The following is a 144,179-nucleotide window of genomic DNA, read 5'->3' as shown; positions in this document are numbered from 1 at the left end:
CTAATAAAGAATCTAAGATGCAGAGAGATTAATTAATTGATTTGTATCTAAGTTTGCACAACTAGTTAAATTCAGACAACCTGGCTTCTAGTTTGATGCTCATTATAACATATCACATTATGTACATGGTCTAGAGTTGGTGAATTTCACATGGTAAAGGAGTTTTATTTTCATGGTAAGTCATTCTACTTCAAAACAATAAGTCATAACAATCTTATTTAATTTTATGGGTCCATTCAGAGGTAGAAAACAAGTTTTCCTGATTCCAGCATTTGATATTTACCAATTCAAGAAACTGTTTTGCAGTTTCAAAATGTAGATGAATTTAAAGTTGCTTATTAAGGCCATAAGGTGGCACTAAAGACCATGCTGCATTTTTGGCCAAAAGAAAAGCTTTCCCCAGAGAGATGTGAGATAGATTTGGATTGAATTGGCCTCTTGTTTTGGTATTTTGTAGATAAGATTCCGCAATGTGTAATGTCAGGGAAGTAACTGAAAAATGCTATCTCACAAAAGTAGAGATTTTTCCCAAAAAAAAGGTGAAAAACATTCCAGTCTTAATAGTACTTTTATTATTATTTTAGGGAATTAGCAACTCATTGCCCACTTGAGGAATAGACATAGCAAATGAGACATCCTAGACTACCATGGGGAAACCTTCTGTTGGCCTTGTTTTCCTAGTAATCCACATATGCTTTTCTGATTTGGATACAGAGAGTTTAGAACACCTTAGTTTTACTTCTAGATTATAGGTTTCAGAGCTAAATTCATTTAAAATGTCTTGAATTAGGAATCAAGAAAGAAATTACTGAAATTGCTTAAGTTTGCTTGTTTGCTTTTCAGAGACATTCTATATATTTGGAAAGAACAAAAACAAAAACAAAAAAGACAACACATAAAATCAGAAAACTTCCTAAGATGGGAAAATGTTATTATTGCTTGCGTAAAAGTTAGGGAAAGTTTTAAAAGTTTCTTTCAGAGACAACTTCTGTATTTTTATTCAATTCTTCTCAAAATATATAAGGCAGAAATTGTATTTCAGAAGTGGAGGAGGAGTTCCTGTTTTACCAAATAGAATATTATTTTTTTGAATGACAAACATCTTTGCAAGTTTTATGTTTTAATACTTCAAACCAATTGTAATTGTAACACTCTACTACTATATTCCCTCTACTACTATAGATGCTACCTTATCAATGATTTATTGCTGATTTTCACAGGTTGCCATGATTAAAATGAAAAAAATATTCTACAATCAATAAAATGATGAAAATGAAATTAGCCTGGCTAGTTCTGGGACCACTTATATGCTGATTCTGATAATTTTCTAGCTGTAAAGAACCTTCCAGTATTTGCCCTCCCTTTGCACACTTTGGTGAATTTAAGCTAATGTGATCAGAGCTCCATTAAAGGGAAAGGGTCAGACCTTTCAGCAATATGGAGTTAATAATTCTATTGTATTCTGCTATTTTATCTATAATACTGAATTCAAGTCTGGGCTCATGGTTTAAGAAAGATACTGATTAAAAAGAAGATGAAAAAGGATATTGATATATTGAAAAAAGTCCAAAGGAGAGAAACCACAATGGTGAAAGAAAGACTGTGGTTTCAGGTCAGAATAAAATGAAGGAATTAACCATGTTTAACTTGCTGATGAAGGTGGGGAAGGTTGAGAAATATCTTCAAATACTTAAAAGTACTATCATATAGAAAAGGGATTAGACTAGTTCAGTTTCACCCCAGAGGAATCAAGAGTATCGGGTAGAAGTTGTCATGGGTAACTTAGGCTAAACATCAGGGGAAAATTCCAATAATTAGAGTCATTCAAGTGGAATGATTTGCCTCAAATAATATAGGTCTTCCTCATTTCGAAGCTGAGGCTAAGTGACTACTTGTCAGCACTTGTCATGCCTCTAAGATCTGTTCTAGGTATAGAGCAATGATACAATAATTCTATATTGTAGTAGGGATTTCTTTTACATATAGGTAAAAACTAAATGACTACTGAGATCACTTTCAATTCTAAAATTCTGTAATTTTGTGACCTCAGAATACTTCATGGAGCAATCATCAGAGCACAATTGCAAGCAAACTTCACTCAGTTAACAATAACTCACATTTCTATGACGCCTTAAGGTTCACACAATGCTTTCATCAAACAACCAGGGCAGGTAAATTACTTAAAATCAGCTCCATTTAGCAGATGAGAAAATAGACTCAGAGAGGCAGCGACTATTTGCCACTGAAGGGTAAAGAGGCATGGGGGTCCAACTTGGGATCTCTCCTTAATTGATTCTAGGACTTTAAACAAATCACTTCATTTCCCTGGACATTTGTTTTCTCATTTATATAGAAAAGTAGATAAACAGATCTATATCTATATCTACATATCTCTATGTATAGATAGGTAGATAGATTAGATGATCTGTGGACATTATTTTTCTCATTTATATAAACATACACACATATATAGATGTGTGTGTGTGTGTGTGTGTGTGTGTGTGTGTGTGTGTGTAAAGAAAGAGATTAGATGATCCTTAAAATTCCTTCCAGATCTAAAATTTTATGATTCTATGAAAAATTATTTGAAATTAAAATTTTTTTCCTATTTTTTAGAAGTTCTAATTATAAATTGGTTCCTAATTTGTGTAAAGTGTTTTATATTCCTCCAATTTCAATTTCTGCGGAAATCTAGTATTTCCTATATTAATTTAACAAATCAGAAAGGAAACTATTGACTGATAATTTTTTTCTCCTTTCTGATTGTCTTTCTCTAGGGTCCTAATATCTTTTTATTCCTATCTTCACTTGATTCTTTTGTCCTATTCTTAATCTTGTTGGATCTTTATATAAAAGATTCTAAGATCCTGAACCCAAGGGTATTGGGAATAGCAATGACTCGTCACCATTGGCCCAGCTTCCAGCCCCATAGATTCTATCGCCATGACTTAGAAAGAAATTTCTGTGAAAAAGGAGGTCAATTTCCTTCCCACCACCAATACCAATTATTGATCCAGCAGCTGTCAAGTAAGGCCAACAGAGTCCTGAAAATAGTATTACCCTCTCTAGTCACTGGTCATGCTGCTCCCAGTCTCAATTATCATCCTGGGAAATTATCTCTGCAGAGATATAGTTTAACAACTTCTACATTTACTGCAATTTGCAACAACTACATTTACTTACAACCCAGAAAATAAAGTTTTTGTTGACAAAATCCTTGGCATTATTAAATAGTCAGTCAGATATCTATGGTTTTATCAGTGGAAATAATATTCCACTGATTGGTCTGGATGATATATTATCGCCTGCTTTGCTGCTGTACTTTGAAAATTATTGGCTGACATAGCTAAAATCTTCTATATACATATTATCTCTACCTCATTAGAATGTGTGTTCCTTGAAAGCAAGGACTGTCTTCTTTATATCCCCAGCTCTTAGCACAGTGCTTTTCACATAACAAGTTTAATAAATGCATTTTTCTTTCATCTAAAAGGACAGAAAGAACCTTTTGAAATCCACAAGAGCTATTGATGTCAGATGTTGACAAAGCAATAATGGGTAGAAGCCATGTTGCATTTATTACCTTCTGATTGGTATATTCTCAAGCAAACTTTAAAAGACAATGCAGTGGTTGAAGAAAGCTACTAGAAATTTCAATATATTAGAAGAATTTGTCTTTGTGTTTCTAATAGAAATTAATCTTGAATGATTGGTACCTCTTGTGGAGGGATGTTGCAGGTAACAGTTCGGAGATCAACTTTGACAAAAACATCTACACATGGTAGCACCAGGATCAGACCTATTAAAAAGAAGGCATATTTGAAAATGTTTTTTTCTAGGTATTCAACATATATATGTGTATATATCTAGATAGATAGATGCATACATACATGTGTGTGCATGTGCGTGCATGTGTGTATTTAAACAAACAGCTACATCAACAAATAAATTGAAGTTAAATTGGGTTTCCAAAAGCTCCCATGACATTTTTGTTATTTCTCAATCATCTCTATATTTTAATTCAATAGAAGAACATGACTGTGGAAACCTTCCTGATAGTCTACATTCCCTAAATCCCCATTATATTACAGAATTGATGGTTTTTCCACAGTTGTCTTCTGCTTCAAGCCTCCTGAAGGGGAAATGATATCTGTAATTTCTTTTTCATTTAAATATTTTAATCAAAAGAAGCAAAATCAGATGCTAGAAGAACAGTTTATGTTTACATAGCATCTTAAAATTAATAAAGATTTACACTTTTTTAAATAAATCAGTGAAAAGCATATGGAGCATAATGATTTTGTTATTGGCAGGGATGCAAATGAAATGTTGCTTTTTCTACTCTGCCTCTCCAGGTTGGGCAAGTGAAGCTCCTAGCATGTTTTGCTGTATGCTGCTAAACTCTGAGAACTATTGACTGACCTGCAGTCAATATACATGTACAACAGAAAGAGAAGACTTCGTTCACAGGAAAGAAGCTTCTTAAACAAGAATCAAGAAGTTAAAAAGAAAGAAATGATCTGGGGTCTTCTGCTAACTTTTTATTGGTTAATGAAGGTGGCTTTGGGTCTGATTCACAAAAAGTTGAAACTGCTTAGGCAATAGATAAAAGAGCTTTATTCAGGGCATGCTAAACCTTAAGGAAATTGGCTCCATTTTCCATATAAGCTAATTAAAACATAGAAAGTTAAACCAACTTGTCCAATATTGCACACTTAACAAAAACTATGATTAACAATTTTTGCTTCGAAAGGAAGTAGCAATGACCAGAGTTCGTCTGTCAGGAGGATACCATGAGATTTTTAGTTGGTAAAAAGTGAAAAAGTGCACGTTTTTCCTACACTATGATGCTGGGGTGAGGTAGGAGAAGAAGCATAGCCTGACGGTCTTTCCTGGGTTTCCTGAATATCCTAGAACTAAGTTCTATTACTTAGTACCTAGCTCATTATCCTAATTATGACTCTGCTAATAAGAATCACAATTTGAATCCATGTCTTCTGACTCCAAGTTCATTGCCTTTTCTATTGCACTGCAGTGCCTCCTCACTATTTATTGGGACTCCTGTGTGAGGATTTATTTTGTTGTCAGTGAGTTGTTTCAGTCAGGTTCAATTCTTTGTGGCTCCATTTGGCATTTTCTTGGCCAAACACTGGAACAGTGTGCTACTTCATTCCCCACCTCATTTTACAGATGAGGAAACAGGCAAACAGGGTTAAGTGACTTGGTCACGCAGCTAATGTTTAAGTGCTTAAAGTCAGGACAATGAGTCTTCCTGACTTCAGGTCTAACACTCTATTAACTGCACCGCAAAGTTTCCTCTAGGACTTATAAAGATTTCACAGTTACTAAACTGAAGATTTAATGCACTCCTGTCATGAATTAATTTTTTTATTTATTTGGAGAGATAATTTTCAGAATGAATGCATTAAAAAATTAGCGTTGGCACATTGGATGCACTGCTACATTCTCATCATATGACATTATAGAAGCAAAAGATGGGTTTTGATTCTAAACACCATGAAAATGGCTAATAATCCCATGCCAATGGGAGTATTGAGGGGAATTATTGGGATGCTTTCTTTCTCCACAAAATCCTGATCTTTCAACATTTGTTTTGACTTGTCTTGAGAGTGACTGCTTTATGGTGACTTCCTCTGTTGATGATAGGTAACAGATGGGATACAAAGTGATGTTTAGCTTCAATTAGCTAAAGTGTGGAGTCTTTTCATTAACAATTTGGATGACTTCCCACTGGTCCTCATGGCATTCTGAGGTAATTCATTAGAGACATGTATGACGAGCATAGTTAACCTGGGACATTCAGCACATGAAAGCCCCTGGGAAACAGGTTCATTTGTAAAAGATGGTTTTTCCTTCCAGCATACTACATGCAAGAACTATTCTATTGTCCCCAGATCAAGCTTATTTTATTTTTCAGTCCTATCCTGCCAAGTTAGAATGATTCTATTGCCCTATTCCAGAGTGATTAACTAGAGTACACACTTTAGTTGTGGTGGTTCTATATCCCCTCTTTTTTTTCAGACTCAGAAATCCATTTCCTAAGTCTTTGGTCCAGAGGTTCTGAACCTTTTTTCATGTGTTGGTCTGGTAAAGTCATTGGACTCCTCAGAATAATATTTTTAAATGAACAAAATACATAGGAATTCCAAGGAAACCAATTATATTGAAATATAGTTATCAAAATAATTTTAAACAGAAAAACAAGTTTATGAACCCAAGGCTTAGTATCCTTGTGGGTTTTTCAAAGTATATTTTTAGAAGGGGAGATGGTAAAATTATAATTATTTTCCCTCTAGTGATTTCAGTATTAATTGGATATGGCTATCCTCTTAGTAAAAATCTTACATATAAAAGTATCCTCCATTTATATATATATTTATTTATTTATTAAATGTTTAGGTACAATTCTTCACTGGGCTTATAAGTAGCATTTTTTTCCTACTTACTTGGTCTCCTGGGAAAATATCCTAAGATAGTATTCTGATGGGGCTGTAACTAAGCTAAGACCATCATCCCAGGGGCCATATTTCACTTTAACCTAAACTTCATGATCTAGACTCCACACTATGTGATACCCTTTTTGAAGGACACGCCCCTCTTTTGATATGTGCCTATTACACCCTTTCCCCTTTGACTTCTTCCCTCTACCTCTTCCCAGGAGTTGTTGTACATGTGCCACCAGAAATGATGCTAGATCCCCTGGGAGATGGGCTAACCCCTCTTTGGTATAGTAACACATAAGCAGAGCAGATTATCCTCATCTCATCTAGCCAACACAGCCATACCTTTAAATCAATCAGCCCAGAGTGCCAGGATTCATACTTGGAGTCCTGATTGATTGGTATCTTTCTTCTTTGACACTCATTTGATTTGAATTGTACAAGAGGAGGGCACCTCTTAAAGTAATAGTCACTCTGTTCAAATAGTCTGGCCCAGACCATACCTTTATCAAATCTCTGAATTGTAACCTAGTTACTCAAAAGTTTAAGAGGAGCAGCTTACTCTCACTAGTCATTTTTGTTTTTCCTAAAGATACCTGTCCAGTGGGAAGTAGGAGATGGCAAAAAAGATGGGTTAAGCCCATAGATTTTACCCAGAGACCTCAAATCCCTTGGCTTCAACAAGACCACTCAGCAGCTCAGAGGACATTTAGAAATCATTTTAAATAACTTCATGAGTGCAATGTTTCCATTTCACGTCTATGATTCTCCAGGGAGTCCTACCTTTGAGTGGTATTACCAAAACTGTCAACAGAGCTTAACTGCAGGAAATATTATTTCTTACCTGGTCCTTTTGCTTTTTTTGCTTGGATTCGTCCAAGTCGGAACACAACAGCTCTTTCATACTCTTTAACAATCTAAGAGAATAGTAGAGTGGATTTAGCCTTAATGTTGTCATTCAGCAGCTTTTAGGAGTAATCCCTATTATTTCCCCAGAGTGTTACCTTTAGGCACATCCATATGGAGAAAGGAAAGGTGATGATCATCAACAGGAAAGAAAGGGAAACCAGGAACCATCCACAAGCCCCAATGGTTTTACTGTGGGCATCTATTGAATGAGTAGGAGACAGGTTATTGCTATTGTGCATTAATGAGCACTGACATCTTAAGTGGCTGCCATCCAGTGAAGATGATATTCATGTAAGAGGATAGATTTGCCCAATTCTGCTAAAGTGACAAGTTTAGTCTATTCAAAATTAGAAGTTCACTTTCATACAGGGCTTTATTACCAATGCATTTTTCTTACAATTGTATAAAATCGATGGATAATGTAGCACCCAATTTGATTCAATTCAATTTTCAAAACATTTATTAAGTACATATAAGAAGTGGTGTACTAAGAATTAAGGATATGAAAGCAAAAAAAGAGAAAATCCCTTCAGATACTTACATTCAGCTGGGGAATATGACACATACAAATAAGTAAATACAAAAAGATTTAAATAGGGAGAAAATTTGAAAAGGGAATAAGAGAATATAGGTTACACTTTTACAATAAGCTCTCTGAAGAGAAAAAAAAATGTATAGATATATACTGAAAAAGTAAATGGCTTAGAGGTCACATTCAAGTTTTATACCAGAGAGATTAGTGCTATAGGAATGTGACTCTATACTATTTCACAGATGAGAAAACAGGTTCACAGAGGCTAAAGTGACTTGATTGAAGTCATAAAGGTAATAAGTGACAGAACTGGAACTCCAATTTCTAAGTCTGTGGCCATTTCTAATCTTCTATAACTTTGTGGGGGGAGGGAGGGGAATTTCTTTTGTACTGTTAACTTGAAAGCAACGACAGTGTCTATACTCCCTGTTTGATTTCCACACTTACCACCAAAATATTTCTAAATTATACATTTCAATGACCTTTTTTCAGCCTTCACCCTCCTTGATTTTTCTGCAGTAGGTGGCAGGTCAAACTATATTCACCTTTCTTGACATTTTGCTCTCCGTGACACTACCTTTTCTTGATTTTCCTTATCGTGTATTTATATATGTGCATTATTATCTACCACAATGGTCTGCATACAGTGGATGCCAAATAAATTTTACTATGTATTAATAGGTATGCACTGTTGTCTAGCAAAATGTACTGCATTCAATGGATGCCTAATAAATGTTTAGTATGTATTTATATGTATACATTATGATTTAATATAAATTCTCCATGCAAAATATATGTTTACTATATGAATTATATGTTTCATTGCACTTACGCCTGAATTTAGGTTCTCTCAGAGAAAATGAATGTTAATATGTTAGATTTAATTCCTCTTACAGTAGTTATTTTGCTCATCTACTGATAAAAGATGAGCCAACTCCTCTTCCTCATTACCTGTGTGGGATGGGTAGAAGGCATAAGGGTTCAAATGGGAAAACATCAAACAGGAATTTCTAGTTGGAGATGCCATGAGAGAAAGGCAGGTGCCTAGCACACACAGCCAAAGCCACCCTAGGGAGTATCGGAACAAGGAGACATAAAGACATGTCTGGATACTAATGTAAAGATGTGCACCAACCCAAAGTTTCTGCTTCTGCCATTCGGAGATTAACAGACCTACCAAAGGCTGAGAAAAAAAATACTGAACCTGTAATACAGTGGGGTTGCAATTACATTTAACTATGCAGGGATTTCACTAATTCATACACTGAGTTCTCTTGGACTATGAGCTCAACCTCTGGGGAGGTAAACAGAGCTCCCTAGGAGGGATCTCCTCAACTTCTTTACTAAGGACTATGGTCATTTCTTTGTTCTTTACTTCTTAAATAAATCTGTTCTATTTTTAAAGCCTTTGTTAGCTTGGATGCTTACAAAGGAACTAAAGGTCCTTTGAGAGACATGAGGCAGATTCTAATGTTTCCAGGAAAGATATTCTATTCAAGAATGAAACAGTGGAATACAAGAGGTACTGTGACCCAGTTAAAATACATTGTTTTACATGTATTGGTCAACCTGCCATCTGGGGGAGGGAATGGGGGGAAGGAGGGGAAAAATTGGAACAAAAGGTTTGGCAATTGTCAATGCTGTAAAATTATCCATGCATATAACTTGTAAATAAAAGACTATAATAAAAATTACATTATTTTAGAGTAGTTTTAAGTTTTTAATAACAGAAAACTGCACTACATTTTTGGAGATCACCTATATATTCTGATGAATTAACAATTTCAGTAAAAACAGCATACAGGTTTGGGATTCAAGGATGAAATACAACTGTGGCAAAGAAAGTTAACAATATATCAGGTGCTTTTAATTTAAGGATAAAAAAGATAGTATAACAGTAAAGACACATAATATATATGTAACTCAATAAATCATGAGTATAATTTTCAGTTAGGAAAAAAAATGTTTTATATGTGGATATACACAGTAGTTCTTCTGGTAAAAATGGAATTTTGTATGACTTTTGTGATGAAAAAGGGCAGATCTTTTCTGTGTCATAATTTTTATTATAGAACATCTGGGCCGATTTCAAGAAAAAGTACTCTTATTTTAAAGGAAAGAATATACAGAGATAATAACAACTACTCACATCAATGGAGGCAACTCTCCTGGGGGGAAAAGGAAAAGATAAAATAGGAGGACTTCAGGGAAAAATTGGAGTCCAGAGAGGAGAGAAAAGAGGTGAGTCCAAATCTTTTTAAAAGTTATATTTCAAATATTAAGGAAAGAAAAAGTAGAAAAAGAGTTAAGGTAATGCAATAGGAGCATCAAGTAAATATTAGGAAGAGAGTTCTCAAAGAGGGAAGAAGACAGGTAATAAAACTTTGAAATTTCCAGCGCAGTCAAGGAGGCAGGGAGAGAAGACTGAAAAGAAGAGAAGGAAATATTATAAAAGATTGATGGTAGAAAAGACCAATAAAAAAGAAAGTGTATTATAGATAAAGCCTAAGTCTCTAAGGATGGAAGAGAATTGTACAAGTATGTAGAAAGCATAAATTTAAAATCAATGTACCAAAAATTGACACACGCAAAGAGTGTCTCTGATGGCATCTTCCCACATAAAGAGGCTGAAGATACAACTTTTAGGAAAGTTGTGATAATGTTCAATAAAAGTACTTTGGAGAAGCATTCCTGTAAGTATAGACAATCTGCAATTGGTTCCAAATTGCTATGGTTCATTCCCTCAAGGAGAAAGAAGGATTATGCTGAGATAATTTTTTGTTTGTTTGTTTTGGGAGGCAATTTGGGTTAAGTGACTTTCCCAGGATCACACAGCTAGTAAGTGGTAAGTGTCTAAGATCAGATTCAAACCAAAGTTTTCCTGACTCCATAACTGGTACTCTATCCACTGGGGATTTATTTATTTAGTTAGGTCATTTTTGTTTTTACTAGATGGAAGAGAAGATGCTTTGCCTCAGTCTCTACCCAGTCTTAATCATCTAATCGGACTGAGACCTGTTGAAGACTTTAGCTTTAAAAGGCCACTATCTCCCGCTTCATCCAGGGCCATCTCCAGTCATCCTGACCTACATCTGACTGTGGGACCCAGATGGCTCTGGCAAGGAAAGTGAGGCAGGTGACCTTGCCCAGGCCTTGCTCACCTAAATCCAATTCACTTGCATGTCATGGCATCACCTCCATGATGTCATGGTCCTCTTCAAGAATGAAGAACAAACAACAACAGATATGAGGTTAGAACTGGGACTGCTTATAAAAGGATTAATAATTAAAATAAAATTTCATACTCTTTTTACTCCAAGGAACAAGGAACTTTTGGGACCCAGCCCAGGTTGAACTGAGATGAGGACTCATCAGGGAACTCTGAAGCAATGCTGGAACTGATCCTAGGGACTAAACTAACTCTGAGTTCATTCTTTCTAGAAACCAAGATGGTAAAGGAGAGAGCGTGCCCCTAAGATGTTGAGGGAAAATATATATTTATTCTTGCTAAATTAAAAAAAAAACTAAAGAAGACAAAGGGAAAACAATTAGAGAGGAAGGGGAAAGAAAAGGGGAAACTCAACAAATACTTGGTCTCTAAATGCATCACAGTAAAGCATTATAAAGTAAATTGGCCAAAGTTCCTGGAAAATGAAGAATGGGCAAAGTTATGTTTACAAAGAAAAAGTTTGTGAGATCACTTTAAAGTGAAGGGAGAAAGAAAAAGAAATAGAATCAAGGCTTTGCAAATAAAGCCTATCCATGTTAACAAAAATGCAGAAACTTGCAAATGTATAAAAGAATTGAGAACTAGTCAGAAAAAAATTTAAGCAAAAGAAAACTGAAAAGTTGAAAATATTGAATTTGTAAGAAATGCACATAAAATCTATGAAAACTTTGCAGCCTCTCACAATCCCTAACTTCCTTCACAGATGGTACAAATTTTTTTTTATATTAACAGCTAGCACACTAAATTACTTTACATTTATTTTTACATATATGTTTTTTATTTAATTTAATTTTATCTTTTTATTTAAAAACATATGCATGGATAACTTTTCAACAATGACCTTTGCAAAACCCTATGTTCCAAATTTTCCCCTCTTTCCCCCCAACTCCTCCCCCAGATGGCAAGTAATCCAAATATATCTACATATATTTATAAATGCACATATCTTCCCTCAATATAATAGTAAAAAACAGAATTATTTCATTTCTTTTTTTGTCCATCAGTGTAACATTAAACAGGGTCTTAATAAAACCTTATTCACTGATAATGAATAGGAAAGTGAGATGTATCATTACTTCTAAGTAGAATTTACTGTATTATTATTTTGATTTTGTCATTTGCCACCTGTGCAATCTTTGTGGTCTCTTAAAGAGACCATAGAATTATCACAGAGAACCATGGGAAGAGACCTCAGAGATAATCAAGTCTACTTTATGGAAACTGAGACTCAGAAGAGAGAATTTGAACTCAGATCTTATGACTTCAAATTCAGAAGTCTTTCTACATTGCATCTCTTGAGCAAATAAATTAACCTCTATGGGTCTTGATTTCTGTACAATTAGAGATTTTTGGATTAGAATATCTCTAAAAGTCTTTCCCTGTAAGTCCTGTGAAATCTATATATATGATAGCTTCTGAAACTGCAGGTTCCACTGGGGGATGGATGGTCACACAGTATAAGATAAATGATGGTGATAGAGACATCACAAGTTTTGATCCTACAAGCCTCTCAGGATTTCTGGTAGCTCAAAAAGGACATCAGCCTGACCAATATCCTCCTTGACCAAACCTTGGACTTTTCTGTAAGACCCACTATTTCCCCTCTGTACTGCACACGCATTTTTTTTTTTAGTCTGAGGAAAAACAAAACAAAAACAAAAAGCCTCATTGACCTATGAGAGGATCCCTGGGGTCCCACCAAACTCGTGCGTCATCAATCACCAAGCACAGAACTCAGCTTCGTTACACCCTAAGCCCGCTGCAAAGTGAATAAGGGAGAACACGGTTCATCTTCCGAGAATTCCACCTGAGCATTAAAATTACCCAGGCTGCCCCTGCTAGGAGAATTGGTGGTGCCCTAGCTTGTCATCAACATCCCGTTAGAGAGAGGCAGCCAGGATCTGCTCTGCAGGGAATCAGCAGGGCAGGAACCAGTGGGATCTACCCAAGCTGGGCCACATTCTAGCTGCCTGCAGAAGGAAAGTGCTCTCTGGCTAGCACATGTTTGTCTTGCCTTTCTTACTTTGGGACAAAATCAGTGAGCAAAGAAATACAGACTGAATCTGAAGGTTAAAATTATTCAGGGAAGGAAATGTAAATCAATCTTGCTGTTTTTCCACTTTTCAATCTTTCTAAGAAGCATTTTTTTTTAATAGCTATTTATTTACAAGTTATATGCATGGGTAATTTTACAGCATTGACAATTGCCAAACATTTTGTTCCACTTTTTCCCCTCCTTTCCCCCATTTCTTCCCCCCCGATGGCAGGTTGACTAACACATGTTAAATATGTTAAAGTATAAATTAAATACAATATAAGTACACATGTCCAAACAGTTATTTTGCTGTACAGAAAGAATCAGACTTTGAAATAGTGTACAATTAGCCTGTGAAGGAAATCAAAAATGCAGATGGACAAAACTATAGGGATTGGGAATTCTATGTAGTGGTTCATAGTCATCTCCCAGAGTTCTTTCGCTGGCTGTACATAGTTCAGTTCATTACTGCTCTATTGGAAATAATTTGGTTCATCTTATTGTTGAAGAGGGCCACGAACATCATAATTGATCATCATATAGTATTGTTGTTGAAGTATATAATGATCTCCTGGTTCTGCTCATTTCACTCAGCATCAGTTCATGTAAGTCTCTCCAGGACTTTCTGAAATCATCCTGCTGGTCATTTCTTACCAAACAATAATATTCCATAATATTCATATACCACAATTTATTCAGCCATTCTCCAATTGATGGGCATCCACTCAGTTTCCAGTTTCTGGATACTACAAAGACACCTGCCACAACTATTGTGCACATACAGGTCTCTTTCCCTTCTTTAAAATCTTTTTGGGATAATTAGCCCAGTAGAAACACTGCTGGATCAAAGGGTATGCACAGTTTGATAACTTTTTGAACATAGTTCCAAATTGCCATTCTCCAGAATGGCTGGATGTATTCACAATTCCATCAACAATGGATTAGTGTCCCAGTTTTCCCACATCCCCTCCAACTTCCACATTATCTTTCCCTGTCATTCTAGCCAATCTGACAGGTGTGTAGTGGTATCTCAGAGTTGTCTTAATTTGCATTTCTCTGATTAATAATGATTTGGAGCATCTTTTCATATGGCTAGAAATAGTGTCAATTTCTTCATCTGAGAATTGTCTGTTCATATCCTTTGACCATTTATCAATTGGAGAATGGCTTGATTTCTTATAAACTAAGAAGCATTTCTGAGGAAAATCTCAAAATCAAGCTATGATCATTAGTATGAGGTAGCAGTGAAGTGAGTGGAATATGATCTTGGACAAATCATTTTAACCTTTGCCTGCCTTAGTGTCCTCATCTGTGAAATGGGGATAATAATAGCACCTATCTCCCAGGGTTATTGTGAGGATCAAGTGACATATTATATTTTAAGGCATTCTTCAAATCTTAAAGTGCAATATCAATCCTAGCTATTATTAACAATAATTAACAATTATTATTTCACTTGGTATCTAGGAGGTAGTTGGAACTTCTGGAGTTGAGAGGTTATACAAGCTGTGTGCTTTAGGAAGATGGATTTTGTAGCTGTCTGTAGAATTGCTTGGGGAGCAGAAAGGTTGCAGTTCTCTCAATTTCTTCCTATTCATATCAAAGAACTCATCAGCTTTGTTGCTTATTTTCTTTCCCTTCTCCCCTCATGGAAATGAGGAAGTGTCCTATCCTCTCCAAAGCTAAACTCTTCACCTGGGATTTTGATCCCTCATCCCTTGCCCATCAACTGTCCTCTTTATCTCTTCCTCTTCACAGCTACTTTCCCACACTTAACACACATGTCAAATTTTCCCCTTGATCAAGATACAGTTAGGACTTGTGGTCTGGGGAAATGCTAGGTGGAGAAATTCCCCATACCAATGCAGGTCTGTATATACTCTACAATGTATAGTTTTGGAAATTTGCCTAGAATTCTAAGAGATGTGTGTATACAGTACATAGATATATGTGCACATATGTAAGAATATGTCTACACACATGCAAGTTAAACACATATATACCCACATGCCTATATATCAGAAAGAGAGAGAGAGAATGTATCTTATATAAATAAAGAGATGGATTTATTGTTTACTATTTTTTCAAAATATTTGCTCATGGCAGAGGGGAAAATAAATTAAGATAAAATATAGATTAGATAGATGTATGTGTGTATAGACACACATATACATATATGAATATGTGTGTGTGTATATATATGTATATATATAGATATCTATATATCTATATCTATATATCTATATCTATATCTATATCTATATCTATATCTATATCTATATATATCTTTTGTAATCTAGTTTCCATCCCTACCACCACTCTACAGAAAGTCTCTAAAAGTCCCTAATAATTTTCCAATGGCCATGCCTTCTCTCTAGCTATTTCACTATTGCTAGCCACACTCTTCTTCTTGAGAGTCCTAAAGTAAGGATACCCTCTAGCTCTTTAATTATTCCCAAATCTCCTTTACTGATGCTGGTACCTTCTTTTCTCCCTGTACTTTCTTGGCTTTCTTTCCTCTATCTTTAAATGGGCTTCTCTTATGTTCTTATTCAATTTGTACAATTCAGTTCTAAATGTGGCCTCCTCTAAACACTTAATATTCTAATTTGCATTACAATTATTTGTGTGTAGACAGGTCATATTCTCTTACTAAAATGTAAGTTCATTGAGGACAAAGACTATGTTGTTTGTCATCTTTATATGACCATTTCTAATCACTTTGCATTGCACATGCAGCAGAAGGCACTTAATACTTCTTTGTTTAATTGAATTATGTATTATTACTTCTTTATATATGTCTTTATTCCCCTAGCTAGATTGTAAATTCCACAGGAACAGTGATTGTTTTAACCATTTCTTATGTCTAGGATTTAAAACTACTTTTTTATACAGTTGTCACTTAATAAGTAGTAGTGGAAACATAAATGATTCTGTCTAGAGCTTCTACGAACACTTAATGGGAAGTAGAAATCTGATAAATGTATTCTGACATGACAGAAAGAAAAAGGTCATCAAACATTTCTGGGTTGGTTGTTATGTCGCAAAGAGCCTTTAGCTATTATCTATCAGAAGCCAGTGATTTTCCAGAAGCACAAATCTGAGTCAGGATCTCATCTACTCACTCAATAAACTCCTGTAGCTCCCTATGACTTTGAGGACAAAGTAGAAACTCTTTAGTCTTCTTAATCTCCCAGGCTCCCTTGCTACTCTCATTATTATGTAATTAAATTGGTGTGGGCTCTCCCTGAACCAGTTCAGATCCCAACCCCTTCACCTTCTGTTAACATACAAATACATATCTGTATTTTCCAATAAATTCACCACAGAAAACCTTCCCAGTGCACAGGGGCCTTCCTTTTCTTTTTTTTTTTTTGATGTCTCAGGGGTACCAAGGTACACCTTTTGTTCCTTGGCTGTCTGTCATTTTTTCTAAATGACCAGTTCAACATTGTTTCTAGTCCTATGGGATATGGAAGCTCAGGTATTAAATAATGGGAAATTATTCATGAGAGTTCCTAGAAAACACAGAATATGCCCTGTTCATATTTTTTTAAATTCCCCAACAAGTCCCTAGAGTTGTCTTGTCAATAATGGATGCTTCCTAAGTTTTTTTTTTTAATTAAATGAATTTAAAAGACTTCCCCGGAATAGAATTGTAGGGTCACAGATTGAGAGCAAGAAAGAACCTCAGAAATCATTTAGACACCTCATTTTAAAGATGAGGCTTGGGAAAGCAAATTTGCCCAGGGTTATACAGGTAGTAATTGTGGAGGGAAATGTAGGGTAGAACAGAGGAAAATGTAAAGCAATAAAACTATCCTCCTGAATACATAAAGTCTTAGAATTTCTTAGAATTTCAGGAAGAACTTTTTGGTGTGCAACTTATTTTGAAAATAAGACAGGGGTAACTAGATGGCGCAGTGGATAGAGCATCTACACTGAAGTCAGAGGACCTTAGTTCAAATCTGATCTCAGACAGTTAACATTTCCTAGTTTTGTGATCCTGGGATTGCCCCAGCAATTGCCTCAGCAAAAACAAACAAACAAACAAACAAACAATTAAGTTTGTTTACCCCACTACTTTGGAAGAACTTACAGACAACAACGGTCAGTGAAAAGTAGATACTTCAATCAGCTTGCATAATGATTTATAGCTAAAATAAGAAGCAACTGAAACAGTACTCTCAAAATAACAAAAATTAATTTGGGAGAAAATGGGGGGGGAAACAGCAAACATTCTTTCTTGGGTTGAGATAATCATCATTCAAAGTTCTCTTTTAAAATAGCAGCTTCAAATTTAGATTAAAAATAATAAACAACCATAAAATGAAGATTTTTACATTCATGAAGCCGGCCAGATAGCTATAACTATTGTGAACTTGTTTGGATGAAAAACTACTTTATACATGTGGCAGCATGCCCAGAAGTTATAGTTCTTGGTGATCCCATTCATATCAAGGGTCTTCCTTCATGATACCTCAGTATACACTGACAAAAGAATCCTGAATATTTATATCAGACTTTAACCAACATAAGACAGAAACAAGTGTTAACAGTTTTCAGAGCCTTTCCTTCCCCCCCCCCCCCATTTTAGGCTTTTGTCTTAGAGATGAAGGAGTTCATTTCTAGAGGGGAAATATTTTAGTTCAACATATCCAACAAAAATTTATGACAAAAAAATTATTTTTTTTTCAGAAAAAAAGAAAATAGACTAGTCTCCAAGGATCCCAAGAGAGATATCAGATGGCTCTTTTTCTTACAGAACTTAGGTTACTTCAGTGTTCAAAAATTTTCCTTCAATTTTCCATTTATTTTAAAAATTTCTCCTACATCAATACATAGACACTTATTCCCTTTTCAGCTTCAAACAGCTATTGTTGTTGTTTTCCTTTGTTTTCAAAGAGGATCTAACACTGCTAGGTCCACTTTATTCTCACTTCTTTTTGCTATTTCCTTTGAGATCTCTGTACTTCTTTGCCTCAAGATGAATTTCAACAATTTTTTTCTAATTCTATAAAGTACCCTTCAATAGTTTTGAAGGTTTTTTTTGAGGGGTGAAGCATGTGGTATTGACTAAATATTCATTTAGGTCCCATTATCATTTTTATTATGCTGTCAACATCCTGTCCATGAGCAATTGATGTTTTTCACATTATTTAGATTAATATTTCCATAAACAGCGGTTTATAGTTATATTTATATAGGTCTTGAGCATATCTTAGTGAATAGACTCCCATATATTTTATTTATTCTGTAGTTATTTTAAATGTATTTTCTCTTCCTCTCTCTTTCTGTATGGTTTTATCGGTGTTGCAAAAGAATGATGAAGATTTGTATAAATTTATATTATATCCTCCAAAATTGCTGAGTTTTTGCTTCAATTAATTTTAGGCCTATACCCAAAAGAAATAAAATAAACAGAAAAAGGTCATATCTATACAAAAATGTTTACAGTCATTACTTTTGAAGCGACAAAAAACAAACAAACAAATTGGAAACTAAAAGTATATACATCAATTGTGAAATGGCTAAATAAATAATAAATAAATGGCTAAATAAATAACTAAAAGTACATACATTTTTTCCTTGTAGAAAAATGAAGTATATTGGTCTTTCCAGTTTTTGCCTTGAGTTCATTCTAAACATATAGTATACTTCAATCATGACAGAGAAAGCATTCTCTAGCTTTTTTTCCTTTTATCAGGCTTGACTTATGATTCATTTTTCCTTTCATTCAAAAGATAATCAGCTCTCTGTCGAACACTGCAGAAACTAGTCACTAACTTTTCCATAAAATTAATGTAAAATTTAATTGTTTTTATACAGATGAAAAAACAGAGCAATCCACAAGCTTTCTTCCTCTAATCAGGAAAATTATAGATTTGATTTGATAGTCTCATTAGTTCTAAATGAGAGAAAATCCAGGCTTCTTTAGTTAGTAAAATACATGCCACAAATCATGTTACATTCAATTAGTCCCTAATAAGATCATAGATTTAGAAAGGAATTTAGAAACTATGGAGTATAAGTCCCACCATATGCAGAGGAGGATATGCATAGAGATCAAGTAATTGTCCCAAGACACTATAGATATTACATAGTAGAATTAGGATTTGAATTTACAACCTCAGATTCCAGGTCCTGGATTCTTTCCACCTATGCCACATAACTCATTTACAACACTCACTATACCTCTTCTATTATAAAGTGAGGAAAGAAAAGGAACCTACCAATTAAATTCTCTTTATCCTGCTTTTCAGGGGAGGACACCCCAGAATCCATCACATCCTCAGAGAAGACTTTATCACTATGTCGTTATGGAGGGATTGGTTATCAAAAACAGATGAGTTGTGACTGTGAGAAGGTCAGAAAGGAAAGAAGAATGAGTACAGAAGAGATGGTTCTTCCCATTCAAGAGCACCCCAAGGGATTAGTTACCCAGGTGAAGTGAATCTGTTTCCATAAACAAAACCCAAATACTCTTTATTGGTTGAGAAAGAGGACTTGAAGAATGTAATCTACCAGTGAATAGTGATATTTGAAGAAATATAGTTTTAAAAAAAAAGCAGAGAGAAATCTCTAACTGGTGCAGAAAAGGACTATTTTCTCCCCAAATTCATATGTTCTCAACAATTATTCTAATATCTTTACCACCAAATCAAAAAGTCAACAACAAATAATTGCTTAATACATACCAGTCACTAGGCTATGTGAAATATTCCTAAATTCTATTTTTTTGTGGCCTGTCATTCTAACCAAAGTAATTTCTTTTTGATTTGTTAATTTGCCCATCCAATAGCTTCTTTTAGTCTTATTTTCCTCCCCTTTATCTAATTACTTTCCTTTGAATAAGTATTTATTAAACACCTTCTTGATGCTAGCTGAGATAATGGGACTCTAAGGATATAAATGAACAAGTCCCAGACCTCAAGAAACTTACATTCTACTAAGAGGGTATATAGATAAGTCAATATAAAGTATTGAACTCTTTGTACTTCAAAAATCAAATCCCTAAAAGTTCATTAGTTCTAAGTTCAAATATTAGCATTACTACTTACTATTTATGAAACTGAACACTTTCCTCTTGGCCTTTCTGAGCCTCAGATTTCCTCCTTTATAAAATGAGAGGACTTGAACAGATAACCAGTATGGTCTCTTCTAGTTCTACATCTTATAATTCTTATAATCTCTTTTAAGAACTTTAGAATTGATTTTATGACAAGGAGACACTGGCACAGGACCGCCCTCATCAAAGAAGATACTGTGCTCTAAGAGCAAAGCAGAATTGAATTAACTCAGAAGAAATGCAAGATGCTCAAAATTAGAGTCCACCCTAAATGTTCATAGGAACTATTTGTGTCCCATCTATGGCAAAGCAATCTGAGCTCATTAGTGTGATCAGGCACAGTTGGACACATTATAACTTGACTGTAACATAGTGATGCCATTTTGATCCTCTTTGAGAATGAAGGACAAGAACCAACCAACTAATCAATTCATCAACCAACCAAGCAACCAACATTTTTGAGTGACTTTTCTGTCCTCTGGCATTCAATCCCTTTCCCACAAGTTCCCCCAAAGTACAAAAGCTCCACTTTTTCTGTCAGGCATGAAATAGGGTGGAATATTAAATATTTGAACTAAAATGAGAGAGAACATGTCAGTTTAAAAAAAAACAAAAAACAACAGTTCCCTGTGTTGGATTGATTTGAAAGGATTATTTCTTCTCTGTTCTTATTAGTAATTTCTGGCTAAGGATGCTGTAGTGTTTCTGGTAATCAACTATATCTTTCCTGCCCATAATCAAATCTCAGTCATTCCCCATTGATTCAAAGACATAGAAAGGATGAGCAGAGAAGTAACTGGGCTACACAAAGTTTCCCACCTATTAGGTGCTTAAGAAGTGTTTGTTGGTTGAATTAGGTGCTGTTAAATGTTTATCAGGCCTAATTTCATCCTCCTTCCTTCCCTGGGCCTGCTCCAGGCTACTGGGAATTAGAAAAACATTACTACTTCTCTCCTCTGAGTTATACATATGAATGAATTATCATCTACTTATTATTTGGCTATTAACCTGATTCACATAAGATCCTTAATCTAAAAGGGAATTAGGAAAGAATAACTTGAGGTTTAGGCAAAAGAATAACAAATTTTCAGATGCTACCACAATAGGCTCAAAATGAACTATTATTCAGCCCACATAACATTTATCATGTACTTATATTTTTTAAATATTTATTTGTAATTTCTAGGACAAGGAATTTTGTAAAATAGTATAATTTTTAAAAAATGATTGCACGTGAAATTGCAAATCTATTATGTGCAACTTGCTATTCCATTTAAATATATAATAAAGTTGTCATGTAGATTTTTTTTGTCCCACCCACCATGACTACCATTAGACATGTGTGTCTACACACATATGTGTATAGGTACACACACACACACAAATATGTATATATATATGTATATATATACATATAAAGTAATTCTCTATATATTTTTATTTATCATATAATGTTTTCCTTCCTATGTCCTTTGTAGCTAATTTACTATGATAGTCAAAATGACTTATTTGATGAAAGCCATTCTTAAAATAATATTACTGTTATCATAAATAATGTTCTTTTGGTTTTGCTCATTTTGCTCTTCATTATTTCATTCTGTTTTTCTAAGATCACTTTCTCATAACATTTCTTACAGCACAATAGTGTTCCATCACAAATACTACAATTTGTTCAGCTATTCCCCAATTGATGAGCAACCCTGAAATTTCTAGTTCTTTGCCACAACAAAGAAAGCTGTTATGAACATTTTAGTACAGGCTCTTTTTCTTTTCTCCCTAATCATCTTGGAAATAGACCCGGTAGTATTATTGCTGGGTCAAAGAGCATAGGCAGTTCTTTAGGCATAATTCCAGAATGCTCTCCAAAACGGTTGAGTCAGTTCACAAATCTACCAACAATGAATGTTCCAATTTTTCCACATCCCCTCCAACATTTGTTGCTTTCCCATATCAGGTATTTGGAATATATTAATATACCAGGCAGCTAGATGGCACAGCACATAACGTGGTGGGCCTGAAGACAGAAAGAATTGAGTTCAAATCTAGCCTTAGACACTAACTAGCTGTGTGATCCTGGGTAAGTCACTTAATATTGTTTGCTTCGGTTTCCTCATCTATAAAATGAGCTAATTAAGGAAATGGCAAAATATTATGGGCCAGAACTTGAAACAAGATACTGAATAGAATTGAGGAGACAATGGTTAAATCTAGTTTAGCATTGATTTAATCCTACAACAAATAATGGTTTCCTAGTGATAGAATGATGGGTTTATACTCAGTGTAGGCATATAAACTAGGAGCCTTAGCCAGGATTTATTTGGAGAGATTCAGAAGGCAGAGAAGGAGGCAGGAGCTCAAGTCCTCAGAACCAAGGAGAGAGATAGGCCTCTAAGAAAGATAACCAGGCCCCAAGAAAGGAGACAAGACTTTGAAGGAAACAATAAAGAATTTGGACTTTAACACCTGGCTACTTGTGTGGTGCTTACTGAACTGAAATGAAGGCTGCTTCCTAGGACCTCCAGGAAATTGAAACAATAGAAACATTACAGCAAAACATTCCAGTTTTGTTTTGTTTTTGCCAAGAAAATCCCAAACAGTCATGAAGAATTGGATGTGGCTGAAAACAACTAAAACAACAATGTTTATACACATACATACTCCATGACAAACTTAATTGTATGAAGATAAAAAGAAGATGGCAATATTTAATACATCTTCTGATTCTGAGAACTTTGGGAATAAAAGCCTAAATAATTTCTACCCTTCCTACCAAATAAACAAAGTTAAAGATTGTAAAGAGACTGTGGTAGAAAAAAGAGAAATGTTTAGGAAATAGAGGAAGGAGAGGGAAGAAAAAGGAAGAATGTTCCCACTATAGGACTCTGCCTCCTAAATCTTTAGGTTAATTTAGGGACAAATACTTTGAAGGGTTTTTACTTCCTGGTTCCAAGGATACAGCTTTTTTTTCCCCTTAAATTAGGTGAAACAAATAACCTAAAACCTTGGGTTACTCCAGATCTGAGATATGGTTTACTTATTTACTGAGGATTCCTCTTTCCTCAATTGAATCACACAACTTGTGTTGACAGACACAGAGACACACTTCCAATCTTTTCAGAATCACAGAATCTTCTAATCCTGTCATTTCTTTGGAAAGGAAACGAGCACTCCGTCATGCTGTTTCGGTCACAAAGTAATTCTTTATTCATTAAATTTTATTCATTAAAAAAATCATTGTGAATCATTTTCATGCCACTAATGACATATTAGATGCTGCCTATTACTTTAATACTTGGTAGAAAATAATAATAATAATTGTTCCCTAGTGGCAGCCAAGCAGTGCCCTAAGGTAAGTGAATGCAAATATGTCCCTTTGGAATATGACTAATTAACTGTTTTTCTTTGTCTTCAAAATGTCTCTGTTGCCCTACATTAAAAAACAAAATTTATTTCAACAGAGCGATTATCCACTGTGTCTTTAGTAGCAAGAAAAGCAAACTAGAAAATGAAAAAAATCAGTCATTTAAAAAAATGAGCTTTGTTTGTAAATACCAACTTGAAATAAAGTTTAAGCTCTTTATGAAAAATAATCACTTAAGCACTTGTCTATATCAGAGAGTAGTTCCCCATTCTTATTATCTGTGTTCTAAATTGGTAATGAAGTATTTTCTTCTTTTGTGGAGAAGAGATAAATATTGTGGCAAGAAGAAAATCATATTTTCTCCTCCTCTCTCTTATAGTCAGTCTTTCTCTCACACTCCTGAGAACTGGCAACAGTCTAGAGAATATAGTTTTTCTAACAGCTCTGATGCAAATTAATTGTACCCTTAAGAAAAGTCTCCCTCTCTAAGTTGGCATCTTTATTAACAGAAGGAAAGAAAGAAGAGGGAGGGAGGGAAGGAAAGAAGGAAGGAAGGGAGAAGAAGGGAGGAAGGAAGGAGGAAGGAAGGAAGGAAGGAAGGAAGGAAGGAAGAAGAAGGAAGGAAGGAAGGAAGGAAGGAAGGAAGGAAGAAGGAAGGAAGGAAGGAAGGAAGGAAAAGAGAAGGAAGGGAGAAGAAAGGAGGAAGGAAGGGAGAAGGAAGGAAAAAAGGAAGGAAGGAAAGAAGGAAGAAGGAAGGTAGGAAGGAAGGAAGGAGGGAGGGAGGGAGAAAGGGAGGGAGGGAAGAAGGAAGGAAGGAAGGAGGGAGGGAAGAAGAAAGGAAGGAAAGAAGGAAGGAGGGAGGGAGAAAGGGAGGGAGAAAGGAAAGGAAGGAGGGAGGGAGGGAAGAAGGAAGGTAGGAAGGAAGGAAGGGAAGGAAGAAAAAAAGGAAGGAAGGAAGGGAGGAGGGAGGGAAGGAAAGAAGGGAGGGAGGGAGGAAGGAAGGAAGGAAGGAAGGAAGGAAGGAAGGAAGGAAGGAAGGAAGGAAGGAAGGAAGAAGGAAGAGTGAGGAGGCAGGAGGGAGAGAAGGAAAGGAGGAAAAAAAGAAGAAAGGAAGAGAATTTCACAGAATCTCTAAATTGGCAAGAACCTCAAGGGGCCAAATACCTGAGCAAGAATTCTTTAAATCTCCTCAAATGAGTTTCCAACCTACATTTGAAAACTTCTAGTGAGAAAAACCCAAAACTCCCACAGAATTCCATTATCCTGTAGTTTAAAAGTTTTTCCTTAGATATTTAATTTGTAACATCATGGAGAGGGCTAATCCCATCTATGATGCTGGTCCCATTTCATCTATGCTTTTAGTCTTTTTTTTTTTTTTTTTGCCTTTCAGTCAATTCTGTGACAACTGTTAACAATATGTTCTGATTAAAACTACACATGAAAACCTGCCCATTCTCTTCTATCTTCCATCAAGATTTCTTTTGACATGTGTACTTTTTTTCAAAGATTTTATGGGGAAGAGGGCAGGGAAGAAGCATAAGGACTGGTCTGCTATTGTTCAATCATATTCAAGTTTTCATGACCCCATTTGGGGTTTTCTTGGCAAAGATATCAGAGTGATTTGCCATTTTCTTATCCAGCTCATTTTACAGATGAGGAAACAGTCAAACAGGCTTACATGACTTGCCCAGGGTCAGTAGTAAGTGTCCAAGGCTGGATTTGAACTCAGGAAGATGAATCTTTCTGGTTCTAAGTCCAGTCAGTGTTCTACCCACTGTGCCACCTACTTGACCTTCTAGATTTGATAATAATTTGTATTTCCTGATCAGGTTGTTGTTGTTTTTTTTTTTTTTTTTTTTTTTTTTGTCTTTTTGTCTTTTTGGTAGGAATAACTGCTGATTAAATCATTTCAGATATTTTGCAAATATTTTTGTTCAAATGCTCAAAATAATGTGATTTGTATCTAATGATCTTGTCCCAACTCCTTTCCCCCTTTCCCTTCTTTATTTAATGTCATTTCCAAATTTCTCACATAGCGCATAAGGGGACTATTAATGAATCAACAAGGCACTGTGCTAGGCTGTAGAGATTCAAATACAATAAATGAAACAATTTTTACTTGCAAGGAGATGGAATAGAGAGAAAACGGACAAATATGTATTACATCTCTATATCTATAGAAAAAGTTTCTATAGAATAACTACAACAAAAAAATACAAAGAAGCTAAATAAAGGATATCTGAACGAGAGGTGAAAAGCTGAAGGGAATCAAAAACATTTCATATCACAGAAAGCAGTTATTTGTGCTGTGCTTTGACAGAAGATAAGAAATTCAATGGGGGAGAGGGGGGAGGGAGAGAGCAAGAACATTCTTAAACTGAGGGAGAGCCAGTGCAATGTCATGGAGACCAGAGAGGAAAAGTTTTTTCTATGGAGATAGGACAGTTAAGCTAACTCAGACTATGGGAGGGAGAATAATATACAAGGGTAGAAAGGTAGGTTGGAGAAACATTGTAAAGGGCTTTCAAAGCTAACAGGAGTGGTTTAGATTTGATTCAAGAGGCAATAAAAGGCACCGGAGTTGATTGAGTAGATGAGTGACATGGTCAGAGCTGTACCGAAAGAAAATAACTTTTAGGCAGTGGGAAGGATGGATTGATGTGGGACAAACCTGAAATATGACAACCAATTAGGACTCTGCTGAAATAATCTAACGGGATGATGAATTGAGGTTGTGTGAAAGGAGTTGGATACAAGTGATGCAGAAATGCCAAAAAAAGGATTCCACGTTATGGGGGTAGATTGACATAACTCTGCAAATGATGGTGCACAAAAATAGAGGGAAGAGTTGAGGATGATTAAGGTTGTGAACACAGGTAAAAAGGATAGTGGTATCCTCTACAGAAATAATCGATGGTTTCTGACAAGTTGATTTTCAATGCTCACAGGATACCCAGTTGGGAATTTCTAATAGTTAGCTGGTGATGAAGAACAGAAGTGCAGCAGACTAAGACTGGATATTTAAATTTGGAGTCATCTGTATAGATAATTGAGCCTATGGGAGCTGATGAAATTATCATACAAGAATATATAGAAGAGGGCCTAAGATAGCACTTCCATCACATAGTGAGGCAGGACTAAAAGTGATCTTCCAAAGAGACAGAAGAGCAGTCACAAAGGTAATCTGGGAGGAATTAGTGATATGACTGAAGATGACCTTTAAAATGATCATAGGGAACACCTACAGCAAAATTCCAAATGGTTTCTTTTACCTTTTGCGACATATAGACCTTATCCACCTTTCTTTTTTCTTAGCAAAAGAGACTAAGTAAAAGAGCTGAGGGCGGGAGAGACAACAACTCTGGGACTTTAGAAGGTAAAAGAAAAATGATTAAGAAGAAAGTTGAATGAACTTTTCATTCAGAGAACTCACAATAGACTTTCTATACTTTCTGGGCCCAGTAATCCTACACCTAAATAGCTCAAGCCAATGAAAGACAGAGGGAGAACTAATAAACACCAAGATATATTTACTAGACATGTGACTTTAAACCAAATATGTCAAAATGGATTTCCTAGTCATATGACTTTAGCTAAAACAAAATCTTTATGTACCTCAATTTCCAAAATTTATCAAGTGATTACAACACTTCCTCATAGGGTTGTTTTAAAGATGACATTAAATAATTTTCTAAAATGCTATACAAATGTATGCTACTACAATTATGTGTTTGGCAATGTGTTTTTAAATGAAACAATTATGAAACTAAAGTAAGTGAAAAAAGATGGGATTGAAAAGAAGTTTTCCACCTTTACCTCAGTCTTGTTAAATAATATATATAACTATGGTTTCATATTCTTGCGTCTAAAAGGTGAATAACTTCAGACATAGCACACCCTTCTTTTGTTCAAAATTTAATGATTTCATTTTTATACTTAGGTAATTACTTAAATTTATGCTCAATAGTATGAACTTAGAAGTATAAATTCAATTCAGATAGGAACACATTATTCAGAATATTATATAGTGATTTTAATAGACCATCTAACATATAGTATAAAACAGTTTCACTTACCCAGTCCATGTAAATATCCAAACATTTATTCAAGTATTTATTAAACTAGAAAAAAGTAATCACTAAAACTTTGTACCATGTCTGTAAACTTTATTTTAAAAATTGTGTTAAAAACTAATCATACAGGAATATTTTTATTAATAGGCTTAAAAAGTTTGTTCCCCTGTTTAAAGGAAAATACATTAGCAACATCTTCCATCCAAGACCATCTTTAAAAAAGTAAAACCTCTAGGTGCTGAAATGTTCTACAGTAGATTTTCTATAGTTCACACTTGTAATCACAAGATTGGAAACCAGTCTCTCTAAAATCTGGTAGAGAGAGAGCTTTCTTAAACAAATGATTTTCAATCATGTGTTACACTACCACAGGTACAAAATAGAGTGCACACTGCATTTCACTAACAAAGCAAATCTTTTCTATATGCTGCCATATCATTTTTTCAGTATTTAAGCATGATGTCTTTCAAAGAGAAATACTAAATCCCATGATTGTAAACATTCACCAAAGATTTCCAGTACAACAAACAAGAGAGATGGCCTACATACCAGTCAATTGTTATTATTTGTACAAATGCTGTCACCTCTATTGTTAAGAAATATATCCTGAAGGCAAATTATTACAGATTCAGATGTATTTCTGTAAGAAAGCATGCCTAGAAGTATAATTTTACTCAAAATACCTGAAATAGTCATTCTAATGACCAGAGTAAGCACCATTTTTCTAGTTTTTCCTTGTCCAAAATATATTCTTCAGTTCAGTTCAGCAGTATGTGCAAGACATTTCATATTAGTATTTAAAAACTATTGGGGCAGGGAAAAGAATGGGGAAGGAAAGGTATCAGGAAGGAGTCTTAAGTCCCCTTCATGTATACACTCTGAGTTCCTATTGATACTAATAGGAACTACTCATGCATACTAAGGGAAAACCCTAAGGGCCACATGCAACCTTTAATCCCTAGGCACAACTATTACATGATGTCAAGCGAAATCACAGGAAGATTTAAGGCTGTATTCGGTTGTAAAGAATCCAATCTCCTCTTTATCATTCTTTCTATACAGATCACACATACCAAAATTTCATAGCATGGGAGCTGATAAATACAGAACACTTTTGTAATATTGTTTCCCATATGATTTGTTAGTCCTATTTACATGGGAAAATGTCCATACTTAAAACTGCTATAAAGAAAAATTGAAGCTACAATTTAATTCTCTGAAACACTCCAATTTCCCCAAAGTAATCCTGATTCTCATTTTCTGACTTCTCCCCAACTTCTTTTTTCGCCAGGGTGTTCACCACAGTCCTTAAACAATTTTGGTCTTCTTCCATAGGAGGGAGAAAACAAAACAAAACAAAAAATGATTTAAAATTTATATTCACTGCCACCCACTTTGGGAAAGTCCAGTCTGCAGTGAAAATGGGGTTCCAGGTGCTGAAGGATAACTAGGAAATCATTTTGGTCTTCTTCCATAGGAGGGAGAAAACAAAACAAAACAAAAAATGATTTAAAATTTATATTCACTGCCACCCACTTTGGGAAAGTCCAGTCTGCAGTGAAAATGGGGTTCCAGGTGCTGAAGGATAACTAGGAAATCCATCAGGCTGAGTAGGATAGCTCTCCAAAGCTGAAGCTGAATGTACCTAAAACAAAAAGTAAGAGCAAATTTAAGAAGCTGTTCTAGTTATAATTGTTAATTGAAGTAAATAATACAATTACAGTATTAGTACTGGAAGGAAGACAAGTGTTTAGCTGAGACAACTTTATTTAACTGCTTAAAATTTTTTTAAAAATGTGTCAGTTTCATAAAAAAATTGCTAGTTTACTGACCCAGATGTTTTTAAAAAAACAAAAAATATAGAAACCATAGAAAAAGAAAAATAATTGAGTCAACATAGCCAACACTAAGGCACCATTTTAAGAAAGGCAATATGATTTGAAGATTTGGGGAATAAGTTCATTTATAGTTTAGGCAAAAGAGTGGTGGTGATAAACACAGAAAAATAGTTTTTACTACTAAATGTTAAAACTTTATATTTGGCAATAATCTGTCATGATTCTAAAGTACTTTAGAAGTGTGAGTGGTTTACCTGCTGTAAAAGAGCCGACTGTGCAGCTGCATTGTGCTGCAGTTCCTGCAATGAAGATTGTGAAGGGTTCTGGGAAAATCCAGGTATTCCTGGGAGTGACAAAAGTCCAGGAAAAACAGAATTTCCAGCTGCTTGAAGTCCAGACGACAATCTGTGATGGCCAATTAGGAAAAGTTCATGCAAAAGACTAAATAGTTACAAGCTGGATTTCCTACAAATATCAAATATATTTCATAGAAATATTTAAACCTTCCATACTTCCTGATTTTTCTAAATCTGACAAACCAAAACACTGAGATCTAATCACCAAGTTTGCAATTGTGAAATTGCAAATGCATCTACATTCCCTATATTCATGCCAACTTTGCTTCAAGATGGTTATTTGGAAACCATTTTTGATGATTTACAATATACTACAAGCTCACAAAAATGAATGCCATTATTCGATTTTCACTTTCACCTAATACAGTAAATTGCATACAGTTTCTTAAGGGTACACACAAGATTAAAAATGAAGACTATTAATGTAATTTCAGAAGTAAAAACATACCCAGCTTGTGCCACAAGTGCAGAGTTGAAATTGGAACTAAATGCAGATGCAAATCCTGGCAAGACCGGAGCTGGTGATGGAGCTGTAGCAGCTGCTGGCAATGGTGCAGCTGCTGCTACTGTAGATGATGCTTGGAACCCCGGGAAGGAAGGGAGTGCAGGAGTAACTGTTGGAGTGTTGGAGACAGGGAAGCCATGGTAAGATGGGTTTGAAGATGGTAGAGGCCCTTGTGGAACAGAGAAAAGGGATGGAACAGCTGTAGATAAGTTGAGGGGAAAAGGTGCTGCTGAAACAGGGGCGGAGGCTGTAAGGCCTGAGATCACAGCTGCAGTAGAAGTGGGATGAGGGACCGATGTGGAGGAGGCAGTTGTAGAGGGAGTGGCTATTAATGACCCTGGGAGAGAGACAGAAGGATTAAGTGCTGGGTTGCCAGCAAGAGGAAAGTTATTGGTCAAAGAAGTGAAAGGAGGAAGAGCAGTAAACACAGGAGCAATTGGTGTGGAGGAACCATGAGGGGTCAAAGAAAGAGGTGTAGAACCATTTAGGGGAGCACTCAAGGAGGAAAGGCCTGATAAAGTTGGATTAAGGCAAGTGGATAAACTAACTGGCACTGACGCTGCTGCTGAAGTAAATGCCCGACCTAATGCTGCTGATAGGCCTAAAGTGCTATGAGTCGGATTAGCAGGATGGGATGGGCCTTTGAAAGCTGAAGGAGTAGGGCTTGTAGGCTCAGTTTTTACCATGACAGGAATGCTTGTGACCACAGGGGTAGCTGGGATCTGCAGTTCGGGATTACCTGGGTGGGGGCCATGCAAAAGAGAAGTTGAGGAACCACCACTAACTGGGAGTGCTATTGATGATGACGAGGAAGTGACTAAAGAAGATTGTGCTGGCAAGGAAGGGGGAGTGGAACTTGGGTTGGCCACGGAAGGAGAGGAAAGACCTGGGAATATGGCCATGCCTGGAGTGGCAGACCTTTGGGGAGTAGGCGTAGCTGATGGTGTATAGCACTTGTTAACGGATGGAGTGGGAGTATCAGAGTTTTGATTAGTGAGAGAAGATAATGACGCCAAAGCAGAAGAGTTGATTGAAGTTGTATCATTTGATGTCAGAAATCCTTTTAAGACGGACAGAATCGGATTATTCAGCCCAGGAAGACTGGTAGCAGGACCACCAGCAATTACAGAGGGAGCTGGGCTGGATACCACTTGGGGAGTGGGTGTTAAGGACAAAGGAAGCCCTGCAAAAACTGATGACAATGGAGCAGGATTAAGGTTATTAGTAGAAACAGATGTAGAAGTAGCAGGAAAAGGGAGGCTGTTAAAAGGAGCAGGAGCAGGAGCAGGAGCAGAAGCAGAAGCAAATGCTTCATTGGGAACAGGAGGGACACAGGGTGGAGCAGACCCCTGTGGGGCAGGAGGAGGAGCAGTTGCAAGACCTGACATAGGAGTCAAACCAGAAAAAACTGTGGGGATAGGGGCCGATGTGGTGCTAAGTACAGATGTAACAGGGACAGTGGGTAGGGAAATGGTTTTGATGACAGTTGATGTCAGATTTGATGACTGAGGTGTATGGTTTGCAGCAGAGGCCTGTCCTGGGAACACAGGAAGGACAGGAGTAGATGAGTTCATCCCAGAAATGACTGGCGTTGCTGGTGCTGATGGATGATTTGCTGCCTTCACTGGAGAGGGAGTAGGGACTGGAGTAGCAACAGGTGTTGAAGGATTGGAACAATGAGGAGAAAAAAGCTGATTTGAGTGTGAAGAAAATGCTGTAAAGAAATAAAAAAACAAGTAAAATTAACATTTTTTTTTAAAAGAAATTTTTTTAAAATGTAAAATGGGTGAAATTTTTTTTGCACATGAATACAAAAATCTCTCTCTCTCTCTCTCTCACACACACAATCTTTAATATATTATAATTACAGAGAGGCAACAAAGTACAGTCGGAAATACACTGGAGTGCTGAAGTGGGAACCTTGGGCTCAAGTCACAGCTCTGAAATCTGGTAGATATGGAACCTTGCTCAAATCATTTCATCTCCCTGAGCACCTTTCATCAATTACTGTAAAAACCAGGGATGATCCATCAGAGTTCTTATGAGAATAATTCTTTGTAAGCTTATTAATATTTTTGGGAAGAGGGATATCCTTGAGCAGTGGGTCTGGGAGTTCGAATTCCATGTGAAAAAGAATCTGTGAGAATAGAAACTATCTCCACTAAGAAGATCAATAATTCTTCTGTCTCAAGAATTGCTTGGGGGGCATTAAGAGATTAAGTTACTTATTTATAGTAGCATGGGCAGGCCTTGATCTCAGGTCTTCCTGTTTCAAGGTCAGGGCTCTAGCCACCACATCATACTGCTTCTCATTAGTGAATAAAAATTAATGGGATACAATAGGAAAAAACATAGTAGTTATCCTTTTAGTAAATCTGACACTTACTTGGATTTTGAGGTTTTGATGGATTAGAAAGTTCCTCATTTTCTGTGGAGGAAAAAAATATATAAAATGATTTTAAGGTCCTACAGAACTAGAACTATTTTTCCCAGTTGATTAGAGACAAGAGTCATGTATGTATAAGAGGGTCTATTTATTCATTGTTCCTTAGGGAAGCCACTCCATTATCTCATAACAAGGGAACTTCAGATTCTCAGAGAAAGAAGGGAGAACAAGAGACATCTAGGCTGCAATATTCATAGTGCTGTAGACTTACTATACCATATTCAGAGTTCTCAATCCACAAAGGACCAGGCCCCTTATTAATAGACAGAAGAATATATTTCAGAATTAATACTAAATGAAAGAGAATTATCATTTAGAATCCACTGTTTAACACATCATCTTGATTCTTCACTTCCAAAATTGTACAGGGTCCTAAAAGTCCAGGTGGAAACGACTTAAAGTTTTCTGGGACGGGCTAATTTAATGTCCCTTGTAGCTCTAAATATAGGACCCTAATTTCTTAGGAGGTTAGGGATACTCCCTCTCTCCCTAACCCAATTCCTTTTCTTGATGCTGAGTCAGTGGAAGTTAACTTATAAAAACCAATATTCCTATCACAAGTACCTTCAATGTACATGTGTCCATATTATCTGTCATTATTAAAACAAAATGAAACTGAACAAAAATATTGGAGAAGTGACTCTGAAGGCTATTTTATACGGAGGAGTCAGGAAGAACTGGGTTAAAACTGAAAACCTAGAAAAGAAAATTCTTACTATTAAAGTCTCTGACATTGTCATGTTTCAACATCAGAAACTTCGTCAAGATTTTATAAGTGGAAACTGGAAAATGAATGGATGCCCATCAATTGGAGAATCGCTGGGTAAATTGTGGTATATGAATGTTATGGAATATTATTGCTCTGTAAGGAATGACCAGCAGGATGAATACAGAGAGGCTTGGAGAGACCTACATGGACTGATGCTAAGTGAGATGAGCAGAACCAGGAGATCATTATACACTTCGACAACGATATTGTATGAGGATGTATTCTGATGGAAGTAGATTTCTCTGACAAAGAGACTTAACTGAGTTTCATTGGATAAATGATGGACAGAAACAGCTACACCCAAAGAAGGAATACTGGGAAATGAATGTGAACTATTTGATTTTTGATTTTCTTCCCGAGTTATTTTTACCTTCTGAATCCAATTCTCCCTGTGCAGCGGGAGAACTGTTCGGTTCTGCAAATATTGTATCTAGGATATACTGCAACATATTTAACATATATAGGACTGCTTGCCATCTTGGGGGGGGGGGAGGAGAGAGGGAGGGGAAAAAAACGAAACATAAGTGATTGCAAGGGATAATGCTGTGTAAAAATTATCCTGGCATGGATTCTGTCAATACAAAGTTATTATTAAATAAAATTAAATTAAAAACAAAAACAAAAACAAAAAACAAATGATCAGAACCAAGAGAATATTGTATACAGTAACAGTAATATTGTTTTAAGAACAACATTAAGTGACTTAGTCATTATGACTATTATAAAGGCTCATCTATAACTGTATCTAGACATTTGTGTCAAATTTGTAGCCATCTTGGTGGGGAGGGAAGAAAAAAAGAAAGTTATATGATTAACTTTTTTATATGTTTAAAAAGAAACAAATTGTATACAATAGATTTGCAGTTGCATGTGCAGTCATCTTTTTATTATGCTATAACATGGAAATACTTGTTTTATTCATATGGTTCATTAATTTTGAAAATATTTGTTTAATGCATTAGATTACATAATAACAATCATATGAATATGAACAATAATTATAATTACTGTGAAAGGTTTTTCTTGCTACATAAAATAAAAATTGTTTTAAAAGGTTTAAAAAAAAAAAGATTTTATAAGTGGAAATGACATTACAAGTTTGTAGCAGCACTCAAGGATCATGGGACCTTTGCATCTGACCTACAGTTGACACTTTCCATATGTGTTCTCTCTCCTATAAGAATGTGAGTTTCTGGAGAGCAGGAATTTGTATCCCCAGTGTCTATATGTAAGTACTTAATGAATACATGCTTTTCCCATTCATATATTTATTCATATCCATTTCAAAATCTTATTAGCTGTGTTACCCTGGGTAGGTAACAACTCCTCAATGCCTTAGCTTCCTCGTCTATAAAATAATATGGTTGTGGTCTCTGAGGACTTTGCAGATCTCATCACGTCCACTAGATGGTAGTGAAGTTTGTTCAAACTTCCTTGGCAAGATCAGTTTGATCAGTAATCATTTTTATTTTGTTCTCAGTGACCCAGAATTGAGGGAAGAGACTCTCTGCTATGGCCCCTGAGCCTCTGCACATTCTTAGGCCTGTACATTTCTCAGTAATCATTCAGCAGTCTGGCTGCTTATTGCAAGTGAATCTTTTTTATCACTGCTCCAATACAGTCCCCTTCTTATTGTGCATTATGGAAAAATGACTTCTCAAATCCTTTCTAACTCAAGTTTATGGCATGGCAAAGAGATGTCCAAATTTTTTTGGAAAGCACCTGCCACACTCAGACTAAGACTACATTAGCTCTTGGGGATTTTATTATTATTATTTTTAATAACTTTTTATTGACAGAATCCATGCCAGGGTAATTTTTTACATTATCATCCCTTGCACCCACTTCTGTTCCGATTTTTCCCCTCCGTCCCTCCACTCCCTCCCCCAGATGGCAAGCAAACCTATACACATTAAATATGTCACAGTATATCCTAGATACAATATACATGTGCAGAACCGAACAGTTCTCTTGTTGCACAGGGAGAATTGGACTCAGAAGGTAGAAATAACCAGGGAAGAAAAACAAAAATGCAAACAGTTTACATTCATTTCCCAGTGTTCTTTCTTTGGGTGTAGCTTTTTCTGTCCATCATTGATCAATTGAAACTGAGTTGCTCTTAGGAATTTTTAAATCACAAAAATTTATAATGGACTTGAAGTCTTTTTCATATGATCCAATCACACCATCAGTTTAAAAAAAAAAAAAAAAAACCTCACAAAAACTCTATAATTAAGTATGGGACATTAAATTCATTCCTATGAAACTTCATCTCAATAGATTTTTTTCATCACTAAGTCATTTGAATTATGATATTGAACATAAGCTATAGATTTCTATCACCTGCACATCTGACAAATGTTATCTATAGCTTCATATAAGTCACTGATAAAAATGTTGAACATCAAAGGGCCAAGGACAGATACCTGGCAGCATGCTACTATAGATCTTACTATAAACTGACAAACACATTTATCATTCCACTCTTCCCACCTCCAAAGAACTATACTTCAAGCCCAATGGTGTCAAACTCAAATAGAAAGGAATCTGTGCTGGTGGCACATTGACTTAGAAAACCATTAATTTACCTTATCTGTATTTATGTTGTTTCACATTTCCCCATGATGTTTTTAAATTTTGCTGGTCAGGCTCCAGGCAATGAGTGTTAACACCTCTGCTCTATCCTCTATCACTTCCTCTTATCCAAAGGGGCAGCATTAGAAGCTTCAGATGCTCTGGTGAAATCCTTAGCACTTACTTCAACATTCCTCATCTATTAGACTGATAACCCTGCCCAATTTAGATATGAGATTAATCTGATATCAACTATTCTTATTAAAGTTATGCTGATACTTAGTAATCACTTTTCCATGTCACTTTTTAATTCTTCACATTATGCTTCCATCTCAGCACCATTATATTCTCATCAATCTTCTGATTTACCAAAAGAGTAATTGTGGACGATTAAACTGTTTCAGGAATTGGGGGTAACCTGTTTTAAAGCACCTCAAATCATAAGGCTACAATTTCCAACTGTACATTATCAAAAATAATTCTGTGGATAAAAGAAATGATCTAATGTTAAGGTTTTTTTTTTGTTTTGTTTTGTTTTGTTTTAAATAAGACTCCATTACCTGTTGCCACTGGGTTAGGGGTATATGGAGGTGGAGGTGGGACTCCTGGAGCTATGACATTAGCCAGTGGTACCAAACCCGCATTGTTATAAGCACCTAAAACATAAACACATAAGGAAAAAGATTTGTTTCAAAATACATAACGATGTTATTTATTTAATGTTACTGAAAATATAATTTGAGTCATTTCCAGTAGTGTTCACTGATATAGAAAGATAAATCTAAATCTATCTACCTATCAGAGCTGATAGGACTTATATTATTTTGATAATTGAAAAAATATCAACAGTTTAAAATAAACAACTGCTTCAATTTGGTATGGTAAAATATAGTAGCTGATGCAAGAAAAAACTCACTTTGTTACATTTCTGGTAATTTTTAAGAATACATACTATAAGTGAACTTGATAAATTAAATACTTAACAAATAAAACAGTATATACACAAAAATTAAGTTAGAATCAAATATCTTACTTGGTGCAATAGTTGCATGAGGTCGGCAGGGGGGTATAGGATATGGAACAGGTTTATGTGGATTATATGTTGCAGGAGCCTGGATAAAGATAAAATAAGTTCAGTAATAAGAGCAATAGAAAATCAAATATGCATTACAGTGAAAAATCTGTTCAAAAAACTGAAAGCCTCCCAGCATGCATTCCAGATATCTTTTGTAAGATACTTTTCTCTGTCCCAGTAGTGATGATGCCTACCCAGAATTAACAGTGTAGATTTCAGTCATTTCATTCGCTTATCTTCAAATAAATCACTTAATTTAGTGATTTTTAAAATGTAAAATACCCTGTGTCATCCTCTTAACCATTAAGTTGCTGAAGATATGGTAGTTCCATAATGCTTTTTACAGTTCTTGGAAAAAGTCCTATGACAGAGCCAGCAAGGCAATATATACAATGATTACAACAATGTAAATAGAAGGGAAAGAAAAGTGCAATACTGATCAAATCAGATTCCCACCTTACCACCTTCCCCTCCCAAAAGAGAAGAGTCTTCTTTTCTTGACAAAGGAGGCTTTTGGTTTAACTCCACAAATGTGCTGGTTAGTGGAGATAAATGGAATGCCTGTTTCTAGCTCCCTTTTTTTTTTTTTTTTTAAATTACTAGAAGGAAAGAGCTTCTGGGGAGAAGAATGAGGGACATATTTGGGAAAAAAGATAACAAAAAAACCCAAAATATTCTTAAAAAATAAAAATAAAAAATTACAAGCTGATACTCAGATGCAAAAAATAAAATTAGTATCCAGTACCCATGATATTTTTCACAGCTAATTAATGAATTTTTGACAATGGTGTCCTTGTATCTCAAGATTATGTAATTATATTTTATTTTCTATACATACTGGTTTACATGGGCCAAGTATTCGTGCAGCTATTCCTTTGCCCTCGTTTGTACAATCTTCTCCATCTTTTTTGATAGGGAATCCCTAAAAAAGAAAATTAGTTATTCAAAATTATAAAATTCTATATGAAGAAGGTAGGATAGTAGTATAATAAAGGTAGTATAATAGTATAGTAATAGAAAAACAATATTGGGTTGGAAGTCAGAAGATCTGACACTGACCTAGAAGCCAGAATACTGGTATGATTACAAAGAACTTTTCTGATCTCACCTACAAAGAACACTAGATTTAGAATCAGGGCACTGGATCTGAATCTCAGCACTGATATTATGTGATCATCAACAAATCACCTTTAAGCTCTGGGGAGTTCACTTTTTTCTATAGAATGAGAATCATAAGTCCATTTTATCAATTTTAAGACTGGTTTCTAAATACAGCTTCATTTAACTAAAAGGAAAGTTCATTTTTCTTAAATACTTGAGGATCTCTGATTTAACTGTAGATCTTCTTTCAATCAAAAAATTACATACAGCTTCTCTAGGACATAGTATTCAATAGCTGTTGTAGCAGCCAATATAAGTTTCTCAACATTGATCTGAATTGTAGCCAATCCTTCATGGCTCTGCTAAGAGCTTACTTACTCCCAAGAAATCTTCTCTAATTTACTCCCATTATTAGTGCTCTCTGCAATTTAAAATTATTTTATGCATCAGAAAATGGCTGCTGAAATATATATTTTAAAGATACTATTAGTTATCTGGCCTCAGACTCTTCCTAGCTGTGACTGGGAGGGGAAGTCATTCAATCCTCTTTGTCTCAATTTCATGGAAAATGGAGCTGCAGAAAGGAAGGGCAAATCACTCTATTTTCTTTGTCAAGAAAATTCCAAATGGGATCATGCAAAGTCAGTCATAACTGAGATGACTGAAAAACAATAATTAGTTTCTAAGATCTATGAAAAAACAGAGGACTGGGAGAAAAGAGTGAGGAAACCAGTTAATTCTAGGTCTGAATTATCACAAATTCTAAACTACTAAGATTATTAAATAATACATTAATAATGAACTTGCAATTCTGATGACACAACAGAATTTTCTTCATGTACTCATTTTTCCCCAACATACGTCTTTTACAAATTTTAATTATTTAAACTTGTTCTTTACAAGAGCAGCATATAATTATAGTTTGCTTACTGGGAAAGTTCCATTTATCTGACTGGGTTTCCCTTTAGGATATGGGTTGCCAGGAATCATTCCACAAGAAGATATCATGGCATGAGGAGCTTTACAACCTCCCTTTAAAGCCTGAAATAAAGCCAAAAGGAACATAAAAATGAGATCCTGGAAACTCTCACTTCATGAAACAGCTAATACCTTAATATATGAAAACCAACATTTAGATGAACTCATTAATAAATGGCATAATAATTCAAGTTCCCAAAAGAATGGAAGGAGATGAGATAACAATGTCTCATTATTAAGAGAACAGAGCATTAAAGATAGCTACAAGATGATATCTAGGATTCTACTGTAGAAACATTTATTTAGTTATTTATTTTTTCTTCTCATAATCACTAAAAAATAATAAAAGCAACAGGACTGTGATATTGGGGAGACTCCTTCTTCTTTGTGAATCTCAATCGTCACCTGTAAAATCAGGAGACTGGGAGATTAGTTGATTTCCCAGATCTCTTGTAGGTCTGAAATTCTTAAGACTCTTATATTTCTTCTTGGAACTCTAAATTAAATCCAAAAAGATATGCACCTTTTAAAATAAAAACCTCAAACAAACTACCTGCTCAAGAATTCTCCTACACCGCTTCTTTTCAGACATGTTGATCCTAAAAAGATCTTCAATAAGGCGATAATTCTGTGCATCAACAATGTTCCTACCAAGAAAATAAAATTAATTCATTTATGTCATCTGAAGCTCTAAATATACTACATTATAGGAACTGACAATCTTTCTTCATAGAGGTACAACTCTTTTTCATATGCCAGTAGGGAGAAATATGATTGAATATGTGTATATGAGTGTGTGTGTGTGTGTGTGTGTGTGTATGTATGTATGTATATATGCATGTGTATACATTTATATAAAAGTCCAACTTAAAGAGCTTTATTTTATTATGACTACAAAATGTAGGTTTATATAACCTGTACAACTGAATGAAAAAAATAAAGTAAGTGTTTTCTCCCCACTCTTCTGCAGAGATGGGAGGTGCACAGATGTGGAACCCTTGTTATACTGGATGTCTTTCTGGATGAGAGGAGGGGAAAGGGTCCAGGGGAAATTTAGGCAATATAAAAGATAACAATAAAATTTTGTTTTTTAAGAAGTAATAACAGGTGACGATTCATTTCTATTAATTACTATTTCTTCTATAGCATTCGATTTTTACAAAATGTTTTTCCTACAATTCAGCTTAAAAGAACTTACAGTTCTTTGTTGTTTCCCTAGTAAATGCAAAAGGGCAGATCTAAAATTTAACAACGGACCTCAAAGAAATCACAAACCCTCCAAAATTTTAGACTTTTACTCTTTACCAAAAAACCTTATCTTTCAGAAGACAAAATGAAATAATTGAGAGAAAATAGGATTGGGGGTCAGACAATCAATGCTAGAATCTTGGCCCTGCGATGTACTTGAGCAATTTTGAGCATGCCATTTAACTTTTCTGGTCTTTAATTTCCTCTTCGGTAAAAAGAAGTGGTTGAACCAGATGACAAGCTCTTTATTATTCTATATAGAGTGATATTGTCTTAGCACAGTGTTCTAGGAAACTAGACATGCAGTATTAAGAATTCAAAAGGGCAGACTAACTGATAAAAGTAAGCAGCAACAATGCCAATTTCACAATCTATCCTTGTAGTCTTAATTTGGGGATTTAATACAGAAACAGTTCTATAATAAGTACAATGGCTTTTCGTAGAAGGAAATACAATAAAATCATGTGATTCTTTCTTGCCAAACATCATTTAGCACGATTTAAAATTTATGGTTATTGAAAGAAACATTTACTAACTTCCTTACTAGGCTAACTGAAATCTTTTCATCTGAAACAAAAAAGAACGAACACAAAGAATTACTCACGAAGCTAACAGTTCAAGGGCAATCAGCTTATCTTTGCTGAAGGTGAAACAGTTGAGGATGTTGACCACTTTTGCTGCAGGGACAGCCACCATTTTCTAGTAACAGAAATAAGAAAAAGGTAACACACAAGTCACAATATTTATTCTCTTGCCTTTGATCCCCTCAGAGTGGCACAGATACTACTATGAGCGTACACAAGTCACTTCTGCTTCTAATTATGTCAGTTTCCTCATCCATAAAATAAAGGGCTAGACTAGATGACTTCTAAGTTTCTTTCCATTTCCAGATCTTTGATTCTATAACAATCCCTCACCACTCCATGCTATTTATTGTTTTTGATATGTTTAAAATCACTGTCAACGTCATCAAAATGCCAGTACTGTTAAAAATAATAATGACCAAAAGTAACAAAAACATGGTTGAAAATATTTACGGAAAGCAAAGGTTTAAAAAAATTCTAAAGGTGCAAGTCTTTCATGTCTGAAACTGCAGAGCTAAATCAGATTAACACAGAAACTTAAATAACATATTATTATAGTACTGGCTTTGTAGATAATTCAATAACTACATTCTAACTTGATTAACTTACCTACCACTCAGGCTTAAAAAGAAAGCTACTGGATTAATAAGTCAAGATACCTAGATTTCCAGGGTCAATTTAACTAGCTAGGTATATGATAGGAAGCCAGTCTCTTTACTACTGAGAGACTTTGGTTTCTATATGTAAAATGAGAAAGGGGATAGGGATAAGGAGGAATAGACTCTATCTTCTGTTTTTATATACAGACGTTGTAACCAACAATCTTTTCTCTGACACTCAGTTTTTAAAAATGTCAAGTGAAAATGTTTAACTTCAATAATCCCTAAGATTTCCTGGAGCTCTAAAGATATAGTTCTACATACATATAAAAATCAAGATATAGTAGAAGTTAACGGATTTAAATATATTACTATAATTATGTGTTATAACAATAATACAATTAACATTATACCGTATATCACATATTATATACATTAACATAAATAACTTTAAGGATTTAGTATATACATAGGTCCCATAATTATTTAATAATAGGGAAAACCAAAGGGAGAACCCCAGAGAAAGTCATTTGAGTCATTCAGCAACAGATTCTTTAGAGTAAGAATTCTTTTCTTTTTTTTTTTTTTAAATAATTATAACTTTTTATTGACAGAACCCATGCCTGGTAATTTTTTTTTTTTTTTTTTTACAACATTATCTCTTGCAATCACTTCTGTTCCGACTTTTCCCCTCTCTCCCTCCACCCCCTCCCCTAGATGGCAGGCAAGTCCTATACATGTTAAATTGTCGCAGTATATCCTAGATACAATATATGTGTGCAGAACCCAACAATTCTCTTGTTGCACAGGAAGAGTTGGATTCAGAAGGTAAAAATAACTTGGGAAGAAAAACAAAAATGCAAATAATTTACATTCATTTCCCAGTGTTCTTTCTTTGGCTGTAGCTGTTTCTGTCCAGCATTGATCAATTGAAACTGAATTAGATCTTCTCTTTGTCGAAGAAATCCACTTCCATCAGAATACATCCTCAAACAGTATCGTTGTTGAGGTATATAATGATCTCCTGGTTCTGCTCATTTCACTTATCATGAGTTCATGTAAGTCTCGCCAGTCCTCTCTGTATTCATCCTGCTGGTCATTTCTTACAGAACAATAATATTCCATAACATTCATATGCCACAATTTACCCAACCATTCTCCAATTGATGGGCATCCATTCATTTTCCAGTTTCTAGCCACTACAAATAGGGCTGCCACAAACATTTTGGCACATACAGGTCCCTTTGCCTTTTTAGTATCTCTTTGGGGTAAAAGCCCAGTAGTAGCACTGCTGGATCAAAGGGTATGCACAATTGGATAACTTTTGGGGCATAATTCCAATGGCTGGATTCGTTCACAACTCCACCAACAATGTATTAGTGTCCCAGTTTTCCTGCATCTCCTCCAACATTCATCATTATTTTTTCCTGTCATCTTATCCAACATGACAGGGTGTAGTAATATCTCAGAGTTGTCTTAATTTGCACTTCTCTGATCAATAGTGATTTGGAACATAAGAGTAAGAATTCTTAACCTGGGATTCCCCAGACTTGTGATACCTCTCCATTTTCCATGATCTTTTAGCTCATCAAGAATTGGCTCTGCAATCACTTCTGTCAGTTCTCTCAGGATCTGAGGACATAGTTCACCTGGGTCAAGTGACTTAACAAAGTTTGCCTTTACTATCTTTCCTTGTCTTAGAAATCAAGTCAGTTAGCAATTTTTGATCTCTCATTTTTACTGTAAAGTACATTCTCCTTTACACACAAAGCTTCAAGTGAGAATTGAGCAGCTCTTTCATTTTTATTATTATTTATCATCATCCCACCCATACCAAGCAAAGATTCTATTCCTTCTTTAAGCCTCCCTTTGCTAACAACACCCACACCCCTTTAAATTATTCTTAACTTCCCTTGATTGACTCAGGAGCATTCCTGACTCTTTTTCTAGGATCATACCATATCCTTCATACCCTTATATTTATTTTTTTACTTGGCCTTGCTTCCTGTACATCCACACAGGTCTCTTCAGATAAATCCAATTTTTATTCTTATTTAAACTGTTCTTTAATTCTTCATATTTAGAAGCATCTTTGGTACATTTTAATGCAAAAGAATACTATCTCTTTCCTATGAACCTTTTGATACCATAAACTATAAATAGAATTTCCATCATTTCTACCGCAATAAAAAATCAGGTCCAGAATAGAATTTCCCCTTGTTGGTTCAACAACTTATGGAAGAATGAAATTATCCCTAAGGAAAATTATGAAGTTATTAGAGTTCTACTTATCATTAACAATTCTAGAAGATGACTAGAACTATTATATTATGCCTTAGGGTGAGGCTTGTAATTCATTTACTAAAGTCCTCATCTATTCTCTTTCTGTCCAAGTGGTTCAGTAACTTGATTTGGTCTGTAGTATGTTCCAATGACCACATTATTCTGATATTTCTATGTTCTGATCTGTACTCTAATATTTTTCATCTCCTCCTTTCCTACTCTTGAGTGAGACATGATAGAAGATAATATGTTGGTCTTACAATCAGAGGCACAATTTCAGTATAGCCATGTCACTGTTAGCTATAGAGTATCAGGGAATTTATTGTACTGTTTGAAGTTTCAGTTTCTTCATTTATATAATGAAGGTATTGGACTAGATGACCATTAGTGTCCTTTTCAAGTATAGTGGCATGATTCTAAGATTTCATGAGGTGTATATAATGTAATTTGTATTGTTCTGAATAATCACCAGTTTTTTAAAAATAAGAATCAAACAAATTTAAAGTTATCTTGCTTAATATACAAGTTTTCAAACCAGCTTGATTCAAAAACCAATGGAATAACTGAGCAAGATAGTATTAACAGAAAAAAAAATTTGAGTCATATATTTTAAAAGAAAAAGAAGCAAAGTGCATACTTACATGTTGTAATGCTTTCACTGCTTTCAGCTGGGGTTCAGCCCAAGAAAAGTATCTCAGCAATTCAACTACCTGAAAAAGAGAATAATTTTACTCATATAGATCAAAAGCAAAATAAACTATCTTTGAAAATATTTTCTGATGCTAGCTTTGGCAATAAGAGTTGAGAAAGAGATTAAAGGAATAAGAATAGGCAATGAGGAAACCAAATTATCACTCTTTGCTGATGACATGATGTTATACTTAGAGAACCCCAGAGACTCTACTAAAAAGTTATTAGAAACAATCCACACTTTTAGCAAAGTTGCAGGATACAAAATAAACCCACATAAGTTATTAGCATTCTTAAATATCATTAACAAAACCCAATAGTTAGAGTACAAAGAGAAATTCCATTTAAAGTAACTACTGATTGTATAAAATACTTAGGAATCTATCTGCCAAGGGAAAATCAGAAACTTTATGAGCAAAACTACAAAACACTTTCCACATAAATTAAGTCTGATCTAACCAACTGGAAAAATATTAAATGTTCTTGGATTGGGCGAACAAATATAATAAAGATGACAATACTACCTACACTAATCTATTTATTTAGCACTATACCAATCAGACTCCTAAAAAACTACTTTGATGACCTAGAAAAAATAACAACAAAGTTCATATGGAAAAACAAAAGGTCAAGAATTTCAAGGGAATTAATGAAAAAAAAAATCAAATGAAGGTGGCCTACCTGTACCAGATCTAAAATTATATTATAAAGCAGCAGTTACTAAAACCATCTGGTATTGGCTAAGAAATAGACTAGTTAATCAATGGAATAAATTAGGTTCAAAGGACAAAACAGTCAATAACTTTAACAATATAGTGTTTGACAAACCCAAAGATACAACTTTTGGGATAAAAACACATTATTTGACAAAAATTGCTGGGAAAATTGGAAATTCGTATGGTAGAAACTAGGCATTAATCCACACTTAACACCATACACCAAGATAAGTTCAAAATGGGTTCATGACCTAGGCATAAAGAATGAGATTATAAATAAATTGGAAGAGCATAGGATAGTTTACCTCTCAGACCTGTGGAAGAGGGAGGAATTTATGACCAAAGAAGAACTAGAGATCACTGTTGACCACAAAATAGAAAATTTTGATTATATCAAATTGAAAAGTTTTTGTACAAACAAAACAAATGCAGACAAGATTAGAAGGGAAACAATAAACTGGGAAAACATTTTTACAGTCAAAGGTTCTGATAAAGGCCTCATTTCCAAAATATATAGAGAATTGACTCTAATTTATAAAAAATCAAGCCATTCTCCAATTGATAAATGGTCAAAGGATATGAACCGACAATTCTCAGACGAAAAAATTAAAACTATTTATAGACATATGAAAATATGCTCCAAATCATTATTAATCAGAGAAATACAAATTAAGACAACTCTGAGATACCACTACACACCTGTCAGATTGGCTAGAATGACAGGGAAAGATAATGCGGAATGTTGGAGGGGATGTGAGAAAACAGGGACGCTGATACATTGTTGATGGAATTGTGAACACATCCAGCCATTCTGGAGAGCAATTTGGAACTATGCTCAAAAAGTTATCAAACTGTGCATACCCTTTGATCTAGCAGTGTTTCTACTAAAGAAGGGAAAGGGACCTCTATGTGCCAAAATGTTTGTGGCAGCCTTGTTTGTAATGGCTAGAAGCTGGAAAATGAATGGATGCCCATCAGTTGGAGAATGGCTGAGTAAATTGTGGTATATGAATGTTATGGAATATTATCGTTCTATAAGAAATGACCAGCAGGATGAATACAGAGAGGATTGGTGAGACTTACATGAACTGATGCTAAGTGAAATAAGCAGAACCAGGAGATCATTATATACCTCAACAACGATACTGTTTGAGGAAGTATTCTGATGGAAGTGGATCTCTTCAATAAAGAGAGCTAATTCAGTTTCAATTGATCAATGCTGGACAGAAACAGCTACAGCCAAAGAAAGAACACTGGGAAATGAATATAAACTGCTTGCATTTTCGTTTTTCTTCCCGGGTTATTTCTACCTTCTGAATCCAATTCTCCCTGTGCAACAAGAAAACTGTTTGGTTCTGCACACACATATTGTATCTAGGATATATTGTAATCTATTTAACATGTAAAGGACTGCTTGCCATCTGGGGAAGGGGGTGGAGGGAGGGAGGGGAAAAATCGGAACAAAAGTGAGTGCAAGGGATAATGCTGTAAAAAATTACCCTGGCATGGGTTCTGTCAATAAAAATTTATTAAAATATATATATGTACATATATTTTCTGCATGAGTTTTCTGACTATTTCTACATCATTTCTACTGTTAAAACTGGGTTCATCATCAAATCAGAATAGTTTAAATAAATTTAAATCCAAAAAGTTCAGTGCAATATCAGTAACATCACTTGGCAGTGCTAGAGTGGTACAGGAGATAGTATGCTGGAGCTATATCTGGACCTGTGATCATATCTTAGCCATTAAGCAAGTTACTGAACCTCTATCTGCCTTAGTTTCCTCAACTGACAGATAAGGATAATAATGCCACTTACCTCCCAGGGTCATGTGATAATATCTATAAAACACTTAGCACAATGCCTTATATAATAATAGGTGCTCAATAAATGCTTGTACCCTAATCATATTGCCTATTTTAAACTCTCCTCCCTCTTTTTCTTTTCTTAAGCCTACAAATACATTGATAACTAGTTCAATTGGAGCAATGCAGAAATGGTATTAAAAAAAAAAAAAATCTGGGTCCTAATCGTAATTTGACAATTATCTATATGATTTTACAGTACAATCTGGTTCCTCTGAATCACATTTTCTTGTGCAGCCACTAAGGGAAAGAGCTTAAACAAATCTAATTAGTGAAATATTTTTTGTTCCTTAGAACAAATATAAATGAGATCATAAATATGCATTTTCCCAGACACTTGGATGGTAAGGATACATACACCTTTTTAAAAGGTCACATTGTCAATACAGTAAAAGCTGTTTTCTGGAACCTCACTAATTAAGAATACTTCATAACCTAGCAACTTAATAAAAATCTATCTTGTAAACTACTCAGCCAATGTTAGCACACTGAAAAAACTCAGATAATACTCAATTATCTGATGACAGCTAAGCAGAAAACATCTATAAGAAAAACAGAGAACTTTTTTAAAAACTCTATAACCATAAAAAGTAATAAACTTTTTTGAAAGACTTAAAAAAAAGTTTGATTAGAAAATAAGGCAAAGGACTTTCTCCTAAGATGAAACTGCAACACCTATTAAAGCAATAAGGTTTGGTATAAGATTATAGAATTAACTATCTAAGGTCATCCCAGAATTATTAGAGTCTTTTTTTTGAAATTGAAACCAGTTTTTTCCTTACCTTCCCAAACATCTCTGCCAAAAATAAAAAATTAAAAAAAAAAACACACCCCAAACCTGAGTTCTCATTGGTTTAAAATTCAAAAGTAAGGAGCGCATCAGAAATTTTGAGCAATGCTAGATAAGCTGAGCTCCATCACTACTACTGAAATACTTTTTCTTAACTAAATCTATACTTCTCTACTCCTTCCCAGAAATTTTCCTTTGCTAAGTGTATCAGAAGCTATTTCAGATTTGTACTTCTACTAGAGGTCTGAGAATAATAACTAACAAATACTTTCTTTTTTTTTTAATTTTTATTTTTGCTTTTTATTTACAAGATATGTGCATGGGTAATTTTTCAGCATTAACAACTGCAAAACCTTTTGTTCCCATTTTTCCCCTCTTCCCCACCTCCTCCCCCAGATGGCAGGTTGACCAATACATATTAAATATGTTAAAGTATAAGTTAAATACAATATACGTATACATGTCCATACAGTTATTTTGCTATACAAAAAGAATTGGACTTTGAAATAGTGTACAATTAACCTGTGAAGGAAATCAAAAATGCAGGCGGACCAAAATAGAGGGATCGGGAATTCTATGAAGTGGTTCATACTCATTTCTTTCACTGGGTTTAGCTGGTTCAATTCATTCCTGCACTAGTGGAACTGATTTGGTTCATCTCATTGTTGAAGAGGGCCACATCCATCAGAAGTGATCATCATATAGATCATATAGTATTGTTGTTGAATATAATGATCTCTTGGTCCTGCTTATTTCATTCAGCATCAGTTCATTTAACAAATACTTTCTAACTAACCAACATAAACACTATTTCCAGATATCTGCCACCTGTGTATCTCTCTCAAGAAATAAAACTGATAAAAGTGATAAAACTATATAATTAGGCTTAAAAATAATGGATTAAGTATGAGAACTGATATAAGTCATCTCTATTATTGTGATTATTCTAGAAGTTCAAGTTCAATACTATAAAACATGCTGCTTCTATTAAGGCACCTCCCAACAAGATGGAACGCATTTTAAATATCTTGAATAAATACATCTGTAAATGAACCAGCAATCCTAAGGTATCTTTCATACAATACTGTCATGAAAACAGTTGCAATGCTAAAAACAATAATAAACAAACAAAGAACAGTACCTGTTCACTAGAGAAGTATCCATGCACATATTCAATTGCTTTTAATTTATATTCTGTCAAAACAGCCTAAAAAGAAAACAAACCACATACAATATTTTGTTAAATATGTAAATAGCACAAATAATAAGCATCAATGAAAACTATCCTGTAAAATATCATTGAGTGCCTTGGTACCACTGAGCAACAGGACCATATAGGAACTCTAGAGTTGGTGGGCATATAACAATCAGTAATAAAAACTAATATACAGTGCGCTGAAGTTTGCAAAATGCTTCACAAATAATTTTCTTTTTTTTTATAGCTCTTTTTTTAACAAAGCATTTTTTTTTTTTTTTTGGCTGAGGCAATTGGGATTAAGTGAGTTGCCCAGGGTCACTACAGCTAAAAGCTGTTAAGTGTCTGAGGTCATATTTGAACTCAAGTCCTCCTGACTTCAGGGCTGGTGTTCCATCCATTGTGCCACCTAGCTGCCCTCACAAATAATTTTCACTGAATCGTCACAATGAGTCTAAGAGATAGTTGCTGTTTTTTTCTCATTTTACACTTGAAGAAACAGAGGCAAATGAGTTATTAAATTATTAGCTAGGGCTACACAGCTAGTAAATATTGTCTGGATTAGTTTTTCTTCTTATTGTTTCATTACTATTTATCTCACTTTTAGTATCCATCTGGGGGGCACATTCAGGCATTCTTCTCACGTCCTTGTCCTTTTCAGTTTTTTTGATTAAATTAGCAACACACTTGTCGAATACACTCTTTGTTAGGGATGCTCCACTCCTTGTGAAGAATCTGTGCTCAAATTTTCTAGGCCCCAGGTCCAGTGCCTTTTGTAGTCCACCACCTGGTGGCCTGGCTGGTATGTGCACAGGAATACCCCAACATAGCCGCCCTGATAGCTGTGGTTCAACAAACCTTTGTCTGAAAACTTTTAGTGGCATGAAACCCACCATCTCCTACAGCAATCCTCTTCACTTTTTGATAGCTTTGAGTGGAAAAATACAATTATTTTTGGCTGAATCACCTTGCTGTGATCCACTTATTTCATCACAAAAGCTCTTTCCTATTTCTATATCTATTTCTTTGGCTTGCCATCAATGGCCAGCCCAGAACCTTATGTTAAAATTAAAATTTCAGAGTTTTCATCAGTAGACACTTCTCTCAAATTCTAATCATATGACCTTTACAAATCAAAATAGAAAGATATGAGTTTATAATTCTAAGAATGAAGATCTGTAAAACATTTGTTTGAAACTTGGAATGTAAATTCCCATTTTAAAATGGTAGATGGTAAATGTCATAGAGTTTAAAAACAGGTTTCTGTGGACTAGGAAACCAGAAATCATCTTTTAAATAGTTATGGTAAAATGAATTTTGAATTAACAATCACTAAAATGACAAAATGTTGTGTTTGTAAGACTGTTTTGTACCTTTTAGAAAACCAGTCTATCCTACATTAGTAAACAGTGTAAATAAACGAATATTTATTTCTAATGACATATAATTGCATTATCAGAAGTTTCCTTAAAATACAAATGGAAGGTATAGGAAGTAGAAGAATCAAGGATATAAATGGAAGTGTTAGCTAAGCAAGGGGATGGGTCATATTCTCAGTCACTCAAGAGAAGTATTAAAAAGAATTGGGGATACAGCTAGATGGCGCAGTGGATATAGCACTAGCCCTGAAGTCAGGAGGACCCGAGTTCAAATCAAGTTTCAAACACTTAACACTTCCTATCTGTGTAACCCTGGATAAGTCACTTAACCCCAATTGCCTCAGGGAAAAAAAAGAACTGAGGAGTTGGGAAGGGAACTAGAGTAGTTCTGAGAACAACATAATTAAATTATTATTCTCCTACATTCTTCAATGTTGTGATCAGTAGCTTTTCAGGCAAAGTTTTCAAAACACCATGGACTTTTTTTTTTTTTTTTTTACTGCACATTCATTAAAAAATTTACAGTATACTACTTGGTCAGCTTTAATCCACTTTTCTTTTTAATTGTGAAGTTTATGAATCAAATATAAAAGAGAGCATCCATTACAATTTCAAGAATTTGTGCTGTCTTTTGGGGAGACCATATTTCCTAAAAAATCTTGCATTGAACATTTCCCTCCCCCAAAAAAGCATCTTAGCATTTTTACAAAGCCTTTCAGAACATATAACTTATAAGTGTTCCATGCCTAAGCAACATTAAATAATGTTGTATATTTAGTATGTGAAATTTTCAGGTTCTGAACTTGATATCTGTGATGAAGTTATAGACAGGAATGTTATATAAAACCTACATACATGGGTATTCTTTTTTAAAGTATCTACCACATTAGGGGAAAAATTATTTTTTAAATTAATGTAAGATTAGATTTTCATGTTTTAAGACAGTATGGTATAGTAAAATTGGGAATTGTATGACTGGATTTGAATCCTAGTCTGTTACTTTTATTTATCAGCTGTGATAAAAATCAATCAAAGCACCTTAATTTTTTTACCTATAAAACTAGATTTTCATTACCTGTAAAACTAGATTTTTAAAAAAGTCTCTACCTGGTCAGTGGCCAACAATTTAAAACATGATGAAGGGTCAAAAGAAAAACTTTAAATATCAGGTAGTAAAATTAAGAAAGCCATTTTTTTTAGGATAAATTTTTCTGAATAAATTTTAAGGGGTAAATTATAATAATTTTTTAAGGTGGTTTCCTATATAGAGATCTATAGAAAAAGAGGAGGTAAAGGAAATAAAATGACAAGCTATATGCTATGAACAACTGTAGAAACCTGAATCAGCAATATGTAAGAACCAGTTAAGATGTTCTGGGTAAGAATATGTAGTGACATCACTGTCACTTATAGCAAAAATATTGGCTGAACCCAGCCCTGATTCATTAAATAAAAACAATGGCCAAAGGAAATAAAAATTAAATCAGCCAAATAAGAACTATGATTACTTTGCTTCTAACATACATGAAGAATTTGTGTATTTTATATTGTTTATGTTCCAATATTGTGAGATACAAAAATGATAAACATTTTAAACACAAAAGAGATCATAGCTTTTTTAGTTTTCATGCCTTTGGTCTAAATAAGCTCTAATTGATCAAAGATCACTTGGTCAAACATTTAGAACAATGATCATACAGATTCCACTCCAACAAAGACAGGGAACTCTTATCTCCTAAAGTCGCTCATTTCAATTTCACAAACATTTATTTAGAGAATGTTATGTCTGTTTCACCAAACCTCCTGTGAAATATGAATATAGGACAAATTATTATCTTCAAGTTTATTAGCATAAGATTTAAACAGTTCAAAATAAAAGATCTGTAAAACTGTACAGGTTTCCTTACCAAAGAGACTTGAACAGAATTAACTACTATAGGAATTTAATGGGCAAATTTAGAGGATAATATGGCTGGTGAAGATAGGAGTGAAGGATGAGTAGAGTGTAAGCAGACAAGAGAAGAGAGATGGTAGAGAGAAGGGCAATGAGAAAAAAGTTTTAAAAAATGAGAAAAGGGCAATGAGGAAAAAAAAGAGTAAATTGGAGGTAAAAAAATACATATAATTCTGCTAGCACTCAGCTAGAACACTTAATTCGCTTAATGTTTATTATTTTCATTAAAACTTTTCTCAATTTTCCCCCTATCCCTTACCTTTTCCCTCACCCCTTGAAGGTTGTGAAATTCTGAGCAATGCTAAGGTAGAATTAGTCCACAGTCATATGTGGTCAGAAAATTGTTTTCCCCCAAGTTTTTCATGGAGATGGCTGTGTTAACAGAGAAAGTATGAGAGAACTTGAGATATTTGTATTATTTTCTCTTCTAACTGGTTTCCAGTCCCAGCTTTGTCAATTATTAATTGTGGAATCCTTAACTTCTTTAGACTTTAATTTCCTTAGCTACAAAATAATGGCCTTGGAGTAAATACTCAGATCTCAGATCTACAGCTACTTTGACTATGAAATGTAACTTTCCAAAAGGAACTGCAGTACTCATTCCTAATCTTTCGCTTGATATGCAGAAGAACAATAGCTTCTCAGAAGACCCAGGAAGTTTCCTTTCCAAACCTAGCCTTTGAAGTCTATTTTTGTCCAAAGCTTCATTTTAGAGATGAGAAAAGTACCAGAAGAGTGAAGTGACATATCTTGTTGCTGTCCAAGCCATGACTAAAATCCAAGTCTACAAACTTCTAGTCCAGTTTCTTTCTACTACCTTCAAGAACTAAATTTTCTGATTTCTCATATTAACTATTCTATTCAGATTCTGTATAGGAGAAGAATAACCTATACTGGGGAAACAACTAAAAATTTAATGCTCTACTGGCAAGGGGTACAGTTTTGCAAACAGGATTTTTCATATAAGTTCATATTTCTTTAATATACTTTATAGTTTAAGTACTTTAACTATAAAACATGTATATAGGAATGTTAAGGTGGAGTATTGGTGGGGGAGAGGGGGTGTCTCTGCCCATAGAAGAATTCAAGGTACATTAGTAGTAAGGTTGGACAAGAAGTCAGAACAATGTTTACATTCACTATTAGGGGCCAAGAATCTCCATCTCTTCTTTAAGTAATTTTTCCAAAGAGAAGCTACTCATTTGATTTCATGGTAAAGCTAAAAACATAATATATATTCACTAGCTTGTCTAGTCTAGAAAGAAACATTTCAATAATGACTAACAGGGAAAAGGCATTTGGAATTAATATATACTCTAGGTTCTGGGCGTCACTTGATTTTACCTACTTCTAAGTTTACAGCATGGGTGTCTACATCATTTTGTATTTATGTAGGCCCTCAACAGGGCAGCTAGGTAGTACAGTGGATAGAGCACTGGACCTAAAGTCAGAAAGATACTATTCCTGAGTTCAAAACTGGTTTCAAACACTTATTAAGTGAATGACCCTAGGCAACTCATTTAACCCAATTTGCCTCATTTTCCATATCTGGAAAATGAATCAGAGAAGAATATGTCAAACCAATTCAATATCTCTGCCAAAAAATCCCAAATGGGGTCATGACAGTCCAACAGGACTGAAAAATGACTAAAACACAGAAGTCGCCCTAAATTTACTTCTTACATGAAGTTTCCATATTCCAAATATTTCTGAAGTTCTTTTGTAAACTTCTGTTTCAAACTCAGAATTTTCTCATGCACCAATGTCATATCAAAATAGCAACTGTTATTGATAGTTTGAAAACCCTTTAAAGGCTTTGAAAAGTATTTTACATCCATTATCTTGTTTTTATCCTAGACAACCCTAAGAAGTATTAAAACCCCAGTTTTGCAGATGAAGAAACTGATGCTCAAATGTACTTAAAGTGTCTATATTCACTGAGCCTAGGTATCTGAATCAGGATTCAAATTCAGAGCTTCAATGGAAAAACTCAGATTTGTTTTACTATTCAGTAATGGAAGGCTATATTACAAAAAGTCTATGAAAGCCATAATGATGTTGATAAAGTTGAGCCCTAACAATGAGCACTAGTCTTGACTTCTAGGTCCTAGCAACAAAGAACATGAAAAGTTTGTCTTAATTTTTTTTTCTTTTTTATCTCCCTGGCTATATACCTTTTAGTATTGATTGGCTCAGGTTCCCACAGTTCTAGAGTCGGCAGTTCATTCAGGCCAAATTCGTCATTTACAAACCAAACTCCATCATGCTAAAGTGGCCTTTCCAACTTCACACAGTAAGCTTAAGAAATGGGATTTGAATGTAGATTTTCCAAGTCCACACTAAGGTCCCTATTAGCTACTTTCATTTGCCAAATGATTCAAGCTGATAACTTCAATTTTTCACTACTTCTTCCACACGTCCTATCCCCTCTAACGTATTAAGCACCCTGAGGACAGGGCCTACCATTTTCTTTTTTTAGGTCTCAGCACCTACACTAGTCTTGGAAATGGTTAAATATATAATAAATGTTCTTGCACTGGATTTGTTGAATATTTTTACTTTCAAAACTCATAGATTATCTCTTAAAAAAAAAAACTCAAAATGTTCCCAAAAGCAAGTTAGGATCTCTAGGCAGAAGAATAAGGGAAGGTAAGAAACAAAACCTTACACAAATTATTTGTAACATGTGCAAAGTGCTTTAAGATTTGCTAAAAACTTCTCACATCTATCTTGAAAAATTATTCCTACTTTACAGATGACTAAACCAACAGATTTATGTGACCATGGGAAAATCACTTAGTCTCAAGATAGCAAATCCATCCATTATAGACCTTTAATATTTTAATCCCTGTATTACTTAAACTATACATTTTTCTAAAGTAAATTCTCTCCAATCAAGTTAAAATCTTTAGGGGACTTTGTACCAACTAGAATTTTCTAACGCCCCCCCCCCAAAAAAAAAAAACAAAAAAAAAAAAACTTCAGGCAGCCTAAATGTGTTAAGAATAGAACACTTAAAAATAAATATTTTCTTGGAAAAAAAAAAATTGGAACTTTCAAATATTTAAAGGTAGTCCAAACAAACTTCAGTATCCATGCTTCAAGGAGTAAAACTGATTGATAATTAGCATATCAATTGTTCATAAAGGAGAACTTCCAAAGAACCTCTGAAGACAGCAAGTTCTAACTAAGCATTTATTTAGCCAACTTATTTGCATTGCAAATTTTTTTCCAAGGACTTAAAGATGCAATCTTTAAGTCTAATCATCATCAAAATTATCATGGATTCCACATTAGGTGGAACTGAAATTAATAATACTTTTTACAGCAAACTTATTTTAATTGAATTCAAACAAGAATTTTGATTTGTAAAATAATCATGAAAACATGAAATTATGAAAACATTAGACAAATCAAATTATCAGTTACATTACGGTTAGCACTTTTTAGGGGTCAAAGAATTTAAAACCAAAACAATCTTACTAGTCAAATTCGAGTCAAGTAAACTTTAATCGTTCAGCTACAAATGTCTTGTAAACTACTCTAAGGAGGCAGCTAGCTGGACCTTTAGAGTCTGGAAATCCTGAATTCAAATTTTCCCTCTAGCACTTAATTGGGTGATGATCTCAGGCAGGTCACTTGAATCCTCTAAGCCTTAATTTCCTTGTCTGTAAAATGAGGATGATAATAACATCTCACTAAAGTTAAGCATAATTTTAGGAAGAAAATCTCATGCCAAATTTATCTTTGTACCAATTAGGAAAAAATATCAAAGTTCTTTTTTGTAACAATTTCAATTAATTTACCTATTATGTTGCTAAATTATATCTTTAATGTTTTGCTGTACAAAAAAAAAATCTTCATTCCTTGTTTTGTGACAAATCTGTGGGATAAAAATGACTTAGATACAAGTAAATTTCTGAAATTTATAACCAATATTCCAATGTTTAAGTAAACAAAAGTTAATACACTTGAAATAAGCATTTTTCCAATAAGTTAACCTAAGATAGTTATTTTTCCCATCAAAACAAGAAACACTTTGTTTGCTTTATTATTCTGGTTCAATAAACAACTTGGCTTAATGTTAGAAGTGGGAAGAAAACAGCCTGGATGACAAAGTGTTAAATAGTTTTGTTGCATGAGAACTTAGAGCATCATACATTGTTAGATAGTCACATTTTAAAACTTTCCAGGTATTAGGCAACTATTAGTTTTGGAGACATTGTTTCTCCAAAGTCTGGGAGCCTCATTGGAAATGAAACAAGTCAGACTATATTTTGCCGATTCTTTTTCTTTTTCCTTTAAAAATATTCGTACAATAGGATGGTTCTCAGAAAGGGGGGAGGCTACTGGGAAAAATTCTTGTAATGTAAAACCCGAAAATTATCAGTTAACGTATAATGTATAGATATGGATATTGATACATGTACTTATGTGTACAGACATATAACCATACACATTATATATGTGTATACATATACACATGTACGTACTTTATATACACATTTTCTTTTCTTTTTTTTTAAAGAACCTAAACAGATCAAAAGAACCCTACAACTCCTATCCCCACTTTCTTGGTCCAGTACTAGAGCATCCTATCTCCACTTAGATCATTGCTTCAAAGGACAATCAGTTAGAATGATATGGCCTTCTATGTACTACTTCAAGTCACCAAGAAAGAACATTTTTACCTTTCTAATTTCATCCAGCACCGTTTCAAAGGACTTTTTATCCATCTTGACTGCGGTCTTAAGACGTAGTTAGTTTTTCAACAAAGCATTCGTACTCGCGCTACTCCGCTTTGTTAAGTAGCTACAGTGGAGGTATGAGTAAATGACCCAGAAGGTAAAAGAAATTAAAAAACAAACAAGAAAAAAAAAAAAAAAGCCGGCTAAAAAATATAAACTTGAGAGAAGGACGACAAAACAATGCCCTGCAAAGTTTTCTCCGGCTGCAGTTACGTGCAGACACAAAGTGAACACGACGCTGAAGGTCTTATTTATTCCCCAGTGAGTTACAACCAGAGAACGGGACTGCTACGGAAGAGAGGGGTGTTTGGGGCCCGGGAGAAAAAGGAAGGAAAGCCAGGAGGGGGGAGGGCAAAGCGGAGCGGCAGCACCTGCGCCAGGGCTGCAGCCGGGGAGGAGGGAGGCGAGGCGCCCTGCACCTGTCCCCGCCTCCGCCGCCACCGGTCCGTGCGCCCGTCACCGCCAGCCCGCCCCCATGGCCGGCCGCGCACCCACAGCGCTAGCTCGCTCGCTCACGTTCCCTCACGGTGGGCGCTCTCTGTTCTACACACTCCGGGCCGCGGCGGCGGCAGCACAGGGGCTCTCTTTGTTACCAGCACCCGCGGCTTCCGGGAGCGGGCAAGGCTGTAGAGCGCCCGAAGAGCCGGATGGAGGGGGAAACCTTCTGGGACAGGGGGGATCGCGAGTAACGAGGAGCGAAATCGTGCGAGCCTGCCAAGGGATCGGCTACCGAAGCCCCACCTGAGAGTGCCACCACTGGAGGGGGGTTGGGGAAGGAGGGACCTTCAAAGCCGTGCGTCGCTACAGAGAAACTCAACTCTCCGCGCCTCCAACACGCGAGAAACAAAACACAGTCCCCCCCACCCCCCACATCCTTCCCCGTGGGGCCCTAAACAGGGATAGGCAGTCTCCGAGAATGCCAGAATTCACAAAGAATAGGAGCGGGATTTTAATTTTCCCTAGAGTCAACCTACATGAATTCTAGAAGTTGCCTAGAATGTATCGTCCACATTTGCGAGTGATCTGCGTGACTTTCTACTCGAAACTGAGTGAAGAGAAAGAGTGTAGCGAGGGCACGAGTCAGGGCACTCGCAGATAGGACCCAGGGAAGCCCGGGCTTGGAACTGCCAGGAGGGGCGGAGCCAGATAGTCACCTGACCCACCACCTGCCGGGTCTCGTGACTTGCTTGTCAAGAACACAATTGGGATCAACGGTTGAGGGAGTTGGTTGGATTTTCTGTGTTCTTGGTCTCTGTTGGTGCCCATCCAATTTCTCCCAGATTTCGCAGACCCTCTTTCACTGACCTGCAGAAGTCTCTTCGAACACTCGCCACCCAATCGGCCTCCTTTGCGACCTCTCTTCGCTCTAACCCGCGTTCCTGTTCCTGTTCTTGTCCCGACAGAGCTGCTCTCATGGCCCGATTCTGGATCTGCATTGGGGCAACTACCTTTTTCATGGCCTTTTTAGTTTTCCATTTCCGGTTCTGCAGGTCGCCGGTGAGTCCGAGGGAGAGAGAGAGGATTCACACTGGGGCACGTATGTCTGGCACCTAATAGGAATCTTCAAGGATTAGGCTCTCCCGAGCTCCGCAGCATCCTTACCTCCAAATACATCGCTTCAGTGAACAAGGAGTGTCTTTGGCTCCGTTATACACCTGCGGCCAGTAAGGGTCTTTGTGCTCCTGAGCGAAGTAATATAAGCAATTGTATACTCCCCAAGTTGTAGATTAATGTTCTTTTATTCGGGAATGTATGATCTTATTTACGTCGTAAACTTCGCTCGACTTCCCACGATGATTTTTTTAAACGCATAGAACAAAAATACACAGAATTTCAAATAGTTATCAACATGTTAAGAGAAAATTTGGAAGCAATGAGTATAAACTATTTCTACTTAAGCATAATAACTGAGAGGATGAGAAAATATTTCTGGGTGGCACCGTGGATTCATATGTGGCCCCAGAAACGTAACCTGGGCAAGTCACTTAACCCTGTTTGTCTCAGTTCCCTTATTTATAAAGCTCAGCCAGGAAAGGAATGGCAAAGCACTATAGTATCTTTGCCAAGAAACCCAAAAAGGGTCACAAAGTGTTAGACGGCTCTGAAGTGGCAGACACAAAAAGCTGCCAGTATAACTTCTAGTGCTACTGGGGTTTATTACATATATCAATAATTGAAGCATATGGTAAATTTCAGCTACCCTAGTGAAAGTAAAAATAACTTTTTTTTTCCCCAATCCAAATTTACAGAGCCTCTAAATCTATTTAAGGTTCTCTGGTTGTGCAGTCCACAGGTTAAGAACTGCTCCTCAAACCTAATGAAATAATTGGTTTTGTATACTTAATTAATCCTATATGAATGCCTGTGGAGAAAAATGAAACAGTAAGATTTTATTTGGGGTGTGAATTTACAGGTTATTAATTTTGTTAGGTTTGGGAGTAGTGTTCTCTTTAAATTTTCTGTAGATTTACAAAATGTGAGGTGATTTTTAACATGACTTGTTTTATTTTTGAATGGAATTAATTCTCTTCCTCTTGTTCTTGCTTAAGGGCTTAGGAACCTTTGCTTTCTTTGTTTCCTGGAGAACAGAAAAACCTCTTTACCTTTTGGATGTAGGCTGGCCTAAACATCCAGAGTACTTCACTGGCACAACATTTTGTGTTGCAGTAGACTCCCTTAAAGGATTAGTATATGTAGCACAAGTAAGTATATGTAGCACAACGATTTTCCCCCATAGGGAATATGATGGTTCCTCTTTTTTTTTTTTTTTTTTTTGGTACTGTCAGCAGTTTTTTGGAGATTTTTTTTTTTTTAATTGTTGTTTTTCTCAGTCTATAAATATTTAAGTGCTTACGATGTTCCATGCACTTACTTAAGGGCTAGGCATATAAAAAGAGGCTAAAAAGAAATCTTGCCCTTGAGCACTCATTTAAATGGGAGAGACTATAAGCAAACGGTATGCATAAATAAATTGCTTACAGAATAAATAGAAAATAACTAATGGGGAAGATACTAGAATTAAGGTGGGTTGGGAAAGTTCTTATAGTAAATGGGATTTTAGTTGGGACATGAGGGAAGCCAGGAAGTGGAAATAAGGGAGAGTATTCTAGGCATGGGAGACAGCTAGAGAACAGACGTGAGAGCATGTTTTTGCAACAGTGTTCTACATATAGTAGATACCATACACATCTGGTTGATTGGAATAATAAGACCAGCATCCCTGGATCAAAGAAGATGTGGTAGAGAGTAAGATTTGATGAAGCTGGAAAGGATTGTCTGGGGGGATTAAAATATTAAGTAATATTCTTTTGGTTATATAGCTAGTATGTATCAGTGGCAGGACAGGAATACAAGGCTTTCTGCCTTTTAAGACTTAACCTGTCCCTCTATCTACAATATCTTATCTTCTCTTCAGAGTTCTTAACCATGATATGTTTGTAATGTTTCTTAAAGATCCTATTGGAGTTTAAATGTTATATTGATATAATTACCTAGTATCAAGCTATTCTGAAAGTGCCAATGATTTTATTTTGAGTGTGAGTTTACAGGTTATTAATTTTGTTAGGTTTGGGGGTAGTGTTCTCTTTAAATTTTCTGTAGATTTACAGTTAACCTAATATATTTTATTCCACCACAATTACATCTGGTTTTGTCTAAGCAGCTATTTTTGTATATCTTTAGAGAGGGGATAACATACCAAAGGTATTAGTGTTCACAGAGGATGGATATTTCCTACGAGCTTGGAATGATACTGTTGACACACCTCATGGTATCTTTGCAACCAGTACCCTATATGAACAATCAGTCTGGATCACGGATATAGGAAGTGGTATGTGTAGTAACATCTAATAAACTATTATGGAAGAACTTAATATCTTCTCCCATAACTTTTTCTGTTTTGCTTCATTTTTTGAAAGCTGATATCCTCAAATGGCCAATTTCTCAATTCTAAGAAACTCAGAAGTTTCTTTCCCTCTTAAAAATGCAGTCCAAGTACAGGCAGTGGCAACTTCTGTAAGCTCATTGTTGATTCTAACCATACTGAAGCCAGCGTGATTACCCAGCACTGAGAATTATTGAACTAGGCTGGATCAGTGATTAGCTTTGATGATTTGAGTAGCCCAAATATACTGGACCTAGCTCCATTTTGATCAGCACCATGGGAATTATTTATGGTAGAAGGTTTTGATTTTCATTTTGTAGGGTATTTGAATTTTGAACTTGTTCCCATTATTTACCACCAAGAAGAGCTAGTGAATCAGTTGTGAATATACCATAACATCTCCAAATTGATAAATTGCTAGTCTAATTCCCAAACTTGCTAGTAATATGATGAAAGATTCTCCAAAACAACTCGAGAGGAAAATATATTCTTTGTATTCCCTGTTTGCGTCAGCATTTTTTTTTTTAAGCTTACCACATCATTCTTTTGCTAGACTGTCATTGTTTCAAAAGAAAATTCTGATTACTAAATGTGTGCATGGATTTTTTAAATCACAATTTTTCTGTGTTGTGAAAAACATGTATAGATAGATACAGACATATCTGTCTGTCTATCTGTTTATAGGTGTACATATATACACATACACTACAAAAATGCAAAATCTCTCTGTTAAGAACAGAAAACACAAATGGAATATGGCTTTCTTTCTTCCACAATTGACCCTAAGTAGCTATTTCTTCATTTCAGTTTGTACTAATGTAATGCCAGAGAAATTGAGTCAAGACAAAGATTAGTTTTTAATCTTTTAATTGTGGAGAGTTTAGGCTAGCTGGTCAAATGGAACTCATGTTCAAAATTCATTCGATCCTGAGGGACTGAAGCAGGGAACTTTTATAACTAATAAGGGTTTCAAACAGAATAACCTGAATATATAACAAAGGTAGAAAATGGGGGAGAGGGGAGAACACTGGATGAGCAGACAAGCCATAATTCCAAGAAAGGATCATAACTTAGTCTTGACAGGATAAAGGTCAAGATAAGGTCAAGAGCAGGAGAAATTGAAGTTAAAGACAATACTTAAAAGGAAGAGGAATTATCCCAACAAGGATTGAGATAATGTACTTAGAGTCTTATGACTCAATGGTATTTCAAGACTTCTTTTCTGACTCAATTCTCCCAGTCCTAATGGCAAGGAAAAGGGGGGAAGACATTATAATAATTTTATTCAGGGTATAACAGTAAGACCATCACTGACAAAATTAAATTTTTATTAACAAGTAGATACTTTTACTCAGAAAAGGAGACATGCTATAATAATTGGTATAAAAATTTCTATAATGTCTGTGATATCATTAGAGATTCTATAAATTTGTTTCTATTAAGTATTAAGTTTGCTATTACAACATCCTAGGACGAGTGTAAAATCTATACTATTTCTAAATTAATTTTAAGGAGGTTTGGCTTGTACTCTTGTTCAAGCTCTCATTGATTAAGGACTTGTACGTTCAGTACAATCATACTGTGATTCTGTTTTATAATATTCCATTAAAACACATATATGCAAACAAAGCAAATTATCTTTCTTCCTCTTTGTCTGTTTTTTTCCCTGACCACAGATGAGTCAAAATTTTTCCTAGTTGCCTTAACCTGAAAGAAAATCAGTCAGAAAATTGGCTACTAATCAACATTATTTTTATCTTTTTAAATGAAATTCTTTCACTTTTTGCATTTCTTTTTAATCAAATGATGCTTCCTCACCTTTTCAAATATCTTGTGGTTCAGCTTCTAGAATTATTCTTACTAACTAATCAAGACTCTAAACAATAGGATTTGGAGCTAGAAAGGATAGACTTTAGAGGCCATTTGGTATATAATTTCCTCATTTTACAGACTAAAAAACTGAAATCACAGTAAGATAAATGACCTACCCAAAGCCACATACCTTTTTAATGCCCAAAGCAGAATTTGGACTTAATTGAGGACCATACATTTTCTATTCTACTGTACTTAATTTTTAGTTATTTTTTAAAAAGACAACCAGAAATTTATTCAGATTACTTCAAATTCATATTATGCAATTTACTTTTGTGACAGTCTTCCATATTGATTTCAGCTTGTTTTTCTAATGATAATTCCCCAAAAGAACTATGTTTTATGCTTTTGCTTGCAAGAAAATCTTATGTGAAAATAACTAAGATAAAAAAAAAAAACCCCAACAACATTAAGACACTGGTAATCTTAGGACATTTATTCTTGCTTTAAAAAGTATTGAATTATAGGCACCAGAATAAAAATAATAGATTTGTATTATAGAAATTAAAGCCTCCAGGGGCTTAATAAAACTTGATTATTATAATAGAGAAGTTGAAGTTATAGACTAATAGTCTTTTCAAAGTTATACTTCAGTACTTAAATCCCTTAATTATAGATACTTGTGTGGTATCAGAATAGGTCAAAAAGATTACATTTATTTGGATTTAGAAACATTATTTACAGAAAAATCCTCTTCTAAAATAATCAATATTCAAGTCGGTCTAGAAGGCTCAATATAAATATATATATATATATATATTTAAAATAGATCTAAACCAAAAACAAATGAGATTTTAATGTAATAATGATTTATAGTACATAATAGAATATAGTACCTCATAATCTATCTTTTCTCAGTCTTTTCTGATTTTTCTATTTTTTTAATTTAAAGCACAATCTATTTGAACATTTGTCTTAAGAGCTTTATTTGTGAAAATTTATTTTAAATTCAGGATCCTATGGACATACAGTGAAAAAATACAGCTCCTTTGGTGACCTCATTCAAGTTTTGGGTACCCCAGGCAAAAAAGGAACTGGTATAAACCCAATTCAGTTCGATAACCCAGCAGAAATATATGTGGAAGATAATGGAGAAATGTACCTTGTGGATGGAGATGGAGGACTTAATAACAGACTGCTTAAATTGAGCCAAGGTATATAAGCTTATTTTAATGCTAGAGTCATCTTCAAGAATGGTCTTAAAATTAGTACCATATAAATACAGGAAACCATGGTATGAACCAAAGGGTGACCAATTAGTTTATGGGAAGATGGATCACAGATTACACTAACTTTGACTTCTCTCTAACACTCCTTTGCTACCCTTTATCCCCCAGATGTACTAGTCTGCAATGATTATATAACTTTCCAAACTCTAACATATCACATAACCCATTTGGGACCACTATACCAACAATTGCACAAGTAGAATTGACTTCCCTGGGCTTAGCCATGTTCTTCCTCCTTCTCCCCCCATCTCCTTGTGTCCATGACAGTGTCCTCAGAAGGCCGTTGAGTCCTAGATATCTTAACCAATTTCACAGTTAATGATACAATATGTTGTATAGGATAATTAGAGATGGATGGGCTGTGATCCACATTACAGATCTTGTTACATTATTTCCCTCAAAAAATCTACCCCTTTTTGGAACTTTTTTATTTCTATCCATTTATCCAAGTTGCAACTTATGAGTCATTTTCTACTCCATGCTCTCCTTCACTCTTCACAGGCAATCATCTCAACTTCTCAAATACATACCCCTTCTCTCCACTCAAAGTTAAGGTCTTTTTTTGGGCCCTCAACTCCTCTTCCTTATACTATATCCATATCCAGCCCCCAGACTAATATTCTTGAATATGTTTCCATTATAAATTTCAATGGCTCCCTATTGATTTTAGAGATGGATATTTCATCTTTACATCATAAAAATTAAGAATATATAAGTAAAATTTGTAAATAATTATTCATGTATTGGGATACATGATCAAAAAACCTAGATCAATAAAGTATGCTTAAAAAAAAATGTTGAAAGACCACTCTTCTAGAGGCTTTTATTTAATGTGATATGTTTGCTACTATACATGTGTTGTATGAAAAAATGGCTGGCATCTGGTATGATTTTGTTAATGAGTCATTCCTCAGAGCTCAGAAGAATAGATCAAATAAAATAAAGAGTCAGAGTGAGTTCAGGAGCTCAAAAGTAATTGGATGACTATAAGAAAAAAAGATTTAAGGATAAAGAGGCCTAAAGTTGTGTTTATTATCATTGGAATAAACAATTACAATCCAGAAGAGAAGGTATGGCTAATACCTAAACAATTAGAGAACTATTTTAAGTGCTAAACTGTGGTACTGGCTTAAATAACACAGGGCATTCCAAAATCTTAATGCTTACACTTAGTGCTCTAAGACTTTGGAATTATTCTATATATGAGATTAATGGAGGAAAAGATTAAATTCAATGGAGGTAGACTCAGTGAGGGAGCCTTCTTAAAGAAAGTGCGACTGGAACTGATTCTTGAAAAAATGAGAAGGCTTTGGATAGGTGGTTGGTAAAAGGGAGAACATTTGGACTATAGGAGAGGAGAGGACACTGAACAAAGGTCCTGAAGTAGTAAAGGGTAAAGCATATGCTCTTTATTATTGGTGTCTTGTAGAATTAATGAAATTTTTTTATGGAAAAAAAATTTGACATGAGAGAAGTGTTTTAGGAAGATAGAGCCAGGTAAGGGAGGAAGGGAGATTTCATTCAGATACCAACAAGAAGACTGTGGTAATAATCAGGCCATGAAGTCATAAAAGCATGAACTAGCTTGGAGTGGGAATAGCAAATGAATATTAAGAAATATTTATTATATAGGGAATGGCAAAAATGAAACACTCTCTGCCCTCAAGAAATTCGAGTTCTGTTATGGATGGGAAAATGAGAAGCAGAAACAGAATGTGCAGGAACGTGTATGTAAATATGTGCTATGTACAAGCTAATTGGGGGGATACTAAAGGACTTAGCAACTGCATCATGTAAGAGATGCCCTAGGAGTTCTGCTTTGAAGGGAATTAGGGATTCTAAGACATAGAGGTGGAAAGAGAGTTCATGCCAGGTAAGGAAGTTGGTGGTCCTCACAAAGGCAGAGTATTGTATGGAAACTCGCCAGTTTTTTGAAGGTGAAGAATGTGCAAATCAACCTGGAAAGGTGGATTAGAGAGTCAGAAAAAAAGACTTGAGTTGCTATGCCCAGGAATTTATATTTTATCTTGAATACAGTGGAGAGCCCTGGAACATTTTGAATGAGGGAGGAACATCCTCCTCCTTTTGACAAGACTGTCACTTTGCCATTGGGTTGTATGATTGGTTTGAGAGGAGATAGGATAGAGGCCAACAGCAGTTAAGCTATGGCCATTCAAATGTAAGGGGATAAGAATCTGAAATAGCGTTAAGTGGAGAAAAGAAGGGTGCAGGAGATGTTGTAAGGCAGGGAATTGATAAAAATTGTCAGCTGATTAGATGTTGAGATGAGAGAAAGTAAATATGATTCATTTTAAAGTTGCCTGAGTGACTGGTAGAAATTAGAAATGGGGCTTGTTTGAGAGGATAGTTTTTGAGTTAGTTCCCCACAAGATATCCAGTTAGAAATGTCCAGCAATGAGTTGGTAATATAGGATTGAAACATAGGGCAGAAACAAAGAGATCGAGATCTTTAAAAGAGATGATCATTTAATTCCTAAATGAGGTTAAACACAAATTGAATATGAGAGCTCAAAGAGAAGTGAATATTACATATAACTTCGAAGTACGGAAGGCTAGAATGATGATATTGATGTATAGACATTAGTTAGGCATTTAAGGTCTTTGGTTATCTGGCTCCCACCTACATTTATAGCCATACTTCATGAACTCTACACTTGAGCCAAACTGACCTAGTATTTGTTCCTCAAATTTACCCACTCCCATCATTATACATCTATGTAAATTATACTTCTTTCTTGGAATGAACTCCTTTCTTATCTCAACTATTCCCTGATCTGTGAAGTTTTCCCTGATTTCTCTCAATAGATTACCTGAATTTTCTAGGAAAAATTCTGTCTTTCCTTCTCCTTTATGCCACCAATATACCCTTCTTGAGGAAGGGAGATTTTTTTGTTTGTGCCTTTTATTCCCTATGCTGGTCATAAGGAAAGACTTCAAAGAGGAAGTATAAGAAGGAAGATGGAAAATTAAATTAGCTTTCTGGTAGGTGTGGGAGAGCAGATGTTTTGGGAAAGGATAATAGTTCTTCCAAATTTGAAGTTTTAACATTTTTTTCTTTTTTTTTTTTACTCTTACCTATGTAACTATGTGTCTTTCATACAAGATATTTGACTCAACTATATAATCTGGGACACCTTTTACATGAGACATTCTGTGACATGATTATTTGAAGTGATATTTTTTTCATTGTTCTGTAATTTTGACTATATAATATGAAGTTTTCTTATATCTAGATTTTGAGATCCAGTGGATTCGTGGGGAGCATGGAACAGGCCCAGCCCAATTCAACATTCCACATAGTGTAACAGTTGATTCAACTGGTCGGGTAAAAACATTTTTTATCTATATCCAAGTACATATTTATTTGAAACATTAATTATATAAGTACTTAAGAGATAGGTAGGAACTTCATTCATTGTTTTAAAAAAATCATTATTACCCCTTATATGTGAAGTCCTTTAAAATGTAGGAAGAAAAAACCTTTCAAAGTTTCATTTGTTTTTGTAGTGGAAAAAAATACTGGTTTTGAAGTCTTGAATACTCCTCTAATACTGGCTATCTCACCATGCACAAATAAATTTCCTTTTGTGATCTTTGGTTTCCTCTAATTCAAAATGTAACTGATTACACTTGTAATCAAGATTGTTTTGAGGATTAAATGAAATGTATGTAAAGCACATGGCAAACTTAAAAGTGTCATTAAAATTTAGGTGCCTATAAGCTGTTACAATTTTTAGAACTTAAAGAAAACATGTTCTTAATTTAGAATCCCACATGATTAAAGGCGATTGAGAGATTTCAACTCCAAGCCACAGTGTTCTTTCTTCAGTACTATGCCATGGCTTTGTAATTCTTTTCTAATCAAGATTGGTGATGATGGTCACCTGTCCAATTCCAGGAAGCTCACTTGATTGGCCAAGCTGAACCTATTGACAGAGGTGTTATCAGAAATTCATTCTGATAGTAGATAGGTAAGCTCCACTGTCTGGATATTCTCATCACCAGAATAGTCCCAGCCCATACATGGCTACTTGTTCTCTGAAAAATTCCTTTTTATTTTCTTCTATAAATCCCCATGGAGGCTACTGGATTATTTAATGGAACACAGGTTTGTGTAGGGGGGTGGGGAGGGGAGGGATTCCTGTTATATTTAATATGTTAGCCTGCTCCCCTACTTCTTAAAGGTTATAAGTCTTAAAATATCCATGGACATTGAATAAATATGGGTTTTCTTTTCATATCTTAAGTCAGATGAAGCAATCACAGTATATTCTCACAGTGCTGTAATTAAAACAACTTTTTTTCTGGGTTCCTGTTACTTGTACTTTATAAAGACCAGACCACACCAACTTATGGATTGTAACAAATTATAATAAAAATGATTGAGTAGACAAGCATATAGAGTTATCTGAAATGAGTTCAGTGCAAGGCTATTTGTCTTTTTTTTTTTTTTAAACCTTTTAATAGAAAATATGCTACTGTTTTCTTTTTTGGGTGAAATGTCAAATGTTTTATGTCATTATATAGTAGATCAGTTGTATAGAAAACCATGTGTTTGAAAAAAATTTGCATTCTAGATCTTTTCTAATAATCATTTAATTAATTCCTAGGTATGGGTTGCTGACAGAGGAAACAAAAGAATTCAAGTATTTGATAAAAATACAGGAGAATGGTTGGGAGCATGGAGTGATTGTTTCAAAGAAGATGGTCCTTATTCTGTCAGGTAATAATTTAAAGAGAAATTATTAAAGCTGTTAGAGTTGTTGCATCCTTTCTCTGGAAGAGCTCGATACACTTAAGAATTTGTTTAATTGTTAAAATTTGTAAGCAAAGTAAAAAAGTACAAAAAATGAAGACTGTGAAAGATGAGATAAAAAAGAATAGTCGTGATTATGGCATGGCATATCAAATCCAAAGCAAAGAGGAGCATCAGGCTCTTGAATGTGCAGCCAGTGAACACTGAGAAGAGATGCCTCAACAGTTTTCCGCAAGGTCACTGGGATCTGTAGGGTGAGGTGTTTGGACCACTAACTGACACCTCCTGCTTTATTCACTGGCAAAGAATTCTTTTTCTCAGACTTTATTATCCATCGAGTATTACAGAATTAACTTTTTATTCTCTTCCTTTAAATAGTAATTTAACTAATGTATATTCACAGAGAGTCTGTTATGTAGTTGGCCTTGAGCTGAGTGCTTGTTAGGGAGATACAGGTACCTAAATAATTTCTCATCTGAAGTTACAGTTTTGTTAAAATGGTTGTCATATTTAGAACATTTTATACATTTATGATATGTTTCTTGTATTTTTTTTTTTTTTTTGTAGGCTTACTCCTGATGAGAAATACCTCATTGTTGCCCAGTTGAATATCAGTAGGCTCATTCTATTGTCTGCACCCCCTGTAGGGATGATTGGAGACTGTATTGTGATAAGCACAGTCCAGCTAGCCAATCAAGTGTCACCTCATCTTGTGGATGTTGATAGGAGAACTGGAGCAATCTACGTGGCAGAACTTGGGGCACAACAAGTTCAGAAATATGTCCCTTTAAAATAAATAACTATCTTCCTTCATTTAGATATTCATAAATTTGCTTTTCTCAGGGAATGGCCATTGCAGATATTTCAGTGAAAAGCTCTTGTGATTTTTTTTTTATTAATGACTAAATATCCATGTCAGACTTTATTGTTCTAGTATGTTCTTTTTAAAAAATTGTTTCAAGAAGCTTTGTTTTTATTAATAATCATTGAATCCAGATAATTTATTGGTACCACCATGTCTTTGCTTTTTTCTTTTTGAATAAAAGGCTATTTTAAGGGATTCCAATGAATTAGGATTAAAAATGGTACATCATTTTGGTGTTGGACCAAATAGCTTTCTCCTAGAAGGTTGTTTTTGGGGTGGGGAGTAATGAGAGATATAAGAATTGAAGGATATTTTTAAATGCCATTTCAAAAACAAGCTGTGAGCTTCAAACTGATATGATCTATACAGTGAATGGGAAATGAAATTGTTAAGCAGAAGACATGAATTTTAGGACATCAAAAGCATGCCATTGAACTAATTTTACTTCTATGGCTATGACGTATCTCAGCCCTTTTAATTTTCTAATGTAGTAGTAGTCCCCATGTACTTTACCACAAAAAAAAATTTTTTTTTTTAAGAAGGTTATGAGCTTTTTGCTTTTTAGTCCAGTTCCCTTAGTGAATGTAGAAGGTATACAAGAATTAATACATGTCTACCTCAGGGAGGGTTAGAAGAATTAATATGCCGATATTTGCCAAAAAATTTGAGGTGTTGAGGTTGGTGGTTTTTTTTTCTTTACATATTTTTATTTCTATACCATTTTTTCATGCAATCTACCAGTTTAATGATAACCAATTTCTAGTACTTGTTTATTCCAACACATTGGTACATTTTTTACCTATTCCTATTTTCCTGTTATCATATACTTTGTACATCATTTGGCAGTATTGATTATCTACCTTGAATAAGTTAGCAAATATTTACTTACTCTCAGGATATTTTCTTCTGCAAGTCATTACCTATTCCAACCAGCCATTCTCTGAGACCTCTATTAGGTTTTTAGAATCCTAGTTCATTTCAATGTTAGCCCAAGTAAAATATGATTAATAAGATCTCTCCACAGAAATAATATAGTATACTTAAAAGGCAAATACAAATGATTTTGTGATTATCCATGCAACTCTAGTAAATCATAAGTTAATAATTGATGGGGAAGCATTTTGTTAGCTTTTCTTATACTTTATTTTAATATCTTCTTTGGAATATAATTTGCACAAAGTCATAGACTCGATGATTTGGAATCTCAATGCTATTATTCAGCACTTAATATAGGAGCGCTCTATAATTGTCTTATAACTTTAATAGACACCACTGACACCACAATTATCTTTGTGCACAGGGGTATTTTTCCTTCCATATCATGATCTGGCATAAATTATAGGAGAGTTGGTTTTATTTCTAATCATCTGAAGGGTATTCTGGATGCGAATGGGGTAGTTAAATTTAATATTGCTTCTTTGATTGCCTAGGAACAATATCATCTACAAATAGGAAGTGATATCTTTTTAATTTCTAGTTACCAGACTAACCTTGTATTTTTGCTTAATGATTTGAAATTTCAGCTTTCCCAATAATCTTGCAAATGCTCTTTATATAAATATATAAAACCTTTGTATGATAATGGGAATGTTGAAATTAGAAGGCCAAGATTGAGTGTGGACTCTGACTAACTGAACCCGTGGTGACATACTAACCATGTGACTAAAGATCCAGACTCACATTCATAGTAGTTGTATGACTATGAGCAATTCACTTATTCTTATTGAGCCTCAATTTCCTCATAAAAGAAAATGGAAATAATGTTTTTTTTTTTTTTTTTAACTACCTACCTCAGAGGGTTGTTATGAATAAAGTGTTTTGTAAACCTTAAAATCCTATATAAGTGTGAATTATCCCTAGATTATCTTTGAAAATTGTCTTGGCCAGAATACTGTTAATAACCCATAAATTGGCTCCATTATTGTAATGTAGACATATGACTTGAGAAAATAAATATGGGTGATTTTTTTGGGTAATATTTTTCTTTAGTACCATTGTCAGATTTAAAACCTTATAAACACAATACCAAGTAGAAAAAATTTTTGATCTAGCGATCTAAATTTAATCCTGACTATCTTTTTAACTAGATTTTGTGATTTTGAGCAAGATACGTCTTTAGAGCTTTTATTCCTCTGTCAAATGAATCATAAGATTGTAGCTATCAAGCTAAAAGGGACCAAATGGTATCTGCCTTCTCATTTTAGAATAATGTTGTTTGGGCCAAATGAGACTATGTAGATATAAAAGCACTTTGAATAGTTTCAAAGCACATATATGTGCACCTATGCAAACAAAATATTGTCGGTATGTGAATAGATAACATTTTAAAGCCATGTCACTGGTATCTAATAATTTATAAGTGAAGTTGTTTTCAGCAAAATAGAGCCCCTCTCTCTGGGTCTCAGAATCCTTATCTGTAAAATGGGGATGATAATAATATCTTTAGTATTTTTCTCAAAGAATTATTGACAATCAAATGAAATAATGCCAGTTAATCTCATTTTGAAATCTGTATACACAGATAAATTTGTTGATTGATTTAGGAGGGATTGGTTTGAAATTTATTGCAAGGAGAAAGATTGTTTAACTTCTCCTTTTGTAATTCTTCTCATATTGTTATTGTACACCAGATTTCTACAGATAACTTGCTAATAAAATTTTTAATTTATCAGCATTTTGTAAGAATATTATTTTACCTTTTATCTTCACAGATTGATTAAGTAGATATAAACATTAGGGCTTCCTGAAACTAAGCAAAACAGATAGGAATTTTAGATAATCAACATTAAAAATAAAGGCACTTTTTTTTTTGCCTACTTGGACATCAGAGATAATAACACAAAAAGACTTGTGTGATTTTATTTTATTTTATTTAAATTTTTTTATGCTATATGTTAATAGTTAACAAGCAAAATGGAGAAAATTACTACCTAATTTTTTTTCAAAAGATAAATGATCGGAACTGCCAAAATAATATGGATTAATGTACTTTCTCTTTGAAAACAGAAGAGGGCAGTGGAGTTCTTCTCAAGCTAAAAAGCATTTTAGCTATATTAAAAGTTAAAATTTTAAGACCCCATTAAAGCATAGTTCTTTTAAATCCCCCCCCCCCGCTTTTCTCAATCTAATAACAAAAATCATTGTTACAGTTGATTTTACTTTGTCTTTAAAGTTGTATTGTAAGTTATTTTCCCATTAGATCTCTTGGTTAAAACAAAAATATAACTTCAATAATTTAATCTGTTGACCAAAGGCTAAAATCTTGGCATAAGCTAGATGTATTAGTACAACTTGCTGTTGTAAGTTTGGTGTAACAGCAACAGTTTATTAAGATAATCATGTACTTTCCATTTCTCCAACCCAAAATTTATAGCAGTTCTGCCATTCAAATGAGAATAAGAATGCACTAGTAAATGCTCAGTTTATCCTGAACAGATTAAAAAACCTGGGCCAAGTAGAAAGGGATCAAATGCTTTCCCAGAAGTGGAATCAAGAATTCATCTTCTTGATTATTTAAAAATCCCAGACTATATTTTCTTAAAGGGAGAAGAATTAACATTTGTAAACTTTACAAATGCTCCAAACATTCTATGTTATATGTTGCTTTTATATGCAACAATTTTCCAAATAACAGGTTGAAGAATACTTGTGATGTACTAAAATGTATTTTTTATCTTTTTTGAAGGACTACTAAATACAACTTGAAACTTAGCATATTAAACAGAATGAAGGGATTTTCAGTTTCTCTGTTTTAGGATAATTTTTGTGAGAATAATTTACATATAGTCAAATGTATGTTTCACGAACTTTTGATAATCAGTTCCTTAGTTTGTTAAGCTACATATTTCTCAGGATACTTTGTCATTTCAGTGTTCATGATAGATAATATATTATAGCATAGCCCAGATTCTCATATTTGTACATAAAATTGATTTTCATATTGTAACCTTTGTTCAAACCCTGCCTCAAACACTTGTGTGACTGGGTAAATCAACAATTTTGCTTCAATTTCTTCATATATAAAATGAGCTCAGGGTATTACCTATCTTCCTTTCTCCTATTGTGAGGATAAAATGAGATATCTGTAATGTAGTTTACAAAGAAAACAACTATGACCCTGTTGATATCTTCTCTTTGGAGCTGCCTCCTTAGATCCAGCAAATTTCATCATTAGTTAAAACAGTGATTAAAACATTTTGTCAAAGAAGTTCACAGACCACTTACTAAAGCATTACATAAGCTGTTAAATGTAAACCTCATTAAGAGAAGAAGCTAATTTTAGTATACATTTTTTTAAACTAGACTTATGATTTTATTAGTGTAAGAAATTTTCAGAAAGGATCCTCCATCTAGCAAGATATATTAGAACTGGAATTTCAAGACAATTGCCTGGGATTAGCAAGAGATGAATGACTCATCTGGAATCACACAACTAGTATAAAAGTTAATAAGCTCATACAAATATATATATATATATATATATGAAAAATAGTAGAAAACATTGGAATCACACAAGTCTTCCTGACTCAGGTCTGCTTTCTAGCCATTTTTCTACATTATCACAAATTGTGCTTAATACATACTAAATATATGCGTGTAAATGAATGAAGTGGTAAGCACCAAATCACAAAATATGAAATTGCATCAATACACAGTTTCCTGACAAAGTTATTCATGGGGATTATGCTAGAATAAAGTGATTTGCCCAGACAATGAAAGGTTAAGAGCACTAATTCCCAACATCATTTGTTCCTTTAATCTGTTTCATCAACAACAAAAAAGTGTTATGAATCCTCAATCTCATTTAATAAACTGTTCGATATTCTTTTGCTGCTTACAATAAATACAATAATCACTTTTGTGTTCTAAAAGCTCCAATTTAAATTTATATCATTTCATTTTTCCATAATTATAAAAACAATGTAAAATTATAAAACTATAATAATAAAAAGTTAAAAATACTTTTTTTTTTCTGGAACTTTTTTTTTAATTGCAAGTAATCCAGCAAGACTTCTTACTAAATTTATTTCACAAATTTTATTCAGTATAAATAACATTTTCAGCGTAATAAATTATACCTTGAAAAGTCTTTAAAAACATAATAATCATGTGTGAATTTAATTTGTGTTGGAATTTTATTTGAAAAAGTTTTGCAACATTTGGCTGAATACCAGAACAAAGTCTTACCTCTTTTGATAAAAGTTAATAAGCTCATACAAATATTTATATAAGAAAAATAATAGAAAACATTTACAAGGCCTTTTTTTTCATCTTGCATAATATCTTTTCTATCTGAAAGATGAAAATTCATTTAAAAATTTTATTTTTATATTTTATTAATCATATTATACAATATAATTATAATTATTCTATTAATATATTTTATTTTTTATATTATATACATTAAAATTATTTAACTAACCAATTGATAAAAATAGCTTATTGTGATTTTTAAAATATTTTTTCCACTGGCTAATGAAAAGTATGTTATTAAGCATACTTAAAAGTCAGTTGCATATAGAACTTTATTTCTAATATATTTTATATATAAACTGTAAAAAATCTACACAAAAAATCTGTAAAAAAATTTTTTTAAGGATTCTTGTTAAAAACTGTAAAAAAATTTTAGATTTATAAAACTCTGTAAAAAAAAAAATCTCATAGATTGATATTGTCGAATTACTCTCAAAGAACCCCTACTGAATGACTGATCTATGCTGCCTACTAATTTGAAAATCTATTAGATAGAAACATAATAAAATAAGTGGAGGATAATTTCAATTTGGAAACCAGTCTTAATAATGCAATGAGAAGCGTCAGGTTTGTTTCTGTAGAAAGTTTGTGAGGAACCATGAAGGTTTTAAGGTGACTTGTAATGTTCATACTCAGCCATCATAGCTTTCAAACAACTTGACATTTGTACTTCAGGAATGCAAACATTTGTTAACATCTTGTTCATGTGATTATAGGCTGCTGAAACAGGATTGCAGGGTAATGAAGCAAGGAAGCTATTCTGGTTCAGGGTACAGATTACATGTAACAATGTGCATATGCATCTGGTCATCCATATGGAATAGATTTGCTTTTGAATGTTGAACCTTATTGAAGGTTTGGAAACAATTTGATGACAGGTTAAGAAACTTCAATAAGCTAGGACTTCATTAAAAGCAGTCAGAAGTGATCAATGCATGAATATCAAAATTGTACACATGATCATCATTTTACATGAATTTTACATTGCAGAAGAAAGAAAAGATGTGAACATTTTTTATTCTTACATAGGAAAAAACAAATTTGGAGCATAATTGGGTTATTATTTACTGTTTGTGGTACTTTTTTATTGTAGCTTTTTATTTACAAGATATGTATATGGGCAATTTTTCAGCACTGACAATTGCAAAACCTTTAGTTCCAACTTTTCCCCTCCTTCCTCCCATCCCCTCCCCCTGATGGCAGGTTGACCAATATGTGTTAAATATGTTAAAGTATAAGTTAAATACAATATATGTATACATGTCCATGCAGTTATTTTGCTGTACAAAAAGAATCAGACTCTGAAATAGTATACAATTAGCCTGTGAAGGAAATCAAAAATGCAGGTGGACAAAAATAGAAGGATTGGGAATTCTATGTAGTGGTTCATAATCATCTCCCAGAGTTCTTTTGCTGGGTGTAGCTGGTTCAGTTCATTACTGCTCTATTGGAGCTGATTTGGGTTATCTCATTGTTGAAGAGGGCCACGTCCATCAGAATTGATCATCATCTAGTATTATTGTTGAAGTATAATGATCTCCTGGTCCTGTCATTTCATTCAGGATCAGTTCATGTAAGTCTCTCCAGGCCTTCCTGAAATCACCCTGCTGGTCATTTCTTACAGAACAATAATATTCCATAATATTCATATACTGTTTGTGGTACTTTAAAAACATTTTAGTATGAGCCTTTTAGACCATAGTCATGAACCCGAGAGGGATTCACAAACCACTAAATGGAGACCCCTGAATTAGAATAAAGGTTAAAGTCATCACATTACAAGATAATGAAGAACAAAAGATGAATCCAGTGTCAACAACTTCAACCTGATCTATTCCAACAAAAATCATTAACAAAAATGGAAAACTGAAGAATGGCAAAAATAGTCACTTTTTTTTTTTTAAACAAAGATATCACAGATGTAAAGCAGCCATTAAGAAACCAAGAAAAAGCAGAGACTGCTTCAGACAATTGTTTCCAAATCAAAGGGATGGAAGTTAAGGACACCATTCATTTGGAATATAAACAGGTTTGCTTCCTTTTAATTATACATTTGATAATTATCAGTAAAAATAATTAAAATTGGGAGTAAAATCTTAGTCTATACTCAACATTGAATAAAGAGGAAGCAAATGATAAATTACACAGGCTAATGAAATGCTTTTTTAAAAATTTATTTCTGTCCTTTTCTATAATATCTGAAGTTGGAGAAAAGAAATGAAGGAAGAGTAGCATTATAAATCTGGAAAAGTACACCTAGACACTTCCGGTTAAGATGGCGGAGAGGAGGCACACAGCTGCATAAGCTCCGCGCTTTCTCTCACTATCCATTTCATTACAAGCCTCTGAATTAATGCTTAACTGAAAAAAAACCCACAAATAGTTACAAAGAGAAGCCATCCTTGAGATTCGCCAAGAAAGGTCTGTCTTTACTGGAGGGCTGGGACGGTTTTAGATCGGGCGCAGGCTGAGGGCAGCGGCAGTGAGAGCACGGGAGCAGACTGGAGAGGGGGTGGGGAGTGATCGCAGCCGTCTCTGCGGGGAGAGCTTCGCTACAGGATTAGATACTTTGCTCCGGCAGCAAGTCAACAGCCCAGCAGAGAAGCTAAAAACACCGGGGCTGAAGAATACAACCCCAAACAGCTGGAGTCTCTCGGGACCTGGCCACCCCCCCTTTCTCCCCCACAGTGACTCAGCACACTCTGGGATCTCAGAGCGCAGGCGCAGCACAGTCCTGCTAGTGCCTCACTGCTGCCCCCCGCAGTCTGGAGAGGAAGCTCAGTAACACACCCAGCCCCCCACCCCAAAGAAAGACTCCAGTTTTTTCTTTTTTTCTTTGCTAGTTTGTCTCTGATTATTAGACAGAATGAGCAAGAAGCTGAAGAGGACTTTAACCCTTGACAGCTTCTATACAGATAGAGAGCAGACTCTAAATCCTGAGGAGACTAAAAACAGACAGTCTCCAGGTGAATCCCCAAAGGAGGAGATCATCTGTTCCTCAGCACAGATGAATCTCATGGAGGAAATTAAAAAGGCTCTCAAGGGAGCTAGAAGAAAAATGGGGAAAGGAGAGGGAGGCTTGGCAAAAAAGCCTGGAGAAAGTTAGAGTGGATAAAGAAGTAAAATCCTTGAAAAATAGGATTGGTGAACTGGAAAACAAAATTGGCGAAATGGAAAAAAATAGTGAAGAAAATACTTCACTGAAAATCAGGGTCGAACAATTGGAATTGAATGACTCGAGGAGACAAGAAGAATCAGTCAAGCAAATCCAAAAAAATCAAACAATGGAAAAGAATGTAAAATACCTTCTGGGGAAGACAACAGACCTGGAAAACAGATCCAGGAGAGACAATCTGAGAATCATTGGACTCCCAGAAAAACATGATGAAAAAAAGAGCCTGGGCACTATTTTCCAGGAAATTATCAAAGAGAACTGCCCAGAAGTCATAGGAACAGAGGAAAAAATAAACATTGAAAGGATTCATCGATCACCCACTGAAAGGGATCCTAAATTCAAAACACCAAGGAATATAGTGGCCAAATGCCAGAACCTTCAGACGAAGGAAAAAATATTGCAAGCGGCTAGAAAAACCCAATTCAAGTATCGAGGAGCCCCAATAAGGATCACCCAGGATCTGGCAGCCTCCACATTAAAAGATCGAAGGGCCTGGAATATGATATTCCGAAAGGCTAAGGAACTTGGATGCAACCAAAAATAACTTACCCAGCGAGAATAAGCATCTTTTTTCCAGGAAAGAAGATGGACATTCAACGAAGTAAGCGAATTTCATCTATTTCTGATGAAAAAGCCAGAACTTAACAAAAAGTTTGATCTACAAATATAGAACTCAAGAGAAATCTAAAAAGGTAAAGATTAATCTTGGGAACTATATTTCGACTATATAGATGTATAAAGAATACATGTATACCTTGTTCTAGAAATTGATGTGGAAAGGACATTGTACCAGAAAAAGGGTAAAGTGGGGGTAGTACATCTCATGAAGAGGCAAAGGAAACCTATTATATCTGAGAGAAAGAATGGAGGGGGATGAATATAGTGGGTATCTTACTGCCTTCAGAATTGGCTTTAAGTGAAAAATCTTAAGACATATTCAATCTATGGTGAAACTTCTCCCACCTCATTGAAAAGTGAGAAGGGAAAAGTGAAAAGGGAAGGAATAAGCTAAGCGGAAGGGAATACAGAAACTGGGAGGGAAAGGGGTAAGATAGGGGGAGGAACTCTAAGGCGGGGGGAGGGATACTAAAAAGGGAAGGCTGTGAGAAGCAAGTGGTGCTCACAAGCTTAATACTGGGAAGGGGGGAAAGGGGAAAGAAGGGAGAAAAGCATAAACCGGGGTTAATAAGATGGCAAGTAATACAGAATTGGTCATTCTAACCATAAATGTGAACGGGGTAAACTCCCCCATAAAGAGGAAGCGGTTAGCAGAATGGATTAAAAGCCAGAATCCTACAACATGTTGTTTACAGGAAACACACCTGAAGCGGGGAGATACATGCAGGTTAAAGGTAAAAGGTTGGAGCAAAATCTACTATGCTTCAGGTGAAGTCAAAAAAGCAGGGGTAGCCATCCTGATCTCAGATCAAGCTAAAGCAAAAATTGACCTAATTAAAAGAGATAAGGAAGGGCACTATATCTTGCTAAAGGGTAGCATGGATAATGAAGCACTATCTATATTAAACATATATGCACCAAGTGGTGTAGCATCTAAATTCTTAAAAGAGAAATTAAGAGAGCTGCAAGAAGAAATAGATAGTAAAACTATAATAGTGGGAGATCTTAACCTTGCACTCTCAGAATTAGATAAATCAAACCACAAAATAAATAAGAAAGAAGTCAAAGAGGTAAATAGAATACTAGAAAAGTTAGATATGATAGATCTCTGGAGAAAATGTAATGGAGACAGAAAGGAATACACTTTCTTTTCAGCAGTTCATGGAACCTATACAAAAATTGACCATATATTAGGACATAAAAACCTCAAACTCGCAGTAAGGCAGAAATATTAAATGCATCCTTTTCAGACCACGATGCAATGAAAATTACATTCAACAAAAAACCGGGGGAAGTAGACCAAAAAATAATTGGAAACTAAATAATCTCATACTAAAGAATGATTGGGTGAAACAGCAAATCATAGACATAATTAATAACTTCACCAAAGAAAACGATAATAATGAGACATCGTACCAAAATGTATGGGATGCAGCCAAAGCAGTAATAAGGGGAAATTTCATATCTCTAGAGGCCTATTTGTATAAAATAGAGAAAGAGAAAGTCAATGAATTGGGTTTGCAACTAAAAATGCTAGAAAAGGAACAAATTAAAAACCCCCAGTCAAACATTAAACTTGAAATTCTAAAAATAAAAGGAGAGATCAATAAAATTGAAAGTAAAAAAACTATTGAATTAATTAATAAAACTAAGAGTTGGTTCTATGAAAAAACCAACAAAATAGACAAATCCTTAGTAAATCTGATTAAAAAAAGGAAAGAGGAAAATCAAATTGTTAGTCTTAAAAATGAAAAGGGAGAACTCGCCACTAACGAAGAGGAAATTAGTGCAATAATTAGGAGTTACTTTGCCCAACTTTATGCCAATAAATTCGACAACTTAATGAAATAGAAAAATACCTCCAAAAATATAGCTTGCCCAAACTAACAGAGGAAGAAGTAAATATCCTAAACAGTCCCATCTCAGAAAAAGAAATAGAACAAACTATCAATCAACTCCCTAAGAAAAAATCCCCAGGACCAAATGGGTTTACATGTGAATTCTACCAAACATTTAAAGAACAATTAACTCCAATGCTAAATAAACTATTTGAAAAAATAGGGATTGAAGGAGTCCTACCAAACTCCTTTTATGACACAGACATGGTACTGATACCTAAACCAGGTAGGCTGAAAACAGAGAAAGAAAATTATAGACCAATCTCCCTAATGAATATTGATGCTAAAATCTTAAATAAAATATTAGCAAAAAGATTACAGAAAATCGTCCCCAGGATAATACACTATGACCAAGTAGGATTTATACCAGGAATGCAGGGCTGGTTCAATATTAGGAAAACTATTAGCATAATTGACTATATCAATAACCAAACAAACAAAAACCATATGATCATCTCAATAGAGGCAGAAAAAGCATTTGATAAAATCCAACATCCATTCCTAATAAAAACACTTGAGAGCATAGGAATAAATGGACTTTTCCTTAAAATAGTCAGGAGCATATATTTAAAACCATCAGTAAGCATCATATGCAATGGGGAAAAACTGGAACCTTTCCCAGTAAGATCTGGAGTGAAGCAAGGTTGCCCACTATCACCATTATTATTTAATATCGTATTAGAAACACTAGCCTCGGCAACAAGAGTCGAGAAAAATATTAAAGGAATTAGAGTAGGCAATGAGGAAACCAAACTATCACTCTTTGCAGATGATATGATGGTATACCTAGAGAACCCCAGAGATTCTACTAAAAAGCTATTAGAAATAATTCATAATTTTAGCAAAGTAGCTGGCTACAAAATAAATCCCCATAAATCCTCAGCATTTTTATACATCACCAACAAAACCCAACAGCAAGAGATACAAAGAGAAATTCCATTCAGAATAACTGTTGATACCATAAAATATTTGGGAATCTATCTACCAAAGGAAAGTCAGGAATTATATGAGCAAAATTATAAAAAAGTCTCCACACAAATAAAGTCAGACTTAAATAATTGGAAAAATATTAAGTGCTCTTGGATCGGCCGAGCGAACATAATAAAGATGACAATACTCCCTAAACTAATCTATTTATTTAGTGCTATACCAATCAGACTTCCAAGAAAATATTTTAATGATCTAGAAAAAATAACAACAAAATTCATATGGAACAATAAAAAGTCGAGAATCTCAAGGGAATTAATGAAAAAAAAAATCAAATGAAGGTGGCCTAGCTGTACCTAATCTAAAATTATATTATAAAGCAGCAGTCACCAAAACCATTTGGTATTGGCTAAGAAATAGATTAGTGGATCAGTGGAAAAGGCTAGGCTCACAAGACAGAATAGTCAATTATAGCAATCTAGTGTTTGACAAACCCAAAGCCCCTAACTCCTGGGAAAAGAATTCATTATTTGATAAAAACTGCTGGGATAATTGGAAATTAGTATGGCAGAAATCAGGCATAGACCCACACTTAACACCATATACCAAGATAAGATCAAAATGGGCCCATGACCTAGGCATAAAGAACGAGATTATAAATAAATTAGAGGAACATAGAATAGTTTATCTCTCAGACTTGTGGAGGAGAAAGAAATTTGTGACCAAAGATGAACTGGAGACCATTACTGATCACAAAATAGAAAATTTTGATTACATCAAATTAAAAAGCCTTTGTACAAATAAAACTAATGCAAACAAGATTAGAAGGGAAGCAACAAACTGGGAAAACATCTTCACAGTTAAAGGTTCTGATAAAGGCCTCATTTCCAAAATATATAGAGAACTGACTCAAATTTATAAGAAATCAAGCCATTCTCCAATTGATAAATGGTCAAAGGATATGAACAGACAATTTTCAGAGGATGAAATTGAAACTATTACCACTCATATGAAAGAGTGTTCCAAATCATTATTGATCAGAGAAATGCAAATTAAGACAACTCTGAGATCCCACTACACACCTGTCAGATTGGTTAAGATGACAGGAAAAAATAATGATGAATGTTGGAGGGGATGCGGGAAAACTGGGACACTGATGCATTATTGGTGGAGTTGTGAACGAATCCAACCATTCTGGAGAGCAATCTGGAATTATGCCTAAAAAATTATCAAATTGTGCATACCCTTTGATCCAGCAGTGTTTCTATTGGGCTTATATCCCAAAGAAATACTAAAGAAGGGAAAGGGACCTGTATGTGCCAAAATGTTTGTAGCAGCCTTATTTGTAGTGGCTAGAAACTGGAAAATAAATGGATGCCCATCAATTGGAGAATGGCTGGGTAAATTGTGGTATATGAACATTATGGAATATTATTGTTCTGTAAGAAATGACCAGCAGGATGAATACAGAGAGGACTGGCGAGACTTACATGAACTCATGATAAGTGAAATGAGCAGAACCAGGAGATCATTATACACTTCGACAACGATATTGTATGAGGACATATTTTGATGGAAGTGGATTTCTTTGACAAAGAGACCTAACTGAGTTTCAATTGATAAATGACGGACAAAAGTAGCTACACCCAAAGAAAGAACACTGGGAAACGAATGTGAACTATCTGCATTTTTGTTTTTCTTCCCGGGTTATTTATACCTTCTGAATCCAATTCTCCCTGTGCAACAAGAGAACTGTTCGGTTCTGCAAACATATATTGTATCTCGGATATACTGCAACATATCCAACATATAAAGGACTGCTTGCCATCTAGGGGAGGGGGTGGAGGGAGGGAGGGGAAAAAATTGGAACAGAAACGAGTGCAAAGGATAATGTTGTAAAAAAAAAAAATTACCCTGGGGGGGGAAAAAAAAAAAGAAAAGTACACCTAGAGAAGAGGATTCGTTTCAGTATGTGAATTTATTAACTCTCTTCCAAATTATTTTCTCATTGAAGTCCTACAACTTTCTTCTTGATACTATTCTCAAAAGATTCTCTAGTACATTCATCCTTAAGTCATCTGCCATTATTTTCATATGTTAGCTATATAGTTTTAAGATGAAACCTTTTCACTGAGCAACCTGTGAAGCAATATCAGCCTCTTCACATCATTCCCTGGCTTCCACTTTATAGTAAATGAAAATTCAATTTTGTCCCAGAGATTTTTTCCCAAAAAATTGTTTTGTTATTGAAATTATTAATTTTTTCTGCTACATATCTTGGAGTTAGAAAAGTAGGTTGTTATTTTTCTTGCTCTTGGCAAATTGTGTATTCTTTTTCCTTTAGAGAGATGGGTACTGAAGGCATCTTTGATCTCCTGGGGAATACAATCTCCTTTTGCCATATACCTTGGAAGATTTTAAGTCAGTTTTTATATGAGCAGTAAGTACTCTGCTAGAATGGCATCAATACCAGCTATTTTACCACATGTGAGGAACCTAATCAAAACCTCACCTACCTTCCTACTGAGCTAAGAATCCTGCATTTCTTGACACTTTGCTTGCATTTTACTTTTGATGGAATTAACCACTAACTGCCAAGAGATTATTATAATTATTTTTCTACTAAATCTCGTGGTGATCTTGTTTGTCATTTAGTAGCTTCTGAATCTCCCCATTTTATAGAAACCAGCCCTGATGTTTGCAAGTGTTTTGATTCAAATGAGTAAATGTGGTCCTATACACCAAATCTCTGAAAGCTAACTGCTCCTTTTCTGCTTCCCTATTGCCGACCATGTAATGACTCAGCTTTCCATCTAAGTCAGGAACAAACATTCTACATGGAGAAGCACTCTAATCTTTTGATTATGAGTCTTCTGATAGTTATCATGCCTTTAAACCATTACTTTTGTTGAATATGAACATTTAGCTTGAAAAGGATAAGTCTAAAATCAGTCCAGCAATCTGCCACACATTTCCTAGAGGTTGGTGTTGAGAGCTTTAATTTTTGAACTAAATTTTGTTTCTCATGTGTTTATGAAATGTATATTTTTTTTAACCATTCTGAAATTTCTTGTTGTTCTTTTATTTCTGAAAAGTACACAAAGCATCACATGTACATGTGAACTATGAGTTCACATATCCTTTATATCATTCACTAACTTTTCTTTGATTTTTCATTGTGGTTTTGTTTTTAAGATTTTCTTTGCTTTTGTTTTTGTTTTTGCGCTGAGCTTTTAATGAAGCTTCTTTTATTATCTTTGGTTTGTCTGCATTTTTCCCCTTTACTCCCCTTTCACTTCTCTGCAATGTTTCTTCCTCTTCTCTGGTGGGCAGAACCCTGAGGCTGGGCTACAAGGCTGTCTCACTTTCCCAGCAGTGCTCTGCGTTCTCTGTGGAGAGAAGAATAAAAGGATTGCTATGAATCCTTTATCATACTGAATTGAAGTCACATGTTGGCCTCTTACCAAGGTTTATTATTGACAAATATGCTAATATTAGATTAACGCTTTTGTTGCTGACAGATGTTCACAATAAAGTTAGAGATTTACGGGAAAAGAATCTTGAGACCATTTAAAACTAAAATTTTCACCTGAAAGTTTTCTTTTCCCCACGTTGATTTGTATAGCATCTAGAAGCATTAGGGGAACTACAAACTCCCATGTAATCTCTTTGGGATTTTTTTGAGTGGGTCCCTAAAATCACTGGGGCAGTTATGTGGTGGTATAAAGTCAAGAAGACTTCTTCCTTAGCTCAAATCTAGCCTCAGACACTTAAACTAGTTGTGTGATTCTGGGCAAGTCACTTCCTCTATTAATTTTCTTATCTATAAAGTGAGCTGGAGAAGAGAACCACTTTACTATTTCTGCCAAGAAAACTCTAAATGGAGGCACAAAGAGCTGGACTTTACTGAAACGATTAAACAACAAACTTTAGTTAATATTTTGAAGTGTTGGAGGATTTGATCTCCTTGTTGTCCAATGGACTTTCAAATGTCTCTAGTGACAACATTTTTTTTCTTTATTTTATTTTATTTTTTAGCTGAGGCAACTGGGGCTAAGTGACTTGCCCAGAGACATACAGCTAGGAAGTGTTAAGTATCTGAGATCAGATTTGAACTCGGATTCTCCTGACTTCAGGGCTGGTGCTCTATCCACTGCACCACCTAGCTGCCTCTTTGTCCACAATTCTTATAATGTTGATTCTTCAATGTTCAGCTTTCCTTAATAGTCCAACTTTTGCAGCCATTCATTGCTAATGGAAAAAAACATAACTTTGACTACACCGACCTTTGTCAGCAAGGTGATGTCTTTGTTTTTTAAGATGCTGTCCAGATTTGTAAAAGCTTTCCTGCCAAGGAACAAGCATCTTCTAATTTCATGGCTACAGTGACTTATCAAGCAGAATTCTCCTAATGCAGGAATATATAATATGATGCTGCCTCTATTTTTTTTCTCCCTTTTGCCAGGAAGTGATGGACTCACTTGCCAAGGTCTTGGTTTTTGTTGTTTTTATGTTAAGATTTTACATTTTCTTTTTATTCTTACTAAGGAGCTTAATTCCTCTTTACTTTCTGTTATAAGAGTGGTATTGCATGCATACCTGAGATGACTGATATTTTTCCATGCAAGGCAACTAATTCTAGCTTTTGATTCATCTAGACTAGCATTTTACATGATGTACTTTGGATAGAAATTAAATAAAGTAACTATATACAACCTTGTATTTCTTTTCCTATATTAAACCAATCAGAATTCATGTTCAGTTCCAATTACTGCTTTTTGAATTGCATATAGGCTCCCCAGGAGACTAGATGATTTGGTCCTTCCATCACTTTGAGGACTTGCTACATTTGGTTGTGATTCACACAGTCAAAGGGTTTAATATAGTCAATGAAGCAGAAGTCATTGTTTTTCTGGAACTCTCTTGCTTTCTCTATAATCTAGCTATTGTTGGCAACTCAGTCTCTAGTTCCACTGCTTCTTTGAAATCTGCTCTTCTGGTACTACTTGGTTCACATGTTGCTGAAACTTTCTTTGCAGAATCTTAAACATAACTTTGCTAATGTAATCTCTACATTACTTGTAATCTGAACATTCCTTACCTTTGACTGTTAGGTACACATTGATTGGTTATAATCCAGTGTTGTGTTTTCCAAATTTGCTGTATTGAGTGCCACACCGTAACATGATTTTTGAGGGTTTTAAAAAACTCAGCTGAAATTCCATCATTTCCATGAGCCATGTTGCCTGAGATCTGCTTGATTTTGTCCTGGATTAGTAACCATGTCATTGTGGTGTTATGAGTGATATTAAGATCTTTATTATAATTTTTTGTATAATTCTTGCCATCTCTTCTTCATCTCTTCTGCTTCTGTTAAGTCCCTACCATTTTTGTCTTTTATCATGTTCATTTTTGCATGAAAAATTCTCTAGCAAAGGAGAGATTTACCATCAGCTACCTATAAGAAGGTGGTATTAGAGTACCACACCCATACTGAAAAAGCTAAAGAACTAAAACCAACAGGAGAGAGAGAGAGAGAGAGAGAGAGAGAGAGAAAGAGAGAGAGAGAGAACTTGGCTGCTGCTACTGCCGCCACTATTACCACTACCACCATCACTACTCCTACTACTACTAATCATAATAATCAATCAGTAAACTTTTATCAAATACTTACCATGTGTCAGCCACTGTGCTTAATATTAGGGATACAAAAAGAGGCAAAAGAAAATCCCTTCCATAAAGGAGCTTACAATCTAATGAGAGAGAGAAAACATGCATACAAATACAAACCAAACTATGGGACAAATAGACAATAAGTTACAAAAGAAAAGTGCTAGAATTAAAAAGGAATGAGGAAGGTTTCTAAGAAAAGAAGGGATTTTGGTTGGATTTAAAAGGAAACTAGGTAGTTACTACCTAGCTGAGTAAAGTGCTTTTTATATATGTGCTTGATGTGATCGTCACAAGAATGTGTGAGGTAAGTACTGTTATTATTTTCATTTTACAGATGGGATTTTGCCCAAAGGCAAATAACTTGTAGTCTCAGAATTCAGAATGTAAGATTTGAACTCAGGTCTTTAAAACTGAGCACTTGAGTTGCCAGTTTTAAAGTTTTTAAAACTGATGTGATTGTCAGGACAAATGATATTGCCAGATGCTTTCTTAAGTTTGAGTTGCTCCTTCCATTCATATGACCTGTTTCTGGTCACATTTATCCTCGCATGTGTGCTTCTACACACACTTGTTTCATAGATAGGGACCACCCTGGACTTAGAATCAAGCAAACCTTGATTTGGATCCTCTTGCATGTGTGATATGGAAAATTTCATAACTTGAATCTAAATTTCCACACATGTAAAATGAGGTTTGACTTGATAATGTCTAAGTTCCCTTCCAGATTTAAATCTAGGATCTTCTGAGCCTACTATCTTATATATATCTTCTATACCTGGTCCTTTATTATATGAATTTGCTGTGTATATTACTGATGTTATGACAACTGGGAAGAATGTTCTCAGTGTGGGGATGCGGGCAATCTTATCATTTAATTTGCTATGAATATGGATAAATGCCTTTTACTTTCAACTTACCTGTCTTTTTAGGTTGACTTGATAGAAATAAACACACATAATCACAAACACATCAGCAAGGACTTATAAGTGACTTTTTCCCCCCTGAGGCAACTGGGGTTAAGTGCCCAGGATCACACAGCTAGGAAATGTTAAGTGTCTGAGATCAGATTTGAACTCTGATCCTCCTGACTTCAGGGCCAGTGCTTTATCCACTGCGCCATTTAGCTGCCCCATAAGTGACTTACAATGAATGCTAATCAACAGTGTCTCAAATCTTTCTGGTGCCCTTGTGTGATTGGAGACACATAAAGCTACACAGGAATTTGCAGCAGACATAGCACATTTTTTGATACATTCCAGTATTATTCAGTAAGTGTGTACGAGTTAAGAAAGTAAATGGTGAGAATAACACAGGGCTGGGGTTTGGCCAGGTACGAATGATGATAGGACAAAAGGCACAAAGGTTTCAAGAGCTGAACTGGTCAACTATGAGGTCAAAATTATGACCTCATAATGAGAACAAAATGAAATGAGAATAAGAACAATGGTCTGCTAGAGGAGGGAGGGATAGTGACTAGAGGTCAAAATGATATAGGGACAGATAAAAGGATTTGAGATTATGGTCGAATTAGGGTAATGAATATTTATAGGTCATGATTAGATCCAGAGTATTGTTCAAAAATGGTTCTGAAGAGGAAGGAATGTGGAACTTTAGAGTATGTAGCTTCTTAGAAAATTCATCAACTAATATTTTTAGAGATTTTCACAGAGGACATCATATAAACAATATAGTCAAGGAAAAATACAAAAGAAAAGCAGAGTTCTATCAAAGTAGGGGTAGGAATAATAAAGTTCACATTGTTAAAAACTAGCTACAAATACTAAAGACAATGAAAAATGTGATTAAAAAAAGCTTTTTGAGGGGCAAGAAGATCAAGTTAATGAGTTTTATATTCAGAGTTAATGAAAATAAACTGGTAAGAAAGTAGAGCTAGAGAACTATTTTGCTTCTATTGTCTTTTCCTTTGAGGCAGCGTGGAATAGTAAATATCTAGTCAGAAAATCACATCAAATAGTAGTTTCCAAACTAATGCAAAAATGATGGCCAAATAAGGCTGAGACGATACTTTTTACCAATCACAGGTCTGAAAAGGGCCTTGTGCCTACAGCTGTGATGAATAAACATTTAGTAGATCACAGGTCAGAAGTATTTGGAACTATAAAAACTAGCCTAATATCTTCTTTTTCTATATGCAAAAATGGAGATATAGGACAGCAAGGTAATTTTATTTTGTAGTTTCCTATAGATATGTTAGCAAATGTTTCTATTCATGTCTCTCAATTTCAAGCATCTTTTTTAAGGAATTGCCATATGTCCAATTTCACTATTAGACATGGACTTTTGCAATCTGTAAAACCTTAAACTTGAAGGGAATTATTCAGCAACGAGAAAGAGCTTTTTACTCACTTGCACAAAGTCATCAAGTAGTTCAAATCTTTTTAGCTTGTTAATAGTGCTTATGAGAGCTATCAGGAAAAAGAAAAGGAAAGGTCATCAATAAACCATATAACTTAAATAGTTGGACATTATTTTTAAAATCAATCTTTAAACTCCTGAACATAGAGAGCACTGCTTGATCTGAATGAAAATGTTGTCACTTTAGAACTGAGGCCTAAATACCTGCCTTGTAATGAGCACATAAATGAACCATATTTCTGTTGCTTAGAAGTAAGTAGCAAAGACTTCCAGGTCATGTGACCAACGAAGAAGAACTAGAATCAGTTAACAAACATTTGTGTGTACAAAGAAGGATAAAAGATTCTACTTTTAAGGAGTTTATAGGTAGCATGCAAATAGGTAATTATGTGCTACATATATCAGTGTATAGTGTATGTGTACATAGACACATTCATTTTACAGAAAATAAGCATATATATGCAAATGTGTTTATCTTAAGTCAACATGCAGTTATGTTACTACATATATGTACATATGTATATATCTTACAGAATATGCATATATATGAATATATCTTAAGATAACACGCACAAAATACATATATATTTAAATATATGTATATTATGTATTTAGAGATTATCAATAGAGGGAACACTTAATTCTTTGAAAAGTAAAAGACCAATTTTTGTTGTAACAAGGGATGTAACTAGGAATAACTCTGTATTATGATAGTACTCGGTTTGAGAATTTAGAGAGCAATGGAGTAAAATTAAAAAAAAAAAAAAAAACAAAAAAAAAACTATGCATTGATCCACCAGGCTTCACTGAAGCTCTGGAGACAGTTTCTGTCTTTCTCCATATCCAACCCCCTAAGTAACTTGGATTAGATTCTGAAGTCAGTGAAACATGAATTATCCAGAATGGCATGATGTTGAGATGATTTTGAAGTCTAACTCCCAGGAAAGTTACACTCAGATGTGAAGGAGTCAGAAAGTGAACAACAGGAAAATATAAGGAAAAATGACTGAAGTTACCAAATTTCTTTGAAAGAAAAAAAGTTAATGGCCTTGAGCATGAACAGTTTAATGAACAGGGAAAATATTAATAATGGAAAGAAATGTGGCCTCTGTATCAGCTAATAGAATCCAGAAATCTATGATTAAATATTGAAAGACAACAAAAAATGATCATCAAGACAACAAATTAGATTCCCAAGAGAGCACTGAGCCATATCAGAATATCCCTAAATAATTTTTAAGAGAAACAAGAATTGTGAAAGGAGAAATTATGGACAATAAAACAGAAAAAATTGGTAGAATAGAAAAAAATGAATCCATAATAATGTGTCATCAAAAAAGGAGGAGGGAAGATATATGATTGGAAAACAAATTCACAAAAGTGAAGTACAGGCTGAAAGAAGAGAAGCAAAAAGCAATAACACTAAAACTTAAAAAGTTTAAGAATTATAGGTTTTCCAGAAGGGCATTACAAGTTAAAATAATCTAAAGATTATACCTCAATAAATAATACAAGAAAATTGACCAGAACTTCTAAGCACAGAAAACAGTAATAATGGGAAAAAAACCCAGATTAACCAAAAAACAAAACAAAACAAAACAAAAAAACAAAAAAAAAACTTATGCTTCAGACTCTTAAGATGCATAATGGTTAGATTGAGTAATTTTAGTGACAGGTGGAAATTTTGCAAGTGATCTGGAGAAAGAAGTTTAAATATAAAAGAAAATAAATTTGAATAACACATTGACTATTATGTACCCATCAGAAATAGTAAAACAGAATAGAATGTATTTTGAACAGCAAAGAATTTTAAATGAAACTCAAGATAAACTATCCTGAAAATGTAAGCAATCATTAAGAAAAAAAGATGGATGTTCAATTTTTTATTAAAGCTATGTATTTTCAAAACATATGCATAGATAATTTTCAACATTCACCCTTGCAAAACCTTGTGTTTCAAATGTTTTCCCTACCTCCCCCCCAGACAAGTAATCCAATATATGTTAAACATGTGCAATTCTTCTAAATATATTTCCACAATTTTCATGCTACACAAGAAAAATATCAAAAAGAAAAAAAAAGAAAGAAAAAATTCAAGAAAACAACAAAAAAGTGAAAAATATGTTGTGATCCACATTCAGTTCCCACAGTCTTTTTTCTGGGTGCAGATGGCTTGCTTCTTCACAAGATGGATGATGTCTTGGAAGTGACCTGAACTACCTCATTGTTGAAAAGAGTTGTGTCCATCAGAATTTTGGTCAATAATGTTGCTGTTGCCATGTACAATGATCTCCTGGTTCTACTCACTTCACTTAGCATCAGTTCATGTAGGTCTTTCCAAGCCTCTCTGAAATCATCCTGCCGGTCATTTCTTACAGAACAATAATATTCCATAACATTCATATACCACAATTTACCCAGCCATTCTCCAATTGATGGGCATCCACTCAGCCACTATAAAAAAAGGCTGCCACAAACATTTTTGCATATATGGATTCCTTTTCTTCCTTAATGATCTTTTGGGGATATAGGCCTAGCAGAGACACGGCCGGATCAAAGGGTATATGTGAAGTCCAGGTTAGCTCCCTGTTGACCCCAGGATCAGCCAGAGTGAGGGACAGCAAAAGCCCTTGGTCTTTAGGGGGAGAAGTAAAGGAGATGGACGACGCCACCACAAGCTCAATGCCTCCTGACCTCCCTTTTCCTTGTTCTCCTCCAAAGTGACTCTGGCTTGTCTTCCTCCATCCCCTAATCCCTCCTACAATTATCTGTACACACCAAAAGATCGAGCCAGCACAGAATAGTGGGAAGGGCCATTTTCCAAGCATATGCTAATAGAGTATTGTCCAATAAGTAATTAGCCTTAAGTGCTCAGTTGTCTGATTCCAGTGCACCTACTCTGAGTTTCAGTCCTTTACATCTCCCGCTTTTTTGTTGTTGTTGCTTTAGAACACAGGTGATCACGCCCTCCCTGACTTCTCAGAAAAGGAGGTGAAAACACCAAAAAGGAGATGATCAACCCTTCCCCCCCACCCCACCAACTTCTCAGGAAGAGAGATGAAAAACACCAAAGGGAAGTGGGGAGTCAAGCCAGATATTGTTAGTGGGTTTCTAGGCTGAAGGGTCTTATTAGAAACAGGTATGCACAAACGTGTCAGCATGGGGGTATTACACAGCACATAGCAATAATGCACAGGCTAGCCATGATGACTCTTCCCCACAGCTGGTGCAGGCTCAATGTGGTGTAGTCCAAAACCAATCTATTGTCCATTGCTTCACGTGTCAGGGAATCCAATGATCCCTGGAAGTTTTTGAAGTCCTACTACAACAGTCTCAAAATTTCTCAGAAAATCCCATGATTCCTGAGGGTTTTCAAGTCCTACAACAATCTTATCATGCCTCAGAGAATCCAATGATTCCTGAGGGTTTTCAAGTCTTACAACAATCTTTTCATATCTCAGGGAATCCAGTGATTCCTGAGGGTTTTGAAATCCAACAATTTTTGATGTCCATGAGTCAAACGCCATACCTGCCAGGCTCTTTCAGGGGTGGGCACAGTCAGTGACATAATCACCCAATGTTTCCTGGGTCTTCTCCTTTGTTTCAAGGGTTTGCTCTGTCTTTCTCCAATGGACAAGGCGAATATGGCTCATTGACACCCATCTGATCCCTTTTCCACCTGTAGAAATAAAAGCCTACCCTCTCCCCCAAGCAATTAGCCTATCTGGTCCCTTCCATTCACCACTTTCTGGATCTCTCCACATCACCTGGCGATTATCTAAAGATAGTGGAGCCGCTCGCACTGGACACTGCCCTTCTGGTGGGTTATAAAACCTGTCTGCCAGAGCCAGTGCATCTTTGTCAAAAATCAAGAAGTTAATAGTATAAAGGGTTAGATTTAGAAGTTCTCTAGGGTTACCTGTGGCTCCCTTTTTCTTTTGTTTATGGAGGATCTTCTTAATGTCTCTGTTTTTCCTCTCTACTATTGCCTTGAGGATTAAAGGGTATGCCAGTGGTGTGTAAAATCTGATACTGTGCACAAAAGTGTGCAAAATATTTGGAGGTGTATGCAGGACCATTGTCTGTTTTTATTGCTTATGGCACACCCATAATGGCAAATGCTTGTGTGAGGAATTCAGTGATCACTCAGGCTGTCTCTTTTGCTTCTGGTATTGCAAAGGTGAATCCTGAAAAGGTGTCTACCACAACGTGGATAAAAGAAAGACCACCAAAAGATTTATAATGGGTCACATCCATTTGCCAGATTTCATTGGGTCTCAAACCACAACGGTTCTTCCCTGGAGGGAGCATAGGAGCCTAAAAAGGAAGAGGCAGGCTTTTACTATGCTCCTAGCTTCCTCTCTTGCTATTCCAAATTGTAAACATAAAGCTCGAGCAGCCTGATGATATTTAGAATGAGATTCTTGGGCTTCCTGAAATAAAGGAGTATTGGCCAACATAGTTAGAAAGCTATCTGCCTTTGAATTACCATCAAAAATAGGACCAAGAAGTCACTATGAGAGTGGATATGCAAGATATAAATCTTTCCTGGATGCTTTCTCACTTGTTCTTGAAGTTTCTTAGAGAACTGATATATATTAGAGACTACAAATTTTATTTGGGCTGTGGCAATTCTTTGTACCACACCTACTGAATAGGCCAAATCAGATATTATATTTATATCTCCTGGATAATAAGAGCTAGAATGATTGCATATAATTCATTCTGCTGAATAGACTGAAATGGAGTTCTTACTACTCTCTTTATAGTTAAGTCACGAGAGTATACAGCACAAATATTATATTTGGATGCATCTGTAAAGATAGTAGGACCTTTAAGAGGAACTTTAAAAACCTTTTCTTCAAGAATCCATCACTAAAATTCTAGTCACAAGCACTGGGTAAGAAGTAAAGCTTGGTTCTAGTTGTGCTAGGAGGTTCACCCACTCTATCACACTGTTTCCTTGATGAAGGACTGCTGTGGGTGCCTCTTGTGTGGCAAAAACTGATATTTCTAAGGGCTTTTGAGTGACTCTTTCAACCACATTGGATAAAGCCAGTTCAACTTCTCTCAAAGCCTCTTGAGCTTCTTTTGTAAGCTGATATGGTGAGTTTAAAGCACCATCTCCCCTTAAAATGTCATATAATGGTCACAGTTGATAGGTAGTCAAGCCTAACACTGGATGTATTCATTGGATATCTCCTCTCAATTTCTGAAAATCATTTAAGGTATTTAGCTTCTCTGTTCTTAAGGAAAGTTTTTGTATTATAAGCACCTTAAGGTACACTTCATATCCTAAATATTGAAAAGGAGCATGCCTTTGAATTTTTTCTGGAGCTATGTATAATTTGTAGTTCCTTAGTGTTTCTATGGTCTTTTGTAGACATGCTTCTAACAGTTGTTCCTCAGGTGCACATCCCAATATATCATCCACATAATTTAATAATATAACTTTTGGAAATACTTTTCTTATTGGAGCAAGAGCAGCAGTAACATACATTTAACAAATAGTAGGGCTGTTTTTCATTCCCTGTGGCAAAACTGTCCATATCTTTTATAAGGCTCAGCTAAGTTAATGCTAGGCACTGAAAAGGCAAATCTTTTCATATCTTCTTTATCTAAAGGGATAGAATAGAAACAATCCTTAATGTCTATAACACAAAGAGGCTATTCTCTAGGCAAGTGAGTAGAAGATGGGAGTCCAGGCTGAAGAGTTCCCATAGTTTCCATCTGTTCATTTACCTTTCTTAAATCAGTCAACATCCTTCATTTTCCAGATTTCTTTCTTACAACAAATACTGGGGAATTCCAAGGACTTAGAGAAGTCCATTAAGCGAGCAGTACAATTATCTGGGATAAGACCTGACAAGATAAACACCTTTTAAACTAATGCACAAATTAATGTATGCTGTGAAACCATCCCAGAGTGGCAAATTTTATTAGCCATTAATCTGTATTTTGTCTTCTTCTTTTTCCTCACACTTTTTCACCTGGCTGTTATTAAAACTTTTCTTTTTTCTAGAACTTGTGGGATTCTTTAAGGCCAATTGTATTATGTTGTATATATAGAATGTTTTCTTGGAAATTGAATCAGGACCTTTATCATGGTAGTATTCACATAGTTGATCTCCTACTAGTTTCCAGTTATCTCGCCCTACGTCTTCTTCCTTTAAGAACCAAGGGGACATGTGTTCTAATGTACCTAAGAATCCAGTGATCTGCTCCCAAGTTACAATTAAACCTTGTCCCTTGATCAACTTAAGTATGCTTTTTATAGTGCCCCCTCAGGGTGGGTGTGGGGATGGGGCTGGAGCTGAGGGAGAATCTTTTCCCAATATCTGCTACATTTCAGAAAATGAGAGTTACTAGTTTATCCCTTAACAAAGTAAGTTTCCTGTTTATCTATTAAAATCTATTTCTTGGTCACCAAGAAATTCTTCAGTGAAATTAGGGTCCTTGGTTCACACATTGGACACCAAATGTGAAATCTGGGTTAGCGCCCTGTTAACCCCAGGATTAGGCAGAGTCAGGAACAGCAAAAGTTCTGGGTCTTTAAGGGGAGAAGTAAAGGAGATGGACAAAGCCACCACAAGCTCTCTGTCTCCTGACCTCCCTTCTCCTCTTCTTCCACCCCCTAATTCCTCCTACAATTCTCTGTATATACTAAAAGATCCAACCAGCACAAAATAGTGGAAAGGGCCATTTTCCAAGCATATGCCAATAGAGTATTGTCCAATTGGTAATTAGCCTTAAGTGCTCAGTTGTCTGATTCCAGTGCACCTATTCAGAGTTTCAGCCCTTTACAGGTATACACAATTTAATAGCTCTTTAGGCATAGTTCCCAATTGCCCTCTAGAATGGTTGAATCGGTTCACAGTTCCACCAACAATCTATCAGTGTCCCAGTTTTCCCACATCCCCCTCAACAATCATCATTATCTTTTCCTGTCATCCTAGCCAATCTGACAGGTATATAGTGGTACCTCAAAGTTGTCTTAATTTGCATTTCTCTGATCAACAGAGATTTGGAACACCCTTTTATATGGATAGAAATAGCTTCAATTTCTTTATCTGAAAATTATCTGTTCATATCTTTTGACTATTTATCAATTGGAGAGTAGTTTAAATTACAAATTTGAATCAATTCTCTAGATATTTTAGAAATGAGGCCTTTATCAGAACCCTTAAATGTAGTTTTCCCAGTTTATTGCTTCTCTTCTAATCTTATCCACATTGGTTTTGGATGTACAAAAATTTAACAATATAATAAAAATGATCTATTTTGCATTCCATAATGTACTCCATAATGTTCTTATTTGGCCACAACTTCCTTCCTTCTCCACAGATCTGAGAGGTAGACTATCCTTTTTTCTTCTAATTTGCTTTTAATATCACTATGTTTAAATCATGAACCTGTTTTGACCTATACCATTGGTATAAGGTGTTAAGTGTGGGTCAGTGGCTAGTTTTAGCCATACTAATTTTTAATTTTCTCAGCAGTTTTTGTCAAATAGTGACTTCTTATCCCCAAATCTGGAGTCTTTGGCTTTGTCACATACTAGATTACTATAGTCATTGACTATTGTGTCTTGTGCATGTTCAATTTAAAAAAAAATGGATGCATATCTAAAAAGAAAGCAAGAGTCGAACAGGCTATTTACTTTTCAGACAACCCAGACTACAGAAATTAAAACAAACAAACAAACAAACAAATAAACAAAACCCAACTCCACAGAAAAACAAACAAGCAAATACAACCAACAACAATAATAAAAAATAATAGAGAGTCCATTAAGAGATATTTTCTAAAATTATACACAAGGAAAAAAATTTGAAAGCAGAAGTCAAATAGAATAATGGAAAAAAAAAACAGAAAAAATGCTCTAAATCACTATTCCTTAGATAAATGCAAATGAAAACATCTCTGAGATACCATTTCACAACCATCTGATTGTCTAAGATGACAGGAAAAGATAATGATAAATGTTGGAGGATGCAGGAAAATTGGAATACTAATGCATTGTCGATAAAGTTGTGAAATGATCCAACTATAGTGGAGAGTAATTTGGAACTGTGTCCAAAGGACCATAAAACTATAAAACTTTGATCCACCCATGCTGGTTCTGGGTCTGTATCCCAAATAAATCATAAAAGAGGGAAAAGGACCCACAAGTGCAAAAATATATGTAGCATCTCTTTTTGTGGTGGCAAAGAATTGGAAAATGAATGGATGCCCATCAATTGGGTAATGGTTGAATAAGTTATGGTATATGAAAGTAACAGAATATTACTGTTCTTTAAAAATAATGAATACAGGCTGACTTTAGAAAAGCCTGGTAACATTTACATGAACTAATGCTGAGTGAAACAAGCAGAACCAGGAAAACATTGTACACAGCAACAGCAAGATTTTGTGATGATCAACTATAATAGATTTAGTTCTTCTCAATAGTTCAGTGATTTAAGGTAATCCCAATAAATTTTGGATAGAAAATACCATCTGCATACAGAAAGAGAAATATGGAGACTGAATATAAATGAAGACATGCTATGTTAATTTTTGATTTTTTTCTTGTGATTTTTTTCCTTTTCTTCTGATTTTTTCCCTTCCAACATGATTCATATGGAAATAAGTAAAAATGTAAAAACAGAATACATTTATAATCCAAAAAATGATTTGTTTTTCTCCTATTTTTTATATATTTATTTTCCCCTGGGAAAATAAATATATAAAAAATAGGAGAAAAACAAAACTGAATAATACCTGTCTATAATAGTGAATGTTTTGTGAAATTAAATCTCAGAATGGGAGCATGAATAAAAGATGTGAGGGGGGGAGAAGAAGATATAAGGGAATATGTAGCATACTCTAAATAAATTTACTGTTAATGATGAAAAATATTGACTTCAGGAAAGGATACTACAAGAGAATGAATGAAGAGGCAGAGAAAAAATATTGAAACAAGGGAACAAAGGACAAAATTTGTTTCCATCATTTAAGGTGTACTATTGATGAGCGATCTCATTCGAATAGACTGATGTTTTATAAAGAGAAATAGAGACCTTTCAATGGGTATAATGCATAGGGACCTGATGCTTAGTGATAGTACTCTTGTCCTAAGAGAAAGAGAATCAAAGATCAAAGATATTGGGGGAATCTAACACCCAGAAGAGAGGGCATGGACCAAGAAAAGAGATAAATGAGAAAATGGTGGAAATGCCCTTGGCAAAATGAACTGAGTAATTGGAGATTTATCTTCCCTATCATCTGCAGGAAATTGCATATCTAAGAGTGAGATACAACTGAAAATGGGAGTTTGAGGTGGGAGAATGACATGGAAACTATAAGGAAATAAAAATAGGTACCCTAGAACTTTTCATTCATGGAGGAATACAGAAACTAAAGACAAAATAATACAAAGGAACACAGAGAAGTATTAAATAAGTTTAAAGTCTGTGAATTAAAAAATAGTCTCAGACAGACGAAGAATGAAAAGAATGAGGGAAAAATTCGTTTTAGAAAAAGAAGCAGAGAATAAAATTTTTAAAATTTGATAAACAAAAGAAGTTGAAGAGGAAGAGAGAAAGAAAAATTTTACTTTAAGTGAGAAGGAAAATAGAGGGGGAAAATTAAATAAGTAGACAAAAAGAGGAAAGAAAAAATGTCAAGCAACCCACAATCTGTGTCTTACAAGAAATACACTACAAAAACAAAGACATACACAATAAAAACAAAGAATTGGAACAACACTTAACTATGATCAGGTAAACCCCCAAATCAGGAATTAGAATTATGCTGTCAAACAAAGCAAAAACAAACATGTATATGAAGTAGATAAACAAGGAAATATTATGATGAAAGAAACTACAAGTAATAAATCAAAATCAGTATCAAATTTCTATGGTTCAAATGTCTTAGCAAAAGCAAGAAATGAACTAACTACAAGAAAAAATAGATGGTAATACATTAATGACAGAAGATTTCAATGTTACTCTCAGTTTTGCACAAGTCAAAGAAAAAGTTAAGCCAAAAGAAAAATATCTAATAAATTTCTTTAAAAAACAAATCTGAATAACAATAACAACAAAAACCAACCTGTAGCAATAAGTCTTATGGCTTCTTCTAATAGAAACAAGTAGATAATATTTATATTTTTAAGCAATATGGAACTTTAAAAATAGCTTACCATATATTAGATCATAGAGCTAGTGCAAGTAAATGCCAAAAAGCAGAAATAATAAGTATCTTTTTTTTTAAAATCATAACACACACAATAGTAATTAGTTTAGAAAGTATAAACAACACGCAAATTGTACTGGTTAGAAAAATGAAATCTTAATGAGTACATCAAAGAATAATTTTATTTTTAATTTAATTTTAAAATATTTTTCCAATTACATGTAAAGATGATTTTTAATATTCACCTTTAAAAGAATTTGGTTTTTCCAATTTTTCTTTCCCTCTTTTGCTTGCAAGTCCCCTCTCTAAGACAGCAGGCAAGCTGATATAGAAAACCAGTAATTTTATGAAAGAAAATGATAAATATGAAGTAGTCTACAAAACTTTCTCAGATGCTGCTAATTCAATCCTTGGGAAAAAAACCATATCCCTATAAAATACATGAACAAAATAGAAAAAAGGATTAATTAAATGTACATTTAAAACAATTAGAAAGCCAACAAATAAACCTAAAAAAAAACCACAAAAGGGATTTTAAGAAATAGAGAAATTAACTAAAAATACCATCATTCCAGTGCCTCAGGCTCCCAGCCTAGGAATCCTTACTCTCTATCATGTATTTCCTACCCCATTTAATTTGTTGTCAAAGTTCATAACATTTCTCCAATATTTCCCCTTCTCTCCTCTTCCATTGACACGATTGTGGTTCAGGTCCTCATCATCTCAAGCCTGGACTTTTGTAATAGTATGCTGTATCCATCCATCCCATCCATGCATCCATCAAAAGTTTCCAATCCATACTCCATTCAGCCACTAATTTTCCCCAAGCACAAGGCTAATTGTGTTACTCTCCAACCTAATAAACTTCAGTGGCTCCCTATTGCCTCTAGGAGCAAATATAAAATGCTGTTTGGCCACCTCTTAACTTTATTCTTGGTTGGTTGGTTGGTTGTTCTTCATTTATACAATTTCATATAATCAATTCTAAAGTTCTTGAGAGACCTTGACAACATTCTTGTATATTCACCTTATTCTCCAGCACATAATCTTCAATCCAGTAACCTTGATCTTCTGGCTCTTTCACACAAGACAATCCATTTCTCACCTGGCATTTTTTCAGGCTGACCCCTAGACACAGAATGTTCTCCCTTTGTTTTGTCTACTGACTTCTATGGCTTTCTTTAGATCCCACCTAAAATCCCATCCTTTAGTGGAAGTTTTCCCCAACCTCTCAATTCTATTTTAATTCTAGTTTTTCTTCCCACAAATCAATAAATTAATCATTTATCCTATATGCAGCATGCTTTGAATTATCATTATTTTTTTGCATGTTTTCTCCCCCATTAGGCTATAAATTCCTTGAGAGTTGGGATTCTTTTTCCTCTTATTATATATCCTTAGTGGGTAGCACAGTACCTTCCACATAGTAGGCACTTACTAAATGTTTAGTGATTAATTACAGAGTAATAATAGCTAACATTTATATGTGCTTACCGTGTGTTAGATGTTGTCCCAAGAGCTTTATAATTATCTCATCCGATCCTCCCAACAACCCTCGGAGATAGGAGGTTATATTATCTTCATTTTACAGATGATGAAATTAAGGTTAAATGACATTTCAGGGTCACATAGTTAGTGTCTGAGTTCTGAGGTCTTCCTCAGACTCAGGCCTTTCTGACCCTACCTCTAAAGTTCTATTTCCTGTGCCATCTATTATTTGATATGGGGAAGGCCTCCAGCATTATATACTCGATAGCTAAGTGGCCCTCAGAAAGTCATATAACCTTTCAGTCACAGTTTCCTCACTTGTAATATGGTAATATCTGCCTTTTGAAGTTGTTATAAGGGTCCAATGACATAACATATAAAATATTTTACAAATCTTATGGAAAAACTATCTAAGATTAGCTATTATTAACTAAAAATTTCTTTACCTCTAATATTCTATGATCATTTCCCTTTACTAACATAGACATTGATTATCGATAATATACTTTTATTTTCACTTACATGGCAAGGTCCTAGACTCTATATTCCAAATGTCATAGACATAAACTGACAAATGATTATACTTAGTGAGAGCTTGGAACAGAACTCTAATTCATTAATTGATAATTACTCTTGGCTGTTACACCTATTAGATAACTCCCAAGATCTATATGGATCATAGTTTGGACTAATGTCCATACACATCTCTTAATAAATTCATTAGCTAGGATGTAATTTATGCAAGCCCAATTTTCAAAGATAATATTTTTTTATGTTGTATAAGATCCTGTGCTTTTTGAGCTCTACAAGTTTATAAGATTATTAAGAAAAAGAAGTCCTCTAACAAAATATGACCAATTGAAACAATACCCACATACCTGTGCAATTCAGTCTCATGCCTTTGTCTCAGATGTCTCAGTTTCTTTAGGAAGTAAAGTTTTCAAGTTGGCCAGATTTTGATAGAAATGTAAGTCATTGTTTTAATCCCTGTTTATTTTATTATTTTTTAAGATTACAAGTCCAGTCTTCAGTATATAAGTCTCAAATTATAACTATTCAGGTACGTAGATGAAGATGATTATGGTTTTTCATATTTGACAGGTGATGTCACAGAGATAATAACATCATTCATGCATACAAGTGGCAACCTGAAGTCAGGGCCAATTTGGTTTTTTGTTGTTGTTGTTGTTTTTGTGTTGTTTTTATCAAATTGAGTGTTGTACATACATTTCTTATTTAACAATGTATTAATTATATTATCTTTATTATATAACACATTTTATGTTTATAGAGTATGCATATACGATCTTATATCATATAAGATGTACATTAAACATATTAATAAATGCATAAATATAAATACTGATATAATTAAAACCTAATACATGAATAACTTATTGTTTTAATGCATAAATATAAATATTGATATAATTAAAACCTAATACATGAATAACTTATTGTTTTAAGATTATTTTAACATATTTGTTCTCTCTAAGAAAATAGAGAGCATTTTTCTTTTTATACAAATCACTAAAGCTTTTAATTTTCAAAACATATGTATAAATAATTTTCAACATTCACCCTTGCAAAAACTGGTGTTACAATTTTTTTTCTCTCTCCCTTCTCCTGACCTTCTCTCTTAGATGGCAAGTAATTCAATATGTGTTAAATATGTGCAATTCTTCTATATGTATTTCCATTATTATCGTACTGCACAAGAAAAATTAGATCAAAAAAAGAAAAAACAATGAGAAAGAAAACAAAATACAAGCAAACAACAAAAGTGAAAATGCTGCTTTGTGATCCACACTCAGTTCTCACAGTCCTCTCTCTGGGTGTAGATGGCTCTCTTCATCACTGAACAATTGGAATTGGTCTGAATTATCTCATTGTTGAAGAGCTACATCCTTCAGAATTGATTGTCCTATAATATTGCTGTTACCATGTACAATGTTCTCCTGGCTCTCCTCACTTCACTTAGCATCAGTTCATATAAGTCTCTCCAGACCTCTTTGAAACCATCCTCCTGATCATTTCTTATAGAACAATAATATTCTATGACATTCATATACTATAACTTATTCAGCCATTCCCCAACCGATGGGCATCCACTCAGTTTCCAGTTCCTTGCCACCACAAAAAGGGGCTGCCAGAAACATTCTTTGCATATGTGTGTTCTTTCCCTCCCCCCCTTTTTTTTCTCTTTGGAATACAGACCTAGTAGAGACACTGCTGGATCAAAAGATATACAGAGCTCAGTAGCCCTTGGGGCATAATTTCATATTGTTCTCCAGAATCAGTTCATAACTCCACTAACAATGTGTTAGTATCCCAATTTTCCCACATCCCCTCTAACATTCATCATTATCTTTTCCTGTCATCCTAGCCAATCTGAAAGTGTATTGTGGTATCTCAGAGTTGTTTTAATTTGCATTTCCCTGACCAATAGTGATTTAGAGCATTTTTTTTCATACGACTAGAAATGGTTTTAATTTCTTCATATGAAAATTGCACAGAGACAATTGTTAAATGTTAAGTGTAAGCTTTTTACCTCAGAAATCATCAAATGTTTTAAGTCAGGACTTAATTTATTCTTTTGTTGATTGTCTAGATTTAGAGAAGTAATAGAGAAAACGGAAAAGAGGAGAATTAAATGGAAAAGTATATGTTTTTAGCACATTCTGTCTCTCTTCCCCCCAGAGTGGGATGTTAAATATTTCCTAGCATACCTCTGTCTATAACCCTTTAATTCTTTCCATCTACTAGCAGTTCACATTGCCTAAAGCCCTGAAGTAAGCACAAAGATACCACACAATCCCTGCCAAGTAGCTTCTAATTTAATGGCAGCAGGTGGTACAGTGGATAGAGTGCTGAATCTAAGTTCAAATATGTCCTCAGATACTTACTAGCAATGTAACTTTACATTAGCCACTTAATCTCCATCAGTCTTAGTTTCCTCATCTGTAAAATGGGGATAATAATAACACCTAGTTCAAATGCCTCTTCCAAAGATCAAATGTGATTATCTATAAAGCACTTAGTATAATGTCTAGCATGAGATAAGTACTATATAAATGTTAATTATTATTGTTAGCAGGAGAAAGACATTCATACAAATAATAATATTACAAAGGAGAATGTGATAAATGAAAAGAGATCCAAATAAAAGTGTATGAGAAATTTGATGAAGGATAAATCACTTTCTGTTTGGAGGAAGATACAGTACTTTGGTTAACTCTACCAGGATTATGCATACCTAAATATGGATGGATCTATTTGCATGGTCTTGTGCGAACTTAGTGAAGCCTCTTAGGTTTACATTCTTTTTCATATTATCATCCATTAAAACAGCCTTTGAATTCATAATTGCTGTTTATCAGGTTGATTTGCATGAGACTGACAATATTTTACAAAAGACCACAGTTTCTATAAATATTGTGGCTTATTGAATCTTCCAGAATGGTTGAGAAAATGACCTTCCTTCCACTAGTTTCTTAGTCCCTGCATAAGTTCTAGAGATCTTAAGCATCAGATGTTTAGACAATCTCATCTCTGATCTCTGATCTGTGAATTAGAATCAGTCTTTTCAGAAAGAATTAGAAGAATGAGTAGTTGTTAATGAAGTGTCCCACACTTTTTCATTTGCTGACAATTTATTAGAATGAAATTAGAATTTCGTGATTTGGTGTCATTAAACTCTGCTCTCATTGGCTCAGAATGCTTGTTGGTTGATTCATCATACGATTATAAATTTAGGTCCAGAAGGCATGGGAAAGATCATTTAGTTCTACCCCCTATTTTACAGAAGAGGAGACTAAGGAGTCAGACACACCACATGTATTCTTGCCACTGACAAACATGATTTCTCTCTGATTCCTGGAGTTTGCAAGGAAAATCATCTGTGTCTGATTCTTCCCTTCAAACTATGTCAGGCCCCCTAATCATAGGATGCAATACTGCTAAAAACTAGAATAAGAGTATATTAGAGCTAAAGGGACCTTAGGCATCTTTAAGTCAAATCCTCCCCTTTTTTTTAGAACATATAATCCTAGACCTAGCTAAAGGAGACCTCAGAGGCTTCTTAGCCCATCCTTTCATTTTATGAATGAGAAAGGAGGCCCTTGTAAGTTTACCTACCTCTGATGTGATCTGACACTGATAGACTACAAGCTAAGAAGTTAATGGTTTGTAATCTAGTGTTTTAACCTTCCCAGATAATATTTATATTTTAACATCAACATAATGTGTGTTTGGATAGAGATTTCTTAAAAATCCTATATTATAAGAAGCTACCTCTATATGAATGAAGCTTTGTGAAAATGGAAGTAAAGGATGCTAAGTGTAATGCTGATTTTAAACTTCATGAATACATAACTCTTTTCCTTCTTAAAACTTATAATAATTTTACATTGTTTTTTACTTTTTATTGAACTTGTACTTGAGATTTTCAGGTGGCTTGAAGCCTGGAGTAGCACTGAATGGTTACTCTCTTTCTACAGAGAAACAATGAGTGGTATAGACTAATTTTTCTTAAGCAACATTGCTATTAATCTCTTAAATCCTCCTTTGCTGAGTTCTACAGTTCCTTAGTTTCTGAAAGAGACAGGATGTATCTACAGATGGACAAGTCCTTTATATATTCTTCTCATTTCTGCAGTTGAACATGGTAATATGTGGTTTGGGAAGGATTTTCCAGATGACTGGAAGAACACCAATTATTTTAATCAGACTGAATCTCTATTCTCTAGGCATTTACACACTAAACTAGATAATATTAGAGAAGACAAAACTGTCAATGTGCGTTATATCATCTAAGATAACAAAGTAAAACCTCCAAGATAATGAAATTATTCAAAAATTTTACCCCTCTAGCATGTTTGATCAGCTTGTCTCTGAAAATTTGTACTTTGTCCATAAATTTTGTTTCCCTGAGACCAGGGATCAGGCTAACTTCATTATTGGTACAAAATGGGATGGGAGAAGCAGAAAAGGATAGCATGATCCATTATGCATAACAGGATCAACAGCTCTTTGGAGAAACTGTTCAGGTCCATGGCTTAGAGAGTATGGTTGCCATGTGGAGCTTGTAAGCAGGGTTCTATCTTGCTTACTCCCAAATGCATATGACTCCCTGTTCCATTTTTAGTTGGAGTGGGTGCTAAACATTTGACAAATATCTCATTGAGTTTTTACAACAACCTTGTGATATTATTAAATCTTAAGATATTATTATTCTCATTTTACATAGAGAAAACTATGCCAGTCAGAGATTAAGTCACTTGCCCAGAGTTACACAGGTAATATGCATCTGAGGTCAAATTTAAATATTCCTGACTTTCATACTAGGAAATCACCAAAGTTCTCATGTTCCCTTTCCCTCTCTCCCTCTCCCTCTCCATCTCTCTGATCCTCTCTCTGTCTCTCTCTTCCCTCTATCTATCTTCTCTCTGTGTCTTTGTGTCTCTATCTTGTGTGTATCTCTCTGTCTGTCTCTTCCCTGTCTCTGTCTTGTCTCTCTCTCTCTCTTTCTCTCTCTCTCTGATTCTCTCTCTCTCCTTCTTTTCTCTGTTTTCTCTCTGTTTTCTCTCTCTGATTCTCTCTGCCTTCTGTGTGTCTCTCTGTGATTCTCTCTGCCTTGTGTGTGTGTCTCCCTCTGATTTTCTCTGTCTCTTCCCTCTCTCTTCCTGCTCTCTCTCCTTCCTCTCTCTTTCTCTCTCTCACTCTGTGACTGTCTCTGTCTTGTATCTCTCTCAGATTCTGTCTCTTTCCTCTGTTTCCTCCTCCTCTCTCATCTCCCTTTCTTTCCTCTTTTCATACATATATAATATGTATATGTGTATCTATACATGTATGTGTATATATATGATCTTACATTTCTCTACCATGTTTATTTTTAGTGGGTTTGGTTTTATGATTGATACCAACAGTTACTAAAACATTAATCTCATCATCCAATTACTATTTGCATTACCTGAGCTGAGTGCTGGTTTCTCTTTCACTTAGTTCCCTCTTAGTCTCAGTTCTCTATGAAAAGAGGAGAAAGTGATAGTTCCCTTGATGGTAAACAAGCAAGTTCTCAGGCATTCTGAACTAGTTGTGTTTGCTGATGGTATTAAAATCTTGAATGCAGTATCCATGGAGTGCTGGATGTGAGGGCAGGGAGGGAGGAGAGGAGCCAGGACTGGACTTGGGCATGGGTATAATGGACATGCCCAGGTGCTCATTTGGAGAGGGCAATGTAAATTCCATTACTTTGTATAAAGCACAGAACAGATGGCCCTGTCAGTACTAGGCACAGCACCATCATGGACCATATGAGCATTCCCAAACAGTGCTGCATATGCAAGCCCAAGCTGCCAGCAACACCTCTGGTATTTAAATCCCAGTATACCACCCCCATCCCTCCCGCAGAGAGCTTATAGCAGAGAATTTGCTTAAACAATGTGGGCTCCTTGATTTTAATTTTCAAGGACAGTACTAGGGTTATTTCTCTATATTTCTTTTCACTTTGGAAAAAAATCAACACTAGCTAAGTTCTCTGTAAAGCAACCAGGTGGTGCCTTACAGCATCCAAAATAAGGAGTACATTGGGGATTAAGATCAAGCCTCATAGCTTTATCATTGTGAAAGCCATATAAAGTTTACCAATGATTTAATAGCTTCAGAACTCCAGAAGTAAATAATTTATATCTCTAATGATGTTTTCTTAGTACAGCACCCCTCATTGGTACCAACATCTATCGATAACCTGTTTGGATATGTATTCTATTGATCAGAAGTTCCCATCTTCCCTCAGCCAGTCACACATACAGAGAACATCATAACAGTGCAAAAGAATACTTACTTAAAATAAATGGAAGTCAATTACCAGAAAATTAAAGTCAGCAGCAAACACTATATCACCTATTTCCCTGAAACTACATCCTCAGTATTTTGAAAGCCACATACAAAAGTTGTTCAGGGATGAATGTTAAAAACCAGTTTCAGGAATAGTTTCTCAGCCATGGTGACAGCCTAGAGAGACATAGGAGTTCTGACTTTCATCATAACTGCAGCACTGGGAGCTGAACTTTTTGGGAAAGTGAACATCAGACAATCTTTGAAATCTCAGGCAGATATTGAATCGGCTGCCTCTAATCATCACTACTGAGATCTAGATGAGATGTTAGATCTCAAGACATTTTCTTCTCTCTTATGTTACCTTTGTTAATCATTGTTCCTTTCTGTGCAAGACTATGCCCAGCCTCTTACCATTCAAGTGGAGTCTGTGATGGGATAGTCATTCCTCTTTATATTGCAAGGGTTGTGGAGAAAAAAATCCCCCCAAATTAAACAGAAGATTGAAATAGACAGGAGATTCCTATTAGGAATAATTTGGATCTAGGCCTGCCTTCTCTTTGTAAATCATTCTTTTAGTAACTTCCCTATCTTCAATATGCATCGGTGAAATCAGAATTCAGATTTCAGAATGAAACAAGGGAAAGTGGATGCAACAAATATAGACATCATTTATTTTTTCACTGTGATAGAGAAAATAACATGGGGCAAAAGCTAGCAGAGAGGATATGATCTTAAAGTTGGATACATGGCAGATTTGTAGACAACAGGGGGAAAAAAACTTAGAAATTAAGAATTAGATACAGAAGGAATGAAAGGAAAACAAATCTACTTAATAAAGTGGGAGGTGATGGGATCAAGGGTATTTGTAAAGGGAATGGCCTTCAGAAATGATGAGTTCTTTCTTTATAAGAGATTGGAGTAAAAAGACGATGTTGATAGGCTTTGAGAAGAGGAGAAAGGCAAAAGAACAGCTTCTTGCTAAAGGGCTTAAAGTTTCTCAGTAATGTGTGAAGTGAGGTTCTCAGCTAAGAAGGTGGATAGGAAGGCTAAGTGACAAGAGAAAGTTTGGAAGTGTTCCTGAGGTGAAAGAGGTAAAGAATCAATTAGGGAAGTTAGGGTAAAAAGCCCAGTGGGACTGAGACTTCATTTTGCAGTGCAGGAATGGTCAATCTCAAATAGAAATCCAGTTCACTAAACTATACCTAAGGATCCCTGATGATCTTTAAATTGACTTAGAAAATCAAATGCTAATCTATGTATGGCTTATTGTATTTTTATTTATTTTGTTAAGCATTTTCCAATCACATTTTAAAATAGTCCCCCTAATTCTGAGTGTTTGAACTTCTGTTTTAATGGATTCTTACTTCCACCAGTTTCATTTATCAGTTTAGGAGTAAGAACAGAAGAGATGGTAGTTGGTAGGAGTCATTCAAGATTGGGATTTGGTGAGGTGTGAGTGATAACACAAGGGAATAAAGGATTTCAAAGCAGAAGATAGCAGAGCATTGAATTAGTGAACTAAAGGGTTAAAAATGGGGAAATAGGTGAGTAGTTAGGATAAAATTGATTAAAATTGGAGTAAGAAATCTTCAAATAGATGAAAAAGAGGGGGCACTGAGACCAGGTAAAACTTTCTCAAAGAGTATATGAGATGGAGTAGGTCATACCTTAGGCCCAGGTTGCAAGAAGTCACATAATTTCTAGGCCTAGAGTTCTCTAAGACAAGAAAGGTCAGATCCTAGGTCTTACAATTATTTAAAAGGATCACTATTAAATGATATGTGCTAGAATTGTGAATTGGTTTACTTTAAACACAAGATTTTAGAAATTTGTGTGCAAATATTGATTAAAACAAAGTTTTGGTAGCTTACCTTAGGGGAGGTCACATGTTTGTATTCCCTAATTAGATAGTATGTTGCTTTCTAAAATGTATATTGAGTAATTTGTAAAAATTATGAGCTACACTTTAAATTTTTTTCAGTTCTGCTGGATATATGTATAAGTTTTATGAAATTTGGTCCAAAGTTATTTAATTTTGAATCTTAAAGTTTAAGGTAAAAAAAAAGAAGAGGTGATTTTAAAGACAAGGGACAAGAAAGATTTACAAAAGCAATTGATTGTTTGAATGGAACATCTAGTCAGAATATCATGAAGTAAAGTATTGATTTTTAAAATACCTTTTTAATGGGTGTGTAAGTTAAAATAGGAAACTGCTGTAAATTAAGGTCCTATCTTGTTAAGGACCACACCTAAGTGTGAAGGGGTGGGTCAGTTCTCTGAAAGCTGTGAATCATAATAACACATTTGAAGTAATTGCAGATTTGATTTTATTGACCCAGATGTTGCTTGAGGATTGGAAATTAAATAAATTGGAGGCAAGAGAAAAGAGGAGAGAGGTCAGAGAATGCAACTGCCTCTCAGTCTCTTTGTATCGTTGTCATCCTCTCACATGAAGGAATCTATCCTGCTGGTCAGAAGTAGATCTCCAGCAACCACTAACAGGTGGCTCTCATAACACCCAACAGCCACTAGCAGGATGGTCCCATAATACTATCCATTTTTATGATAGGCTATGTTATGTTTATTTGGCTGTCACTTATGAAAATTGTGAAATTGCTAATTAAATTATTTGGGGTTATTGTTGTGATGTTGAAATCTAAAAATTGATCAGTATTTTATGGGTTTAGGTGGATACCAGATGTTGATGGGTAAGAAAATTGGGGTTTGGTTGTATGATGAATTACATTGGTCATTATCTTTGGTAAAAGGTAAATGTATTATCGAAAGGAGCAAGCTCTTAATGAAACTTGCCATTTTTCAGAGAAAAGGAGACACCCCATGAAGTTGGAACATGTCCTTGGCTATCCTGGGGGGACTTGGTATCCTAAAAAGAGTTAGCTGTTATAAGTGGGGTTGGGAAGCATGGTAGAGTGGGGGAAGAAGGGAAAGATCTGTGGGCTTGGAAAAGGTGACAGTTTAACGTACCCTTCTCCCCACTGGGTATGCTGCTTCTTAAAACTTAGAACAAACTGAACTCTTTGGACTTCCCCCTTCCCCCTTGATTTTTTTTTATTGTTTAAAGGAATAATTTATATTTATATATTGTTAATAACTGAATAATTGTTTTTATTTTTCAAGCTTATGGCTGTTTTAAGGCAAGGTCATTTTTGATGCAGTATCAAAGATTCATTCCACTGCTTAGCAATGAAATACATTTTTAAGAGGTTTGAAAGGTCTCTGAAAGTGATTACCAAGGTCTCCATCTGTCTTCAACAAATTACTTAATATTTATTTAAGTGCATCATGGTCTCCTTGTTTAATGAATATGATAACAACTATGATCTGAAGCTTTCTTGAAATACTTAGAGCAGAATTTTAGCCTGATTTGATAGAGTATGCACAATTGTTTACAAGATTTTTGGTTTTTATATGTACCTAAAACCCCTGATTGGTGTTGTACCTGTTATTTATATTTCCAAAAAGTTTATAGGGACTATTCAATTGGAAGAAGTTGAATTAACATTTTTTTAGAATGAAGAAATTTTTCATGTTAATTCTGATAAGTTTCTTTTATGTGAAATCAGATTATTCTATATTCTGTATGAATTTTAATTGATTCTATTGTCATCTTAAAGTTGTACCCATTATTTAAAGAGACTCTGAGGTTAAGTTTTTGTCTTCTCCCTTTGATCATGTTTCTGATATAGATAATATGCAATTGAGAATGTTTTTTTTTCCATATATTGAGGATTTTACAAGCAAAATGATTTGTGTAATGTTGAACTTAAAACTATCTACTTAGATATGAAAGATAAGCTGTGAATTTTTTAAGATGCATCTCTTACTGATATCAATGTAAAGTCATAGTACCTAGTTAGGATATGTGATCCTGAAGTTTTCATTAATGACAATTGCTATTGGAGATAAAAACAAAAATCTCTTGGGATTGTAGCTGGTATTATTTGAAATTTTAAATTCAGGTAAGACTGTCTGATAGATCATCAAACCAGTGATCCACCATCTGAAAGGACTATGCCACAAGCTACTCAGAAGAATGTGATCCTGAATTATTATAGGGGTAGGTTAGTATCTAGGCAAGAGTTGTAAGAATAACCTTGGCCTCTTGGCATCTGTCAAGGTGTGATCCTTCTGATTCAATTTCCCAGTGGTGTTCTTTTGAATAAGAACCTACCTGATTATTCATGAGGCTGGCTAAAGGTGGAATTGTTACTATATGATTAATTGAAAACTGGGAAAATTACCTGAAGCAAACCTGGATGAGTTAAGAATGCTTTATCCTGTATTATGTATGGGCTTCCAGGTCAAGACCTGAAGGATTATTTCTCTTTTCCTTTTCCTCTTACAGAGCAAGTGGTCAGTGGAAGATATGAGGCACAATACAAGTATATAGATGATATTCTGATTTGCAGCCCAGAGATGGAGGCTTCTCTGGTTACTGCTATAAAATCTTTAACTCTTCTTGGGGCTAGAGTTTCTTTGTCTGATGCCCCACTTTGTCCACCTTCCATTTTGCTCATTAGAAGAAGAAGACAATCTTAGCACATCCTGATCAGACCAAGGTTTTTAGGACCCTGAAAGCTAAACTAATCTCCTGCCTAGAGTCTTTTACACTGTACATTGTTGAAAGGCAGGGTTAGGTCCTACGTGTCTCTGGAACTCTATCCTAGACCCCTTGCTTACTTCTCAAAGATCTATACTGACTTCAAATATGTTTTTTCATGTTTTGCATGATCATAAGGGCTACATGGAAAGACAGGGAATTTTTGACAGCCAAACAATTCCCAATTAACTATTCAGAGGAACAATTACTGCAAGCTATCCATGGACTTAGAGAGGTTTCTGTTTTTTCCTAAAAGAAGGGGAATTCACTTCAGGTGAAGGAAAACAGATTTAGATGTTCTTACTGCTGCTTGTTTGCCCCTGATCATGGCACCTTTAATCCCTTAACTCCAGAATTCCCTTATATAGCTCCCAGACACTTAAATTCTGAAAGGACTGTTTAAAAGGCCATGGCATATACCCTTCCCCTCTCCCCCTTGGCTTCAAACTGCTTTCAGTTTAACACCCGTACTAACTAGGTAAAAACCTTCCCTTGAACACTGAAAAGGGCTTAGGCTTTTTGCTAAAGGAGATCATACTAGTAACTGAAGGGAACAATGTTCCAACCATTGCCCTTACTCCTTTGAAGAAACAAAAGCAGGAATTTGCAGAAAATGTTCTTTGGTATTTAACCTAGGAAAATCTATTTATCTCATCTTCCTCATCTCTCTCAAACCAGCCTTCCTCTGGGTGGGGTTCCTGGTTGTTGTCCCTCCATACTAATTCTACTTTTGTTTATTGTTTTTCTTTTGCTCATATTTAGTCCTTGTATTTTTAATGTACTTGTGAGAGTTGCTTCTTCCAGACTCCGAGTTATGAAATTCCAACTACTTGGTCAACACGAAATCATCTGAGACCTGATTCTGACACTCGGCACTGGATGCTGCTGCCGTTGCCTACAAGTCACTTGTTTCCCCTCTTCAGTCTGGACCCCACTGGGTAGGGCCAGCCCTTGTCAGCCTGAAGCAGCTCCAGAAGATGAGACCTTCATCCCTTTGTCCCAAATGAATCTGGGTCTGGACTGCTTGAGTTGGGAATGGTGTGACAATGGTCCTGATGCCCCAGAGGGCCTCCACAGTGCTGGGGTTCTATGGCTGCCAGATGCCATCTGTTTTGTGCTGACAGGGTTTCCAAGACAGAGAGTGGGAGTTGGTGGAAGCAGGGTCTGATTCCTGCTCATTGTTTTAAGCAGCAATATCCTATCACCTGCTTGCTTATGCATTCGATCACTAGAGTAGTTTGAGATTTCTTGGCTAAAATGGTTCCTAAAAGCTTCCACTGATGTATGAGAGGTTGGTGCTGAATGATAAAAGGAGGGTTACAGTTAATACTGAAGAGAGGGATGAACCTGAAGGCCTAGGTAACAAAGATGCCCTAGCAGAAGATATATCAGGATTAGGATGAGAAATCTTCAAATGGATGAAAAAGCGGGGGGACTGAGTTAGACCACTCAAAAAGTCTGAGATAGAGTATGTCAGACCTTGGGCCCAAGTTGCAAGAAATCACATGACCTCTAGCCCTAGAGTTCTTTAGGGCAAGAAAGATCAGAACCTATATCTAAGCTTTAGGAAGTGAAGTGACCCACAGGAAGCAGGCAACATTGATGATCATTGGTCAATAATGGTTGCTTTCTTTTTAATCCATCCAATGAAAAGACACTTAGGTTTTTTGCTATTTCACCAGCTTTATTATTTCCGGCTTCCCAGGTCCAGACACATGCTGGAAGATGGGAGCTAAGAGGATCTATGTCTCTCAGGTGTGCTTGGGCTTCTCTTTGCAAGGACCTAATAAATGCTTTCTCTGTGTATCTGAAGATGTCTCTGATTAGTTAAGGAATGTTGATCTGTGGGAATCGGACCTTTAAGACAGACAAATAGCCAGACCAGGTTCCAACATTTCCATATCTTTGCCATCTACATTCATGCCAAACCAAATCTTACAACCTATATCCATGCTTCCAGAATGGTCTAGTTGTGGTTAACATTTATTCTCAGTTCTTTTCTCCTGCCTGATTTTTTTTTTTTGAGACAGTTGGGATTAAGTGACTTTCCCAGGGTCATATAGTTAGAAAGTGTTAAGTGTCAGAGTCAGATTTGAATTCGGGTCCTCCTGACTTCAGGGCTCGTGTTCTATCCACGGTACCACCTAGCTGCCCTCCACCTCAGTGTATCTTTATCTATCAGAGTCCTTCCAAATTTTGCCCGAATTCTCATTGGTTCTTTTAAACCAATTGTATTGTGAATACTCCAGTTTAAGTGCTTACTTGGCAACATCACTGTGCTACAAAGTTCATTCATAATTTTTTGGAAGATACAGCCCATGGAATTTCTGTCAATGAATTAAATTCTCTTCAAACTCAACCAAACATTATGGGAAGAGGTATTTTGTTCAAAGACTGACTCCTCTACAATAAGAAAAACTTAGAAAGTCAAAAAATCTTGTCCGATTTCTCCTCTGGCTCTATCAATATTAGTTCAATACCTTATACTTACATGAAATAGATATGATAGAGCAGATCTTCTTAAACTTTTTCTACTCATGACCTCTTTTTGCCTGAGAAATTTTTATATGACCCTGAATATATTGACATAAAATAGGAATGCAAATCAAAGATTTATTGACAAATCATTAATTTCATGAGCCTCACATTCAGTTATGACACCCCATATGGGGTCTTGAACAATAGTTTAAAAAGCTGGGTGATAGAGGAATGAATTTTTAGAGATAAGTAGAAAAACAAATGACTAGATACATAGAAAGATGGAGAAAAAGAAAAGAATGGGCAGAAAATATCAATAGGTGAATGGAAAAATAGAAATAAAGATAAAATAGAGCATTTATTAAGTGTTTGTTATGTTCCAGGCACTGTAAGCTCTAAGCTTATAAAATTGGAGCAAAGATAGTTTCTGTTTCCAAGTTACATTGTAGGAGTGGACAATACATAAAGTTGACAATACATTAAAGGAGAACTGAAGGTGCTGGTGTGGTGTGGGTGGGGGAGTCATGTGTAGACTTGTGCCCTGATAAATTAAGGTAAAATTTCACCTATCAGAGGTTCTCATTGACTGTTATTACATTTTTATGAAGTAATTCTGGAAAAAAGTGTCATGCTCTCCATTTATTTATTTAAGTAAATGAGAAATTCATTGGCTCTGTGACCTAGAGCAAGCCATTGTGTCTTTCTGAGCTCTAGTTCCTCATCTGTAAAATGAGGGGGTTGGATTTGGAAGTAAAATCTGCTTCATTTTCACCTCCTCTTCCCAGCCTCCCCAGCTGTCTGAGGAAGCAGAGGCAATTCCAGAATTGCATTCCAAAAGGTTTCCCCAATTTTCCCAAGCTCCATCTGCTATTTTTCATATATCATTTCTGCTCCTGTCTGCTTTCACAGGTTATGCCATCATTTCCTTTTTGGTCTGATCAGCATTTAACTTTTACTTGAAATTTATTCATTAGTGCTCTTTCCCTGTTTTCTGTTGCAAGGAGTTCCCCCCTTTCTTGTTCATTCAGAGCGAGGAACCCAATCTTCTCTGCCGAAGACAAATACCTTTTTAGGCCATTGGAAACTAGAAGCATCCAAGGCTTTCTTCTGGAGCCTAAGTTGAATCAACAAGCACTTGTTATGTACCAGGCACTATGCCAAACTCTGGGGGTTGAAAGAAAGACAAAAATAGCCCTTGTCCTCAAGGAGTTAATGTTCTAAAGGGGAAAACAATGAACAAAATGGAGAGTACATACAAAATAAATACAGAATAAGCTGAAGGTAATCTCAGAAGGAATGAGTATTGAGAAAGACCAGGAAAGACTTCTTGCATAAGGTAGAATCTTAGCTTAAACTTGAAGCCAGAGAGGCTTGAGACACAGAGATAAAGAGGGAGAACTTTCCGGTATAGGAAACAGACATCCAGAGAAAATACGGACTCAAGAGATAGTGTCATGAACTAAGAACAATATGGAAAGCCAGTGTCTCTGATTATAGAGTATATGGAAAAGAGTTAAATGTAAGAACATTAGAAAGGTAGGAAAGGATAAGGTTGTGAAGGGCTTTGTAAGTCATCAGGAGATTCTATATTTGATCCTAGAGATAAGTCATCCTAAAGATAAGTCAGCCATTATAGTTTATTGATAAGGGAAGGTTGAATTCATGGTCAAACATAGATTTTAGTATAATCATTTTTGCAGCTGAGTGAAGGATGAATTCGATTGTAAAGAGAGATTTGAGGTAGGGAAGCCATTTGGTAGGCCATTGCAATAGTTTAAGTATAGAGTGATGATGACTTGCACTAGGGTATAGGTAATTTTGCAGTGATGATATATGAGATATGTTGCAAAGGTAGAATCAACAGAACTTGATAATATATTGGATAAGGGGACATTTTGGGAGGAAAGATAAGTCTGTTTTGAACATGTTGAGTTTAAGATGACAACAGGTTATCCAATTTGAGATGTCTCATAGAGAACTTGAAATGTTATACAGGAAGTTAGGGATGGATAAATAAATCTAAGTATCATCTTCAAAGAAGTAATAATTGAAGCTATTGAAGCTGATAAAAACACAATCTAGCCTGAGGACCTCTTGTCTTAGTGACGATATCTCTGCAGGGGTCCTCAAACTTTTAAAATAGGGGACCAGTTCACTGTCCCTCAGACTATTGGAGGGCCGGACTATAGTAAAAACAAAAACTTTGTTTTGTGGTCCTTTAAATAAAGAAACTTCATAGCCCTGGGTGAGGGGGATAATCATCTTCAACTGCCGCATCTGGCCCGCTGGCGTAGTTTGAGGACCCCTGCTCTGGAGTAAGGGTGACACAGTCAAAGAGGCTAGTTCTGCTGTGAAGTCATATAGAGAAATTAAGCAGAGATTATTTGATGCTGGAAAGTGGGAAATTAGCCATTGAATCAGCTGGACTTGAGACTAATGGATATATGCACTTATGGAATGGCCAGGATTCAGGGAGGATGTATTTTGAAATAGTTGAGTTAATACTGAAGCACAATCTAGATGATAATTTGCTTGTTCATATGCTAGGTTTAGAGTTATAAAGACTGGGGCTCATGTCTAGAATCTTAATATTTTCTAGATTAGCCTTTATGTACCTCCAGCAATTTCTAGAATGTATACATGAGGTCAGGGACTGACTAGTTGCATCTATATTAGTGGTAAGAGTTTCCATACTTGATTTCTTCAGTGACAAAATTAGAGATACTTAGAATATTGTTAGAATCCTTACAAGTGTTAAGTCACTAGAATTGATACAAACAATGCTTATGTTTACAGCTTTGAGAGTTCACACATTAGCTCACACATTAGTTCACAAGTTTGGGAGAGTTCAGGATTCAGTACAAGATTCACAAGTTTATACCTCCCGCAATCCCACTCTCTCAGAGGAGGAGTCAACCTTTGGATTCACACCTTTAAGAGATCATATATAAGAAGCTCTTAGAGCTTCAGTCAAGAGACTTGAAGAGAGTGAGAAAGAAGAAGTCAGTTCGGGACATTGACAGAGCCAGAATTCAGTTGGGAGAAGATTCAGAACCAAGATTCAGAGGGAGCTGGAGGCAGAAGCTGGCAGACAAGCTGCAAGAGCTCTTAGAACCAAGGAGGGAGCTAGGCCTCTAAGAAAACTAACCAGGTTATTTTGAAGGAGACAATAAAGGATTTAAACTTTTAAATCCTGGCTGCATTTGAGGTGATTATTATTTGGAACTGAACCTTCCCCAAAAAACTGCCCACAAAGAACAATCATATTTTAGAAAAAGAAGAGAACATTACAGAATATAATCTAACATCTTTCATTCCACTCAATCCTATTCCCATAACTTGTCATGATGTGGATATAACTCTGGATGTCTGAAGAATAGAATAGGGAAACACAAACTTTCACAGGTTCCACAAAGCTGGAAAACATTATCTATCAAGTTGTAAAGACTATCTACTAAGATGGCAGTGAGGCAAGGAGAAAAGGAGGGAAAGCCTCTCTTAGTGGAGAGAGTACCTGTGTTAATGAAATACTAAAGTAATATACTCCTGGACCCATTTGGGAATAAATATAGTACTTCATCTTATACACAAGCTGCCTCTTACTCAGCTGTGCCAAACTCCAGGCTTTAGCAAAACAAGGGAGATGAGGTGGCTGTCCCTAGGGAAGCTCTACAATTTGTGACAGTGAGCAATGAAATCTGCTGTTAAAATTCATCTCACAGCAGTTTAGTATGGAAATGTGGTGCATATATTTTTTTAGAGTTGTGTGTGTGTGTGTGTATGTGTGTGTGTGTGTGTAGGGAGTGGGGAGAATGGGTTGCATTTGTGGTTTCAAGTTAATATTTTTTTTGTTTTTTTGCTGAGACGGAAGTTTATACTAAATGTATGGGCCTATCAAAAAACCCATCAATAAACCTAAGATGACTTAATTAGTTAGCCTTCAATTAGAAAAATTGCCTCAGGAAGTCTGCTTATTTTAAAGCAGATATTTGCTTATCAAATAAGCAGACTTATTTTGACAATTATGCTATAATTCTGATAGTTATCTTTTGGTTTGGGTTAAATTTAAGTTTTCCTATCTGTTCAAACCTGGCATTCTGGCCAATTATAGTATTAAATACAAGAAGAAATGCTGAAGATAAGATTCAAATCCCCCCAAAAATAGATTGAGATGACTGGTGTAAATGCTTAGCATGGAAAATATTTATAAAATACAAAAAGTACCAGCCAGTTAGGTGACTCAGTAGATAAAACACTGGTGCTAGAGTTAGGAAGAGCTGGATTCAGATTCCATCCCCTCCCCTCAAATCTAACAACCCCAAGATACTTATTAGCTGTGTAATTGAGTTAAATAATGACATCTATAAGCCTCAGTTTTCTCTCTGTAAAGTAGGGATATTAATAGCACTTACTTTCCAAGGTTATTGTAAGGATAAAATGAGATAATATTTGTACAACTCTTTGAGAACCTTTTTATATAAATGCATGCTTTGAGAGCAACAGTTATTTGGTCCTTCAGCTGTAAGTCTTTATTGATCCCTCCAGGTGCTAGAACTCTTCAAATTATCTTGTTTATTCTTTCTGTAAAGGAAGGTGGGAGTTTTGCCCCCAATCCAGATCAGTAACTGTAAACATAGGAAAAAATCAAAGATGATGAGCTGTTAATGTACTGACAACATGATAACATTCTGTTATTCCTTTTTAAAGTATAAACACTGATATCTAATTGAGCAGCAAAATTGGAGGAAAAATGATTGATCCTGCCCCAAATGACATTAAAAGACATAGTCAAGTCATTTTGAGCTAGTCAACAAGGAATCTAGCAGTTAGGGAAAAACTAGGTCTTTGCCCAATGTGTAGGACAGGGAAGAATTTTTTGATCCTCTCCCATTCACCATTAGCCATGCCATCTAACAATAAAAACATTGATACAGCATTTCCATCCATCAGTTGAGGAGTAAATTCCAGAAGTATAAACAGTGAAAGTGGAGAAAATATTCTGGAGGAGATGTTACATTTGAATATACTTATATGTATATATGTCTCTTCTTTCTAGAAAAGAAATTATCTCTTGTTTTAGTGAAGGCAAGCACTGCTCCATCTTTATCTCTATTTCCATCTTGCAGCCCAGTACCTGTCACACAGTGGTTATATAATAAATGTTTGTTAACTGATTGGTTGGGAAAATATTCAAAATAAAAAGCATTTAGAGATCATTGACTCCATTTCATTAACATGTGAAGAAATTGTACCCCAGAGTGAAATGATTTACTTAAGATCACAGAGTTAGTTATTGATGTAGCCGGTTTTGGTAACCAGGTCTCCTGACTCTAATAACAATTTAATGCTAGTAAGTAATTTATATGCTGGGGCAACCGGGTGACCCAGTAAATAGAGCATGGACTTGGAGTCAGAAAGAGCAGAGTTCAAATCTGACTCCAAACACTTATTAGGGGGCCCTGGGCAAGTTCCTTAATCTTTAGAAAATGGCAAACCACTGCAGTATCATTGTTAAAAACAAAACAAAACAAAAACATGGACTGTTAGTTCAAGGGGTCATGAGGAATTGAACACGACTGAATAAAGACCACAATAATTTTTATGCTGCTTTATTTCACTGAAACCTTACAACAAATCTATGAGACAGTATTTTATCAACATTTTACAGATGGAAAAAACTAAGACGTTTAGAAATTGTTATTCACCCAATGTCACTCATATCAGAGACATGGTTTGCACCCAGGTTCTTGAGTTCCTGTGCAGTATCCTGTTAGCTATTCCATACTGTTTACTGCTATCCTACACACTCTCACATTGACCCCACAAAATATAAATATTCTTATGGTACCTCATATAACTCTTATACCTGATTTTATTTTATAATAACTTTATATTGACAGAACCCATGCCAGAGTAATTTTTTTACATTATCCCTTGCACTCGCTTCTGTTCCGATTTTTCCCCTCCCTCCCTCCACTCCCTCCCCTAGATGGCAAGCAGTCCTATATGTCTTAGATATGTTGCAGTATATCCTAGATACAATATATGTTTGCAGAACCGAACAGTTCTCTTGTTGCACAGGGAGAATTGGATTCAGAAGTTATAAATAACCCGGGAAGAAAAACAAAAATGCAAATAGTTCACATTCGTTTCCCAATGTTCTTTCTTTGCATGTAGCTGCATCTGTCCATCATTTATCAATTGAAACTCAGTTAAGTCTCTTTGTCAAAGAAATCCACTTCTATCAGAATACCTCCTCATACAATATCATTGTCAAAGTGTATAATGATCTCTTGGTTCTGCTCATTTCACTTAACATCAGTTCATGTAAATCTCTCCAAGCCTCTCTGTATTCATCCTGCTGGTCATTTCTTACAGAACAATAATATTCCATACCATTCATATACCACAATTTACCCAGCCATTCTCCAATTGATGGGCATCCATTCAATTTCCAGTTTCTAGCCACTACAAACAGGGTTGCCACAAACATTTTGGCACATACAGGTCCCTTTCCCTTCTTTAGTATTTCTTTGGGATATAAGCCCAATAGAAACACTGCTGGATCAAAGGGTATGTACAGTTTGATAACTTTTTGGGCATAATTCCAGATTGCTCTCCAGAATGGTTGGATTTGTTCACAACTCCACCAACAATGAATTAGCGTTCCAGTTTTCCCGCATCTCCTCCAACATTCATCATTATTTTTTCCTGTCATCTTAGCCAATCTGACAGGTGTGTAGTGGTATCTCAGAGTTGTCTTAATTTGCATTTCTCTGATCAATAGTGATTTGGAACACTCTTTCATATGAGTGGTAATAGTTTCAATCTCATCATCTGAAAATTGTCTGTTCATATCCTTTGACCATTTATCAATTGGAGAATGGCTTGATTTCTTAAAAATTTGAGTCAGTTCTCTATATATTTTGGAAATGAGGCCTTTATCAGAACCTTTAACTGTGAAGATGTTTTCCCAGTTTGTTCTTCCCTTCTAATCTTGTTTGCATTAGTTTTGTTTGTACAAAGGCTTTTTAATTTGATATAATCAAAATTTTCTATTTTGTGATCAGTAATGGTCTCTAGTTCATCTTTGGTCATAAATTTCTTCTCTTTCACAAATCTGAGAGATAAACTATCCTATGTTCCTCTAATTTATTTATAATCTCGTTCTTTATGCCTAGTTCATGGACCCATTTTGATCTTATCTTGGTATATGGTGTTAAGTGTGGGTCCATGCCTAATTTCTGCCATACTAATTTCCAGTTATCCTAGCAGTTTTTATCAAATAATGAATTCTTATCCCAAAAGTTAGGATCTTTGGGTTTGTCAAACACTAGATTGCTATAGTTGACTATTCTGTCTTGTGAACCTAACTTTTTCCACTGATCAACTAATCTATTTCTTAGCCAATACCAAATGGTTTTGGTGACTGCTGCTTTATAACATAATTTTAGATCAGGTACAGCTAGGCCACCTTCATTTGATTTTTTTTTCATTAATTCCCTTGATATTCTCGACTTTTTATTGTTCCATATGAATTTTGTTGTTATTTTTTCTAGATCATTAAAATATTTTCTTGGAAGTCTGATTGGTATAGCACTAAATAAATAGATTAGTTTAGGGAGTATTGTCATCTTTATTATATTCGCTCAGCCTATCCAAGAGCACTTTTAAGAGCACTTAAGATTTTTCCAATTATTTAAGTCTGACTTTATTTGTGTGGAGACTTTTTTGTAATTTTGATCATACAATTCCTGACTTTCTTTTGGTAGATAGATTCCCAAATATTTTATGATATCAACAGTTATTATGAATGGAATTTCTCTTTGTATCTCTTGCTGTTGGATTTTGTTGGTGATGTATAAAAATGCTGAGGATTTATGGGGATTTATTTTGTATTCTGCTACTTTGCTAAAGTTATGAATTATTTCTAATAGCTTTTTAGTAGAATCTCTGGGGTTCTCTAGGTATACCATCATATCATCTGCAAAGAGTGATAGTTTGGTTTCCTCATTGCCTACTCTAATTCCTTTAATCTCTTTCTGGACTCTTATTGCAGAGGCTAGTGTTTCTAATACAATATTGAATAATAATGGTGATAGTGGGCAACCTTACTTCACTCCAGATCTTACTGGGAAAGGTTCCATTTTTTCCCCATTGCATATGATGCTTACTGAAGGTTTTAAATATATGCTCCTGACCATTTCAAGGAAAAGTCCATTTATTCCTATGCTCTCAAGTGTTTTTATTAGGAATGGATGTTGGATTTTATCAAATGCTTTTTCTGCATCTATTGAGATGATCATATGGTTTTTGTTTGTTTGGTTATTGATATAACCAACTATGCTAATAGTTTTTCTAATATTGAACCAACCCTGCATTCCTGGTATAAATCCTACTTGGTCATAGTGTATTATCCTGGGGATGATTTTCTGTAATCTTTTGGCTAATATTTTATTTAAGATTTTAGCATCAATATTCATTAGGGATATTGGTCTATAATTTTCTTTCTCTGTTTTCAACCTACCTGGTTTAGGTATCAGTACCATGTCTGTCATAAAAGGAGTTTGGTAGGATGCCTTCAATCCCTATATTTTCAAATAGTTTAATTAGCATTGGAGTTAATTGTTCTTTAAATGTTTGATAGAATTCACATGTAAATCCATCTGGTCCTGGGGATTTTTTCTTAGGGAGTTGGTTGATAGTTTGTTCTATTTCTTTTTCTGAAATGGGACTGTTTAGGATATTTACTTCTTCCTCTGTTAGTTTGGGCAAGCTATATTTTTGGAGGTATTCTTCTATTTCATTTGAGTTGCGAATTTATTGGCGTAAAGTTGGGCAAAGTAACTCCTAATTATTGCTCTAATTTCCTCTTCATTAGTGGCGAGTTCTCCCTTTTCATTTTTAAGACTAACAATTTGATTTTCCTCTTTCCTTTTTTTAATCAGATTTACTAAGGGTTTGTCTATTTTGTTGTTTTTTTCATAGAACCAACTCTTAGTTTTATTAATTCAATAGTTTTTTTACTTTCAGTTTTATTGATCTCTCCTTTTATTTTTGGAATTTCAAGTTTAGTGTTTGACTGGGGATTTTTAATTTGTTCCTTTTCTAGCATTTTTAGTTGCAAGCCCAATTCATTGACCTTCTCTTTCTCTATTTTATACAAATAAGCCTCTAGAGATATGAAATTTCCCCTTATTACCTCTTTGGCTGCATCCCATACATTTTGGTATGATGTCTCATTATTATCGTTTTCTTGGGTGAAATTATTAATTATGTCTATGATTTGCTGTTTCACCCAATCATTCTTTAGTATGAGATTATTTAGTTTCCAATTATTTTTTGGTCTACTTTCCCCTGGCTTTTTGTTGAATGTAATTTTCATTGCATCGTGGTCTGAAAAGGATGCATTTACTATTTCTGCCTTACTGCATTTGAGTTTGAGGTTTTTATGTCCTAATATATGGTCAATTTTTGTATAGGTTCCATGAACTGCTGAAAAGAAAGTGTACTCCTTTCTGTCCCCATTACATTTTCTCCAGAGATCTATCATATCTAATTTTTTCTAGTATTCTATTTACCTCTTTGACTTCTTTCTTATTTATTTTGTGGTTTGATTTATCTAATTCTGAGAGTGCAAGGTTGATATCTTCCACTATTATCATTTTGCTGTCTATTTCTTCTTGCAGCTCTCTTAATTTCTCTTTTAAGAATTTAAATGCTATACCACTTGGTGCATATATGTTTAATATTGATATTGCTTCATTATCCATGCTACCCTTTAGCAAGATATAGTGCCCTTCCTTATCTCTTTTAATTCGGTCAATTTTTGCTTTAGCTTGATCTGAGATCAGGATGGCTACCCCTGCTTTTTTGACTTCACCTGAAGCATAGTAGATTTTGCTCCAACCTTTTACCTTTAACCTGCATGTATCTCCCCGCTTCAGGTGTGTTTCCTGTAAACAACATATTGTAGGATTCTGTCTTTTAATCCATTCTGCTAACCACTTCCTCTGATTTTTTTTTTTAATAAATGTAGTGTATCTTAAATGAATTTAGTGCTTCCGAATTGTGTATCTTACACTCCTCAGGAAAATTGAGTAAGGAAAAGGTGAAGCACAAGGTGTACTATGGCCACACTTGTAATTGCCCTCCTCCATACATGAGTGAGATTTAGGAAGAGAAAGACAGATCTTACATGATGCATCAGGAAATATAAAGAGAATCTCTGGTCCTTGCCTGATGCAGATTCTTGGCATGTATAATTAAATCGTGTATAAGTGCTTGTATGGTTCTACAAAGTCTGCTTGAGGTTGTCTTGCCTCTTGCAAGATGCAAATAAGTGCATTATGTCCTCAGGTAAATGAGATTTAGATATGTTGGTAGGTAGAGCAGACACAGCCGTTGCAGGTTTAATTAAACGTTTGCCTAACCATATAAAAAGACAGTGATAGATCTTCACAGCATCTGGCAGCTTTGCCTGTCCTCTAGTCATCCTTTAATTAGCATGCTGGTGAATCTAATAGAAAACGGCTTGAATGCAGGACCAGATGGCCCTCCCGACTGACATGGGGAATGACAATTTCTGTTACATTTATTTCAATTCGAGTTTCTCAGAGCTGGTGAAATTAAAGGCTGTGTGTGGTGTTCTCCTAAAGCATTAAGTTCTTGAGTCCTGTTCAGATAGGAAAGTCCTAATGTGTATGAACATTTGAGGGTTGAATTTTCTCTGTCTCCTTGTACTTTTTTTTTTTTTTTTTGTATTTTATAAAACAAACACCGACCTTTTGAACAAGTTAAAGAGAAAGCTTTACAAAAAAAACAAGCCAAGTAATAATCAGGCAAAACTTTGTCAGTGGACCAGGTACCAATCTGAACATAAGCTATATTATTACAGTTTTTAAACTAATAAGTTCCTTAATCATAATCACTTCCCAACTACTTTTGTTGAAAAGGCAATGGGGTGAACCCAGATAAGCACAAAAGGGAAATGCTAAGCAGTGGGAAGTTTTGTTTTGTTTTTTAATGGCAAGACTTCGATCTCTATACATGGTACCTTTGAAGTAATGACAAAGGAGAAGAGAAAGCCCCTTTTGGCAAATGAACAGAGAAGGAAAGCTCAAGAACAATGAGAGATAACATGATACAGTGGAAAGAATTCTGGCACACATGTTGGAAGCTGGACTTTTTGCTTATTAGATGTTCTTGAATTTCTTGAGCAGGATACTTTGCTTTTTTTTGGGTTCATATAAAATGATAGAGTTGGACTAAATATCTATGATTCTATGGATGCATGCAACTAATAGACAATTTTTTTTTCTTTCAGGCTTATTTATTCAGAACCTTTAAATGTAGATCATGAAAGAGATTTAGATTTGGAATCAAAGAACTTGTATTCAAATGTAAAGTGAGGGTATTAGACTAGTCAATATTGAGGGTTTCCTGAAGCTCTAAATCTATTTTTCTATGATTGTTAAAAATAGGCACAGGGCATTTATACATTATAAACAGTGGTTCTGATAGTTCAGGCCTAAACTAGACCAGTTGGTTAACTTAGGTTTGTGATTAGGATGAAATGAGACCTCTAACAGCCAAAGGTAGATTCATTTAGGTATAAAAGGATGAGGGTACTTTAGTGATTCAGTTGAGTGAGTCATTTCTGTGCTTCATATTGGTCTAGTTGCTGATCTATTGCCCAAAGGCATCAGGAAGGTGCCCCTGCCTATTCTGCTTAGGTAGCTATATCAATGTCCTAAACCCTAATTCTCTGAGCCAATTAATTTTTGAGCTTAACTTTTGAAAATAACTTTTCAGGACAGTTTTTAAGGGAAAGAAGCAGTTGATCCCATATGAGGGTGAGCGTGAACTCTAATAGATATTTCTACTCCCATAATGTTTGATTTCAGAGTTTACTGAGTCAAATCTCTTCATTTTACAGATAAGGAAACAGCTCCAATAAGTTTACTTACTTACAAAGAGTGAGCATTTGAGGTGGTATCTAAATCCGAATTTAGATATTTTAAAATGAACTTTGGCATTTTAACATAGATGCATTTATTTTATTAGGCAATTATTATGTATTATTTACTTATGTGGCAGTTGCCTGGAGTCAGGAAGACTCATCTTGGTGATTTCAAATCTGGCTTCAGGCATTTATTAACCATGTGACCAGGGGAAAAATCTCTTAACTCTGTTTGCCTCAGTTTCTTCCTTTGCAAAATGGGATAGAAAAGGAAATGGCAAACCAATCCTGAATCTTTGCCCCTAAAACCCCAAATGGGGTCACAAGAAGTCAGAAATGACTCACCAACAAAATTTATTTTAGAAGTCCTGACAAAGAATTAAAGTATAGATAATTTACTAACGTTATAAATTGTATTAAACTAGCACAAATCAACCATGGGAACAAGATTCATGCTGACATATTTGGAGAAACTGAATATTATTCAGGGACAAGTGAACCTTTCCTTGGAAGTTCACATTCCTTATAAAGGTGTTTGATTCAGCACTTTGGAGGCAGTGTTAATCTTCAGTGCATTCAATTTTCTCCTTTCAAGCAGCTATTCACACTTTTAGTGTAAATAAAAGGAAGTGTTTGCCTGTGATTTTAGGTACAGAAACAGTATAACACAGAGTTTCCTTATTTAAGGAGCAAAAAGCATTTCAGCAAATCTCAGTTAACACAAAAATGGCCATAACCTGTTAAGAAGTCTAAGTAATTCAAAGAGGCCTTGCAATGAATGTCTAGGACTCTAAAATCTACTTGCTCTCATTAAAGAATCTAGAATTTATTTCAGGCAAAAGACCTCAAAGAGCATATTCTTGATTTCTTAATAATTCTGTCAACTTTTCCATAGAATTGTTTTTTATAAAAATTAAACCAGGCAATGAAATGATATTCTGAGCATTAGTTCATTTATTCATCCAACAAACATTAGTCTCTCTTGAGTGTAGATGACTGTAGGAGGTATTGAAGATGATCCATACCCTCATGAAGCTTAAAATCTAGGAGGGATAAAGAACAGGTAGGAATAATTATGAAAATAATATTTACATAAAATAGAAATATAAAATAATTTACAATGAGCTGGAGAAGGGAATGAAAAACTACTTCAGTATCTTTGCTAAGAAAATCCCAAATAGGGTCATGAAAAGTCAGACCTGACTGAAACAATTGAAGAAAAATATTACTTGAAAAATACATTAGAAAAATGCAGAACAAATTACTGAGACCCAAAGGTGAAGGTTGGCATTGACTGGGTGGTCATGGGGGAAGGGTAGGGTATGTAAGAATAGGATCAGAGGAAACTTTATGGAGAAAGCAGAATTTAAATTGGGTTTTAAAAGGTGGAAATGAAAGACATATTCTATATTAATAAATCCCAGAATTCTGACAGAAAATCTAGTATGCCAGTGATTGGTCATATTCCCATTTGCCATTTTCTTATATTTTAAGATGTTATAATGCAACCAGGTTAAAAAAAAACTCAAAAGATTTAATTGAACAACTTTCCTTCTTCCATCAGGGTGAGGCTAGATAGACTGTTAACTGCATTCTAACTGAATTAACTAGTTATGTTGACCTATTTTTAAAATTAAAATATCTAGTTTTTCTGACCTTGATAAATAACAACACATATTAATATTTTTATATGAAAAGAACAAAAAGAATATTGTTTATGAAATTCCAAATGTTATTGAATGTAGGTTGTTTTAAAGTATATACTAAATTCAGCACATTTATTCAAAAATCTGTACTTATATTTATTTGCTCCTTTAACTCCTACTCTCTGGTGCATTAAAAGTGCTACATTTATATGCTTTTATTCCCTTCCTTCTTTCCTTCCTTCCTTCCTTTCTTCTATTTTTTCCTCCCTGTCTTCCTTTCCTCCTTGTCTTTCCTTCCTCCTTTCCTCCCTCTTTTTCTCCTTTCTTCCTCCCTCCCTCAGTCTCTCCTTTCCTCCCTCTCTTCTTCCTTCCTTTCTTTCTTCCTCCCTTCTTTCCCTTCCTCATTCCTTTTTTCCTTCCCTCCTTCCCTTCTTCCATCTCTCCTTCCTTATTTCCCTTCTTCCTTCCTTCTTTCCTTTCTTCCTTCCTTTTTTCTTTCTCTTCCTCTTTCCTTTTCTCCCTCCATCCCTTCTTCCATCCCTCCTTCCCTTCTTCCATCCCTCCTTCCCTCCTTCCATCCTTTCTTCCTTTCTTGCTTCCTTCCTTCCTTTCTTCTATTTTTCCTTCCTGTCTTCCTTTCCTCCTTGTCTTTCCTTCCTCCTTTTCTCCCTCTCTTTCTCCTTCCTTCCTCCCCGCCTTAGTCTCTCCTTCGCTCCCTCTCTTCCTTCTTTCCTTTTTTCTTTCCTTCCTCTTTCCTTTTCTCCCTCACTCCCTCTTTTCCTCCCTCCCTCTCTTCTTTCTTCCTTCTTTCCTTCCTTATTCCTTTTCTCCCTCCCTCCTTCCTTCTTCCATCTCTCCTTCCTTATTTCCCTTCTTCCTTCCTTCTTTCCTTTCTTCCTTCCTTTTTCTCTCTCCCTCTTTCCTTTTCTCCCTCCATCCCTTCTTCCATCCCTCCTTCCCTTCTTCCATCCCTCCTTCCCTCCTTCCATCCTTTCTTCCTTTCTTGCTTCCTTCCTTCCTTTCTTCTATTTTTCCTTCCTGTCTTCCTTTCCTCCTTGTCTTTCCTTCCTCCTTTTCTCCCTCTCTTTCTCCTTCCTTCCTCCCCGCCTTAGTCTCTCCTTCGCTCCCTCTCTTCCTTCTTTCCTTTTTTCTTTCCCTTCCTCTTTCCTTTTCTCCCTCACTCCCTCTTTTCCTCCCTCCCTCTCTTCTTTCTTCCTTCTTTCCTTCCTTATTCCTTTTCTCCCTCCCTCCTTCCCTTCCTCCATCTCTCCTTCCTTATTTTGCTTCTTCCTTCCTTTCTTCTTTCCTTTCTTCCTTCTTTTCTCTCCCTCTCTCCTTTTCTCCTTCTATCCCTCCTTTTCTCCCTCCATCCCTTCTTCCATCCCTCCTTCCCTCCTTTCTTTCTTCCTTCCTTGCTTGCTTCCTTCCTTCTTTCCCTCCCTCCCTCCCTTTCTATCTTCCTCTCTTTTCCCCTCCCTTCCTTCCTTCTTTCTTTTCCTCCTTTCCTCTCTCCCTCTTTCCCTCCTTCTCTATATTCCTTCCTTCCTTCCTCCCTCCTTCCTTCTTTCGTTTCTTCCTTCCTTCCTTTTCCCTCTCTTTTTCCCTCCCTCCTTCTTTTCCTCCCTCTCTCTTTTTTCTTCCTTCCTTCCTCCCTCCCTTGCTTCCTTTTTTCTTTCTCTTCCTCTTTCCTTTTCTCCTTCCCTTCTTCTCTCCTTCCTCCTTTTTTCCTTCCTTCCCTCCTTTCTTTCTCTTTTTTTTCTTTTCTTTTCTTTTTTCTCCTTCCCTTTTCCTTCCTTCCCTTCTTCTTTCCTTTCTGCCCTCCCTCCTCCCTTTTTTCTTTCTTCTTATCTTCTTCCCTCCTTCTTTCTTTCCTTCCCTTCTTCTTTCTTTTCTATTTTCCCCTTCTCCCTACAAATCTGACCCCTTTCCCCAGGCATAAAAATCCCTTCTTTTAATAAATTAGCATATCCACAGAAAACAGATACCCAAAATTGGTCAGTAGAGATTCAGAATGAAAAACCCATTTTTGACTAATGATCAATTTGTGTTACATTTTAGCCCAATTCTATATCTAATTTAAAGTTCTATTTAGTAAAGATATTTTGAGATCCTGACTTTTCCTTTTCACATATGTTTGGCATGCCACTTATGCCTTTGTCCATCTCATTGATAAAACTGTTGGCCAATATAACACCAGTGTGTGTGGTACCTAGGAAACTCTCCAGGAGGATTTATTGCAATCTGTTATCAAACCATTGAGGACTACTCTCTGGGATGAATTCTAAATCCACATAACTGTATTATAACCCACAACTTGTCCCCAAGAATAACCCTGGAAACTTTGTCAAATGTCTTGTTAAAACCCAGGTAAAATAACTGTAATGGGCTGAGGCTCGAGTTGATGCACTGAGGTCCCAAGCATGGGAGGCTAAATAGTAATTGTACCATACTCTATTAATATATATGCTTGGAGAAAGAATGGCCCCCGCCCACTCTTTGTGCAAGTCCTGATGTGTTGTATAGGAAATGATGTTTTTGGTGGGTAGAGGCAGGGGAGTGGAAAGGGAAGCAGAAAGAGAGACTGCTGGCTGGCGTCTTGACACAGCTGCTCACATTGCTATCGGGACTGCCCTTAACTTCCAATCCCCCTCTGCTAGCTGGCTTCCTATGGCACTGCCCATATTGCTATCGCAATCCTTCTTCACCTCTTCAAAAAAGATTGAAGATATTTCCTTTAACCTGAATTCCTGACTCTGCCTGATTTTAAATATGCGGTCATCACAATAACTTTACAGGAAGGAAGGAAACAAACATTTATTAAGTGCCTATTATATGGCAGGCATGTGCTAAATGCTTTACAAATATTATTTCATTCGTTTTTCAGAACAACCCTAAGAGGTAGGTTCTATTTTTATCCCAATTTTATAGTTGAGGATACTAAAGTATACAAAGATTGAGTCATCCAGGGTCATAAATGTTTGAGATCATATTTTAATTTAGATCTTCCTGAATCTATGGCAGTGGATCACCTCACTGCCTCAACAGCACCACTTAGTAACCTTGTCAAAAAAAAATTCATTTAGTCTGATATGACCTATTCCTAATGATGAATTGATCTTGGATCTTCTTGATTGCTACTTCCTTTTAAAGATTTTCTTTTTTCATTAGCCATCCCTTTAACGAATAATACATTCTATAATTTTGCCAGGAATTGAATCCAATCTTATTGACCTAAAATTTACATATTCAATCTTCTTCCTTTTTAAAAAAAATATGACAACATTTCCCTTTCTTCACTTTTATTCCACAATGAACACTGTTATGGAAGATAATTATTTGCAAGTATTAATACTGGTATATTTGTGGCAGCGTGGTATAGTAGGGAAAGAGTATCCATCAGAGCCAAGAATACCTGAGTTCAAATCTCATCTTGTGAGATGTACTGGTTCTGTGACTTTGGCCATATCATTTAATTCTGAGATGTTATATGAAAGATGGTGCCAACTTGTTTTGATAGTGAGAATTTCCTTATATGAGAGTTCCATAGTTCAATTTAACCATAGGTCCAATTTCTCTTTCATATATTTGTCAAAACAAAACACTTGCTACTTTACAGCAATGCCGTAGTTTTCAAAGAACAAAAATGGAATGTGGTCAGCCAATCACCTATACCTTTTGTGAATCAGTCTGGGATGGGACAAAAGGAACAGACTCTAGAGATCATCCAATTCATCATATTTAAAGAAGAGAATTTTAAAGAATACCTAAGACTGACTCATAGCTAGTAAGTGATAGAACTAGTATTAAAACCTTTGTCTTTCAACTCCAAGTCTAGTGATTCCCATTAAGGCAAGTACCCTAAAGTTTTGAATAACATGAAGATATTTGTCAGATAAGAAACCATAAAGGATAGCCATTTTATCTGACTAGTTTTTACTTATTATTGTTAGTGAAAGCTCACTATGCTGAATCAAAAAACTTGGGTATGAATCAACTTTGCCATTTTACTAGTGACATTCAGATAATTACAAACTTTCTTTGAGCCTCAGTTTCTGATCTTTAAAAAGCGGTGAAACAATACTTGCACTCTATACTTCATAAGGTTTATGTGAAGATCAAATAAGGAAGTAGATGTAAAGTTCTTTAAAGCCTGAAGGTACAAGTAGAAGTTGTATCTTTGCTTCTTTAGAGTTTAATCTTGAGTTAATCTATCAAACAAGTAGATTAGACCTTGTAACAGCAAAAAAGGGCATTTTATTGCATGAGAATTAGTTCACTGAAATGTCTATTCTGAGTAGCTCCCTGTGCATGAAATATGTAACATGGCAAAGTATCACACCATGAAATTGCCCAGTGAAATAATGAGAGTGGATTAAATAGAACGACAAATGATATTCATCAATCCAAATTTAAATGATTCCTTACTTTGCTTACTAGACTATCATCTGAATAGTTACAATCCAAAAGGCACAGAGAATAATTTCTTTGACAAAAGGCTTTTTCTTTCTGTATGTTATCATAATTATTTCATCTTCATTTCAGATTGTTCCATAAATAAAGCATTCATAAAATATAGTATATAAGGAGTGTGGTATAGTGGAAAGTACATTGGACTTGAAATCAATTTTATTGGGAAGACTTACCACCAATTAATCTCATAGTTGGTAAAGTTATGGACATGATAACAGGTATTGTCAATCCATTGATGGGGAGGTGTACCCATCTTCATGCTCTCCTTGTAGCTAGTATGTATAGTACTTATCAAAGGTAGTCCTTGAATACAGGTCTTCCAGGCTAGCAGTGTTACTGTTAATAATTGATACTATATACAACAAATATTTGAATGGAGACAACACAAAAAGTAACTGATCCACATTCACTTAATTGTAATAATAATAACAGTGGCTAACATTTGTAAATTTATATATTAGGGAAGGTTGGTGGCTCATAGATAGAGCACTGAGACTGGAGTCAGGAAGACTAATCTTTTTGAATTCAAATCTGACTTCAAACATTTACTAGTTTATGACTCTAGGCATGTCATTTAGCCTTAGTTTGCCTCAGTTTCCTTATATGTAAGATGAACTGGAGAAGGAAACTGCAATCTACTTTTGTATCTTTGCCTAGAAAATAGCAAGTGGGGAGCAAGAAGAATCAGATATGGCTGAAAAATAAATGACTGAAAAAAAATTATCTAGTGTTTCAGGCAGGATCCCAAGTGGTTTTCAACTATCTCATTTGATCCTCACAACAATTCTGAGAAAATAATGCTATTAATAATCCCACTGAATAGGTGAGGAAACTGGGACAAACAGAGATTATATGACTTGACTAGAGTCACACAGCTAGTAAGTAAGTACCTGAGATCAAATTTGAACTTAGCTGTCCTTGATTCCAGAGCTCTATCCATTGCACTACCTATGAATCCAGTTATAGCAATTGCTAGTAACAATTGCTACTACTTTGAATGAAGATGCTAAACATAAGACATATGTCTTTTCCCAACCTAGTTTTTGACAATTCAAGAATCTTTTCCAATGGGTCATGGTTTAAAGAGGCAACTTCTCCGTACACCAAGATAAGGTCAAAATAGGTTCATGACCTAGGCATAAAGAATGAGATTATAAATAAATTGGAAGAGCATAGGATAGTTTACCTCGCAGACCTGTGGAAGAGGGAGGAATTTATGACCAAAGAAGAACTAGAGATCACTATTGACCACAAAATAGAAAATTTTGATTATATCAAATTGAAAAGTTTTTGTACAAACAAAACAAATTCAGACAAGATTAGAAGGGAAACAATAAACTGGGAAAACATTTTTACAATCAAAGGTTCTGATAAAGGCCTCATTTCCAAAATATATAGAGAATTGACTCTAATCTATAAGAAATCAAACCATTCTCCAATTGATAAATGGTCAAAGGATATGAACAGACAATTCTCAGATGAAGAAATTGAAACTATTTTTAGACATGAAAATATGCTCCAAATCATTATTAATCAGAGAAATGCAAATTAAGACAACTCTGAGATACCACTACACACCTGTCAGATTGGCTAGAATGACAGGGAAAGATAATGGGGAATATTGGAGGGGATGTAGGAAAACAGGGACACTGATACATTGTTGGTGGAATTGTGAACACATCCAGCCATTCTGGAGCGCAATTTGGAACTATGCTCAAAAAGTTATCAAACTGTGCATAACCTTTGATCCAGCAGTGTTTCTACTGGGCTTATACCCCAAAGAGATACTAAAGAAAGGAAAGGGATCTGTATGTGCCAAAATGTCTGTGGCAGCCCTGTTTGTAGTGGTTAGAAGCTGGAAAATGAAAGGATGTCCATCAATTGGAGAATGGTTGAGTAAATTGTGGTATATGAATGTTATGGAATATTATTGTTCTGTAAGGAATGACCAGCAGGATGAATACAGAGAGGACTGGCGAGACTTACATGAACTGATGCTAAGTGAAATGAGCAGAACCAGGAGATCATTATATACCTCAACAACGATACTGTTTGAAGATGTATTCTGATGGAAGTGGACCTCTTCGATAAAGAGAGCTTTAATTGATCAAAGATGGACAGAAGCAGCTACACTCAGAGAAAGAACACTGGGAAATGAATATAAACTGCTTGCATTTTTGTTTTTCTTCCCGGGTTATTTATACCTTCTGAATTCAATTCACCCTGTGCAACAAGAAAACTGTTCAGTTCTGCACACATATATTGTATCTAGGATATACTGTAACCCATTCAACATGTAAAAAACTGCTTGCCATCTGGGGGAAGGGGTGGAGGGAGGGAAGGGAAAAATCGCAACAGAAGTGAATGCAAGGGATAATGCTGTAAAAAATTACCCTGGCATGTGTTCTATCAATAAAAAGTTATTAAAAAAAAGAGGCAACTTCTTATTGTGAACATAAGATAAGTTTTCCATGATACTGTTGACAGGGAGGTCAGATTCTCCTTCTTCCAACTAATTCCTTCTTTTCAAAAATTTCAATGCAAATGGATGTACACTTGTGTCAACTCCTAGGCAATTGAGATGGGTAACCTATTTGATAAATAGTGGGCAAAGATTCTGAACTTTTGTTCTTCAAATTTTTTCCTGCTACTTTCTGGTCTCAAGGCAGACAATGGAAGAGGAATCTGGCATCTCAACTCTTACTTTTTTTCTCTTGACATCTATTCTAAGGAGAGCAGAGTCAGGGGTGTGCTGGAACCTGGGGAAAGTTGATTGTAAAAATTTTCCAGGGAAGCATTTATGCCTCAGAAATTGGCACATGATGAAATTTTGAATTTGATTTATTATTCTGTTGATAATCAAGATTTAAGAAAGTGATGAGAAAATGTTAATAATGCAGATTAAACTTGAAAAATATTTCATATTTACATTTTCCTTTCTGGAGAGCCAATTATTAAGCATTTACCAGAATATCCTTGGCCAAGAGCCTCCATCTGTTCTGACTTTTGTTGCTGTGTTGAGGCTGCTCTGACCTAGAGATCATAAAAGTAGAAAGTCCTGCCTTTGAGAGAAGTCCTTTGCCCTCTAACATTGAGGTAGCTTCAGTTGGCAGTAGAGAGACATTAACTGTCATTTTATAAGAATAATTATATTCCTTATATTTCTATGATTATTGTTATGGATGAAATTTTTATTAGAGAATAGGGATAGGAACTGTGATTTAATTGATATAGGGAACTCTTTCATGCGAAGATATTTACCAAGGTAAGTCTGTACCTTCTCTGCAACTGTAAAAGGCTTAAAGTGTTGTGTGGAGTACTTAGAGATTAAGTGACTTATCCAGAATCATATGGCTATCCTGTTCTGACTAGTTTACCATACATTTAGTGCTATATGGGCAGCAGAAAGATTGGGATGAAGGATTCTGAAAAAAGATCTTGGCGTTTTAGTGAACTGTAAATTTAATATAAATTATATATGTGATTTGGTGAACAAAAGCTAATATAAATTAGGATTACAAGGGATAGTCTACCTCTCAGATCTGTGAAAAAAAGAAAGAATTTATGGCCAAAGTAGAACTAGAGAACATAGTGAAATGCAAAATATATAATTTTGATTATATTAAATTAAAAATTTTTGTACGAACAAAACCAATGCCACTAAGATTAAAAGGGAAGCAGAAAACTGCAGGAAAAAACTTTTACATCTAGAGCTCTGATAAAGGCCTCATTTCTAAAATATATAGAGAACTGACTCAAATTTGTAAGAATACAAGCCATAATCCAGTTATGATCAATGGATATGAAAAGACAAATTTCAGACAAAGAAATTAAAGCCATTTCTAGTCATATGAAAAACTGCTCTAACTCGCTATTGATTAGAGAAATGAAAATTAAGACAACTCTGAGGTACCACTCACTGCATACCTCTCAGATTGGCTGAGATTGCAGGAAAAGCTAAAGATAATTGTTGGAGAGGATGTGGAAAAACTGGGAGGAATTGTGAACTGACCCAAACATTCTGAAGAGCAATTTGGAACTATGTCCAAAGGGCTACAAAACTGTGCATACTCTTTGATCCAACAGTCTCTCTACTAGTAAAGAGATCATAAAAAAGGGAGTAGAATCCATATGTGCAAAAATGTTTGTAGCCATCCTTTTTGTAGTAGCAAGGAATTGAAAACTGAGTAGATGCCCATCAGCTGGAGAATGGCTGGCTAAGTTATGGTGTATGAATGTTATGGAATATTATTGTATATAAGAAACAATCAGTAGAATGATTTCGAAAGGCCTGGAGACTTGCATGAACTAATGCTAAGTGAAGTGAGTAGAACCAAGAAAACATTATTCACAGCAACAAGATTATATGATGATTGACTGTGATGGACTTGGCTCTTTTCAACAATGAAGTAATTCAGGCCAGAAAGAGGGCTATGGGGACTTAATATGGATCACAACATAGTATTTGCACCTTTTTTGTTGTTGTTTGCTTTATCTTTTTTATTTCTCACCTTTTTCTTTTTGATCTGATTTTTCTTGCTCAGCATAATAATTGTAGAAATATGTTTAGAAGAAGTGCACATTTTTAACTTATACTTGATTACTTGTTGTCTAGGGGAGGGGGCTGGAGGGAAAGAGAGAGAAAATTTGGAATACAAGGTTTTGCAAGGATGAATGTTGAAAACTATCTTTGCATGTACTTTGAAAACAAAAACCTATTTTTTAAAGCTAACATGACTATATGTTTCATTGAAAGGGATATCATTTCTTGGAAGTGAAAACCACTGAAAGTCAGAGTTGATAATTACAGAAAAAGGAAGAAAGAGATAGTCACAGAATTACAGAGTATTATATTAGAATTGGTCTACCCCAGCCCACCAATTCAATTTATGCCTAAAATGACTCCTCTCTAACAATATAACTAAGTGATTCTCCAGCCTCTGCTTAAGTATCTCCAGTGAGGGGGAGTCCACCATCTTCCAAAGCAGTCTTCCTATTCAACATTTAGACTACTATAATTGTTATGAAATTTATCCTGAAACAATGCCTAAATATACTTTTTTCTCCCAAGCCATGGTTCCCCTACATGGTGAAAGAAACTTGGGAAATTTAATCTATATAAGAGAAGAATTAGGGAGCAGATGAAATCTAGGCTCAGATTTCTGGAGGATTCTCATGTGGAAGATGGAAAAATTTATTTTGCTTGACCTGAGTCAAAAAGTACTAGTATCAGAGGGCAAAAATTGCAGAGAGGCAAATTCAGAAGAAACTTTCTTTTTTTCCATTTTAAAAATTTAACACATATTGTTTTATGAATCAAATTGGGAGAGAAAAATCAGAGCTAAAGAGAAAAATGGGAAAGATTAAAAAAAAAGAAAAAAGAAGTGAACTTAGCATGTGTTGATTTACATTCAGTCTCCTTAGTTCTTTTTCTGGATGCAGATGACATTTTCTATCCAAAATCTATTGGGATTGCTTGGAATCACTGAATCACAGAGAAGAACCAAGTCTATCATAATTGATCATCACACATTCTTGTTATTATTGTATACAATGTATTTCTGGTTCTGCTTGTTTTGCTCAGCATTAGTTCATTAAAATCTTTGCATGGCTTTCTAAAATCAGCTTATTCTTCATTTTTTTATAAAACAATAATATTCCATTATCTTCATATACCACAACTTGTTCAGTCATTCCGCAATTGATGGGCATCTACTCATTTTCCAATTCTTTTGCTAATACAAAAAGAGCTGCTACAAACATTATTTGCACTTGTAGGTCCTTTTCCCTTCAAGACTTCCTGGGGATGCAGCTGGCTGCTGGATTAAAAGGTATGTGTAGTTTTATAATAGTTCCAGATTGTTCTCCAGAATAGTTGCATCATTTCACAACTTCATCTACAATGTATTAGTGTCTCAGTTTTCCCACATCACCTCCAACATTTATCATCTTTTCCTGTCATTTTAGGGATCTGAGAGGTGTGAGATAGTACCTCAGAGTTGTTTTAATTTGCATTTCTCTAATTAATATTGATTGAGAGTATTTTTTATATCACTATTGATTGCTTTAATTTCATCATCTGAAAATTGTCTTTGACCATTTATTAATTAGGGAATGACTTGTATTCTTATAAAATTGACACAGCTCTTGATATATTTTAGAAATGAGATCTTTATCAGAAATACTGGCTATAAAGATTTTTTACCAGCTTTGTGCTTAATCTTGTTTCTGTTGGTTTTCTTTGTGCAAAATCTTTTTAACTTAATGTAATCAAAGTTGTCCATTTTACCTTTCATAAGGTTCTCTAGTTCTTCTTTGGTCATAAATCCCTCCCTTCTCCAAAGATCTAATAGGTAAATTATTCCTTGTTCTCCTCATTCATTTATGGTATCATCTTTTATGACCAAATCAGGTATCTGCTTTGACCTTACTTTGGTATGGGGTGTGAGATATAGGTCTATGCCCATTTTCTGACATATTATTTTCCAGTTTTCCTAGCAATTTTTGTCAAATACTGAGTTCTTATTCCAAAAGCTGGAATTTGGAGGTTTATCAAATATTAGATTACTATAGACCTTGATTATTGTGTCATGCTTATCTAATCTATTCCACTGATTCACCATTTATTTCTTTTTTTATATAATTTTTTTTTATTTACAAGATGTATGCATGTGTAATTTTTCGGCCCTGACTCTTGCAAAACCTTCTGTTCCAACTTTTCCCCTCCTTCCTCTCACCCCTTTCCCAGATGGCAGGAGACCAATACATGTTCAATATGTTAAAGTATATGTTAAATACAATATATGTATACATATCCATACAGTTATTTTGCTGCACAAGAAGAATCGAACTTTGAAATAGTATAAAATTGACCTGAGAAGGAAATCAAAAATGCAAGTGGACAAAAACAGAGGGATTGGAAATGCTATGTAGTGGGTCACACTCATTTCCAGAATTCTTTCACCGGCTGTAACTGGTTCTATTCATTATTGAACAAATGGAACTCATTTGGTTCATCTCATTGTTAAATCTCCTGATCCTGCTCATTTCACTCAGCATTAGTTCATGTAAGTCTCTCCAAACCTTTCTGAAATCATCCTGCTGATCATTTCTTACAGAACAATAATATTCCATAATATTCATATACCACAATTTACCCAGCCATTCTCCAATTGATGGGCATCCATTCAATTTCCAGTTTCTAGCCACTACAAACAGGGCTGCCACAAACATTTTGGCACATACAGGTCCCTTTCCCTTCTTTTGTATCTCTTTGGGATATAAGCCCAGTAGAAACACTGCTGGATCAAAGGGTATGCCCAGTTTGATAACTTTTTGAGCATAGTTCCAAATTGCTCTCCAGAATGGCTGGGTAAATTGTGGTATATGAAAGTTATGGAATATTATTGTTCTGTAAGAAATGATCAGCTGGATATATTCACAATTCCACCAACAATGTATCAGTGTCCCAGTTTTCCCACATCCCTTCCAACATTCCACATTACCTTTCCCTGTCATTCTAGCCAACTTGACAAGTGTGTAAGAGTGGTCTTAATTTGCATTTCTCTGATTAATAATGACTTGGAGCACCTTTTCATATGTCTAGAAATAGTTTCAATTTCTTTGTCTGAGAATTGTCTGTTCATATCTTTTGACCATTTTTCAATTGGAGAATGGCTTGATTTCTTATAAATTAGAGTCAATTCTCTATATATTTTAGAAATGAGGCCTTTATCAGAATCTTTGAATGTAAAAATGTTTTCCCAGTTTATTGTTTCCCTTCTAATCTTGTCTGCATTAGTTTTATTTGTATGCAAGCTTTTCAATTTGATATAATAAAAATTTTCTATTTTGTGACCAATAATGATCTCTAGTTCTTCTTTGGTCACAAATTCCTTCCTCCTCCATAGGTCTGGGAGGTAAACTATCCTATATTCTTCTAATTTTTTTGTAATCTCAATCTTTATGCCTAGGTCATGAACCCATTTAGACCTTATCTTGGTGTACGGTGTTAAATGTGGGTCAATACCTAGTTTCTGCCATACTAATTTCCAATTTTCCCAACAGTTTTTGTCAAACAGTGAATTCTTATCCCAAAAGTTGGGATCTTTGGGTTTGTCAAACATTAGATTATTAAAGTTATTGACTATTTTGTCCTGTGAACCTAATCTATTCCACTGATCAACTAGTCTATTTCTTAGCCAATACCAACTGATTTTGGTGACTGCTGCTTTATAATATAGTTTTAGATCTGGTACACACCATTCTATTTCTTAGCCAGTATCAAATGGTTTTAATGACTGCTGCTTCAAATTATAGTTTAAATTTGCTACCACTAAACCACCAAGCTTTGTATTTTTTTCATTAATTCTCTTGATATTCTTGACCTTTTGTTCTTCTAGATGAATTTTTTTTATTATTTTTTCTAGTTATGTAAAATAATGTTTTGGCAGTTTGATTGGTATAGCACCTAGCAAGTAGACCGATTTAGGCAGAATTGTCATTTTATTATATTAGCTTGGTCTAGCCATGAAAAATTGATATTTTTCCATTTGTTTATATCTGACTATATATTTATATTGTGAGAAGTGTTTTGTAATTGTGTTTATATAGTTCTTAGGTTTGTTTTGGCAGGTATGTCTGCTATAACTCTTCCCAATAAGTGCTTCCCAATCAACTGCATTGCCTCTCAATAAGAAAATTCACTTTTAGAAATGAAGATGAGAAAGAAGAAATAATTCACGTGAGTTAGTTCAACACAATTTTCGGATTTCACATTTTGAATATAACTTACCAGGGAGTTTGAGAAAAGCTGATAGGTGAGTAACTTAATGAAACAGCTGAAAAACAGGCAGAATTCATCCTCTTCTACCACTGGAGGCATTATTGTACTTACAACAGCATTCATTGAGCACATTAGGGACAATGGCATTGATCTTCTTTCTGTCTGCTGGGTCATGATGAAGCGCTGTGTGCCACTGCAGACAATGCTTCATTTTCTATAGGTGACATTTTAAAATAAATCCACGAAGGGTTACCTTTGTTCTTCTTCTGTTATTTGGTTTTTTTCCTTTTTGGCACTTGTATCTGTATCTGTATCTTTCACTGTCTTTCCAGCTGAGCAGTCTTCTCACATAAGTGCATGCTGCCTTAAAAGAGGATAATTATGAAATAGTTCTAATTAACTATAACCCTTCTCTGGAATGTCATCTATGCTTGTCATTGAAAAATACCATACATCATTCTCTCATAAGAAATCTAGTTGAGCAACTGCATTTTAAAAATAAATCTATGTCTAATGTTACAAATGAATTTTTAAAATAGTGAAAGAAATCCCAAGAAGATTCAAAGTCTTAAAGACAGATGTTAAGAGCTTTCTTTTGCAAGCTATCATAACAAAAGCTACGTGTAATGGCAAGTTGTTTTTGTTTGTTTGTTTGTTTGTTAGTTATGAGCAGGAGTAGGGAAGTATTTATACTGTGTTTCCCTGGACTAAGACATTCAGGAAGCTAATAATGCTCTATTGGTCAGTTGCAGATCAGGGCATCAGTGTTCTAACATAAAAAAACTAAGTAAGAATTAAACCAAGACAATATTGTACAAATTCATGAAAATAATCATTAGTTACCTAAGGTTAAGATGGCAGAATCTAAATATTTGGCCAGTTCTAATACTTACAAAGGTTTTCGTTACTCCTAGAAAAATAATTTACAAATATAATTGTCAATATATAAATGACTACTTCTATAAATTATCACTGGATTAATACTAGTCCTGTTCAAATGCCATTAATGCTTATAAAATTCAAAGCACTTTTTCAGGCATTCTCTAATTTGTGTACAAATTGTTGTCAGGGAAGTCCATGAGAAGAATGCTAGATTGGCAATCAAACCCTGGCTCTGACATTTTTAGCTTAGTCATCTAGGTGAATCCCTTATTCTTTGTGAACCTCACTTTCCTCATCTAGAAAGCAAAGGTTTTTAACTGTTCTGTCAGCATCAGGGGCTCTTTTTGAACTCTAGAATTACTTATAATTATGAGTGATTAGTTTGCATTTATATTGTACTTTAAATTTGCCAAAGTATTTATAAACTTAGATTATTTCTTTTCATACTCTCCTCACAACAGTCCTGAGAGGTAGGTGTTATAGAGATCATTATTCTCATGATACAAATGAGAAAATTGAGGTTCAGAGAGGTTAAATAATTTATCTAGAATAACCCAGGTAAAAAAGTATCAGAGTGAGAATTTGAAACCAACTATCCCTAACTACAAACTTCTTCTTCACTCTATCACATTGCTTATTCTAAAAATTAATTTTAAATTAGAACAGAAATCCATTTAACTGATGATACAGCTGAACTATGGTATACTAAAAATACTTAATTGCCATATATAATAAAATATATTTTGTGTTTCTGGTAGAGATATCAGACAGCTTTCTCATTTTACTAAAACTTCAGGACTTGTATAAGGACATACGACAAGTTAGTAGTCAAGTCTGAAATGGGAACCAGTTTTATAAAGTCCCAATCCAATTTCAAATTCACTATGCAGTGCTGCTTTCTGTATATTAGTCAGC

The 144,179-nt window shown here is 35.0% G+C and overlaps 3 protein-coding genes across 3 annotated transcripts in view; 1 reads left to right on the top strand and 2 right to left on the bottom strand.

Annotated features, from left to right (window-relative positions):
• STOML3 (stomatin like 3) overlaps nucleotides 1-19,562 on the bottom strand; it is a 24,057-nt gene extending 4,495 nt beyond the window's left edge. Inside the window, exons 1-4 of the mRNA XM_051987401.1 lie at nucleotides 19,400-19,562; nucleotides 7,466-7,569; nucleotides 7,306-7,378; nucleotides 3,717-3,799 (exon numbers count right to left, since the gene is read on the bottom strand). Of these exons, the coding sequence (XP_051843361.1) occupies nucleotides 3,717-3,799; nucleotides 7,306-7,378; nucleotides 7,466-7,569; nucleotides 19,400-19,451 (312 nt within the window). The 5' untranslated portion in view covers nucleotides 19,452-19,562. The remainder of the gene's footprint in view (nucleotides 1-3,716; nucleotides 3,800-7,305; nucleotides 7,379-7,465; nucleotides 7,570-19,399) is intronic.
• An 8,179-nt stretch (nucleotides 19,563-27,741) lies between these two features.
• Nucleotides 27,742-57,448, bottom strand: PROSER1 (proline and serine rich 1). Its single transcript, XM_051987399.1, has 13 exons — nucleotides 57,311-57,448; nucleotides 49,233-49,298; nucleotides 44,667-44,735; nucleotides 41,164-41,258; nucleotides 39,865-39,958; nucleotides 39,264-39,374; nucleotides 38,071-38,154; nucleotides 37,191-37,269; nucleotides 36,718-36,813; nucleotides 32,755-32,796; nucleotides 30,312-32,082; nucleotides 29,762-29,912; nucleotides 27,742-29,314 (listed from the first exon to the last, which is right to left on the bottom strand). Exons 1-13 carry the CDS (start codon nucleotides 57,353-57,355, stop codon nucleotides 29,192-29,194), a joined length of 2,826 nt encoding a protein of 941 aa, XP_051843359.1. The 5' UTR covers nucleotides 57,356-57,448; the 3' UTR covers nucleotides 27,742-29,191.
• A 1,102-nt stretch (nucleotides 57,449-58,550) lies between these two features.
• Nucleotides 58,551-72,667, top strand: NHLRC3 (NHL repeat containing 3). The gene is made up of 7 exons (XM_051987400.1): nucleotides 58,551-58,864; nucleotides 59,917-60,069; nucleotides 61,049-61,196; nucleotides 64,076-64,276; nucleotides 67,606-67,697; nucleotides 68,983-69,095; nucleotides 69,696-72,667. The coding sequence occupies exons 1-7, from the start codon at nucleotides 58,781-58,783 to the stop codon at nucleotides 69,922-69,924; spliced, it is 1,020 nt and encodes a 339-aa protein (XP_051843360.1). The 5' UTR covers nucleotides 58,551-58,780; the 3' UTR covers nucleotides 69,925-72,667.
• Nucleotides 72,668-144,179: the final 71,512 nt, after the last annotated feature.

Source organism: Antechinus flavipes, chromosome 3 (genome assembly GCF_016432865.1).
Source record: "Antechinus flavipes isolate AdamAnt ecotype Samford, QLD, Australia chromosome 3, AdamAnt_v2, whole genome shotgun sequence".
Taxonomy (NCBI): Eukaryota; Metazoa; Chordata; class Mammalia; order Dasyuromorphia; family Dasyuridae; genus Antechinus; species Antechinus flavipes.
Note: the sequence above shows the minus strand (reverse complement) of the source record. Positions and strands in the feature narration are given on the sequence as shown.

Coding starts and splice junctions, on each gene's coding strand:
- PROSER1 (XM_051987399.1), bottom strand. CDS start 57,355: ATGGATAAAAAGTCCTTTGAAACGGTGCTGGATGAAATTAGAAAG. Junction 39,375..39,864: donor GTAGGAGAATTCTTGAGCAG/GTAGTTTGTTTG, acceptor GCTTTATTTCAG/GCTTTAAAGGGAGGTTGTAA. Junction 38,155..39,263: donor AGATAAATGGAACTTTCCCA/GTAAGCAAACTA, acceptor TTTCTTTTTTAG/GGATTCCCTATCAAAAAAGA.
- NHLRC3 (XM_051987400.1), top strand. CDS start 58,781: ATGGCCCGATTCTGGATCTGCATTGGGGCAACTACCTTTTTCATGGCC. Junction 61,197..64,075: donor GATCACGGATATAGGAAGTG/GTATGTGTAGTA, acceptor TTTTAAATTCAG/GATCCTATGGACATACAGTG. Junction 69,096..69,695: donor GATGGTCCTTATTCTGTCAG/GTAATAATTTAA, acceptor TTTTTTTTGTAG/GCTTACTCCTGATGAGAAAT.